Below are 144,179 nucleotides of genomic sequence, written 5' to 3'. Positions count from 1 at the left end.
GTCCATGCTGCAATGCAGTTATACTAAACTGAATACTATACAATTTGCATTTGAGTTTTTTGGAGTGTCAAAAAGTGCAAATAGCGTCCCTTGTTGGCAAATGCTATTTACACTAGCTCCGCCCACCAATGTCTGGTTGGACCACTCAAGTTTAAAAAAAGACACATAGAATTCAATGTCTTCAGTGGTGCAGCAGTAGCGAGTAAGGCTCACAGACCTGGCTTTTAACGCGATTGACGCTGGCTCGAATCCGCCTTTTGGCGAGATAACATTTATTTTCGATAAAAATTAAAATAATGTTCTAAAAGTGGAAATAAACTGCGAACGAGGTTTATTGGGTAGGGGAAGGTGTAAGGAAGGTTTTTATTCTCCCAGTAAGGCAGCATCCTTTTAATAATTTTAATAAATATAATCATTTACACTCTATGATATTATTGCATCCTGTTAATGTACAAAAATACTGAGAAGCAAATAGTATCTGCCTATATAAAGTATAGATAGCATCTAATTTCTATTTACTCTTATTGCAAAGAACTGATACTTTTACATGGTGTAAATAGAATCTATCGGTTCACCTAGTGTAAATAGCATATTGCCAAGAAAATGCTGCTATTGTCACTTAGTGTCAGTAGAATATATTGCTATTTTCACTTAGTGTAAATAGTGTCTACAACTATTTGCATTCAGTGTAAATAGCATCTATCGCTAATAAAATATGCTATTTTCACTTAGTGTAAATAGCATCTAATTGCTATTTACACTTAGTGCTATTTATCGCTTAGTGCAAATAGCCGCTGCCTTGATTTTTTGCATAATTGTAAAATGGAAAGCTACATTAGCTTTAGCCTAATTTCCACTGTAATTACCCGGAACAATTTATCCCAGGAACATTTTTCCCCCCAAACCTGTTGCTGTCTCCATTTCCATCGCAGTTTAAAGTACCGTGAAGATTAGGCAAATTAGCCAGGTGACGTAGGACTGCACGCGACTTTACAGTTGCAGCTGGATTTCGTCCTCCGCATATTAATAACACCTGAACCTCGTCGTCAGTTCATTGGCCATATTTTTTAAACTCCATTGTTGATTCGAATAGCAAACAAGTCTTACTGCACACACCACAACAGACTTTTAAAAATGGTGGTTGAAATAAAATGCTGCGTGGAGTCAACCAATCAACATGTTCAGCGCCCAAGTCCCACCCCCGAAAGTTCCTGAACTTTGAAAAAGTACTACCTCGTGAGCAGGGACTTTCTGAGGGGGAAATTTTTACCTGAAATTTCATTTAGACCCTGGTTCTTGCAGTCGAAACCTTTCTTTGACTCCTTCCCGTCACAACCCTGCAGCAGGGCCTACGTTAAGCTTAATGCATTAGTTTGCGCATTACGCATTCATTTGCGTGATATGACTTTCCTCGCTGAGCGCTGATGACAAAGCAAGCTATTTAATCCACAACAAGCACCTCAGTTTGATAAATAGTGGGATTAAAACAATATGAAGACATCAGTTGGATTCGAAATCTTCTCGTTATGCTCCCTCTCATGTGGCATGAGCAGAGGCCCTTATAACAAGTTCATAATTAGTCGCATGCATAACCCACGGTGATTAGCGCAGGCATAAGGTTGTTAACACTACGTTCCCTCATTTCCCTAAAGAGGTTCCATTTAATTAGAAAGCATATTGTTAGTTTTTCTTCTGCTATCTCTCTCTTTGTGCTAAACGAAAATTGCATCTGTTATAATGTGAGCCGCAATGTAAACTGCATAATGTATGTGTCAAATTCATCCATGCACACTGGCAATAGTCTTTCTTTTTTATTTACAGCAAAATAACTATTTTACTTTTTTACAGAGGCATAAACAGCGTCTCACGGAAGTCTATTGTTCCTTGAAATTGAATTCTTACAATCCACTAACCCTGAAAGGAAATAAACTAAACACAAAGCCATAAGATAACAAGAATGGCATGGCTATAATATTAAATATAATGAAGGTTTCCTCATCACTCCCAGCTCATGTTTTGGCCATCCTTACACATACGGTCAAATGTGACTGACACACAGGATCTATTAAAGAGGTCAGGATTTTATCAGCACTGAATATTGATCCATTGCTGTGTTAAGCCTACAAAAAAAATGCATAGAAACCAAAGGAAAGTTCCATGAGTTTTCTTATTCTGATGCAAGATGAGTTTGACTGTATACAATCCATGTCGATTCATATTATATATATATAAAATTAACACTTGCAAAGCTAAAATTAACACTCACCAAGCGCCAAATGCGAGTAAAAATCTGCGTTGGCGAGTGTATGAAACGGTGTCAGTCGCCAGTTGGCCAGTAACAATTTTTTTAATTCTAACAATGCAATGTTGTGACAACATGAACATGAACAAACGTAAACAACGCTCTGCACAGTTGACAGGTCAGTGCTTTATCATCATGAAAAGTTCAGCCTTTTCAATGTAAATATTCAAGCTCTGGAACATGCGAAAGGTAATTTATCACTCACGCGCTGTGTGGGAACATCTGAAGCGCGCGACCCGAAGGCCGCGTCTCTCAGCGTTGGAAGTTGAGCACTCTTTCATGCCTTCCTGCAATGTGTAAATTTTAGCGGCATCTAGCTGTGAGGTTGCGAACCACAACTAATGGCGCACACCCCTCGCACCCCTCCCTTTCGGAGAAGCTACGGTGGCCGTCTGGCCGACACAAGACAAAGATGTCGTCTGAGACAGCAGAGAGTAACCTGTATGAAGCAATGAGGTTTCTACTTTCTTCTAACAAAGAATGGTAACTTCTTCTAATAAACCAGACGACTACTACTACTACTTCATGTGTATTCAACATAGTGACGATGCAAGCTGCCTCTAAAAACAAAATCGATTTCGAAAAACAACAACGTAGTGACTAAGCACGCTCTGTAGAGTGTTTGTCCATTTAGGGCTGCTGTAGAAACAAGCCGGCGCATAATGCCGACTTGACATGAAGGGGGGACCCACGGTGTATGAGATAGAAATGGCTCATTCTAAGGTAATAAAAACATAACAGTTCATTATGTAAGGTCTTTATGCATCACTGAAAACATAGTTATGTATATTATATTGCATTTCTGTCTATAGATTCTCCCAAATTTTACACATTGCACCTTTAAAGTGACAGCATCCTAATAATCATGCTACTGTCTGCGTTTTTAATGTTAACTGAACAACAGGACAAAGAAAAAAAACTCACTGCTCTTGAACTTTAAAAAGGATATGAAGACTATGCAGTGTTATTTAGGCTATATGATTAAATTTTGGTAGGCCTACCTGAAAACTAGAACTGCCTAAAGAGCACTGTTTATTTCATTTTTATGTATTGTATTTATTTGTGTTTTTGTTTTAATTTGATTGTTTGTTATATCCATCCATCCATCCATCTTTCTATGCATGTAGCCTATATATTATATTTATTTATTTAAATGTTTATTTATTTATTTTATTGTAAATTACAGAACTACCATGCACATGTGTATTGGTTGGTGCAAAATTATTTTAACTTCCATAAACCTAACTGGAATATTTAACAAGAAAGTATAAGCTGCTATTAGAGTTAAATACGAAAACTGCACTCCTATTAAAATAATTATTGCTTTTTATCTGATGCGTTACTTCTCCTGTCCGCATCGAATTCTAGACGAATATATGAAATCTTTTCGAAATTGCAAAATCGATGCAAAAATTCTGTGTGTAGTGTGCCCTCTCCCCCTGTGTCACCATTCATTTGCATGTTCTGTCAGCAATGGTCAGAAGAGCTTTGATTCAGCAGAAAGAGGGATGCTCCGGTCTATAATATTGATGCCAAAAGAGAAAGAGGGGGAGGTGTGGGGGGAGCGGGGGTGTAAAGGATGCAGAAGGGGTGGTGGGGGTGGGGCCTCTGGATTGGTGGGGGGTGGGGCTGAGCCTTAGCTGCAGATTATTCTAGAAATTGCCAGCTGCAGCAGTGTCTGAAATCAGGCTAAAACCGGTTTTGACTGGGGAGGTGGAAGTCACAGTCGATTTTTGTCAAGCCAGCCCGGGTGACTGTTTATCTCTAGGGCTCAATGGGACAACATGCATTACAGCGAATGTGAAAATGTCCCAACACTTCATAGTCAGTTTAATAATTCATTCACCTCCTTCTCCAGCCTGTCACAGATTGAGAGAGAGAGAGAGAGCTGTGATACTTCCGCTCAGCTCTGATAAACCATAACCCATGCGTATAAATTCAAATAACAATGATATGTACCAAACAAAATAAAGTAAACGGTGTACTTTAGGAGTTCTGGGAGATTAGATACAGTGCCAGATGTCGGGCCGCAGTCGTTTCTTTTTCTCCCTCAGGAAAGTGTTCTCATTTCCACTGCACATCTCTATGGAGCCGACAGATGCCGGAGGTCCTGCAGGATCCAGAGCCCTGGGACAGTGCCTGATTAAAACACACTATTAATAACGAAGAGCCGGCCTGCCAGCGACCGCGCCCACGCGGATTTAATCTTAATCTGCATTACGGAGCCCAGAGCTCCGGCACTCAGCGCTGACCCCCTGTCGCCTCGATTCCCTATGACATCAGCAAAGGCAGGGCGGCCATTTTCCCGCACAGCGCTGAGAATTTGTAATGGAGGGAGATGAGCTTGGTGAAGGGAGAGGAAGAGCGGAGGCGAGATGCATGGACCGCTATGCAGCAAATCTAATGCATGCAACTCCTAAAAAGAATGTGGACTGTGAGGGGACAATTTTAAAAATTGTACACTACCGTTCAAAACATGTTTGGGGCCATTAAGATTTTAAATGTCTTTTAAAGGAAGTCTATTATGCTCATCAAGGCTGCATTTTATCAAAAAAAATACAGTAAAACAGTAATGCTATGAAATGTTTTCTATTTTAAAATATTTTCAAATGTGATTTATTCCTGTGATGCATAGCTGAATTCAGTGTCACATGATCCTTCAGAAATCATTCTAATAGGCTGATTTGCTGCTAAAGAAACATTTCTTATTATTATCAATGTTGAAAACAATTGTGCTGCTTAATAATTTTGTTGAAACCATGAAACATTTTCTTCAGGATTCTTTGACGAATAGAAGTTCAAAAGAACAGCATTCATTTGAAATTGAAATCTTTTATAACGTTATAAATGACTTTACTGTCATTTTTACATTACAAGCCAGCATCTTTCCCTGGAGAAGGCAATCCTAGAATGCATTGGAATAGTCTCTGTGGAAAAAAACAAAAAACAAGATGGTGGACAAGGTCAAAGAAACAGACTTGTGTTGACACATTTCCACAATAATTAACATCATAGCATAGTGTTATCTTAGCAACATGCTAACATCAAACTATTGAAATCACTCTCTATTCGTGTCGTGTTTCTTTCTGCCTACATAGAGCATTACAAATTGGTCACTTATTGACATTAGGAGGAGGCAGCTGTGTATGTAGACAGAGAAGAAGCTCACTAGGTTTTGGAACAGAGCTTATATGTCAGCAAGATCAACATCACTCCTCAGTAAACACAGTTTATCATGTTGAACATTCAGTTCAGATGAAAGCTTTTGTTTACTCCATCTTTAACCTAAAACACTGGCATTTCATACATAAATTGGTACAAAGCTGAAGACCACAATCACCTACAATGACTTCTTACATGCTAACTAGCCTAGCTTACCTGTTTGTGAGTTTGTGACTGTGTGTGTGCTTTTCCTCTGAGGAGTGAAGTTGTGATAATATCTCTGGGCAGAGCAGTAGATACCCTCTGGTAAGGTAGTAGTATGCCAGTCAGAGATCAAGTGGACAAATTTATCCTCCCTCCAACCTAGACTCACATCTGGAGAGGGCGGAAGAGAGCCGTGTAACAGCAGTTGGATTAAAATAACCACAGGTAACCATAAACCAGGTCAAAGCAGAAGCAAACTGTGTACGTGTAAGAGAGAGACCCTTCTAATAGCTCATTGATATAGCTTGTAAGCTATATAGATATTTTTAATACAATTTTAAGAAATTGATGCTATCATTGATTTTAACAGATACAGACCTCTTTCATTTATATATTTGATGTTGATCACTTTTGTTTTATATTTGAGGGAATGTGGGTTTGAATGTGTGTAAAATCCCAAGAAGCAGTACAAAGCAGCACCTGAATTTCAATCGATGGTTTGGCATCATGTGGAGGCTGATATTTCCTCTGCTGTTCTGCTTGTCGTGTCTCTCTCTCTCTCTCTTTCTCTCTCTCTCAGGCTCTTGGTTTTGCAGAGCCATAATCCCTTGACATTTGATGTTCTCACGTTTACTGTTTGAAGTTCTCTGTGCTTTGCTGCTCACTCTCTTCCCAGCAAAGACAGGATCCTTCGCCTTGCCTTTGCAGGCACAAAATAGCTTCTTCTATATATTCAGCTGTTGTCACTATCAATCTTTTGATGCATGTGGACAAGGAGCTCAGTATGAACATTAATGATTAAGAGAGTGACTACTACAGTATGTGCATTAGTTTGGTTTATTTTATCTGATATATATCATAATATTTATATACAGTTTTTAGATTATATTTATTGTATTTACACTGATGACCCATTTACATTTACAGCAAAAATCATGTACTTAACTAGTATGCTTGTCTTGTTTTTCAGTAAAAATATCTCAACTTTTTGAATCCAAGATACATTTATTTGAAAATCAAAATAATTTAAAATATTAAGAATTGTTTTTGTATAAAATACCCTGAATTAAGTTTATATTTCTTACATTGCATTGCCAAAATATTTGTAAATTATAAATTGTGTCAGATTTATGCTTAAAGGATTAGTTCGCTTTCAAATGAAAATTACCCCAAGCTTTACCCACCCTCAAGCCATCCTAAATATATATGACTTTCTTCTTTCTGATGAGCACAATTGGAAATATATTAATAAATATCCTGATGCATCCAAGCTTTATAATGGCAATGAAGCGATGCATTTGTGTAAAAAAAAATCCATATTTAACAAGTTATGAAGTAAAATATCTAGCTTCCACCAGACCACCTTCTGTATTCTACTTACAAAGAAAGTATAAAACTCTTGCAGTTCAAAAAGCTTATGCTACATCTCCCTGGAGCCGTGTGAAGTATAATAATATTATATATTAAAATATTAAAATATTTATTTTTAGTGACAACAATTCATTAGGGAGAATTAATTAAGGGAGAATTATGATTATTTGAATTGCTGACAATAAAATCAAATAAAAGACTAGTTTTAGATTTACTTGGCGTCATAAATTTAAAGTGTGAATTATTAATGTTGTCTTACTATTATTCTTGGTGATACTTATAACAAATGTCTAGAGATAAACTGCAACGTGAATGACGTCAAATTGTGTGGCTTGTTGAGGAGAGATTAGCTATTACTATTACTTTTCTAAAAAACTGGAGGTTGAGAAGCTGGTAAAAGAAAAATAAATAAATCAACACATTTTTATTTACAGAACATCATATGTAACTTGAGGCTGGGTTCTTTTAACGTTTTTTACAACAGTATGAAGGCCTGTAGGTTAAGATATCATAATCATACAAAGAAAAAAAAAAGAGAAGCAGTAGTTCGGATTTCAGTAACACTTGAGGAACAGGTGAAATCACTTGGAGATGTGGTGAAGTGCCTCAAAAGTTAAAAAAGAGACTCTCTCTGAAAGAAATTAGCCTGGAGAACTGAGCTAATCAGACACATCTAAAGCCAGGTGTCACTTCAGCACAAATGCACAGCAGAAAGTGTGGGGTTTCCTGGAAATCCATAAGGTGTATATCTTCTAGGACCCTCTGTTTAATTCCACCTGAAATGCAAGTGAAACCTGGTCAATTGTGACTGATCATTAGATGACACATCTGCCAATTTGATTACTATTGTGAATTGAGGATAAATTGCATTTCATGTCGTGAAACCTGTGTTTTTATTTTCTGATTTATTTTTCCACTATGTCAAATGTTCTGTGGTAAACTCCACAAATGCAGTGCCTATTTGTTAGACTGAAGCAATCAATCTCCTTATCTAAATTTAAATCTTAAATACTCAACACATTCATTTGCAAATCGAACAATGGGAACTTATAGGCTATGTGAGATGGAGCCCTGTGTCATCACAGCTGTAATTTAAAGCAGTGATCCAGTGTTCCTGCCTCAATTTGCAATCACTCAGGGGGGTGTACGTTGTACTCAGTTCAGATGAGGCCATTTGAATATGAATAACACAAGGTGTGGTGCATTATGATAATAGCTTTCAATTAACCACGGATATCTACATATACTCCTTAAAGAAGCTGGAGTGGAATATTAGCCTGATAACGACACTTTGAACAATAGGAAAAGCTGGTTCTCATAACAACATGATATGATGATTTGCAATTTCATTATATCCTTGTATTTGTATTTGAATCTGTTGCCATTAATGTTAATGGATTATCTTGTTTTTCAAGCCCTCCTGAATTTAAAATCGCCTGGTGGCTGTCAATTGTGTACGTCAATTTTCCAATAGTCACAAAACCATTTTGTTTTTCCCATTGGCTGGTGAAATTGGTCCTTTTGAGTGAGTCTTTTCACATTTTATGTGAATAGAGTATTGATCAGTACTTCAGAGTAATGGCTTAAAATAACCTTTGATCAGTGCCAGAAATAACCATAGAAGAAAATTAAACCCAGACGTTTTGCAGTGCGTCTTTATTGTAGAAGCACCATTCTTTTTACACCAATCAGTATTTTTATTATTACTTATGAACCAGAATATTAATATTGTGGGGACTTCAAATGGAAATGGAATGAAACTGGACAATTTTAGGTATTCACTTTAATTCAATTCAATTCAAATTGCTTGTTTCAATGTTACAGGAGTATTCTGTTACCAGTCAGAAATGAGTGTTAAAGTAATGTCCATGTTACTTTTGTTTTAATGACAAGCTCATAAACTCATCACACACTTTAAAAAAAGAAGTGTTGGTTTAACTTAAAAAAGTAAGTTACATGGAGTTAATTCAATGAAGACTGAAGGTTTAATCACATTATGTTATCTTAACCACGTTAATTATCTAAGTTGATTTGACAAAAGAAAAAATGTTCTGATAACAAATCATGAAAATAATTTTTTTACAGTGCAGGTGGCTCAAACCACTGCTTCATGAATTTAAAGAATCAACCCCAAACTGTGTGAATTGAAATCAGGAAAAATTTTGCTTGTTCACTTAAAGAATTGGTTGTCAATTTGCTTTAGGACCCTGTTCCTTTTTATATTAGAAATAAAACAACTATATTATATATATATATATATATATATATATATATATATATATATATATATATATATATATATATATATATATATATATATATATATATATATATATATATATAGAGTTGATCCAATATAATGTTTTAAGTAAGGTGAAGACGCTTTTTTGCCACAGTAAAAACACATTTCTAAGTAACATGAACTTAATAATTGTCAACATGAATGCAACTATTTAAGTTGATCCAACATAATGTTTTAAGTAAGGTGAAGATGCTTTTTGGACACAATAAGACGCATTTGTAACATGAACTTTCCAAGCACCACTTGTCACCATGATGGTAAATCTCCAAAAACCCACATTAACAGAAACTCTTCTAAATTAGCATACCAAAACACTAATTACTGCTAAATCTCCCTTACCATTAATCTTGTGCAAAAAACATTATATAACACTTAATTTTAGCATTTACTCTCCCTTTCAAGTGCCATGGGCAAAGCATGATGGGAAATATAAATCCCAGCCCAGTTTCACTTAATTTAAGTTTGTCTAAATTAAAAGTGTTCATACAACTCAAAACAATGAAACACGTTAACACGTCATCAGATTGTATTTTACATTAACAGAACTTAAAATTAAATACATTTTTGATTAATTGATAATGTTAAACTATGACAAGTCATGATAGTATATCGAATCAATAGGCATAATTTGTGTGTCATCCAAGCTCAATAAAATAACAATTACAAGTAAAAAGTCTAACAGCATTTCAGAACTTGATTTTTATTTATATTTATATTATATTATATATATTTGTAATGTAATGACTAAAGGTCCCCTGAATTAGTTTTTAGAGATATATATATATATATATATATATATATATATATATATATATATATATATATATATATATATATATAGCCCAATTTAACCAAATTTTCATTTGTCATGTTTGATTTAAGAAACAAAGTCTACAAGTTGTGCTCATTCATCATGTTGATACAAAAAAAACTTTTTCATTAAATGGGCTTTTTTTTGCTTAGATTATGTTGTTTAGACAATCAGTGTAGGTCCTGAATAATGTATTACTCATGATTGGGAGCGCTGGTGATTTGGAGAGGTCAGAACTGTAGACTTTTACTGAGACAAAAAAAAGATTTATGGCAGTATAATGACATGGTGGCATGAATATTCATGAGAGAAAAATTAGAGTAGGCTATGATAATTCTAGGGTCCTTTGTTCTTATAATGGCTGAAAGCAGAAGAGCTTGTGTCTATCAGATAGATTCCATAAACAGGTAAAGCTTCAAGTGTACACTGAAAACGTCAAAGAGGATTGTTCTTCTTTGTCTGCATATTTACCTAATTCAGATGAATTCAACATTCATGGCTGCCTAATTATCATAATTATACATGTTTCTATGGAAACCTACTTGTCCTTTATTTTTGATTCATTAAGTTTTACCTTCCGGCAAATTTTAATTATTATGTTTTGATGTACAAGAGAATGTTACAATGATGTTTTAAAAAGGCTGGATTAGAGTGGAATTTCAGCTGACTTTAAAGTGTGTCCTTCAAGGACATTTCATTGTTCCAGGGTGAAGAGAGCATTTTAATGTATACGGGCAGCATTTGAATATTGGCTTATACTGTTGGATGAACAAAGCTGACCTCTTTCTTTACCAAAGACATGATCTTTTCATAAATGTCCTTAGATTTTACTTGTCCTATCTATCTATTGAATTACCAACAAAGGAAGGGAAGTTTTTGCATTTCCTTTACAAACAAGAACACTGCAAGAACTGTATGGTGCCAATTAACTGCTCAGATGGGGAAGATGTATAGCTTGTTATGTTTGATCTTATTTTAAAAATGCTTGATTTTAGTTTAGACATCACTAATCATTAAGCACCAAATAGTTTGCAGTTTCTGTGCATAATTGGGGGATATTTTTATATATATATATAGACCTAAAAATGAAAACACACAGCTAAACATTTTCTGCATTTTTATTGCATTAGTTTTATTTTTGCTGCATCTTCATTTTGCCTGTGGTCTTGTTAAAATAAGTTTTATTCAGCAGAGAAAGTCACAAATGTGTGTGGAGATTCTCACTTGGATGAATTGCTTTTGTTTGACTGGGCTTAGCAATCAATAATGACATTAGTGAAGGTTTGTGAAAGTTTATTAATGTATTTATTTATTTATTTAGTGCTTATTTTATTATTTACATCATACATTATTTGTGTGTTATTTATTTGTAGTAGTGGTCTCCAAAGACCAAGGAAGATTCCATTCATAAACCAGGATAACCATCTTTTATGTCTGGATATATCTCTACAGCAGCAGTAGGAGATCACTTAATTTCAGAGAGACACCCAGATAGCTCTAAATGGATTAGATAGCATCCATTCAGGATCATGAACTTATCAAAAGGAGCCGTGAAGGCCTTCTTATTCAGGGATTGTTCTAATCATATATCAATTCAGCTTTTGACATTTTTTTGTTAAAGGTACGCTAAGTCAATACATCATCAATCCTTCTTCCAAAATGTGCTTTTGTTTTACTTTGAATCTCTATAAGCCTGTTATAAGTGTTTATATTTTAGACCTGGCAGGATTGTTTACTTGGGGAAATTGCATACATCACTCACCCGTGCATGTGTTATCATATCCATAAATAGAGAAAAGTAGCTCTGGCTACTTTGACACGTATTGTGTGGGAGTAACATAGGTTAGGTGTCACAATGAGCAAGAAAAGGTTGACATGGAGCACGCTAAATCTCGAACCTCAGGGGAATCACCTTTTTTCATTGTCAGGGAAAGTTACTTTTAAAAGTAATGGATTACAATATTGCATTACTCCCTTAAAAAAGTAACTAATTGCATTACTTTTTATGAAAAGTAATGCATTACTTTAGCGTTACTTTTTTTCGCCTGGGCTAAAAAAAAAAAAAGTTCTATTTTTGTCAAGGCCTTCCACACAAAAATGAATAAGCCTCAGGCTGAAGGAAATGCATATTTACACCTGTACAGTAGAGGGCGCAGCTCAAACAAGCTTTCAGCTGTGCTGCCATTCTGGATTAAAGAAGAAAAGAATACAAGAGAAGGAAGTTCAACTCTTATTCTAAATCTAATCTAAAGTCATTTTTGCTTATTAGTATGGCTGAATTAGCTCATTGAAGGTCAGCAGCAAAGACATTGGTAAATAAAGTGAGATTAAAGTATATTTGTGTAATTTAATATAGTTAATTATTACAGGTTTGCATAAAATTCAAGTTTTTATTCATTTTGAGGAATACTGAATGTTTTGGTGCAAGTGGGATGAGTAAATGCATGTTCACATTTAGTCTAGAACTACAATACCCATCATGTTCATACAGCACACACAACACCTCTGCACTTTATTTCTCTCTACATGGGGACAGGATGTCAGTCAATAAATGTGAAAAAGTAACTTGCGTTACTTATTTGAAAAAGTAACTTAGATATTTTGTTTTAAAGTGAAAAAAGTAATCTGATTACATAACTCAAGTTACTTGTAATGCATTACCCCCAACACTGCCTGTTTTTTTTTTTTAAAAATGTCGAACAGAGGAGAGTCTGCTGGCAAAAAGAGTAATAAAACGAGAATCATCATTGGCTTGGCTTTTCGGAGATGGTGAGAACTGAGGGATTGGAAATGTTGTCAAAGTGACGCAGAGATGGAGTCTTATTACTTAACAGGTGAATATGGTATTTTATTGAACAGATACATTTCCATATGTAGCTCTCTAACAGAGTTCATTGTAAAGCATTATATATTGTGAAGGGTCTTTTCATTATGGGCTGTGGTAGCATTGTACTGGAATTTATTTTCAAAGAAGTACTGCGTTTATTACCAAATGGGTAGAGCTACAGTAACGTCTTCAGCTAGTCAGCTTGAGATCCTTTCCATCTAAACTGGTTATATCTATTAAGCCTAGTAGTGAATGTTTTATGAGCAGTAGGATAACCTTATTCATCCGCACAGCCAAACCAATGTTCTTGCGCAAAATGCATGCAGTTGTGTGTATTAACCACTAGGGGGCCAAAAGTTACATAGTGCACCTTTAATTATATAATTACAAAGTTCTTTTCATGTTGCGTAAACATGAAGTACAATTTATTGGAGCTGAAATTCTTTTATATTTTTACCTTTATATTATCTTTATGCCTACGCTGAAAAAAAGTCTATTACGATCCCATTGTCTAGCAACAAGACAAGACCTTTATTTTTAAGTGTGAACAATCAATAAATGAGACACAAGATAGCATCAGTTGAGCTATGAAATGAGAGAGTGCGCCTGAGGAATGATACATGAGACACTAGTAGTGCAGATTTCAGTTACCCAGATGAGCAGAGCAATACACAGCTTTGCCTTTACAAAATATCAAAGCGCTGAATACAGCGACTGACCAATCAGAATCAAGTATTCCAGAGAGCCACGTATTAAGACATATTACTCTGGCATTTTATCGTCATTTAAAGGTTGATGCAGTGTCTTTAAATGTGTTGCCTTTGAAAATTAGACAGAGAGAGATTTGACAAACACTATTAAACTTTGATAATGGAGTACAGTAGAAGAGCTACAGCAGCTGTGTGGACAGATGTCCGAACGTGGGAGAAATACACATCGTTATCCATCAAAGCAACAAGCAAATACACACACACATGCCATTTGCAGTATATTAACAAATTTGCATCTGTGATGTTGATTGAGTTTTACACTGTGTGTGTGTGTGTATGAGAGATGTGCCTAAAATAACCCTAGTAAGGGGGAGGGAGCTGTCCACCAGCAGGTGCTGAAATCCACAGATGCCCATACAAATATTCCTGTTTGCATTTGAAACACAGCCATACTCTCCTCACATATGATTTAGAGGCATATTCCAGATAAAATGTTTAAATAATAAACGTTTATTCGCTAAAAATCATACTGAATCATACTATCTAGGTGTATTTTAGTCTCCCCAGACATGAGCGTATTGATGTGAGACAGAAGCAGAGACACTGATATTCTCCTCTTTCTGCTTTCATGAATTTCACTCGAGATGCAGGGGTCAGGCCACTGCTCTGAAACATTAGCCCGTCTATTTCTGGGCTTCCCTAGTAGTGCTCTTTCCTTTCTGGCTGCATGTTTGCAAAGCATTTTCCTCTCTCACTTTCTCTCTCCAAACTGTATTTGTTCTCCTCTTTTCATCCATTTCTATCTTGAGTCAGGGAAACAGTGGTCGTATGTCACCCATTCTGCACTGTCCTCCTCGTGACCTTGAAAATGAGGCACACTCCGCGCTGTCACTGTATTCGGCACAGGGCTCCTGTGGATCGTTGGGGCCAAGGCCTCTGCGGGGATCCATCCAGCATGAAGGCTACAGTGTCGGGTGCAGGAATTAACTGAGCGTGGCGTAATCACGTGGAATGCTAGGCCTCTGTCTTTGGGGGAAAATGAGGGCAAGAACAACAGTCTGAACCACAAGACAGTTCATCGGGTGGACGGGAGAACATATTGATGATTTTTGAACAGCAATAGTGTGCTCACAATGTTTAGATAAGAAGTAGCCTGCAGTAAATATTACTATACATTAAATTAATATGTATGTAATATATATATATATATATATATATATATATATATATATATATATATATATATATATATATATATATATATAAAAAATGTAGGAATGTTGTTTACACACTCATTGTGGTGCAGTAAGTGTATGTGTGTTTGTTCCTGTACTGAAGAAGTGTGTGGGAAATCCTAGTCTAGTAGGTTAGAGAAAACAGCGCCATCATCTGGTACCATAAGGACCTACATCCAGCAAATCTCCAAATTCTGACCCCAAAAATCATGCAAGTCCCCAAATACACATAATTTGAATTCAAGCTCACAACAATCACTGGTTCTTCTAATCAGATGCTTTGTTTGTTTGACTCTTAAAGAGAAAAATGAAAGGCTGAGTGTTACCTATTATCATTATCAAAATTACTATAAGTCCTCATTTAATTCTTATTAGCATTTCGCAAACACTCAGCCTATTTTCCTTTCATTTTTCTGTACCTGTTTATTGAATCCGCCCACACATTCTGATACACAAATGAACCCATTAGTACGCTGGCATTAAAAGCATTAAAAGCAGTTTAATTCATAATGAAGTGCTTCATTTTAGAGTAATTCTTTTCACTCTAATGTTGCCACAACAATGCTGATGCTTCAGTGATATTTGTGGCAGGCTATTTTCCAATATTACCATGCACAAGTCATAAAAAATGAATCCATTAGTAAGACCTTACCAAATTCTTTTGAGGAACAGTGTGAGACCCAGAGGGGAGCCTTGATATTGTTTGGTAATTTAGAACTAGTTTTTAGGCACGTTATGAGGATTTCTTCAAGGATTTCGTCTTTAAAGTTGAAGTTAAATGACGTTAAGCCTTGTATTTTTTTGGCGTAATTAATCGTACACATTCATTTGACAGTCAGTTTCTAAGCATCCTTTTGAAAGCAAACACTTGTATGTGGACCCCAACAGTCCAATATTTAGGCCATGTTCACACAGCAGCAGAATACGGTTGTCAGCCCTGTTTGAGTCCTTAAAGGGATAGTTCACCCAAACATGAAAATTCTGTCATCATTTACTCACCCTCAAGTAGTTCCAAACCTGTATGAATTTCTATATAAGATATTTGGAAAAATGTTAGAAACAAAACAGATCTCGCCCCCCAATGACTAACATAGTATTTATTTCCTACTATGGTAGTAAATGGGGGGCGAGATCTGTTTGGTTATTGACATTTTTCCAAATATCTTCCTTTGTGTTCAGCAGAACAAAGACATTGGCCACGTTCACACAGCAGCAGAATACAGTTGTCAGTCCTGTATTTGAGTCCTTAATACGGTTACGTTCACACACAGTATGGTTATTTACAGAAGTGACAACCGCATTCTATAACCGAACTCGCACCTGTAAATTTTCAGGACTCGCAACCGCATTCTTGGAATTTTCGCGCTGTGTGAACGGAACTGGACTGGACAACTAGTTGTCTGTCGCGTCATACAGTGCGAGAGAGTCAGTGTTTTGTGTGTGGTTTCGCTTTTGGTAACTTACAGCGATAGAGATACGAGTTGTGCGTCATCTTAAGGTGTTAGATCCAATCACTGTTTAGAATCGGAGCGGTTCCAGTCAGTTTTGTGTTTCTTTTCCAAATTCAAATGCCGTGTCATGCGCGAGACGTCACAAAGGATGTGACACGTAAGTTAACGGTTAAACACTCCAGCTATCGTGTGTTTACATGCTGCTGTTGGTCAATGAATTTTGACTGGATACACTCGCGGTTCAATTGATCTCTTGTCATATCAAAATTGATGAGACTTTTCGGTTTTATGGACGTCGCCATCTTTAATATTTTGTTTGTCACTGTTATGGTTACTAGTAAGAGTATACAGGTTTGACTCTCATTGCACGTTCATACAGACAGTGTTCGAGACGCTACTGTAAGTTGCTGTGTGAATGGGACATTTCGAGACTCACATCTTTAAAGGGATAGTTCACCCAAAAATGAAAATTTGATGTTTATCTGCTTACCCCCACGGCATCCAAGATGTAGGTGACTTTGTTTCTTCAGTAGAACACAGATGATGATTTTTAACTCCAACCGTTGCCGTCTGTCAGTCTTATAATGCGAGTGAATGGTAACACAATCTATAAGAGTCAAAAAAAATATGCATAGACAAATCCATATTAAACCCTGCGGCTCGTGATGACACATTGATGTCCTAAGACACGAAACGATCTGTTTGTGTGAGAAACCGAACATTATTTATATAATTTTTTACCTCTAAAACACCACTATGTCCAACTGCGTTCAGTACTCGTTTAGTGAGGTCTGATCTCGCTCTGACAACGGCAGTGATGTCTCGCACATATACTTCAATGAGTGCTAGACATTACTTCCGTTGTCAGAGCGTGATCAGACCTCACTAACCGAGTGCTGAACACGGTTGGACATAGTGGTGTATTAGATGTAAAAAATTATATAAATACTGTTCGGTTTCTCGCACAAACCAATCATTTCGTGTCTTAGGACATCAATGAGCCGCAGGGTTTAATTTGGATTAGTCTATGCATATTTTTTGACTCTTATAAATTGTGTTACCATTCACTCGCATTATAAGACTGACAGACGGCAACGGTTGGAGTTAAAAATCATCATTTGTGTTCTACTGAAGAAACAAAGTCACCTACATCTTGGATCCCCTGGGGGTAAGCAGATAAACATCAAATTCTCATTTTTGGGTGAACTATCCCTTTAAGTAAATGCGGTTGTCAATCCCAAAAAAACTGACAGTGTGAATGTGGCCATTCATACAGTTTTGAAACTACTTGATGGGGAGTAAATGATGACAGAATTTTAATTTTTGGGTAAACCATCCCTGTAATAAGGTTACATTCATACACAATACGGTTATTTACAGGAGTGACAACCGCATTCTGAAACCGAACTCACACCCGTGAATTTTCAGGACTCACAACCGCATTCTTTGAATATTCGCACTGTGTGAACGGAACCGGACCGCACAACTAGTTGTCTGTCACGTTATACAAGTGCAAGAGAGTGTGTTTGTGTGTGGTTTTGCTTTCGGTAACTTACAGCGACGGAGATATGAGCTGTGAGTCATCTGAAGGTTTTACATCCAGTCACTGTTCTCCACCGGAGCGGCGTCCGTCAGTTTGTGTTCTATGCGCGACTCAAATCCAGTGTCATGCGCGAGTGCATCGGTTAAAAGCTCCGGCTGGCGCGTGTTTACATTGAAGCTTCCGTCGTTAATCAAGATTTGACGGTTGAACTCGCGTCACTTTGTATCAAAAGTGATAAGACTTTTCAGTTGTGTGGACGTCGCCATCTTTGATAGATAGACAGTATTCGTGACGCTACAGTAAGCTGGTGTCTGAACGGGACATTTCAATTCGCACACCAGTAAATGCGGTTGTCAATCCCAAAAACTAACAGTGTGAACGTGGCCTTAAGACGCATATGATTCACACAAATGCACACAAGCCTATCGCTGAATCGATAACAGGCCTGCAAAGAGTGTTATATAGCTGTCTGGTAGTGTAATTTTAGGTTCACACACACTCTTCTCTGTTTGTGTTTATATTGCTCATTTTTAAACGCCACAGACTGTGATTTACCTTTCACTACATAATTGAAAAAGAAAATCAATAGAACTCACTTGAGATTGCTGTCTCTCAGGAACTCTGACTCTTGGCTAATGAATCGATCCATTTATTCTCTCCAGGTTTTGTTCTCAGAAAGAGCAACCCACCTCTCGCATTCATATCCACATATCTTGAGCTGTCAATCAAACTGCCAGACACTTGACATTACATATTAATTTCGACACATACCATCACCACATCTCACATGATTGCAACATGACTTGTTAGCACTGCTATCACAAATCGATGGCAGGTGGAATTTGTTTCTGACACACATGGGCGTTTCTGAGTCCTGCTGTAATCTGTCCACTGGCAGAGGGAGGTGGAATCCTTTGTGCATCTCTGATATCTGCTGCAATGCTGAAACAATCCAGCCTGCTTCCTCCAGATGTGGTGAGCACACATGACTGGGTGGATCAATAGTGCTGGCATGGGAAGCATATTGATTTGAGTATAATCACAGGAGCAGTGGCTGCTTCAAAAATTCACAATCAAGGCTTATAGAGGGAGATTTATAATATCACATCTGACTCAAGACATTGGGTGTGTTGGAATGAATACTAGTGTACTGCAGTGCATACCTAATATCTTAAAGAATGGTTTGGGGAAAAATATGTTTCAAATATGCTATATTTTTGTCATATGACCTCATTGCTCTTATTCAGCAATGATGCATTAAATTGATAAAAATGTTGTTCTTTTGAACTTTATATTTATCAAAGAATCCTGAAATGAGGCATGGTTCCAGAACAATTTTAAATAGCAAAACTGCTTTCATCATTGATTAATAATAATTTTTTTTTTTTTTTAATTCTTGAGCAGTATATTAGAATGATTTCTGATTCTCATGTCATACTGGACACATGGAGTAATGGCTTCAGCTTTGCCATCAAAGGAATGAATTACATTTTAAAATATATGTATAAGCATAAGAGACTTCTTACAAAAACATTAAAAAATCTTACCAACCCCAAACTTTTGAAGTGTATACTAGAATGGAGCCTGACCAAATGCGAGTTTGCAAAAAATACTCCTAAAAAGCTGTTTGATGATTAATTAACATTAATCTGTGCAGCTTAAGTGACAAAAATGGAAAATGAATGTTGATTCAGAGGAAGTGCAAGTTGATTAAATGTTACAAAAACATTTCTTTGGAATATATGCATTCACAATAAGACCTGGAACGTAAATAGTTAGCGTCCTGGAAATAGAGTTATTTTACTTTTTAATCCATTTTGTGTCAAAACGTTATAGTGGAAAATGTGATGATGGCTAATATTACTTCTGGATCTTTTTTTCTTTTTCTTATAAAATCAAGTAAAAATAGCATAAATCATTGTGACAAGATAAATGGATACAAACAGAGATGTTGCTCTTGATGCCGGTTCACTGGAAATAATAGAAATTCTTCAGATTGTTATAATAGAAATTTAGAAAACAAAATGAACAAAATTAGACTTTTGATAATAACATAATATTTATTTTAAATAAACTTAAAATTAGGCACCAGCACATAGTTGCAAATTTGTTATTTAGAAGTCAATTTGTGATCAATTTCTGACCAACTACATGCATCGAGATGTTTGATGTTTGTTTCTGCATGAACCGCAAGTCGCAGACAGAATGAGAGCAGCTCTCTCTTGCCTCTAATCCTGACTCTGCATGCTGGGAATGTGTGAACAGCAGCTGACTGAAAGAGCTGTGCCATTTCTGAAGGTCAGCGCTGGGGGTGGCCTTTATCTCTCTCTTACTTCCCTTATCTCTTAATCACAGCCATTAACACAAAAATGCTGTTTGTTTGTTTGTTTTTGTGCTGTTGTATTACAGTGTTTGTTTCTTTCTGTGTGGCCCTCACAGCGGGAACTGAGACTGTGGCACACATTCATGCTGCCTGCTAACCCGCAACCTGTTACACACACACAAACAAGATAACCTGCAGTGTTGCACTCTTAGAAACATAATCATCCACACTTTTTGTCTAAATATGGAAGTAAAACTCAGAAAAATAAAATCTAAACAAATATAATCACACACACACACACACACACACACATCAATGACATGATGGGTCATTTTTTGTCCAAAGGCCTTAATAATAATAATAAAAAACAAAGATATGACATCCAAAGTATGTAAGGTAGTACAACTAGATCTCTTTTATTGAATCCAAAAGGTTTTAATTATATTTTGCTACATGTAAAGGTATTTAAAAAATTTTGAAGTGTCAAAAGGTCATTCGGTTTAACCATCCAAAGGCCAATACAGCCATTTCATTTGTGATTAAAATATCTTAAAATGTACTAAATGGATATATTTTTTATTCTGACATGATTTTATAACATTATATATCAACATAGTGCAAAATGGAAGTAAAATTGTGTTGAAGTATTTCATTGATGGGGACCATTTTGGATCAAGTCATGCAGTCAATATCATGTGACAGGATATGACATCATTCAGACACCTGCAAAGGACCACATGGTCATGAAGCAAAGTAACTAACTAACTATTAACTATTTGAAAAAATCATGTTTTCACTTGCTCATACGCATGTCCTGAAACATCAGGTCATTCGGTGCAACCGCTATAAAACATGGAAAATGTTGTAATATTTTAAAAACTTGTACTAAATATAAAATGTTTGACTGTCCTTTTGTTAGCTAGCTAGCGAGCTAACTAGCTAGATATCAGCCTGTTAGCATTGTTTTAAAACCAAAAGTGTCATTAGGTAAAACATTTTTGGTGACAAATTTTGTCCATCTTGTAAAACATAACAAAAGTAGTGTTAATTGATTATAAAAACCACATAATCTCATTTTTAACACTTTAATTAATTAAATCTCCATTATGTTTTTTTTTTACACGTTTAAAAACCTTATTTGTCAATGACCCATATATAGTTCAGTTATGAAATTCTAGAGGGTGCAGGTATAGGTCCTTTACATGCAATCTGTAAGCAAACACATCATTACCACATGACACAAACTGATCCTGCAGCCAAGGTTGCTTGCTCAACATTTAAATAGTCCGGTTCATTGTTAGCTTTAAGCTAATCCTGCAGCGTGCTATCAAAGTTCCTCTGAAACCCTCCATCTCCCCCAGCTCCATCTGCCTAGATCTGCTACGGGATTGATGTATGTCTATTCTATTCATACATGCTCACAGCAGTGTGTCTGTGTATCTATTTGCAGTAGCAAGTCCATATTTATCTGCAGCAGCAGTATATCAGATCTAGTCCGCCAAGACCAAATACATTAACATTGCCACATTCAATAATTCATGGTAAAACTATTCCGAGAGTTGTCATGATGTCGATCAAGAAACGTGCTGCTTGGCTAAATTATTTGGTTTACACATGGCATAATCATGTTCTTTTTGTAGCTGTGTGCTCTTGTTAAAGATTAATGGCCCATCTATGATTCTTCAGCATCTCTGGGCAGGTAATTTCCTCCAACAGCCTTTCTATAGATGTGACCTGCTTTTATATGGCAGATCCCCTCTCGCCAACCCATGTCACAGAGAGTGTTATTAGACAGCAAACAGGCTGTGTGAGGTGAATGAGAGAGGGCAGCTCTATGAAGATGGGTAATCTGGTGAGTTCCTCTCACCTTTGCCTCAGGGTGCGACATCGACACTGTATAATTACCACATAAAACTTGCAGGAAACACCTCCAGCATGCTTAGAAAAATAGAGAGTCTAGTCTGTCATTTTCACCATCTCTCTCTTGCTCTCTCTTACTCTACCTTTGCTAATTGTATCCCACTGTGAATGAGAGAAGCTATTCATACAGCATTAGTGGTGGGGATTTTTCTGTGACTCCATCTGCAGGTTACATAATTACTCCAGTAGGTGGCGAAAAGCGATTGTCTTTATAAGTGAGTGAATGAATCATTTGCTGATTTGTTCAAAACAGTGATTCATTCAAGAATGAAACAAGTGACCGTCTTACGAGTAAGTAATTCACTCAACTTTTTTGTTTAAAACACTACCTCATTCAGGAACGAAACAAATGACCATCTTTATGAGCGAGTCATTGTATCTTTCACCCAACCAATTTGATCACAAACACTGATTCATTCAGGTATAAAATAAGCAACTGTTTTAATGAGTCGGTCAATGAATTTGTTAAAAAACACTGTGGCTGCATCCATATATGCATACTTCCCTACTGTAGAAAAACAGTAGAACTGCAGAATTCACAGTATTCATAAAACAGTACAGGAAAAGTACCGGGATGACCTACTGTAGTACTACTTGTCATGAGATTCTGAAGTGCGCATCCAATGGCAACTGGAGAGGATTTGTGAATGGCAGTGAAGCAATTACTGCTGTAGCAGGTCACATGACAATGACAACATGACAGATTCTGTAATATATAGAAAATACTTTTTAAGGATCACAAAGTAAGTTCTTATCTAAAGTAGCACACAGACACAATGCGATTTTGGATGCAGGCTGCTAATGTTTTTATGAGTCTTTGAATCATTTACTCAACCGACTCGTTTAAAAACACTGATTGTTTCAGGAATGCCTCTAATGTATGTTGCTTGATGATGGTGTTGCACAAAAGATTCATTCTACTGGCTTTGTTTGGAACAATTTTTGTTGGCAAACGGCACACTTGATTGTGCGGTACTGCTTAATTATAAATACATTTTCATTTTAGAATATAAAATAAAACATTATTTACTTTATTTACGAATAGTTTTAACAGTTGAGAACTTCACACGTCCCCAAAGGAAGGTTTGTTAGATTCAACTCACATTTGTGATAATAATTAATTTAATTTATTTATTTATATCTATGTTTACTATAAGTATTGTATGCTGTCGCACACATCAGATTGTATCTTATTCATTTTATGTCATAATATTAATTTGTTTACAACTTCTCGAAATCCTAAAACTTTCTGGTTATTTACAGGTTTAAAGAATGTCAGATTTTTAATGTGGCCTCAGACTTTTGGACACCGTTGTATCTCTCCATCACTTTCTCTCCCATGTCTCTCTGTCATTCCATCTTGCTTGTTATCTCACCCGCATATATTCTCTGAAAACGTCCATACATGTCAACCAAACAGTGAGAGGAGAGACAAAGCCACTGAGTTAATTGCCCATCATTTACAGCAGATGGCTGCTGACAATATGTAAATGGAAGTGTGTGTTTTTGAGTGTTCATGTGCTGTTAGGATATGTGTGTGTGTATGGTCCAGAGGAGATTTGGTCAATGATTTTATTTCTCTTGATTGATAGTTAATGACTATGAGCTGATAACAGCTGCAATTACTGGTTGTAGTTTTTTCTAACTTCCTTTATGCTCATTTTTAAATATTTAAGCATGTAAAACATGATCACTGGTTATGAAATAGGATGTTTTTGTCTTGTAGGAACACCCAAAAATAAAAATACTGTTATCAGGTTGTTTCACATCCAGATGTTGTTTCCAATGAAAGTGAATGGTGACCATCAATCAAGGATTTTAGTACATAAAGACATTTTAGTGTTTTTTTACACAAGAAGACTTAGATTATTGCACAAGTCAAATTGACAGGCTCTAGTCCCCATCCTCTTTCATTATATTGAAGAGAGCAGCTCAGACATTCTGCTAATGTTATCCTTTCATCTTATCCTTTCATTTCTTCCACAGAAGAAAGTTATACAGATTTAAAACAACATGAGGGTGAGTAAATGATGACAGAATTTTCATTTTGGGTTGAATTATAAACTCACAAATACATATTCTCTCCAAAAATATCACACAGATGTGCAAACATCACTAAACGTAGCCTTTTATCCATCCAGCAAAGCTCTCAAATGTTTATGTGATATTTGTCCTTTTTAGTTTTATTTAAAGCAAGGCAATTGAGTGTCTGCCTTCTGAATCAAATACTCTTTATAAGGAGCATGGACTGTGTTGGTAATTTAAGATGGGTGGTTTTAATACTTAACATGAATTGAATACGAGGCTGAGATCAATGGACCAGGCAGAATCTCAGTCCACAGAGCGTGATCTATGTTCCAGTGGGCAGCACACAGGAAGCTGTGAAACCACAGCCGTGCAGAATCTTCCTGTCGCTGGATCGATACAGCTTCTGTAAACACTCACCCTCTTACTCTCTTGCTGTGGCTATAAATCAGGACTAAGCGTATAGTGCTTCCACAACAAGCTGAGAGAGTGTGTATGTAAATATGAGGGTAGCTCCTTGGATATTAATAGTTGTATTCCCACACTGGTGATCCGAAATCTTTTGAATGGCTTTGGGCAATAGTAGAGAATTTAATATTGGGCATTAGTGAAGAATGTATTCCTAGAGGACAGTTTTATTGCTCAGAGGTTGCTCTTTTATAGCTTTGGAGACTTAATGATGCTCCCAGTTATGCTTCAGTGAAATATCAACTTTGTCTCAGATGTTTCTCCTGATATTTCTTGTGCGAAATAAAAATAGAAACAAATGAAGAGAATTACTGATACAGTAAAAGGACGTAAATAGCACAGCACAGAATTTGATGAGAAATGTTCAAGTTCATGTTGAAATCTCTGACTTCTGACTGGAAATTAACATCATGTCAAATATGATCACTGATCAAACTCTAAGTGCTTTTCACTCTGCGCTTAACCCCGGGTTATCGTCATTCTAAACACCATTTTTAAACCAGGGGTAAAGAAACGTTTCACACTTGTAATTTAGAAGCAGGGTTAGCACCGCTTTTTACCCAGGGTTATGAAACCCTGCTCCAGAGCATTGCGGTGCCAAACTTGAACAGTGTGAAACGAAACGGTGTTAGAATGTTACATCTAGACGCTTAGCAACAGACAACCAATCGCGTGCCTCATATTTACATGCTTTAGACAGTCACGGAAACACTGCGCATTGTAAAAAGTAAATTCAGCGTTTGAGAGGAAAAATGTCAAATGCTGACAGAAAATGCGACAATTTGACTTAAGAAGAGACCGTCTCATTCTTACCTTTGTAGTCCATTCATGTCCATTCATTATAAACTCGATAGTACAGTCGGCAATATGAGGGTGCGCGATGCTAGAGCTATGTAAACAGGTCGCGTGCTGCATTTATCCAATCAATGACACTGACACCGCAAATATGCAAATAAGAACGTTAACCCAGGGTTTAGGGATGTATTTTATGAATAGCCAGGATTAATTGTTAACTCCGGGTAAATTATGAGCAGTTTGAAACGTGAAGCAAGATAACCCAGGATTCCACTTAGAATGACCCAGGGTTAACTATTTCAAGTGTGAACAGCCCTATAGGAGAGATGCATGTAAGACTATGGGGTCATTTGTCAATTGCTCTTAATTTAATCAAATTGCTGTCTAGAAGAAACCATTTTATTATAATAATAATTATAATACTTTCAATAAGATAATAATAAACAATTATATAATAGTAATATTTAATAATAATATGATTATTTTGCCCAGTTTCTTTCATGCTAATACTGTTCCAGTCTTATTATTTTGAAAGATTTTTTATTTAATTTTGTCATTTTTTTCTAAGCTGTATCTCAAAGGGTCCTTCCATGATAAAAAAAAAAATTACCCTTATTAATGAGCCAAAAAGCAGATGTGGTCATGAAGTATATCAAGTCTTGTGTGAAAACGAGCAGTCTGTTAAAACATGTCCCTCTCTCACGATGCATATTTTGATTAGATTAAACATTTGCTATTAAGTGTTATTGGAGCCAGATGGAGTCTTGTTCATTTTACAGTAATTAGGACAAGACGAATCACTAATGAAACACACACACTGTGTGGTGCTGCTGCTTCCCTTCATCTGCTCACACACACACACACACACACGATGCAATTGGATCACTTGTGATTTAAATGTCTGGATGAATCGACACTCTGGTTCCATTCCATTTAAACAGAATTAAAATGTTGTCTGACTTGATTTACAGAACTAGAACTCTATAAATGTGCTTTACTTGAATAAAATAGTAGATTTTTATTTTTAAATTCTCTAGTAAGGAGGATATACCAGTTGCACTGCTATAACAGACAAAAGTATTGCCTTGAAATCAAGGATAAACCTCTAGTGATGGAGCCGGTGCATCACAGCTGGCCTTGAGTGCTTATTCGAGAGCAGAAACACAGTCCTCAGAAACCGGCTTCAAAGCAAGGAGGACCTCTGTTGGTCAAGATCCAGCACTTACACCACAACTGCAGAGGGAGGAATAAACTGGCACTTATCTGTCAATATTCATTTGAATTGCAAATTCAGAGCACCATGGAAACAAATTGACAGTGATAATAAAATTCTGATTTGTCAGGTTTTTAAGGAACTTAGAATAATCAGAAAGATCATATAAAAACATTCATTTTCCAAGTTGGGAATGATTCCACCAAAGCTAAGGCCTTGATTCACATTGGTGATCTACACTTTCAAAAATAATTTTTAAAAAGTTATCTAAATTAAGCAATAACAACAACAACAAAAAGTTTAAAGTCTCCCTGTGGTGAAAATCAAGTTTTTAAAGTCCCCCTGAAATCAAAATTTAAAATTTTTTAGCTTTTAGTATGAATATGTTAGCCTTAAGGTTATGAATAAGTTGGTGTGTTCCAAAACAATGACAAAATTCGCATTTAGGAGATATAAGCATTCATAATTTAATGTGAACACGGATTTTCATGACAACCGCGGACTTCAGCTTCTCATCAAATCTTCTGTCCAATCAAATACTCTGTAGAATCTGAAGTCCCGCCCCTCCTACACTATAAACAGATGCTGAAACTGCAGCTGAATCAGTCATTTTTTTTCAGTCAAGTTTCTATGGTGAATGGCACATAGTGCATATACAGAGTATAGGGAACGATTCAGACAGTGTAAATATGCTTTCCATTGATGTGAATGAAGTCCGTTTTCATGTTAGTCACGTGAACTGCCGCAGCGCGAGCACAGTCTGCTGTGGTCTAGAGACACGAGAGCACAGAGCGGATCATACGTGCGAGTCGGCACAGATCACAAAATGTTCAGACACATCTGAATCCTACAAACAATGCTATATTTTAAAGCAATATGGAGGAGAAACGGTTAGAGATTATGAGGAATATTGAGTTTTGCAAGCTCTGGCCGAGCTGTGATCTATAGGTGAAACACTATTGGCCATTTTGGGAAAAGGGGAGGAGCTTCTAGATATATCCCGCCCTGTCTTCCTGTTTCATTGGAAATTAAACACAGTGAATAAAGCTGCGTGTTTCAAGGCACTTCAGTGGGCCTTTAATGTTGTTTATATGTGGTGTTTTACGTCACAAACTACCTTGTAACCAATCACGTCAACGTGTCAGCGGGCTTTAGCATATCATTAACTATGACCGCTCTGAACCAGGGGAGTTTCAAGAAAAGCCAGGTCATCCCGTTATATTTTTCTGTTGATATGAAAAATCGGGTAGATTTAGCAATATAGCAAGTGTGTGATGTATATTATGATGTTATGATGAACTATATGCCTTTCTCCACTGACGTTCAAAGTTGTTCAAAGCATTTGTAAGGATGCTGAAGGCATCCTTTTTTTTTAAGAAGGTAGTTGTCTGTCAGGCGAAGAAGAAGGCGGCGAACAGGAACATGGTTTATGTAACATTAGCAACATATTTTTAGCTGTTTGATAATGTAGTCAAGCAAAAGGCTAATCATATTAATTACAGTTATGTTTCTGACATTGTAAAAGTGATACCATTGTGCAGCTTTTACCTCAGTAAGATGACCGAGTGGATCTCTGAGCTCGTGCGAGTGAGTGGAGGCGGGGCTAATTAGCATATTCATATATCCACATATACTAAATGAAGCAAGGGTGTAGAGTTACATTCAAGCTAATTTAAGGCATTAAGATTTTTTTTCATAGAAAAAAACATTTAAATATGTCATTTTGGTGATCAAAGATGAGTTTTGAGGGATAAAATTATTGACTACAGGGGGACTTTCACTGAAAGGTTCTTTGGGGAACCTAAAATGTTCCTTTAAAATTGTTACAAAACCCCACTTTTAGAACCCTTATTTTTAAGAGAGTATCCCATTACTGTATTTAATTTAGTTTAATTTAGCAGCAGGCATGCTAATAAAAGCATGCAGCATATCATCATTAAATGCATACTCTAGTTAGCTACACATCTTGATTTTACTTTGCTCATTACCTGCCAGTAACCCCCCACCCCTCTCTCTTTTCATACAATTCTCCTCCTCCTCATCCCCATCACTTGCATCACTTTCTGCCTGCTAGCGGTGTGTGTGTGTAGCTCTTTGATCCTTCCCGATCGGAGGATAAACACAGGTCCCGTCCTGAAGCAGAAAGCCATTATATGCACTCTGTGTCTGCAGCAGCCCGTCATGCATCGGGAGGCTCAGATCCCGGCGAATCAAAGGTGTCCATTCTACCTCCAGCTCTGGCATGAATATTTATGAGTGCTGTGCCGGCTGCCCTCCTCTGTGATGTAATTGCAGTGCTGAGTGCCTCCGTGCCACAGAGTTCATCCGATACAAAATAAAACACAAGAAAAAAACCACACCCTTCTGTGTACTAGCTTGTTTTTGGCAAGAGAAAGTGAAATGCACTTTTTCAGTGCTAAAAAAAAAAAACTCTCGAGATTAGCACATGCTCCGCAATTTGGAAAAGATGGTTATATAACGCTTCAGGCTATGGCTGCTACACACGTGTTAGTATTCAGGACAGAACTGCCTCTTTCCTTCACCTGATATGACTTTCTTTGTCTTTGTGACCATCTGCCCACAACACACATTCACATACTGATTAGCTCTTTATCTTTACATATATGACAGACTGTCATTAATTTGTGCAAGATACAACCTTTGTTATAGCAGTGATGAGATCAACTGTAGCGCTTTAATTTACACATAGGTCTACATACACTGTCCCAAATGGCTTTGCAGAGTATTTCTGTTACTGTGAGTTGCAGGGAAGCAGACGAAGGAAATGGTAATTCCAATACAAAGGTTTATTTACAGACTAGAATACAGCCAACAGGAAGCAAAAAACACACCTTACCAAGACGAGAACTGACAAAGAACTGAAAGACACAGGGAGAATAAGTACACAGAGAACATAATGACAGACACCTAAACATAATCAGTAACCAAGGAGACTAACTAGAATGCAGTTTATGCTGCGTTCCAGGCAGGATTTTGAGCCCGTAAGTCACGACTTAAAATCACGACTCACGACTTTGTAGCATTCCAGGAAAGTCACGCCAAACTGCGTAAAAGTGTAAACAAACCAGCATGGCGGGCCGTACGGGGCTTATGCACATTAAAAATTATTTCTGTCGCCAAAGGTGCTTACTCCTTGCTTATTTGAAGGAAACAGAGGAGGAATACTATGCATAAGGCAAGAGAAGCTGTTATACCTTTTATTTTACCGCGCACTTGCATAAACACCGCATCCGTAGGGGCTGCCATTGTTGTTTCGCAAAAAGCAGATAGTACATCGATCTAGTACGAGTTCACGGGTGGGAAGTCACGGGTTTGACTGCCGTTCCAGTGCAGGGTTTCACGGGTAGAAGGTTGGAAAAACACGGGTTACGGGTTGCCTGGAACGTGGCATAAGACTACACAGAACTGAAGCACCGGAAACAAACACAGTACTCCCCCCTCCCACTAGGTGTGACCTCACTCCAAAAGAAAAAGTCCAGCTGTGGAGGGAGGGAGGGGGTTTTGGAGGTGGGTGAGGAGAGGCTGAAGATAGGCAGGAGACTGGAGGATATAGCAGGGAGGAACACCAAGGTGGAACTGACGGAGGGAGGAGCCAAGGCGGAGTCCTAAACACTCTACTGGGCGGAGCCTGGGTGGTCACTGACGGCAGTGGAGCAGAATGAGGTGGAGACCCAGGTGAAGCCGCAAGGACGACATCACAGGCCTGGAGGACCAAGGTGACGTCGTTGGCTTGAGAGACCGAGGTGGAGGCGGAGGTCTGGCAGAATGGGGCGACACCGGAGGGAGTGAGGACCTCGGTGGAACCAGAGGGAAGGAAGATCCCGGTGAAGCTGGAGGGGAGGTGGGTCGAGGCGCAGCCGGAGACCCGGTTGTCTGCAGCGAAACCAGGGAGACGAGAGACCAAGGTGGAACTGGAGGAACAAGGGAGCCTTGTGGAGCTTTAGTGATGGTGGACCACGACAGAGCTAAGGGAGCGCAGAGCCAAGGCGCATCCGCAGGGCCGACAGGTTGAGGTGGAGAACTGGGCCTGGAGGCCTGAGGTGTAGCCAGGGGATCAGTATCACAGAGCCACTCTGGTGTAGAAAGAGCCCGAGATGGAGCCGACGAGCTGCCCGGGGTCAGCGGCGAGGGTGGAGTCGAGGAGCTATGAGATACCAGTGGGGCAGGTAAATCCAGGGAATATGTTGGAGTCAGCGGAGATGATGATGACAATGGGGTGGGCAGGAAATTGGGTGGGATCGCTTCATCCAAGATAGAGAGTGTTGTAGGGTGTAGAGGAATGAGCTCTGTGGAGAAATTTATGAGCCAGCACTCATCACCTGGCTCATCTAAGAACTGCTTCACTGGACCTGACGCCTCGCTGGATCTGGTGAACGGTCCAAGCCTCGGGACGGGTGCGGTGACCTGCTCAGGCTCCAGGGTGGACTCTGTGGCTGGCATTAAATCCAGGCATGGAGGGGGCTCAAGCTCGTTGCACTGGCTCAGGTTCAGACTCTTTGGCGGACATGGGCGTCATCACTGGAATCGCTGCGGGAGGTCTCTGTCGTATCCGGACACTCCAGGCTGGGACGAAGTGTTTTCTCTGGAGCGGACAGAGAGATGGCTGCTGGAGGTGTTGACTGTCCTGGGGAGTCGGAGATAATGGTGTCATTGTTCTCGACGACTCCCACAGTGAGAGAGGATCCACACACCCACAAGGCATAGTCGACGAACTCGATGAAAGGAAGGTGATCCTCCTTCAACAGCAGCATCTGGGCCAGAATATCATCCATCCCACTCCAGAAATGCTGTTTCAACGATTCATCGTCCCAGCACGCCTCGTGATAGAGCTGCAGATACACCTCAACATATTCCTCCAGCGACCGGCCGTTCTGTGAAATGTAGTTTTCATAAATCATTCTGTGTGTCGGTTTTTCTGTTACGCTGAGTTGCAGGGAAGCAGACGACGAAGGAGATAATAGTAATTCCAGCACAAAGGTTTATTAACATAGACTAGAATACAGCCAGCGGGAAGCAACAAACACACCTTACCAAGACGAGAACCGACAAAGAACTGAAAGACACAAGGAGTATAAATACACTAAGAACATAATGACAGACACCTGAACATAATCAGTAACCAAGGAGACTAACTAGAATGCAATTAAGACTATACAGAACTGAAGCTCCGGAAACAAACACACAGGAATAAAACTAACACCAAACATAACATAACCCTAACAATTTCAGTAGGCCTGCTTAATTTACTTAAAGGGATAGTTCACCCAAAAATGAAAATTATCCCATGATTTACTCACCCTCAAGCCAGGTGTATATGATTAACTTCTTTCAGATGAACACAATCTGAGATATAATTAAAAAATATCCTGTTTCTACCAAGCTTTATAATGGTAGTGAACGGGGGGCCTGTTTTGAAGCCCCAAAAAAATGCATCAATCCATCATAAATATAATCCATACAGCTCTAGGGGGTTAATAAAAGCCATCTGAAGCGAAGTGATGGGCTTTTGTAAAAAAAAAAAAAAAAAAAAAAAAGAGTAACCCCTGACATGGTGTATGATGCAGGATGTAGGAGTAACGTAAGCTTAGGCGCCTCTTGCGGTTTAAACAAATAGGGCTGGACAACAAATTCAGCTTCTCTTATATCGAAATCCTCCGACATTTCTCTATAAAATTGCTTGTTTTAGACTTCTAATTCCTGACCGGTGTTTTGTTTTGCTCTATCCTCTACGCTTCTGCGTTCATCATTACGTCATGTGTCGGGTCAGAGGTTACTCTTCTGCCACAGATCGATGCATATGGCTGTCTGCTGGAAGCTAGTTATTATAAAGTTTTAAATATGTATATTTTTCTAACAAAAAACCCATCGCTTCACTTCAGAAGGCCTTTATTAAAGGGATAGTTCACCCAAAATGAAAATTTGATGTTTATCTGCTTACCCCCAGCGCATCCAAGATGTAGTTGTCTTTGTTTCTTCAGTAGAACACAAATGATGATTTTTAACAGCAACCGCTGCCATCTGTCAGTGGTATAATGCAAGTCAGCGGGAACTTGGACTATAAGAGTAAATAAAACACGACAGACAAATTCAAATTAAACCCTCTCATTGAAGTATATGCGCGAGACATCACTGCCGCTGTCAGAGCGCGATCAGACCAAACGAATAGAGTGATGAATGCAGTTGGACATAGTGGTGAATTAGAGGTAAAAAATGATATAAATACTGTTCGGTTTCTCACACAAACCGATCGTTTCGTGTCTTAAGACATCAATGTGTCGTCACGAGCCGCAGGGTTTAATTTGGATTTGTCTGTCGTGTTTTATTTACTCTTATAGTCCAAGTTCCCGCTGACTTGCATTATACCACTGACAGACGGCAACGGTTGGAGTTAAAAATCATCATTTGTGTTCTACTGAAGACAAGAACTAAAGTCACCTACATCTTGGATGCGCTGGGGGTAAGCAGATAAACATCAAATTTTCATTTTTGGGTGAACTATCCCTTTAACCCCCTGGAGCTAGATATGGTTTATATTTATGATGGATGGATGCATTTTGGTGGGCCTTCAAAACAGGCCCACCGTTCACTACCATCATAAAGCTTGGTAGAGCCAGGATATTTTTAAATATATCTCAGACTGTGTTTGTCTGAAAGAAGATAGTCATATACATCTAGGATGGCTTTAGGGTGAGTAAATCATGGGATGATTTTAATTTTGGGGGTGAACTATCCCTTTAAAGTCACCATGAAATCAAAATGGGCAATTCTTAATTTTTTTGGAATATTGCAGTTATTTTTATAAATAATTTATCTGTGCACATCTTTAATCAAAATAACTTCCCCTCACTCTTGCAGGCACATCTCTCCTCTGATGATGTGTTTACAGGCATGAGGGCGGGATCAAACTGTTACTCACATGACATCACAGCAATAGCAGACCACACCCATCCGACCCAATCAGTTCCCGATGGACAAAATCAAGTCTTGCCCTACATTTTTTCTTGTTCGAAAAGCCATTTTACTTGGACATACGTCACAATAGGGAAGAAAAGTTTATCGCAACTTTTGTTTCATGTGGAATTTAATACCTGAAATGTACATAATGACGATTACTTTCGTTAACTATTCTCGCACGTACTTTTTTCCATCGACGTGATAGCCTACAAAAATGCTGTTGTCGGGTTGCAGAATGAATGACTCTTGAGATAATTCTTTTTAGTGAAACTCACTGTGAAACATAAAGAGTTGTCTGATTCCTGAATGAATCATTTTAATGAGATTCCTGAATCATGAATCATTTTAATGAGATTCTTTTTAGTGAATCAAGAACATACAACGCAACTAGTGCATGAGCGTTAAAAAAATTTTCCCCATATTTTTATACTCTTTCTTGATTGATACTTTAATGGAAGACATGTGCAAGTTTTCTACAAATGGATGGTAAATATCCACCTCACCCAGCACATTTATGTTTTCTGTCTTATAGTATCCTGTTACTACTTCAGTGTGAGAAAACAGCTGCAAATGGTTCAGTGCATGAATGAATTGCACAAATGAATCAAACTGAATCGCATACAAATTCAGACCTTCATTGAAAAAAAAAAAATGCTGTAAAAAAAATTTTTACTCAGAAATTGCTTGTGAATTTCACAATTAATTACAAAGAAACAAAGTAACACATTAAATTAAATGTAAAATTTTGAAGTAGAAAGACAAAAAGTATTTTCTTGGAAAAATGTACTACAATATTTATTTGTTTTATTTAAATTACCTTTTGTTTGCATTTTTGGCAACATTATTTGTTACAAAACTGTTGGACTGATTAGATGATTGATGTGATTTAGTCAATTATTTGCGAATCTAGCATCTCTAGTTCTGGGTTATAAACAGCTGATAAAAAACATATGACATGATTGCTGAAATATTATCAAGAAAAATGATTGTCAGGTTGGTGTACAGTAATCTCCATCATCATCAAATGACTTATCAGTAATGAGGCAATAAATCAATTTAAAAAGAAATTTTACTGGGGATCAGTATTTCACTGGAGCTTGTGCCCTACAAAAAGTGTTGTGCCGCTCCTGAACCAGTGACGTATAATTCCCAAACAAATTATTTAAGTGTGTTATTTTTTTACAACTAAGTTGTTTAGATGACATGTTGTTAAAGATGCACTTTATGAGATTTGTCATTATTTAATTTCTCTGGAATTGTGAAGAGGAATCTAAATAGGAAATACTAAATAGTTTACGATTCCCATAACCCTACAGAGCATGCATGCTAAACGCAGCACCATGGCTCTGACCTTCATTTTTAAACTCCACACATTTTCTAAGCATTATTGGGTCTCTGTTTCTGATAAATGAAATAAATCTTATTGTGGTGAAACTTGGGAAGTGACCCTCTGTGGTGAATCTTTCTCAGCAGCCACTGCTGAGGATCGTGGAACTTAACAGAAATTCTGCTGTACTGAAGTTCTGAGAACTTTATAGGGTTTTTTTCCTCAATCTTTTGGGTTTATTTGGCACGTTGTTTGTTTGTCCTGGATCTGTCAATCATGTGTTATGTGACAGATTAGAGAATAAAAACCAAAAGGATGGGAGAGAAAGAGTGCGATAATCACCAGCACCATCCACTCTGTGGAATAAGACCCAGTTCTGTCACGCTCTTCCTCAGAAAGGCTTATATGAGCACTATAGAGACTGCTAGAATCAGATCCAAACTTCAAGTCCAGACAGAGAGTAGTCTGCAATTCTACCCCTGATAACTGGATAGGAAACATGCACACATTAGGCTATGTTAACTATTATGATTAAGAACATCTGCAGTGCAGTATTTCAGTGGTACCTGGCTGCTAAGACAAACATTGCTCATAGGTTAGGTTAGGGATTTGAACAAACCCTTAACCTGTATTAAACTTTGGCATGTAACTTATCCTGTTCTATTTTTGCTATGCTTCATCCTAAACAGTCCTCTTTGTTTTATAGTTTTGAATGTCTGATTCATTTTAGTGAATCATTTTATATGGTTCTCTCATATCTAGTTAAGAATGTCCGATTCATTCCTGTGAATTGGTTCATCCTGAAAGGTTCTCGCTCTCATATCTAGTTAAGAATGTCCGATTCATTACAGTGAATCGTTTCATCCTGAAAGGTCCTCTCTCATATCTAGTTAAGAGTGTCCGATTCATTCCAGTGAATCGGTTCATCCTGAAAGGTTCTCTCTCTCATATCTAGTTAAGAATGTCCGATTCATTACAGTGAATCGGTTCATCCTGAAAGGTCCTCTCTCATATCTAGTTAAGAGTGTCCGATTCATTCCAGTGAATCGGTTCATTCTGAAAGGTTCTCGCTCTCATAAGAATGTCCAATTCATTACAGTGAATCGGTTCATCCTGAAAGGTTCTCTCTCTCATATCTAGTTAAGAATGTCCGATTCATTACAGTGAATCGGTTCATCCTGAAAGGTTCTCTCTCTCATATCTAGTTAAGAATGTCCGATTCATTCCAGTGAATCGGTTCATCCTGAAAGGTCCTCTCTCATATATCTAGTTAAGACTGTCTGATTAATTCCAGTGAATCGGTTCATCCTGAAAGGTTCTCTCTCTCATATCTAGTTAAGAATGTCCGATTCATTTCAGTGAATCAGTTCATCCTGAAAGGTTCTCGCTCTCATAAGAATTTCCAATTCATTCCAGTGAATTGGTTCATCCCAAAAGGTTCTCTCTCTCATATCTAGTTAAGAATATCCAATTCATTACAGTGAATCGTTTCATCCTGAAAGGTTCTCGCTCTCATAAGAATGTCCGATTCATTCCAGTGAATCGTTTCATCCTGAAAGGTTCTCGCTCTCATAAGAATATCCAATTCATTACAGTGAATCGTTTCATCCTGAAAGGTTCTCGCTCTCATAAGAATGTCCGATTCATTACAGTGAATCGTTTCATCCTGAAAGGTTCTCTCTCTCATATCTAGTTAAGAAAGTCCGATTCATTCCTGTGAATTGGTTCATCCTGAAAGGTTCTCGCTCTCATATCTAGTTAAGAATGTCCGATTCATTACAGTGAATCGTTTCATCCTGAAAGGTCCTCTCTCATATCTAGTTAAGAGTGTCCGATTCATTCCAGTGAATCGGTTCATCCTGAAAGGTTCTCTCTCTCATATCTAGTTAAGAATGTCCGATTCATTACAGTGAATCGGTTCATCCTGAAAGGTTCTCTCTCTCATATCTAGTTAAGAATGTCCGATTCATTACAGTGAATCGTTTCATCCTGAAAGGTTCTCTCTCTCATATCTAGTTAAGAGTGTCCGATTCATTCCAGTGAATCGGTTCATTCTGAAAGGTTCTCGCTCTCATATCTAGTTAAGAATGTCCAATTCATTCCAGTGAATCGTTTCATCCTGAAAGGTTCTCTCTCTCATATCTAGTTAAGAATGTCCAATTCATTCCAGTGAATCGTTTCATCCTGAAAGGTTCTCTCTCTCATATCTAGTTAAGAGTGTCCGATTCATTCCAGTGAATCGGTTCATTCTGAAAGGTTCTCGCTCTCATATCTAGTTAAGAATGTCCAATTCATTCCAGTGAATCGTTTCATCCTGAAAGGTTCTCTCTCTCATATCTAGTTAAGAATGTCCAATTCATTCCAGTGAATCGTTTCATCCTGAAAGGTTCTCTCTCTCATATCTAGTTAAGAGTGTCCGATTCATTCCAGTGAATCGGTTCATCCTGAAAGGTTCTCTCTCTCATATCTAGTTAAGAATGTCCAATTCATTCCAGTGAATCGTTTCATCCTGAAAGGTTCTCTCTCTCATATCTAGTTAAGAGTGTCCGATTCATTCCAGTGAATCGGTTCATTCTGAAAGGTTCTCGCTCTCATAAGAATGTCCAATTCATTACAGTGAATCGGTTCATCCTGAAAGGTTCTCTCTCTCATATCTAGTTAAGAATGTCCGATTCATTACAGTGAATCGGTTCATCCTGAAAGGTTCTCTCTCTCATATCTAGTTAAGAATGTCCGATTCATTCCAGTGAATCGGTTCATCCTGAAAGGTCCTCTCTCATATATCTAGTTAAGAATGTCTGATTAATTCCAGTGAATCGGTTCATCCTGAAAGGTTCTCGCTCTCATAAGAATGTCCAATTCATTCCAGTGAATCGGTTCATCCTGAAAGGTTCTCTCTCTCATATCTAGTTAAGAATGTCCGATTCATTTCAGTGAATCAGTTCATCCTGAAAGGTTCTCGCTCTCATAAGAATTTCCAATTCATTCCAGTGAATTGGTTCATCCCAAAAGGTTCTCTCTCTCATATCTAGTTAAGAATATCCAATTCATTAGTGAATCGTTTCATCCTGAAAGGTTCTCGCTCTCATAAGAATGTCCGATTCATTACAGTGAATCGTTTCATCCTGAAAGGTTCTCTCTCTCATATCTAGTTAAAAAAGTCCGATTCATTCCAGTGAATCGGTTCATCCTGAAAGGTTCTCTCTCTCATATCTAGTTAAGAATGTCCGATTCATTCCAGTGAATCGGTTCATCCTGAAAGGTCCTCTCTCATATATCTAGTTAAGAATGTCTGATTAATTCCAGTGAATCGGTTCATCCTGAAAGGTTCTCGCTCTCATAAGAATGTCCAATTCATTCCAGTGAATCGGTTCATCCTGAAAGGTTCTCTCTCTCATATCTAGTTAAGAATGTCCGATTCATTTCAGTGAATCAGTTCATCCTGAAAGGTTCTCGCTCTCATAAGAATTTCCAATTCATTCCAGTGAATTGGTTCATCCCAAAAGGTTCTCTCTCTCATATCTAGTTAAGAATATCCAATTCATTAGTGAATCGTTTCATCCTGAAAGGTTCTCGCTCTCATAAGAATGTCCGATTCATTACAGTGAATCGTTTCATCCTGAAAGGTTCTCTCTCTCATATCTAGTTAAAAAAGTCCGATTCATTCCAGTGAATCGGTTCATCCTGAAAGGTTCTCTCTCTCATATCTAGTTAAGAATGTCCGATTCATTCCAGTGAATCGGTTCATCCTGAAAGGTCCTCTCTCATATATCTAGTTAAGAATGTCCAATTCATTCCAGTGAATCGGTTCATCCTGAAAGGTTCTCTCTCTCATATCTAGTTAAGAATGTCCGATTCATTCCAGTGAATCGGTTCATCCTGAAAGGTTCTCTCTCTCATATCTAGTTAAGAATGTCTGATTCATTCCAGTGAATCGGTTCATCCTGAAAGGTTCTCTCTTTCATATCTAGTTAAGAATGTCCGATTCATTTCAGTGAATCGGTTCATCCTGAAAGGTTCTCGCTCTCATAAGAATTTCCAATTCATTCCAGTGAATTGGTTCATCCCAAAAGGTTCTCTCTCTCATATCTAGTTAAGAATATCCAATTCATTACAGTGAATCGTTTCATCCTGAAAGGTTCTCGCTCTCATAAGAATGTCCAATTCATTCCAGTGAATCGGTTCATCCTGAAAGGTTCTCTCTCTCATATCTAGTTAAGAATGTCCGATTCATTACAGTGAATCGGTTCATCCTGAAAGGTCCTCTCTCATATCTAGTTAAGAGTGTCCGATTCATTCCAGTGAATCGGTTCATTCTGAAAGGTTCTCGCTCTCATAAGAATGTCCAATTCATTACAGTGAATCGGTTCATCCTGAAAGGTTCTCTCTCTCATATCTAGTTAAGAATGTCCGATTCATTCCAGTGAATCGGTTCATCCTGAAAGGTTCTCGCTCTCATAAGAATGTCCAATTCATTCCAGTGAATCGGTTCATCCTGAAAGGTCCTCCCTCATATATCTAGTTAAGAATGTCTGATTAATTCCAGTGAATCGGTTCATCCTGAAAGGTTCTCGCTCTCATAAGAATGTCCAATTCATTCCAGTGAATCGGTTCATCCTGAAAGGTTCTCTCTCTCATATCTAGTTAAGAATGTCCGATTCATTCCAGTGAATCGGTTCATCCTGAAAGGTTCTCTCTCTCATATCTAGTTAAGAATGTCCGATTCATTTCAGTGAATCGGTTCATCCTGAAAGGTTCTCGCTCTCATAAGAATTTCCAATTCATTCCAGTGAATTGGTTCATCCCAAAAGGTTCTCTCTCTCATATCTAGTTAAGAATATCCAATTCATTACAGTGAATCGTTTCATCCTGAAAGGTTCTCGCTCTCATAAGAATGTCCAATTCATTCCAGTGAATCGGTTCATCCTGAAAGGTTCTCTCTCTCATATCTAGTTAAGAATGTCCGATTCATTACAGTGAATCGGTTCATCCTGAAAGGTCCTCTCTCATATCTAGTTAAGAGTGTCCGATTCATTCCAGTGAATCGGTTCATTCTGAAAGGTTCTCGCTCTCATAAGAATGTCCAATTCATTACAGTGAATCGGTTCATCCTGAAAGGTTCTCTCTCTCATATCTAGTTAAGAATGTCCGATTCATTACAGTGAATCGGTTCATCCTGAAAGGTTCTCTCTCTCATATCTAGTTAAGAATGTCCGATTCATTCCAGTGAATCGGTTCATCATGAAAGGTCCTCCCTCATATATCTAGTTAAGAATGTCTGATTAATTCCAGTGAATCGGTTCATCCTGAAAGGTTCTCGCTCTCATAAGAATGTCCAATTCATTCCAGTGAATCGGTTCATCCTGAAAGGTTCTCTCTCTCATATCTAGTTAAGAATGTCCGATTCATTCCAGTGAATCGGTTCATCCTGAAAGGTTCTCTCTCTCATATCTAGTTAAGAATATCCAATTCATTACAGTGAATCGTTTCATCCTGAAAGGTTCTCGCTCTCATAAGAATGTCCAATTCATTACAGTGAATCGTTTCATCCTGAAAGGTTCTCGCTCTCATAAGAATGTCCGATTCATTACAGTGAATCGTTTCATCCTGAAAGGTTCTCTCTCTCATATCTAGTTAAAAAAGTCTGATTCATTCCAGTGAATCGGTTCATCCTGAAAGGTTCTCTCTCTCATATCTAGTTAAGAATGTCCGATTCATTCCAGTGAATCGGTTCATCCTGAAAGGTCCTCTCTCATATATCTAGTTAAGAATGTCTGATTAATTCCAGTGAATCGGTTCATCCTGAAAGGTTCTCGCTCTCATAAGAATGTCCAATTCATTCCAGTGAATCGGTTCATCCTGAAAGGTTCTCTCTCTCATATCTAGTTAAGAATGTCCGATTCATTCCAGTGAATCGGTTCATCCTGAAAGGTTCTCTCTCTCATATCTAGTTAAGAATGTCCGATTCATTCCAGTGAATTGGTTCATCCTGAAAGGTTCTCTCTTTCATATCTAGTTAAGAATGTCCGATTCATTTCAGTGAATCGGTTCATCCTGAAAGGTTCTCTCTCTCATAAGAATTTCCAATTCATTCCAGTGAATTGGTTCATCCCAAAAGGTTCTCTCTCTCATATCTAGTTAAGAATATCCAATTCATTACAGTGAATCGTTTCATCCTGAAAGGTTCTCGCTCTCATAAGAATGTCCAATTCATTCCAGTGAATCGTTTCATCCTGAAAGGTTCTCACTCTCATAAGAATGTCCAATTCATTCCAGTGAATCGGTTCATCCTGAAAGGTTCTCTCTCTCATATCTAGTTAAGAATGTCCGATTCATTACAGTGAATCGGTTCATCCTGAAAGGTCCTCTCTCATATCTAGTTAAGAGTGTCCGATTCATTCCAGTGAATCGGTTCATTCTGAAAGGTTCTCGCTCTCATAAGAATGTCCAATTCATTACAGTGAATCGGTTCATCCTGAAAGGTTCTCTCTCTCATATCTAGTTAAGAATGTCCGATTCATTACAGTGAATCGGTTCATCCTGAAAGGTTCTCTCTCTCATATCTAGTTAAGAATGTCCGATTCATTCCAGTGAATCGGTTCATCCTGAAAGGTCCTCCCTCATATATCTAGTTAAGAATGTCTGATTAATTCCAGTGAATCGGTTCATCCTGAAAGGTTCTCGCTCTCATAAGAATGTCCAATTCATTCCAGTGAATCGGTTCATCCTGAAAGGTTCTCTCTCTCATATCTAGTTAAGAATGTCCGATTCATTCCAGTGAATCGGTTCATCCTGAAAGGTTCTCTCTCTCATATCTAGTTAAGAATGTCCGATTCATTTCAGTGAATCGGTTCATCCTGAAAGGTTCTCGCTCTCATAAGAATTTCCAATTCATTCCAGTGAATTGGTTCATCCCAAAAGGTTCTCTCTCTCATATCTAGTTAAGAATATCCAATTCATTACAGTGAATCGTTTCATCCTGAAAGGTTCTCGCTCTCATAAGAATGTCCAATTCATTACAGTGAATCGTTTCATCCTGAAAGGTTCTCGCTCTCATATCTAGTTAAGAATGTCCAATTCATTCCAGTGGATCGGTTCATCCTGAAAGGTTCTCTCTCTCATATCTAGTTAAGAATGTCCGATTCATTACAGTGAATCGGTTCATCCTGAAAGGTTCTCTCTCTCATATCTAGTTAAGAATGTCCGATTCATTACAGTGAATCGGTTCATCCTGAAAGGTTCTCTCTCTCATATCTAGTTAAGAATGTCCGATTCATTACAGTGAATCGGTTCATCCTGAAAGGTTCTCTCTCTCATATCTAGTTAAGAATGTCCGATTCATTACAGTGAATCGGTTCATCCTGAAAGGTTCTCTCTCTCATATCTAGTTAAGAATGTCCGATTCATTTCAGTGAATCGGTTCATCCTGAAAGGTTCTCGCTCTCTTAAGAATTTCCAATTCATTCCAGTGAATTGGTTCATCCCAAAAGGTTCTCTCTCTCATATCTAGTTAAGAATATCCAATTCATTACAGTGAATCGTTTCATCCTGAAAGGTTCTCGCTCTCATAAGAATGTCCGATTCATTACAGTGAATCGTTTCATCCTGAAAGGTTCTCTCTCTCATATCTAGTTAAGAAAGTCCGATTCATTCCAGTGAATCGGTTCATCCTGAAAGGTCCTCTCTCTCATATCTAGTTAAGAATGTCTAGTTCATTCCAGTGAATCGGTTCATCCTGAAAGGTCCTCTCTCTCATATCTAGTTAAGAATGTCTAGTTCATTCCAGTGAATCAGTCCATCCTGAATGGTCCTCTCTCTCATTAAGAATGTACGATTCATTCTAGTGAATAATTTCACTTTTTAGGATCAATTTAAATAAACAGACTCACAAAAATGATTCACCAATTCGGTTCCCCTTACTGTGTACTTGGTTTTGACTCGCTTTTGTAAATTAGTGTGTTTTTGTTGTGTTTAATATAAATTTACTCATTCAGATTTGATACTGTCCGCCTAATTGAGATCATTCATTCAAAAACCCACACATTGTCCCTTTAATTATTGTAAAGTATTCTTTATATTGTGACTTTTTGTATCTAAAGGTTTAATGCTTAACATTATAAAATGCTTATTAGAATGATTTATTGTATTGCATACAGTATCTCATCTATTTACTGCAAGATGAAGTTGTTACTATTATAGCACCTGTCTGGTCTTGAAACCATAGCTGCATATGTATTTTTGTCTAAAATTGCTATTTAGTCATCATTCAGACTGAGAATCATAGAGAACTCTGATACCCATCGGGACTGTGTAAATTAAAATCCAAACAGATTAATGAGAAGTTATGTCGATGTTGATAACTGCAACGATTTCAAAACGCTGCCCCTCGGGCGTCTTTCGATCCAGCAGTCCTTCACTTTATCTGGGCCGTTCTCACATCCTCAGCAGGACCTTGCATCACAGACCAGTCATAATCTAGTTTGACAGAGCTGCACTTCAGCCTACTTGGCCTGCCTCGGTCCAGGTATGGAGCTTTAGGAAATGCCCATGTCAGCATATGGTTCTATGGCACAACAGAGAACTTTAGCAGGGGACAGAAGGAAGAGGGCCAGGGGAGGGGTGACAACAGTTGTAATCGGATCATTGGCTAAAACAAGCTGAGTCGATGGGATCAATAGAAACTGCACATGCAGCAAAGAGCCTTTAATGGCCTTTAATCTCCATTGAGGGGAAGTCAGAGGAAAGAAGGTTCAAGCCCCTCCAAGTGTCTGTTTTGTGAGGAAGATTCTTCTTTCTAAAATTCAGGATGATTCTGATGTTGCCTTCTGAGTAGATTTTCTTTTTTTTCTTTTTTTTTTTAATATTTAAATAAAATTTAAGTATTACATAATTTAAAAAAAATACATATATAAAAACCCCAAGCCTAATGTTTATAAATACACACCCATTCAAAAGTGGGTCAGTATAATTTTTGGTTACACTTTATTTTAGGGTGCCATTTTTACAGTGTAATTATACATTTAAGTACTGAGTAATATTAATTAACAACATAGTAATAGGGTTTGTTTCAGTTGCTTGCAATTATGCATAATTTACTGTTATTACTATAGTAAATACATGTAACAAGGACACTGTAAAAGTGTTACCCCTTTTTGAAAAGAAATGAATACTTTTATTCAGCAAAGATGTATTAAATTAATAAGGATGCATTAAATTAATAAGGATAATAAATGTTTCTTGAGAACCAAATCAGCATTTTAGAATGATTTCTGAAGGATCATGTGATTAAAATATATTATATTAAAATAGTAAGGAATTGTTAAATTGTAATATTACGGGGGGTTTTTTACTGTATTTTTGCATAAACTTCTTTCAAAAAAAACACAAAAAAAACAACAACTAATATAATGTATAATATAAATATGGATTCAAATGCTTTTTAGACCACAATAAACATCGCCCTATAAGAGGGATAAGTAAAATAATTTTTCAACAGGCACCCGTCCTTATAAAGCTTCAACCTAACCTTGCTCTCAGCCATTTCTCTGCAGTTAAATACGTCAGTTGCTTCAAAGAGAGCAGAATCAAAGGCCTTTGGCAGTGGCTCTCATCTCTTCCTAATTGGCTATGCTGAGCCTTCGAAAGGAACATCTGTAGAATAACAGAACACCATTCAAACTGCATCAGAATGAATCAGCTTCTTCTGATAAAAAAACAAAAAAAAAAAAGATTAAAATCACTCATTCAGTCTGTCCATCGTGATAAAATACTAAAGTCTTGACTGCAGCCTTATACTTTAGGATGCATGATACCATTAAGCACTTCATAAATATGTAAACCGGTGCTATAGTGAAGTATGTCGCAGTACAACTCACTGTATTACTGTCAAAGATGACACAGCACCACATTACGGCTGTTTAACTTTGCTAAACATACTTTAATCAGAAGCTACATGTTAGAAATCCAAGTGAAAATAAAAAGTTGAGCACTCCTTGAAAGGTCACTGGCAATCATTTGCAAAGCTAAGATCAAGAACATGCACTCATGCTCTTATGCTACAAAATGTTCTAGAGAAGCATTTACATTTTCACATGGTTGTTTTAAAAACACGTACTTCTGCAGGTCTATTGATTTGCTGTGATTAAACCGAGATGTATGTTTAGTTCTGAAGGCCTGCTGTGATTTGATCCGACTTCTCAAAAACAAGGGCCAGGAAACCCCAAGCCAGCACAAAAGCTGAAATAAAAACCCTCATTTGCATATTCAGCCTTTGTTCTTTCCATGCCTGTGAGCCAAACTGGCAATTAGAGGGAGTGAAGCAAAGGTTATTAATAGCACTGTGTTGTACAAACTCACCTAAAAAAAAAAAAAAAAAGCAAAAGAAAGCATTTAGCAGTTCGAGCCAGATGGGTGTACTGATACATATGCAGTGAACATGGTAAAGTCTTAATTCAAAGCCTCCATCTTAGTAATTACAACTTTTTATACAGCAGCACCACACAAAAAGAAATTTCCCCTGTCACGCAGAGGGATTCTCTTGGCAAGCCACCATTAATTGACTTTACCCTAGGTGCAGATTGGACAACAAGTGCTATGTTCATGTTGTAATTGCCTGATTAAAGATGAAGGGGCTCTGGGCGAGAGACGAGAGCTCTGTCGTTTCACCTAGATGACATAAGGCCCCGTCACCAAGAACATCTCTTGTCTAGACTCTTTTACAGGTAGTGGAACAGAATCCTTTTCACTGGTGTCACTCTTATGTAACATACAGGTGTGCAAAAGATAACCAAGAGGAGATATGATATTAGTCACCTTCGCAAATTCTAGTGGATCTAGTGGATAATTGCCTTTAATTATAGCACATTTTGTTAAATAATTTTTAAAATAAATTATTAATGGAGAAAAATAAAAATAAAAAGTTTACATTAAAACTACAATGATTTCAGTTTACATCTTGATAATTAAGTTAGAATATTTTATTATATTAATAAAAATATTAACTATTTTAACACTATACTGTTTATTAAAATTAACTAAAATTAATATTATTTTACAATTTTGTGGGGAATTTTCAAATCCCTGGTGAATTCCTGACCTATACTTTTGATTATATCTGCTCATCTCAATATAGATTTCATATTGATTAAGAAAGTGAGGGATTTTAAGGGGGGAAAGAAAACCGAATAGCATATAGCACAATAGGGCCTCAGCCATTAAAATTAAAATGTATTGGGCAATAGCGCCACCTAATGGATGATCCATTAAACACAACAACTCCAGGTAAAATATAATCAACCCGTTACAAATGTTTACATTTCATCTCAAACGAGCTTTCAAACGAACCCATGTGGAAATTTTGCAGTCAAACTTGTGTATCTATAAAAAATGCATCTTCCAATCAAACACATCACTGTAAAGCCTAACAGTCCAATTTAATAAATAAAATGAGTTCATTTCACTCGAATATTACTTAAAGTTCATTGCACTTAACAGAAAAAAGTTATGTGAACTCAATAACTGATTATAGGCCTATTAAGCAGAACTCGAACTGAAACACTTACAGCATATTTCTAGTTCCCAGCATCCTTTGCTTCAAACTCTGTAAAGAGAGTAAATGTTGAAATTAAATGTAATTTTATGTTTTTGCACTATATTAATATTGGGGGAGATCTGTTAGCGTTTAATGTTATGTTGGGATTCAAAACGGTTATGTAATGTCTGCGTTATTACCATGTGCTGAAGAGTAGAGCCTGCAAGTCGAGGATGAGCAAGACAATGGTAAATATATTTATAAGCATTATTTATAAGTATTAGGCTACTTTGTTCAAAAGTAGAAATTGCTCTTTCTGAGGAGTTGATATTTTGTTTTTGCTGTAGCATGTGCGCTATCTAGCCTGCTAGGTAGCTAGCTAGCAAGTAAATAAAGCAGAGTTCAAGTTTTATAACTATTACATTGACATTTCAGCAACTCAAAGTGTTTGAGTGGAATTTATTTTCATGTTAGGAAATAATCTTGTAGTGAACTCAAGTGAAATAAATTCACAGTACTCATTACTGTTGGTTTCTAAACTTAAATGAATTGAGTTATCATAACTTGTGTTTAGTTTGTCATTTAAGATTAGATCTGGTAATGCTGCCATGCGACACATTAAACCAAACCTGCTGCAGTCAAGACAATTTTCAGAATGTTTCCATAAATCTATATTTATTTTTCAAATCAGATTAATTAATCACATCATACCTGTTAGCATCAGCATCATTAAGAAGCATTGATTTACAGTAACCTATACAAGCATGGCCTTAAACCAAAGCACACAGAGGAAGGGGGCGGAAGGCGTCTCTTTTTGCAGCAGTACACATCATCCCGCAATTGTTAAATGTGAACCCAAAATGTGATGCCTGTTCCATCACTGGGTCCAGTTCTTCTTACCCACATCATCCTGAAGCAAGAGCAGCCTAAAGTGGCCTGTGGAGAAGGCAGCTTCCAGTGAACAAACAGGAAATAGCAGACTGTAATTACTTTGCATTACTCACAGATGTTTGAGAAGATCAAGTCTTACGGTGGGAGTGTGATCTCAAGACACCGGCAGCCTGCACCTCTGGACCCAAGCAGGGAAACATTCAGACTATAACGTCAGGCCATAGCAACAATAGTACTTTATCATTCAATCAATCAATATACTCAAGACCTAAATAAATTGTTTCATTTGCATGGCCTCTGAATAATGCTCAGTATATATTTGCAAACAGCGAAACCAAAAGTTCTCATGCAATACGAATTTGGACAATATCTTGCGCCCGTTAAATAAAGGAGTAAACGGCACATTCTGAAATGAAAAACTCAAAACGTGGCATCGCTAAACATGTATAATGTTTATTTTAGCTAGCGAGTCACCTATAGGAGAAAACTGTCACATTCTCGCTGAGCTTCGGCAATTCGGACTAAATCCTGATTAGCAGCAGATCAGAATCCTGATCAGTCCAAAAAAGCGTTAAAGAGGCTTTCCTGAACACCAGGCCTGGTTACGTCTGAGGATGATGGACTTCAGAGGAACTTATGGCATTTTTGAGCAGGTTTCTCCTAAGACAAATGCACTTTTGAATTACAAGATTGCAGGAAAAACAAACAAACAAACAAAAAATGTGCATTGGCTGGTGTCATTCTGCACCAAGCTGCAAAATTATCTTTTGGTACACAGAAATAGATGCTGATACACAAAGGTGAAAGGGCTACTGTGGAGTCAGTCTATAATATCGGACGTGATTATTCTGACTTGGGTTTCAGTCAGGTGGGACGCAAGCTTTTGCGCCTCTATGTTTTTTTACAGCTTCACGCAAATTCAAGTAAAGATTTGTCTTTCCTTGGATACATAGTTCTCGTCTCCTCTGAGTGTGCTCAAATGTAAAGAGCGCTAAAAAGAAAATGATTTACAAAAACAAACAAAACACTAAACAATAAGCCTACAAATACATTTGAAATCCTCAGGACCAACTACACTGGTTAGTCAGTTAATACCAAACAGATGTCCAATGATAGTTAAGGGTACTGGCAGAAGCTTTTAGAAGGGCTGAAAGTGCTTTAAGATACAGTTTACGTGAGTGATTTTCTTTCTGTTTCGTGCGAGACTTGAGCGTAAGGGCAGATCCATCAGAAGTTGACTCAGAAAAGTCCACTGTCTTGATTAGGTGTTCGTACATCGTCTTCAGCAGAATAAAATACGTCAGAACCCCGTTCTTCCTCTGAGGTTACACAATATTTAAGGTTCTACATCATTAGTGTTGATGCTCTACCAAGGAGATCTCTGTAAACCTACTGTTTATTTCTATTTCGCTCCTGTAAAGAAAGACAAAGAGAGAAGAAAGACAAAATTAGATGATTAAATGGAACACAAAGCCATTATGAAGATCTTTGTCTTTTACCTAAGCCAGGTTGTGTAAACTGAGATGAAACGGAAATGTCTTAAAAACACTTGTGGTATGACACTTGCTCAGGAAATCAGACTTTTCAAATGTGCAAGATGCTCTAGAATCTTTTCTGATTTGGCTCGTGCTTCTTGAATCACAATTCAAATGGAATTAAAAATCCCCAAAGTTAAATCAACTCTGCTCAGAGTACATATGGTCCCTCTCTAAATAGTGTTAAAGTAACACTGAAGCAGAGTTAAAGTTAATGAGATAATTAAGCAATTAATATGGCTGTGACTGAAGTCAGTTGTAGTTCTTGTGTTTCTTTTTTCTTCAGTGATTCTGCTTGTTAACAGCAGGTGTTCATCACTAATGCACAATCATCACTTAATTAATTGTTTAATTATCTCATTAACTTTAACCCTTCTTTAGTGTTATTTTAACACTTTTTAGAGAGGGACCATATGTACTCTGAGCAGAGTTGATTTAACTCTGGGGATTTTGCTGTGTAGGAATGAAATAATATTAAAATTCTGTCTGCTTAAAATGAGTTGATCATTATTTTCATTATAATTAGCCGATATATTGGCTATAATTTTTTGTCTAATTAAAAATAAATAAATAAATAAATCATGTGGGTCATGAAGTGAGCGATTTTGAGAAACTTTCTAAGCTAAAATTTAAGTTTACTGAAGCTGCAGGTCCAACAAATACATGTAACAGTAAAAGGAGTCTATGGTTAGAGTATCTGGACTGCTGACACAGCCAATGGTTTCAAAACAGTGTGAGGCTGATAGTAAAGTAAAACTTTTCACCCTTAAAAGGTGCAGTAAGCAATTTAAACGCTGTTGAAAATTTAAATCGACACCCAAACAAATAATTTTGTGAATATTTCCTAGATGTAAGTTCTTTGTGTGTGCTGCAAAAAATGTTATGTTTGTACATAATCCTTTATGTGTAAATAGGAGGGGAAAAAACAAAGTGGATCGGACCAATCAGCAATAGGGGGCGTACACTCTCATAATGGGGGAGGAGAGAGAGTGACCATTTGTAGAAAGACTAGATATTCAAGGGTCAGAGGAATATATTTGTTTAAAAAAAAAAAAAAGAGCTACAATGAGGCAAGAGCTATGACCCGCGTTAAAAATGGGAAAGCTTTTCAGTGCTGGAGAGTCGTTAGAGAGTGTGCAGGGCTGAAAACGAATGCTCGATATGGGAGTAAAGGCAAAGTTCTTTTTTTGATCTTCGCTTTGGGTAAAAATAAGTTTGAAATATGTGACCAGCGTAGCAAACATCCCAACATCGGCCACACTGCTGAGAGTAGTGTTTAGATGTAAATATAAAATAGTAAATATGTGCTGCGCGCTTTCCTCTCAATAACAAAACAACTAAAATGGCAGCGGTGAAAAAAACAGCGGCTAAGAAAGCACCTGATCCTAGTGATGATCTAGTAGATTTTTGCAAAAGCTCTTCAATTCGGCACTCCAGTAAATTCACATCACGTTTATTTATACAGCATTTTATATAATAGATTGTATAAAGCTCTACAATATAAGCAGCTTTACAGTATTAAACATGAAAAAGCATCAGTGTCTCTTTCAATTAGACTTTCAATTTTTAGAAAAGCGGCTTTCCATTGTGTTTATGTTTTTACTCACGTCTGACCTTGAGGGACTGAATAGAAGAAGTGAACCAGAGAAGAAAGTCAAAGAAGGCAGAGCCTTAAGCCGAGTTCAGACTGCACGATTTTCAAAGCAGTCGGGTCACTGTTCTTTTCACACTGCATGACTATCTTGGCCAGCATTCAGTCGCTGCTGTGTTCAAACTGCACGATGGATCGGCGACAGAAGGTTTCACACTGCATGACTTTACAATAGGAAGAATCGCCGACAACTCTGTCTGGCACGCAAATTACGTTTCACAACCAAACACACGCGAGATGTGACAAGGAAACAACACGATATCACGCGTTCAAGACCGGAGTTCTCACGTGAGACTGGCCCTGCGTTTCAATCAGCTCCCTAGCTCCCTAGGTAGTGAATCAGTAGGTAATGAAAGTGAATGTGGCTGATACCCTGATCAGTGCCCTGACTACTGAACTAGGGAGCTGATTGAGACACACGGTTGGATTATTATTAAAAATAGTAGTCCGCAAGAAGCTTGAAATACGAATTGCCTGTGCGCTGATTTGCAGCGAAAACAACATAAATAAAAGAAGAATATGGAGAAGGAAATGTTTGGGGAGACTGTGGATTATGTGTTCTGCAACGACAGTTGGAACTAAATACATAACTTTTCAATGTGCTGCTGTTGCGGATGGTCAAGCAAATGTTTGTGCTTTGTTTTTGTTTGATATAATTGTAATGTTTATCTGAAATGAAGCCATGCTTGCTGATATTGTGGTCTATAACTCCTCCCCGAACTCTCCGCTGCTCTGTATCTTGCTCTCTCATTGGCCGTCGGTCATCGCCGATGTAGTTTCAGTCAAAACACTTTTCACACTGCAGGATTTTGAATCGCCGACAGGTCCAGATATTTAGCATGCCAAATATCTCACGGGTGTCGGCGACTCGTCGGCGATTCTCTCATATTGCGTCTTTGCTCATTCACACTGCGTGATTGTCACTCGCGTGAACGAGCGCCGATTTGCCTGTGATTTCGGGCATTTGTCGGCGATTTCTCAAAACTTGTCGGCGAGCCAAAATCGGGGCTAAAATCGTGCAGTCTGAACTCGGCTTTAGCGAAAACCTTCCTATTACATAATCCCCACAGATCAATGGTAGCAGCCAGAGCAAATTTTTCCGGAAAGTGCGCTTTGGCAAGCTGTTACGAACTCCCAAAGCAAACAAAATTAACTTTGTTTTGGCCTGATTTTGTTTGAAATTTTGCTTGAAGTAAAGTGAAAAAGTGAAGTATAGCCAAGTATGGTGTCCCATACTCAGAATTTTTGCTCTACAATTCACCCATCGAAGTGCACACACACACAGCATTGAGTATTAAAGGTGCCCTAGAATAAAAAATTTAATTTATATTGGCATAGTTAAATAACAAGAGTTCAGTACATGGAAATGACATACAGTGAGTCTCAAACACCATTGTTTCCTCCTTCTTATATAAATCTCATTTGTTTAAAAGACCTCCGGAAAACAGGCGAATCTCAACATAACACCGACTGTTACGTAACAGTCGGGATCATTAATATGTACGCCCCCAATATTTGCATATGCCAGCCCATGATTGAGGCATTACACAAGGGCAGCCAGGATTAATGTCTGGATGTGCACAGCTGAATCATCAGACTAGGTAAGCATGATATGGATCCATGATAACATGATATTTTTAGTGATATTTGTAAATTGTCTTTCTAAATGTTTTGTTAGCATGTTGCTAATGTACTGTTAAATGTGGTTAAAGTTACCATTGTTTCTTACTGTATTCACGGAGACAAGAGCCGTCGCTATTTTCATTTTTAAACACTTGCAGTCTGTATAATTCATAAATACAACTTCATTCTTTATAAATCTCTCCAACAGTGTGTAGTGTTAGCTTTAGCCACGGAGCAAAACTTCAAAGTCATTCAGAATCAAATGTAAACATCCAAATAAATACAATACTCACATAATCCGACGTATGCATGCAGTATGCATGATGGACACTTTGTAAAGATCCATTTTGAGGGTTATATTAGCTGTGTAGACTTTGTTTATGCACTGTTTAAGGCAAGCGCGAGCTCCGGGGGCGGAGTGGTAACACATTCAGGGGACACCTTAGACTTATATTACATCTTGTAAAAAAATGTTCGATGGCACCTTTAAACACACATAGAGCAGTAGACAGCCTTTTTTGCTGTGGCGCCCAGGGAGTGATTGGGGGTTAGGTGGGTAATTGTGAACCTCAATTGTGGGTAATTAGAGTTGAAGAGAGCAATGTTCATTCACTTCCCCCACCTACATTTCCTGCCGGTACTGAGACTCAAACCTGTGACCTTCAGGTTACAAGTCTGACTATCAAACCATTAGGCCACAACTGCCCACAAGTATATCAGAGCATTAACATTGGTTTTTGCTATGTTTCACAGATCCAAGATATGCTGTTGTTGTTGAATCACAGCTGATCCATCCATATTTGCACAAGCTGTCTGATGCACCAGCTGTTAGTTGTTGCCCGTGTTGCATAATGTTCATTAATTTGGGGGCGGAGCAATTAAGGGAGGGGTGAGTTGAGTTCAAATATTAACAGTGTTTCTCAGAAATCGCTTACTGCACCTTTTAAAGTAATTTTTAAAGAAGTGAGTAAATGCTCACAGGAGATGAAGACCTCAGTCATATAAAAAGGCATTTTCTTCTACTTCAGGGTGGTTACCTCATATTATGGCTGCTATATGAACAGTTGAATACTACTCACTCACTTAGTAACCCCTTTTGAACATTTGATTGACGAATAAATAAATCATTGGTGGTGACAAATATGCTTGTGAACAGGGTATTTCTACTACAATGTCATCTAGTAACTGAAATCTTGCTTTTGAATGATGCTGCAACCATACCAATAGGTGTCAGTATAAAAGAGGCAAATTCCATCAAATGATATTGTGTTATTACAAATGTAATAACACTTTACAATAAGGTTCATTAGTTAATACTACATTAGTTAACATGAACTAATAATAAACTGCACTTATACAGCATTTATTAATCTTTGTTAATGTTAATTTCAACATTTACTAATACATTATTAAAATCTTGTTAACATTAGTTAATGCGCTGTGAAGTAACATGAACAAACAATGAACTACTATTTATTAACTAACATCAACAAAGATTAGTAAATACAGTAACAAATGTATTGCTCATGGTTAGTTCATGTTATATACATTAATACAATAATACATTAATGTTTAACTAATGAACCTTATTGTAAAGTGTTACCATGTTATTATCTTGAAAAGCTGAAAACAACTTGGCATATATTTCAATACATAAGCTAGTTAAATTTATAGCTAGCATAAAGAGGTGAGGCTTACTGGGCAAAAATAGGCAGCAGGCACAAAAAAATTAAAAGCTTTAAAATATATATATATATATATATATATATTACATACAACAACAGTGCTTACCACTGCTATAAAGCTATGTGCCACTACAAGGCTTTAATACTCTTAACTGGAGCTACTGATTACATTACAGACAGCGCTTTCACAACACAATGCATTGTTTGGGGAAATAAAATTAATAGTTGGTGAGTGGATCAGACGTCAAAATGTCAAATGACACAGCACTCTTAGTCTATCTCTCTATACTTGTATGTATGTATGTATATGTATGCATTTATGTGTATATTTTGTATAATTACATATATATATCCATATATAATATATATATAAAAATTGTAATTCTGTATACCGTGCTTTATGCCACAGATTTAAAATCACTTCATTAGATGAATCAAGCATTAGATTTCACAAATTAAACCACAGGCCTTGGAGACCTTTTTTAATTTAAATAGTTGATTTTATTATGGCTTTGGCAATCTACACATGATTGGCAAGATAATGAAATAAATAGAAAATGAGGTTTGGAGAAAAACTAAATCTGAGGTTTTGATAATGAAAAGCAGCTAAATTAGTACAACAAGACACCTTGATTAAGCCATTTTGATTGCAATCTTTCCATTTATGTTCTTGAATAACAATCCTGTAGTGGCTTACGTAAAGATGCGCAATATATTGTGTAAGTGACAAATACTCAATCAGCTGAATACAAATGACAACCTGATGTAATAAGGCCAATAGAGTTGCAGTGCTGCATACAAGCCATATACATGTAAGCAGCTAATTTCAGTCAATTCACAATTATTTACAGGAGTAAAAGCAGCAGCTTGACATGCATAAATCACAAAACTCTGATCAGTGGGAGTTTATTAACAATTGCTGGACAATTCAAACATTTCTGGTACCTTTTGTTAAAATATCTAAAACTAATAAAGTTAGACTGCTGGTATTCATGTTTCCTCTTCGCAGGCATGTGTTGGCAAAATGTTGCTATGGTTAACTTAGTACCATGTCAACCATCACTCCCAAAACTTTGAAGTGAGTACATGACCACAGTAGTACAAAGTCATGCCAATGAGTTAAAGGGTAAGTTGACGCAAAAATGAAAATTCTCTCACTTATTACTCACCCTCATGCCGTTCCACACCCGTAAGACCTTCGTTAATCTTCGGAACACAAATTAAGATATTTTTGTTGAAATCCGATGGCTCAGTGAGGCCTGCATAGCCAGCAAGACATTTCCTCTCTCAAGATCCATTAATGTACTAAAAACATTTAAATCGGTTCATGCGAGTACAGTGGTTCACTATTAATATTATAAAGCAACTGATTTCAAAACACTTCTTCAGGAAGCTTCGGAGCATAATGAATCAGCGTATCGAATCATGATTCGGATCGAGTGTCAAACTGCTGAAATCACGTGACTTTGGCGCTCCGAAACGCTGATTCGATACGCTGATTCATTATGCTCCGAAGCTTCCTGAAGCAGCGTTTTGAAATCGGCCATCACTTTATAAGTCGTTATTTTGTTTTTTTGCTGCACCAAAAATATTCTCGTCGCTTTATAATATTAATATTGAAACACTGTGCTCACATGAACTGATTTAAATATGTTTTTAAAAACCTTTATGGATCTTGAGAGAGGAAATGTCATTGCTGGCTATGCAGGCCTCACGGAGCCATCGGTGATACAAAAATACCAAAATACAAAAATATCTTAATTTGTGTTCCGAAGATGAACGAAGGTCTTACACGTGTGGAACGACATGAGGGTGAGTAATAAATGACAGAATTTTCATTTTTGGGTGAACTAACCCTTTAATTGTAGGTATTAAACCTAGTGCCAAACATTTTTCAACAACTTCCAAACAAATTTAAGCTCTATTAGGACAAAATACCAAATGACTCCATTTGTTCAAATGCAAGATATTCATCATTAAGGGTTTTACCTGATAAACCCCCAAAATTGTGTGAAATCTGATCTAAATGCTGTTCATAACTCACATACAAGGATAAAATGCAGCTGGTGCCAAGGTAATGGGCACAGACATCAATTATTTGTGTTAGTTAAGCAGGAAATGATGCAAGTCCAATCTATTAATGGGACATCTGCCTGCTGTTTGAGCAGAGCGTCACCGCTCGACACCAGCCTTTTTGTCAATAGATGGGCAGAGACTTCTTAGTTGTTTTTTTAACACCATTTATTTCACAATACCTATCTGCTGAGACTTTAGCAGTTCGGTTAATTGAAATATAAGGGAAATGGTTTATAAGCAAGCCATGTTGAGCAATAAAACACAAACAACATATTACATAACCTCCAGTAATGATGTACTGTACTGAGTTACCAGATCAGACATTTCATTTCTAATTATGACTGACTGCACTGTTTTTGTCTTGTGTTTCAGAAATAGGCAGCAGAAAGAGAAACAGAAAGACTAATCTGGCTTAGAAACGAGTTGCTATTAAAAAACCTACCTTTGGAAATAGATTGACATGCTGACAGCACTAAAACATAATGTTTACGAGATCTAAAGATGCAGTGCTTGCTTTCTGCTATTGTGAAGAGTGGCAGAAAGCTGCGCTTACCCTTCGCATTGCTTCCTCTTCCTCCTGCCGCTTTTCGTAATGTGCAAAATCGTCAAAGATTGAGGTGGTATGCTTGAAAGTTGCAATAATTTTAAGCACTTGCTTTGCCTTCTCTAGGGGCACTTCCTGAGTGTCCCTGGAGTTGGTGACAGGCTTGTTGTCATTGTTTTCTAAGCGAATGTGCCTCAGTTGGTTATTGGGCACGTCCTTAACAAAGATCCATTTTACCTCAAACTTGCCCTTCCACTTATCCTGGGACCAGACGCCGGCATAGGCGTTATAGTCCACGGTTGACTTCATCTCAGCCACGCCGCAGAAGTGTCCGCTGCCGTTGACGCTAAAGAGCAGGTACAGTGGACCTTTGGCACCGAGCGAGCGGTAGGCGCCGTCTAGGCGCTTGTTTCCGTGCTCTGTGCTGCACCAGATGGAGTACTTGATGGAGCGGTGGATGTCATCCTCAGAGTAGCTCTTGATGATGAAGACCCGTCCGTTTTTCAAGTTCCAGTCAAAGTCTTTGGGGTTGTAATTGTTGAGGGCCTTGAGCTTCTCCAGCACGGGGTGAACCTCGCCGGAAGAAGGTGACGAGCTCATGGGGACTCCCGTCCCAAGGCCAAAGTTCTCCATGCCACTGTTCTGGTTAAACGTGGTTCCTCGGTTCCGAGGGGCCACCCAGCGATTTTGGGGTTGGGGATTCTGCACCTGAGATGGGTGCAGGGGCTGCGGAGGACCTGGTTGCGAGTGATGGTGAGGGTGGGGAGGACCTGGAGGCAGCTGCTGAGGGTGCTGAGGAGATTGTAGCTGGAGCTGCTGATGTTGGGGTTGAGGAGGCAATGGACTCTGCAGCATGGGCTGAGGTTGGGCCAAGAGTTGCTGCTGCACCAACGGCTGAGGGGGCAGAATCTGTTGAGCAAGAGGGGGTTTGGTGATGGAGCCTTTGTCCTCCCAGGTACCAATGTTCATGTTATGCTTTATCGGCGGAGGAGGGATCGTGGCGCCGCTTCCCAAACCCATGTTAGGCTTTGGCTTCAGCTTGGGCTGTGGTTTTGCGGGTTTTCTTGCGATGGCCGCCCACGACGTGGGTTTTGGTGCAGAGGAGCTGACAGGCGGCATGCTGTTGGCAGCCATGCTACTCATACCCGGCGTCCCTCCTAAAGGAGACCCGACAGTCTTTGTAACGGCCGACATGTCGGAGCCAAGCTTGAGCCCGGCCATTCCCTGATCGATACTACTGAGCCCTGGAACTTTACTAAGTTGCGTGTCACTGCCGAATCCGGCCTGTCCGTCAGCAATGGCCCGGCCCAACGAGCTCGGGGGATATCCATAACTGCTGCTATACGCTGAGCTCTGTGTAGACTGTCCCTGAGAACCACTAGTGCCCCAGGTGGAAAAGTCTGCATTTCCGGGAAAGAAGTTAAATCCGTGTTGGCTGAGAAAAGGGGGCGTGTTGCCTAAAGCACCAGGCTGGCTGAAGACTCCATCGGGAATGAAGTGATGCTCACCATTGCTCATCTGTCCATATGTGGTCAGGTACGGCATAGGCGGGTCTCCCGCGGTGGACCAAGCAGCCTCTCCCAAGGAGTAAGGGAATCCGATAGAGGGAGCATAATAGCTTGGCATGTAGGGATCAGACATTGGTGGGTAGCTATTACTCTGTAGGGTGTAATTAAAGATAAGTCAGTAATGATTATGTAACAAACCAATGGCTAAATAAAGATGTGACAAAAACATAATAGGTGAAAAAAAAGTGTGATAAACACACTACCATTTAAAAGTTTAAAGAAGCTAATACTTTTATTTAGCAAGGACACATTAAATAGTTTGAAACATATTTGTAATATTACAAAAGATTTCGATTTCATATAAATCTTTTGAAATTTCTATCCATCAAAGAAAACAAATTTAGGTGCACAACTGATTTCAAAATTGATAATATGAAATGTTTCTTGAACAGCAAATCATTATATTAGAATGATTTCTGAAGGATCATGTCACACTGAAGACTGGAGTAATGATGCTGAAAATTCAGCTTTGCCATCACAGGAGTAAATTACATTTTAAAATATATTAAAACAGAAAACAATCATTTTAAGTTGTAATATTATTTCACAATATTACTATTTTTTACTGTATTTTTTGTTAAAATACATGCAGCCTTGGTTAGCATAAGATAACTTCCCATCCCCAAACTTTTGAACTGTAGTGTATAACATAAATTACAGGAATCAACAAATAATAAAATATGGAATAGGTCAGAAATTTGATACAGATTTCTCAGACATTTGTACAAAAATATTATAATATCTTATAAAATATTATATTATTTTCTAAGTACTAATATGACAGCACAAGGACAAAAACTCACCTGATTTGTCTGGCTGCTCAGATAATTGTCAAAGTCATCATCATTTACAGCATCCTTCTGATGCATCGAACCGTTTTGCACTAAGCAAAATGATATAAAGAGAGTGTGTCAGTTAATTTTTCTTCAATACACCACGATGTTGATATGAGATAGCAATTTTACACAAATAAATTAAATTTGGAAATGATTATGTCTAAGCAAGAACAAAAGGTAAAAAATAAACCTTTAAATATTAAATACAGTAAATTGCTTGCTTGTCAGGACTAAGTAGTCACAAAGTGAGCTAGATTAACATTAAGACTGGTCTACTACATAAAATATGATTCACAGAAGGAGTGACTATTTATAAATCCACACAAGCAGACACTGAGAAACACATCAGTAATCCAAACACCCTTAAAGGGACAGTTCACCATCCACATGTTCATTTGACTTTCTTTGACTGAATGACATTCACTTTCATTGCAAGGAAAACCATGTAATGAAAGTGAATGGTGGCTGTGGAAGTCAGTCAGTGGATTTGGATAACATTCTGTTCAACAACAAAAATAAAAAATGGGTCCTTTTAAAAGTGGACATGCCTGAAGAAAACAACATACCTTTGTTTCCTTGTCCTTTAGGTCTCTGGTTTTTTGTTCAAAGTGCGCGTACAGTGACAAAGACAGAGAAACAGCACATTATGAACACATGTTTATCAGGAACAGAACAGAGACACAATAATTCGGCCTAGCAAGAACAGCTATCAAATATCCAGGACTCTCAGTTTGTGGAGAAGCGACTTGACTATGATCGACGTTGGCTGTGTTTCAGAACCGAAATGAAGCGTTAGTTTGTTTCGTACTTAACGCGCCAATGAAACCCAAAAATGCTGTCTAGGTAGGCAGCTCACTATGGTTTGAGACACAGCCACTACCTGTACATGCACCATCATGTTTATGTATTTCTATAGATGGAAGCGCATCCGTCTCGCGTACCTGATCGACAGTTGTCGCAGACATCCTCCGGGAGCCCGAGCTGATCGCTGTTATGACTGTCCACGGTCTCTCCTGCCACCGCTGCGGGTTCGCGTTATTTTTCCTCTCTCCGGGTTGCCCTATAATCACAGCGTATTTCTCAGGCGTTGATCTCCTCGCCTGGTCTCAAACGGTCGGCAGCGGTCCTCTCGGGAGACAGTGACAGCGAATGTCAAACGGTTTGGGGAGCTTGGCGGCTGTGTGGTGTATTTAAGTTATTGTAAAACATTCACACACTGTGTAACGTCTGGAGAGAATATTACCCCTGCTCTGCTCCACAATGGCGGATGGGCTCTGACTCTCACTTCCGTTTGAGCGCTGACCTTCCGCCGCTGACGTAAAAGAGGAGATGTGCGCCTGCTTTTTCATACGATACAAAATATTACCTTTTATTCGGTTATTTCACCTATTACATGTCTTATCATGAGGGATAATATATCATTTTTATAATATAAATATATAAATTTAGTGTATATATATATATATATATATATATATATATATATATATATATATATATATATATATATATATATATATATATAATGTAAAATGCGTTAATATTTGTATACAGTTCAACGACACTAACATCAACTAACAGATAATTTGTCTCAAAATATAGTTTTATACGTGCTTGGAAGTGATATAATTATATATTTCAATGACCATGGGATAGAACAATTTAAAAATATATATATATATTCAGAAATTCCTAATGGACCTACATTAAAAACATTTTTGTTCATTTTATACGTGACTTAATTAATATATTAGAGCATGAAATAACATAATATAAAAACCTATTTTATAATACTCTATAAATGTTGTTCGTTATTTTAATCATTAAAACATTACACATATCTTACACAATAATAAAAAAAAACAATTCTATACATTGAATACATAGACTGAGAAATGAAATATCACCATGATAAAACAACATTCTGCTATAACTGCTCTTTACCGCTTGGTGGCACTGTTCTATTTCACGAAAATAATATGACCGTAAATGACGAGCTTTAAAAGTCTTCAAAATAAAAGTCCTGTTACTGCTTAAAACTCATAGAACAAACAGAGATATAGTAACTAAATTTGAATACATTAAGCAGACCGAGTCTATCTGTTCATTTATATGTTATAAATAATTTCCCACAAGTAATTACAAGATAAAAGTGTCTATCTATCTATCTATCTATCTATCTATCTATCTATCTATCAATCTATCTATCTATCTATCTATCTATTATTATTTAATTATTCTTGTTTTTAAGCTAACATACAAATGAGCCTTCATTTCAAAATGTTTTGCCTTAGGCAATTCCACAAAGATTTGCTGTGTCCATTATATTATTACATATGCTTAATATGACTTAATATTGTTATATTAAATTAATATATATTATTTTAATTTGTATTAATTATTTTTCATCTTTATTGTTGCTGTTGCTATGCAAGGTAAAGCTGAACTTTAATTCTTGAAACAGAGTGTAGTCAAATCCTCAACCATACTAAGCTAGTGTGAGTGTTTCTGGCTTCAGCTCACTGTGTGTTGTTGATCCTCCTGAAACTCTCCTGCTCATTCAGGTTGGGGTTTGGAGCATGCAGAACATGCTGACAGTGATTGCAAACGCATTCAAGGCCGGTGCCAAAATAAATGTAGGTATTGTGTCTGTTTATTTATCTGTTTGCTGTTAAAGAGACAGAGGCATTGAATGATTCAAGCTCTGTTTAGCTTAGAGGTATTAAAAGATTTACAAGGGGCTAAACTAGATCTCTGTAGTCTCATCGACCTTGTAGATGATGTACAGTAAATGCAAATTCATGCTTACTGTAAATGGCCACTGAACTGATTAGATATGATTAAATGACAAAGTCTGCCTTGTTTGGTCACTCTGTTGTTTTTCATAATAGTCTGTGGTACAGTCCAACTGTAATTTATTGAAATGAGAAATTATATAATATGTTTGTTCTGACACGGATGTCATTTTGAACCATATTGTGGTCTTTTTCTGATATATAATCTTCCAGCTATTTATATGGTCTCATTACTTTATAATAGAGTTAATTCAGTAAAGTATAAAGAATACAGTATACTAGCCCCACTGATGATTTCTATCTTTTTGATTGTTTTATAGGGTGCCCAGACAGTGTCAGAGGTAAGATTTGGACTCTACACTAACTTAACTTCTCCTTGCGATTAGTGCCACAGAGGTGTATTTGTCTTCAATCAGTCATTTCAAAGACTACAGTTACACATTTTAAGGAATGTCTGTATTATTATATTGTTGACCAACAGTTGCACTACTCTTCGAAAGTTTGGGTTCAGTAAGATTTTTAATGTTTAATTTGAAATAGACTTTTTAAAATGTAGTCACTTGCATCCTTGCTGAATAAAAATATTAATTTCTTTAAAAAAAAAAAAAGATCTTATTGATCTCAAACTTTTGAAAAGCAGTGTGTTTATTTTAGGTACATAATCCACAAAATGGCCTTCAATATCTCACAAGATGATTCTTGTCAAATGAAAAGCATTTTTCCAGTATCTCTGTTTTAAAATGCCTTTTCATAGTTTTATTACTGCACTCCACTCTTCTCCAGGGCTCCAGAGTGATGGTATCAGCACGTTCTTTTGCAGACTTCACACCTCAGGCCAGCTTTGACATCAAGGTAAAGTTGTCATATTAGCTTAAAGCGTGCCCAAAAACTTTTTTCATTCTACACGGTTCAAATTGTAGAGGTGTGACCTTCATCGCTTGGATGAAGGGCCTTCGGTGCAGACGGTGCTCACCAGAGAGGATGGACTCAGATACTACCGCACTATGCAGACCATGAGACGCATGGAGCTGAAGGCAGATCAGCTCTACAAGCAAAAGATCATACGAGGCTTCTGTCACCTGTATGATGGCCAGGTAATACAAAACTGAATGCCTTGTAGTCTATAATGGCTGTTTACACATCAATGTCAAATGATTTTCTTCTCATTACCTCTCAGGAAGCCTGTGCTGTAGGCATCGAGGCTGGTATCAATCCCACGGATCACGTGATCACCGCATATAGGGCTCATGGTTACACCTACATCAGAGGTGTGCCTGTGAAAGAGATCATGGCAGAGCTCACAGGTGGGGACTTCCTCCAGAAAGCTGCTTTAAAATAAAAATCCTGCAGTTTATCGGAGGTATGAGTAAAATATTTTTTCCAAAATAATGCAATTTGCTATTCATAAAATCCCAAGAATGATCTTTTACCTTGCCTACATGTGTTTCCTACGCTACATTTTTTGCTGAATCTACAGCCCTAATAACAGTATTAGGGGTAATGCATTACAAGTAATGTGAGTTGTGTAATCGGATTACTTTTTTCAAGTAACTAGTAAAGTAACACATTACTTTTAAATTTACAACCAAATATCTAAGTTACTTTTTCAAATAAGTAACACAAGTTTTCCCATTTATTGACTGACATCTCTCTTGTTCCCATGTTGAGAGAATTCGGGAGTAAGTGCAGAGGCGTTGTGTGTGCTATGTAAACATGATTTGTATTCTAAACTAGTTGTAGACTAAGAAAAAAGCATACATTTACTCGTTTACTTCTTCTCCTGCATCCTATTTTTCTGTACTCCAGAATGGCAGCACAGCTGAAAGGCTTGTTTGTTTGAGCTGCGCCCTCTACTGTACAGGCATGAATTTGCATTTCCTTCAGCCTGAGGCTTATTCATTTCACTTTTGGTGTGAAAGGGCCTTTACATTGACAAAAATAGAACTTTGTTGTTATAAAAACAAACAGCCCAGCCCAGATGAGAAAAAGTAACACAAAAGTAATGTAACGGATTACTTTCCATAAAAAGTAACTAAGTAATGCAATTAGTTACTTTTTAAAGGAGTAACGCAATATTGTATTGCATTACTTTTAAAAATAATTAAATTAGTGCCATATCAAGTCTTATTTTACACAACTTCTCTGTCCAAATTGAATGTGATGAGATTAAAAAATATGTGCTCTGTGAAAAATAACACAAAGCATGACCAGTGTAGTTCGATTCACGAAAAAATGACTCTTTCTTTTTAGGGAATCAAAAACAGTGTTGTTCCACACTGTACTGTTTGAATCACTCTTCACTGAATTAACTCATTGAATCAGTGATTACTGATAATTGATAACTCGAGTTATCAATTTATATATAACAATACCTCATTCAGGATCATGTGAAACTGAAGACTGGAGTAAGGTGTTGAAAATTGATCAAATATATATAGCCTTGGTGAGCATAAGAGACTTCTTTCAAAAACATTAAAAAATCATACTGACTCCAAACATTTGAAATAGTGTTTGATAGTGTTTATATACAGTTGTTGATTTTTAAATGTAAGATTTTCATAATTTACAGCAATAGCTGAAAGAGAATTTCTCACATAAGCAAAATTGACTGTAACAGGAAAATACCCAACTGACTCAAATCAAATGAAGAGCTTGTGAACTGGAATGGAGAAATGTGTATCCATAACCAGCCCTAATCTGAACATGTTCACAATCAATTTCAGGCCGAAGGAGTGGTGTTGCCAAAGGGAAGGGCGGCTCTATGCACATGTATGCCACCAATTTCTATGGCGGGAATGGTATTGTTGGTGCCCAGGTGAGATGCACACATGATAGCTTACTACAATATTACATCAAGCATTTCTTAATCCAAATCTCCCTGTTTGGAAGGTTCCTCTTGGGGCTGGTGTGGCCCTGGCATGCCAGTATCAGGGTAAGAACGAGGTTTGTGTCACTCTGTATGGGGACGGAGCTGCTAATCAGGTGAGAGCAACTTCTGCCATGGATACACAGGTTTGTGTGCAATTTGCTGTTGCAAAAGACTGCTTTATCTGATTTGTCCTCTTATCAGGGCCAGATCTTTGAGTCATTTAACATGGCAGCTTTGTGGAAACTCCCCTGCATTTTCATATGTGAGAATAATAAATACGGTATGGGGACATCAGTGGAACGGGCCTCAGCCAGCACAGACTATTATAAGAGAGGAGACTACATTCCTGGCATAAGGGTGACTGTTTTTTTGTTTTGTTTTCAGTTTTTCTAGATGCCTCACCCTCATTTTATAATCACCAGTGCATGCAAATTGTTTTTACAGATGTACATAAAAGGCACATGTGAGAAAATAAGTCAGGCCCTTTTCTTTGTTTACTCCAGGTGGATGGTATGGATGTTCTCGGTGTGAGAGAGGCAACCAGGTTTGCAGCAGATTATTGCAGATCTGGAAAGGTAAAAGAAAAATGACATATTTTACTAACTTATCAAGTCAAGGAGGGCTTATAGATTTAGACTTTGTGACTGGTGGACAAATGTTTGGCCTGTGATCTTCAGGGTCCCATACTAATGGAGCTCCAGACATATCGTTACCATGGCCACAGCATGAGCGATCCTGGGGTCAGGTGAGGTTGACCTTCAACCTTTCCCCCCCGGTGGTAGGCGCCCATCCTTCCTCGGCTCATTTAAAACCCTGTCCTTACCTCCATAATTACATTCTTTCCTTAGTTTTAGCTAGTTTGCACATCATTTCAGTGAGGTCGCTATTCACTGTACCTTCAATCAGTGCTTTTCTGCCCTTAGCTATCGCACACGTGAAGAGATCCAGGAAGTTCGTAGTAAGAGTGACCCTATCTCTATGCTGAAGGACCGCATGATTAGTAATAACATGGCTAGTGTGGAGGAAATCAAGGTACTTGATGCATAATTTTTTTCTTGTCTATTGCACTCTTTATTTTATCCATAGATGAACTTTGGTTAACGTTTTTAATTTTTTTAAATGTCATCTAATGGTGCCAAACGTGGTGATGTTTGTGACATTTGCTATATGAACACACATAAAAAAGAACACCTCTGATCTGCACAGTCAAAAATGAACACCATAGGAAATTAATGGGAAATACGAAAAAATTTAAAATACAGAACAATTTTATGGGGACTTTGATAATGTCTACATATATGTCTAACTTTCAAATGCAAAACTTTATAAAAGTAAAAATTATGTCTGAAAATACTCTTATAAGCATATATATATATATATATATATATATATATATATATATATATATATATATATATACAGTCAAACCAAAATGTTGAACACCTTGAACATTTAAATTCATTAATTCAGTTTATTCAATATAGTTTAAAAAAAGGGTAATAAAATATGACAAGATCTCAGAGTTAAACTGTGTCCGAAAATAATTATATAAAATATTATTTTCTTTATTTAGCACTATATAGCACTATATAAACCTGTTCCAGATTATTGACTTAAACACTATTAATTGAAAATAATATGAAATTACATTTTTTACTAATATTTTTTTTTATATAGAAATACATGGTGCATAATTTAGATGTGAATATTGTTTAGTACCATTAAATCCTCTCAAAATACAAAGTATTAAAGAATAAATATTATTGAAACAAAAATATAGTATATTTATTTCATTAATAAAACTGATACACTTGGGTGCGTCTCATCAGCTCCGTAGTCAGTAGTCAGGGCACTGATCAGGGAGTCGTCCATTTTAAGGGCTGTTTCAGTCGCAAAATCCTTCTAGTGCACTGAAACTTTAGCTTCCTAAAAAGTCCCACAATGCATCTAAAAACCAGGGGGCATCGATGCTCATTATGTTCCCTGTTCTAAAGCGTGAAACATAAATCATGTGAGCCAACTCACGACATAATAATCTGTTGCATTTATAATACACTTCTCTCGGCACACAAAGCACTTTACATGGAAGGGGGGAATCTCCTCAACCACCACCAATGTGCCGTATCCACCTGGATGATGCGACAGCAGCCATATTGCGCAAGAACACCCATCACACACCAGCTTATTAGTGGAGAGGAGACAGAGTGATGAAGCCAATATCTATATGGGGATGATTAGGAGGTCATGATGATGGACAGAGGCCAATGGGCAAATTTGGCCAGGAAGCCTGGCTTACACTCCTGCTCTTTTTTTTGAAGGACATTCAGTTCCTCTGCTGTTCATAAATACCAGTGATGTTGTACAATGAGGATGTTGTCATGTTACCAGAAATTGTCATCAGTGTCCCAATGTGTAGTGAGCCAGCCAGGGTCCTAACTGTCCTTGTCAGTGGCCGAATTTGTGTATACTGGTTCACGACCTAGGAAGCTATAGGGAGTTGATTGAGACGCACCCATTGCTTTCAGTCTTTTATAACTGCCGAGGATCACAGGTATGACCCCTAATTGAGGAATACCAGATTAACACCCATCACCATGTTATGTTGTTGGAATCACAACAGGACATTGATGCAGAGATCCGTAAGGAGATAGAAGAAGCAGCACAGTTTGCTACCTCTGATCCAGAGCCCCCGCTGGAGGATTTATGCAACCACATCTTCTACAACGATGCACCCTTAGAGGTCAGAGGCACCAACCCCTGGACGAGGCTGAAATCCATGAGCTAAGGAGACTGATGATGATTCAGCACTTCGTTCATTATAGTACAGGAGCTCTGCTCCTATTCCTATACGCACAAAAACATGGATGAAGTCCATAAAGTCCTAACTACATTCCATAACAGCTGTTATTTAGCAGTTAGTTTGGCAGACTGTTAATACATTAGAAAAGATAATAGCACAAAATACAGCAATCAGTGGACCCTTTTCACAGACTGTCAATGTGATGACGCCTTTCCACAATTATCAACATCGCAAATCTACTAAAGTTTTTCATATTTTAATTGTTTAAATATTTAATACACATTTGTAACTCTATACTTTGTGTTATATTACCTTGACAGTAAATGACAAACGCTGTTTCTAATACAACAGCTGAGGGAGTGGGTACAAATCTTTTTCTCTTCTAACCAGTGTAATCAATATGTATTGTTTTTCTCTTTTGGAAACTCATGTAAATGCTATCATGACATTTTTATTTTGCTATCGAAGCAAATAGGAATACAAAAATGATATTTCCTGTCGTCTCATGTTAACCACTATAGAAGTTTACCCAACTATGATGACTTCTGAGAACTCTGGAAATGTGAAAAGGGTCCATATTTAGAGCAATATTGGAAAAAATATACTATAACAAATTAATGGGCATCATCTTTACCTGTAGATGAGTAAAAATCAAAGGGCACATACATGGTTTCTGAATTAAATGTTTTAAAAATGGAAACGATTATACAGTTCTTATTAATTAATAAATATGCAGTAATTTGACTTACATTTGCGTCAGTTGTCAATTCAGTTTGAATGCTAAATGCTGAGGCACTGAATCACGCAGGAGAAATGATCATAACAGACTCACCAGCAGGTGTCGCACTCTCCACCTCCGTGAATAAGGTGTCACAGCACACTGACAAGGTGCCAATTCATTGGAGGTACATTCTTACGTACATTACAGTCATATATGATGCCACCCAAAGATTATGATGGCTGAGGATGAATCAGTACACACTGACGAGCTACACTTATTAGGCAGCTTTTTTTTTTTTTTTTTTTTAAATGTGTCCATAGTGGATTTCAATGTAAGCAAAAGAGATATATTGTCAATTGGAATAGATTTTATAAATAACTATTAAACTGATGATAAACTTTCATTTATGCTTTCTTGTAGAGAAGAAATAAAGCATTTTGTGTCAATAATTCGAGTCTGAATAGGTAGCTTAAAGATATATATATATATTTTGGTTTATTTGATAGGGACCATGCATATTCATGAACATTGTTGTATAAAATACACCACGTAAATATGCCAGAATTAGTAAAAACAACTACTTTTCATCTGCAGTCCCTAGGCAGGTAACATAAAACATAAAAACAGCCAACAATCATACAACATTCATTCACTATAAATGGAAAAATACACATAATAATGACATATACGTTGACAAAACAAACAACAAAACGAAAAATACATAATGGCAAAAACATTGTTCATCCACCTATTATCATATTTACAGAGTGCCCGTACTGATTTACTAGCTTCCATACAGCAAAAGTATTATATGAAATAAATGTAATTATTATATAAATGTGTGTTTACTCAAATCACATGTTGGGGCATCAAATGCACTGCGCTCTCACCTGTCCGTTTACGACGAGCCACAGCTTTAGCCCCGCACTCTATCAATGATTGACAAGCATATCAGCCAATCCGATGCGTCATTCCGAAAAAAGCGGAAGTGAAAATAGCGCGTGAACGTGTTTTTTTCTGTCAAAGGGGAAAGAGAAGAGAGAGAGAGAGGGCGACTGGCGCGAGATCAGGGCACGGTCGTTCTATTTCTATGGAAACGCTGCACTGACTGACAGAAGTGAGTGGAGGAAAAGGTGGCTGCGCTTTTTGGATACGTTACGCACGTAACGGATTCACAGCTTTCTCTCTCAGTGTCAAGAGCGAGGAAACAAACAGGCATAATCTCTTCAAAGTAGCTCAGAATTGTTCTTTTGAATCTGGTTCATAAAACAAGGTACCTCCAAAAAGTGAAGATGCCCCTGGCACAACTAGTTGACCCTTGGCGAAAGATGGCAATCGGCAGTGCGGCGAGTGAGGTGAGTCTCCGCCGCATATAAAGGTTTATATCTCTGATATGTTAATTATAAAAGCATTACTCCTGTTTTCTGAGGCCATTACTCTGTGCTGTTGTTGTACAACCTGTTCCAGATCTTTATCTGTATATCTGAAGCTGGAGGATTAGCGGTTATAGAGTATGACACTCTGTGCGTAATAAATGCTTTAAAACGATCCGTTTGCCAAAGGCCTTTTTTTCTTTTTTGACTTGTAGTTACTTTGTAAATAGCATATGAGTCTTGTTCACTGTGCTTTGTTAATGGAGACTAAAGTTTTAATGAATGGGACTACGTAATGTCCACGAATCCAAGTCTGATTCATGCCGGTGCAGTGATGATGACAGTTGGATGATAAATGGGTTCATCTGTGGGAATCTTTGCCTTGTCACTGAGGAATTTAATCAGTTTAGTTAACCTGTGTGTGTGTGTGTGTGTGTGTGTGTGTGTGTGTGTGTGTGTGTGTGTGTGTGTGTGTGTGTATATAATTAGTTGTTAAGTCATGAGATGAGGCAGATCAAAAAAAGCTTAAGATGTGTTAAAATTTTAGGAACATTCCAGATAATTTTAACGAGAAATTCTACGTAATCCAAACACGAAAACGAAAAGTATGACATCATTTACTCGCCCTCAAGTTGTTCCAAACCTGTTTAACTTTTATGAATGTTGACTAAGGTTGTTCTGCCTAACAGGGCTGGGTATTGACACAATTTTCATGATTCGATTCGATTTCTCTTCACATGCTTGCGATTCGATATCGATTATTTTGGCTGTAGTATATCAGTTACAGTACATGGCAAATTTTCTAGAGGAAAAAAAAATTCTCAACTAATGCTGTAAACTACACATGGGAGTCAGTTGGTACTACATTACTATAATATTGAAGGTTAAAATTAACTTATTTATATACAAACACTTAAATTACACTCAATTATGTTTTTTATATATAATAAATAATGTTTAGAATTACATAATCATATTTCTACTCCAATTCATTTTTTTTTTTTAAATATAAGCATTTAAATCGTGGCTGTCATAACTGATTTATTCAAACATGCATTAAATATTGAAGAACATTTTAAATGAATATGTAACGGTGCACAACTATATTTATCAGAATGCTAGAATACACTTTTCTAGCTGACTAATGAGTTTATGGTTACTTTATATGTTTGTTCTAAATGTGACGTTATGTGACATTGTTTACAAGCTGTTTTATTGACGTCTTTCTGAGGTTGAAACATTGATTGAGTGATTACACGAGACATGATATGAATTTCGGTAAGTTGTACTGTATCTTTTGACATACCTTCAGATGTTCATTCATGTTTATTTCGCGATGTAACTGGTATTAAAGTGGAGATGATGTTCACATGCGCTCCTTGCTGCCGCTTCTCTTTACCTGAGGCGCTACAGTGATCTGTCACGACACATTAAACAGCACCAAAATGGTATTTATTTTTTGAATCTCATAATAAGATGGATGTCATTTGAAATCTGAGACTTTGCTTCATATCAAAAGTAACAAAGCACAAATATTATTGCGATTTATTGGATGATGTTCTGTTTATTCTTCAACTGAAAACAGACTAGACTAATCGATTCTTGGGATTTAAGAAATAAAAAATGAGAATCGATTAAAATCGAGAAATCGAAATTGTTTACCCAGCCCTACTGCCTAATATAGCCTTTTCATGCTTCATGACATTTTTATTTATTTTATTTTATTTTATTACTGTCCCTTTAAGCGAAAACATTTCTCCCCTGGAATTGATTTTTATGGGCACTTCTGTTTGTATCCATTCATGTAAACTGCATCTATTGAATCAATGAACTGAAACAGTCAGTACAGCGTCTAAACCCATTACTAGATAGAATAGAATATGAGTATCAAATGTTATGGAACACATTTGAATTCTTGTGAGTTTTGGACAGAATTTTGAGGCAGAATTTGTGTGGCTGAAGGTAGATTGGAGTTTAAACATTTATGTACTGTAGTCATAAACCCACATCGCTTTACCATGACTGTTTGCTCTCTCAGACTGAGTTTGATCAGTTTTCATTGCTGTAGATTTCCTGAGAATTCATAACCCCTGACTGTTTTTTAGGATGATTTCCAAAAGATCAGGGTTTGCATGAATTTATGCATGCAAATTACTGCTGGTTTATTATAAAAACTCATAATCAGTCCAACCTGCTCTGTCATCTACTCTAGAATGACACAACAATGTTCAGAAGTTACAGCTTCATCCCCATTGATCCACATGTAATAAAGTCTGCCGTAAAGCTGTCGAGATGGTACTGTGAAAGAGAAAGCGAGAAAAAAGAGGCAGGTAGCACAATGTTCCCTTCCAGACAGAAGATGATCACGGGCCATCCCTCAGTTTCACTCTCACGCAGTGACAGATCGGCCCGTCTGAGTCGACACCCTGACTAATTAACCCTAAACAGTCAATGACAGCGTGTAGGCCCGGTCTAACAAGACGTTCCACCACTATCATTTGGTGCAGAGAAGCAGACGTTCATATTGGCACAAGTGTGTCTGCTGTTGTAATCAAGGCTTTGTTTCGCTCTTAGAAACTGATCCACACTGCGATCATGTTCAATGTAGTCTCAGTCTCAGACGGACTGCCTACAAACCGCCCACAAACCGTTTGATGACCGTCTGATGATTCATATTTCACACAAAAAAACAAAAAAGAAAAGCAATTGTGAAATTCACAAGCCTCAATCAGATATCTGACAGCAGCACAACATCTGGGAGTGTTGGGAAACAAAGTTTGTTTGTTTGAATGATATTAGAGATTTTTTTCTGATTTATCAGTAACTGTTGATATTGGATATTTAATTGTTTTTATGCTCATTTCAACTATTTTTACATTTTGATTAGTATTGCCATGAAGCCCATTTCAATCATACTTTAGTAAGACATAATTATAACACAGAAGTTGAAATTATGATATACTAAGTCATAATTATGAGATAAAACACAAACGATGACATAAAATGTCAGAATTATGAGATAAAACAAACATTGACAAATTATGACATTAAAAATTGACTTTTTATCTCATAATTTAGACTTTATGTGATCATTTAGGCTTTTAATGTCATCATTTTGACTTTTAATTTCATGAATATGAATTAGTATTTCATAATTATGATTTACAAAAATATAATTTATTTCTTATGTGGTGGAACTGGGCTTTCATAGTCATCTAACACTCATTTAAAGTTAATCTTTAAAAACACTAATAATTCAATAACACTGTTATGTAATCTTAAGCAAATCTCAAAATTAATATCCATTTTTCATACTGAACATTATAATGTTTTGATGCCTAAATTCACTTTTAAATTCAGCATTTAAAAAGACTGATTTTAGTGTTTTTTGTTTTATTTTTAATTTATTTAGACAAAATAATAAATGGTATAAAATTTTAATATTGGCCTTTTATTGGATATTGACCAATGAATACATGAAAATATCATGAATACATGAAAATAGTTCTGTTTTATATAATAATAATTTTATTTTATCTGAGGCACACAAATCATATATTCACTTCCAGTTTGTTTTGAGTTATGAAATGAAATAACCAGAGCTTATTACTTTTGGACAAACAGAAATTCTGACCTAAAGTTCATGAATATTGTTTATTATGGTATTATCTGGAAAAAAACTGAACTTTGGTTGTTTTGTGCTGGTCAGGTGGTCTCTTCCTGTCTAAGTTGGCCGTTCTTGGCCAGAATAAGCAGCAATGTGTTTGAAGCATTATGCTGTTAGTCAAAGGTCTGACTATGCGCTACTGTGTTCGGTGCGGTTCAGACCTTTAACACATTGTGTTTTCTACTCGCAATGGTTCGTGGGACACTGATTTTCCATATTCACATTTCTCTCACATGACAGACGGAGCCCCATCATGTCTTGGAGGACTCGACGGGAGAAGATGAAAATCTATCATGTCAAGTGAGTGTCATGCCTCCCCCTGCTTCTACACTCTTCTTATGTCTCTCTCTCTCTCTCTCTTCTTGGTCTCCTCAAGCTGTCTATTTCTCAAGCTCTTTCTACCTTTTTAATCCATGTCCTTCTCATCTTTTCATGACATGTCCCCTCATGGGCTTTGATCTCCTTATTTTATAGCTGTTCTGTGTTTTGTAGCACTTGACATTTGTCGAGGAGCTTGTTTTCAAGGATACAGCATAGAGAAGTGGCTCTTCTAAGAAGGTGGTCTGAAATGTCCCTCCATGTACATGTGTATCTGGAGCTGGTGATAAATGGTAGCTATTCCCCATAGACGACAATTGTATCGATTAGTCCCTTGATTGCCGTAAGCATGGTGGAGAAGCTGGAAGTATGGCTTGTTACATGGACACACGGTTTTACAGTCAAATTAAATGGCATTGTACAGTACCATACTCATTGTATTGGGCCCAGAATTCCTGTGCCCCTGCTGAAAAGATACCAGCCTAGACAACAAAGTACTCATTGTTTTTGTTTGTGGGAGCGTTTCTGTTTAAGCCGTAATGGTTGTTCTAGTTCAGGAAGGACTCTTCCTACACTCAGATGCCATTAATGAGTTTCCATAACAGGCATGTAACGAGTCCATTATGACATCATGCAGTCTGACCTCATACAGGAAACGACGAAGACTTTTTAGGTCTCCTCTCCCACTTAAACACTCCCCCGTCTTCCTCCCTAGCTTGTGCTGAGAAGCATTGATTTTTAAATGCAGGGCAGATGGACCTATGGATCTTGTTTGCTAAGAAAGCTGGGCCATCAAAAACATTCTCTAGAGTATTTGCTTTACCCTCTGAACGTCGCCACACATAAGCACTCACTTAAACGTATAAAGTGTCTGAAAGCTGCTCCTTTGCAAATGTTGTGGTAGACGTAGGTAGGTTAGATGCACACTGTTTGTTTGTTTCTTCACTGCTTTTGTCTCCACACTTGTGTTTGGCCTTGTATTGGAGAATCTCATGAAAACACATCAAAGTTAAAGTATTTTACATAATCAGAATAAAAAAAAATGGGAAGCAGATATTTTCTCTCTCTACATATTTTAAATAATATCTTTCTCATTCATTATACCGTGCTCTAACCAGACGTGATGTGATAAGATTCCAGCGAAAAGCAATTTGTTTGTCCACACCAGATGTGAGACAATCAATCAAAAAACAGTCGCCAATCAGAAGAGTGTGTGGGCAGAGTCTCTCTGCAAGCATACTGCGTTTGTAACAAAATTAATAGGCACATATCCAAATTCGTGAATTATTACACCATTTTAACATTATTAAATATCCATGCTTGAGTGTCTGAAACCATCTTTGTCATAGAATACACTTGTTTGTTCACATTAAGTTCCCAGTTTGAACATTCTTGTTTCCTTTAATTTATTTTAAAAATCTGAGGTAAATTATGCATTGTTGCTTTCAGTATGGCTATAAAGGTCATGCAAAATGATATTCAATTTAAATTAAATTATTTTAACTTAATCAGTACCTAACATTATTATTGTCATACTTTGTATGTTGTTGTTCCAGCTGCAACATCACAGAAATAGAAACAATTTCTAAAATGAAATTCCCTGTCGCTCAACATGCATCGCTATCATTGCTGGTTAATCTCTGATTAATATGGAAAAGATGCCTTTTTATCACGTGTCCCGCCATCGTGTCATGTCTGTTTGGAATGGGGCTTTACAGAAATGAAAACGAGATTTTTTTTTTTATTATTATTTATTTATTTACCCTTATGGTATGAGAAATAAGTGGGAGGGAATATACTTAGTTGTCTTGACAATCAATAATGCAAAAAAAAAACTTTATTCTTAATTATATATTTATTTTATTAAATTTTTTTTATTATTTATTTAAGCTACCACTAGAAGAGTACATACGAATATGTCTATTATTGGTCCGCAAGTTTAAAGTATTAAATGAATGTGGCTGTATTTGGGTTTTTTTGTGTCTATTTAGTAGACTGCTGTAGTTGTTTTTTATGTTTTTGCGTATGTGTTCACCTGGACATGTTCCGATCCCTGTGTTTAATGGGGCGTATGAGGGTAAACAGTATTTCAGTAGCGTAATGAGAGTTAATGAGTAGGAGAGTGTGTGAATGCATTAGTCATGTACTCAGTTAAATGGGCTTAAAGCAGCTCTCTTTCTCAGAACAGCTAATAAAACCGGAAGGAAGGAATGAAAATGTGTGTTTGTTATATTTTGTTTGCAATCAGCCACTTAACTTTATCTGGAAGCCATTTGAGAGTTTATAAACGGAATCATATTTAAATTCATTCCCAAAACACAGATGCAAAACAGTGAATCACTCCAATTAGCAGCTCACTGGCTCCCCCTGGTGAATACGTATAGCTCATGTTAAAGAGATAATTCCCCAAAAAATGAAAATGTTATCCTCATTTACTCACCCTCAAGTTGTTCCAAATCTGAGTTTATTTCCTCTACAACAAACAGCTGGAAGGGACTACAACGAGCTTCTTCCCGGGTTGGTGACATCTCTAACCCTAAAATTTACATAAACCCTGTCTCCGGGGACTCTCAGCAAAAGGGGTGAGGCCATGTTGGGCTGCTTTAGAGAAGAGGAAGAGTTGTTGAAGTAGATTGTTGTTGCCATGCCGTCATTTTACACCGGATTGCTTTACAAAGAAGGGTCAATTCAATGCTGGATTTGCACAAAAGAATTACATGCTAGTCGATGAGTTGAATCAACTCCACAGCAACTTCATAAATTTATCCACTAACCGTTCAGAAACATCCAGTTGCATTCTAAAAGTTGTAAGTTCTTCCTGAGTCTCTCCATCAGTGTCCGACTCAGTTTTGAACAATGTAAGGCTGAACGCCGTTACTGATGATTGTCATTTTGGCTGCGTGAGATTCTCCAGCTTTGTTGTTGTTGAGCAACTGAAGCACGAGCTGTTTCCTCTTCTGGAAAGGGGGCTAGGAGCAGCAGCCCATTTGCATTTAAAGGGACACACACAAAAACGGCGTGTTTTTGCTCACACCCAAATAGGGGCAAATTTGACAAGCTATAATATATGATCTGTGGGCTGAAACTTCACAGACACATTCTGGGGACACTAGAGACTTATATTACATCTTGTGAAAAGGGGCATAATTGGTCCCCTTTAGATGTATATGTAAAGCTGATGTTGAGCAGACAGACTTCCAAAGTGATTAACAAAAGTTGTAGTAGTAGACTTTTTAATAGACTTTTTAATCTAACGCATACACCTAATAAAGGTACATTTCCCTGGAGTGACCTGGGATTATGTGCACAGTAATGATGACTCACGAGTCTCCATAGTTCAGACTTTTTGGTTGCAAGCTGAGGTGTTTATCAACTGCACCACACCAGCCCTAGGTACATCCTTGAGAAAATCTATTAGAGAAATGCTGGTTTAAAAAATTACCAACACATTTTGTACGACAAAGGCAACTCTGTCAGAGAAAAGGAGAAAACAGGGAACTATTAAGAACTCCACACAATAAAAATGGCCAGTGTCATATTCCCATAATTCAAAGTGAGTTGAAACTCTCACAGTCTTTGCAACTATCCCCTCACCAGGTAACTATGACTCTCCGTCGTCTTCCCAGGCACCGTGATCAGACCCTGACACCGATGTGCTGTATGTGTCCAGCATCATCCATGTCTATGTACAGGGTGTATGTGGTGTGTCACTTGTTTGTGCTAATGTTTGGCTATGTCTCCAGATCTCTCTGGCAGATGGTATTTAATCTTCTCTGGCCATCTGGACTGACTTTCTCTCGCTTTGCGGACACCCACTCTTGCCTCTTTTTACCTCTCTCTCCCTCTCTCTCCCTCTCTCTCTCTCTCCATCTCTGTCTTTTTCTGCAGTCATTTGTGTGAGAGAGTGCCGAGACATCATGCTGTCTTTTATCTACTCTGACTCACTCTTCCAGCATGGCCCTGCACACCTGATTCAATAGAACTTGAGTGTGGTTAAGTAACAAACTCCGCTTAAAAAATGACTCAGAGCATTTTAATTGACTGCAGAATCACTTATTAGCAAGGAGCACTATTAGCACTATTACTATTGCTCGTAGGTAAGGTTGGGGATTGGAATAATGTATTAAAAAGACTTGAATGATACCTCATGCGGTTGCAGAGAAGTGTGTTATTTAAGGGTTAGTTCACACAAAGACCCTTTCAAACCATTAAGACTTTAATTCATTTTTGAATCACAGATATTTTTAATAAAATACAAGAGATTTCTGTCCCTCCATTGAATGTCTATTCACCCAAAACTGTGACTGTTCAAAATGCTCAGAAAGAGATTGTAAAATATGAATCAAGCCAAGTCTTGCTTGAACAAGATTGGTTTTTTTGATGAACAGATTTAATTCAGGCTTTTATTCACATAAACATTGATCAACAACCACACATATAACGCTCAAATATGGTAAAGAGAAGCTCACCCGTAGTTGCTTGACGTGAGAGAACAAACATTATTGGTTCTTGTGGAAGCGTGACACTAGAATGAACCTCATTGGGTCTCACGCGTCAAGCAAACATACTTGAAATTTTGTTTACCAAATTTGAGTGCTCAATATACGTTCATTGAGCAATGTTTACAAGTGAGTAAAAGCTTAAATCAGATCTATTCATTATATAAAACAATTGTGGTCAATGTGGTGAATTCGCATGACAAACTTGAACCCAATGTGAAATCTGTGTGGGCAAATGTTTTTGCCTTAAGTGAAATTCCCAGTCGCATAGATTTCTTTTGAAATGACTAGAATTTCGCAGAGTAACGGTAAATGTGACCACAGCTTTGCTTTTTAAAGTGACTGGACATATGATTTCGCTTGACTTATCATTTTTGAAGTAAAATTTGTTTCTTTTAATGTTCTTTTCATTATTCTCTTAAATCAGGGATGGGCAAACTCGGTCCTGGAAGGCCACGGTCCTGCAGAGTTTAGCTCCAACCTTGATAAAACTCACCTGCCTGTAGCCTCAGCAGAGATTGTATTATTATAGGGAGATAAGAGGGTCTGTATCTCTTACCATTGGAGAAAGCGTAATGGCTAACTTAATCACGTGCGACACCCCTCAGCCTATCGTGTCGCCATTCAAAACTTCTCCCTGCGTACCGCCAATGTGTACCACCCGTTCCGCCAGTTAGCATTAGCCGTTACGCTTTTTTGGCTGAAGGTTGCAGTCTTGCCTTCCAGTTGCTTTGCTTCTAGTAATCCTGGAGACATTGATTAGCTGGTTCGGGTGTGTTTGATTAGGGTTGGAGCGAAACTGCAGGACAGTGGACCTCCAGGACCAAGTTTGCCCGTCCCTGCCTTAAATCACTTAAAATCCTTTAATTATGTAATTTAAAGCCATTACATTCCCAACCAAAAATTGGTCCCACCAGTGTTCACGACATGGTTACAGCCTTGTCCACAACACTTTAGGTTTTCTTCAGAAAATAAAAATATCTTCTTCTTTTTGCGACTTTTATTGATAGTGATAGCAAAAAGATGAAACAATGGGGGGAAATGAGATCCAGGCTTATATCGAAGAGCATAGAACCCAAGAGGCGAAACTTTGGGTAAAAGCCACTAGGTGTCATTTCGGTAGCGCGACAGCCATTTTGGGTTGAAAATGCCAACTAGACAATAGAATCCATCATATCTTGCGCACCCAAAATCGGCGAATCTCACAGCCATATCAGGAACAGAACAGAAAATTTCTCAAATTCAGTAAATTTTATGACACCTACAGTAAATGTTGTATTGTCTTAGCTTATATGTTTTATCAGTTGTGGTAACCATTACACATCTGAGGTAGCGTAGTTAGCCTTCAATATAAAGTTAAGATCATCATGTTTGTAGCGTGATCCAGGAGATTAAAGTGGAGTAAATTACTCCACTATGTCTGAAATATGTACGTTTTAATCCCCTGGATTAAGCTACAAACATGATCTTATAGAACATGATGCATTGCTGCATCTGTTATCCCATAATTCCCACTTTTGGACACAGTGGCTGTGTTTTTTGTTTACATAGTCTTACTTTAACAGACATCAATATAAACACTGCAAAAACAGTTTACTGTCAAGGTGTTATATCCTGTTATATATTTATTGTCCTACATTCCCAATTTTTCTGATGCATGTCCTTAATTTAATTTCATATGTTGGTATTAATTCAGTGTTTATAATGCTTGTTTATAAAACTTCAAATAATTTCAATCCAAACTGACATGGTTTCTAGAGAGCAGAGGTTTTGTGGAGAAAAAAAGTGGAAGACTTTAACACAAAGTCTGTATAATAAACCATTAAAAGGATTTGATGATCACTGGTCTAGTGTTTGTACGTTTTTCTGTGTTGTCATCCTTCAGATTGAAATGTATATACTTATATACAAACACATTAAACGCTTTCACATTAAGATATTTATGTAAACCATGGCTTTTTCAGGTTTACATTTCATTGCACTGCTGTGTTCCTTCCTGTTTCCCACCAAAATCCATCCATTTTCAGTAATAGGCCATATGATCATGCAGCAATTGGTATAAAATACCCATAATACCTTTTGAATTGATTAACAACATGGTCCTGTTTACTGACATATCTATTAAGACCCGTTTACACTTGATGCTGATGGCGTGACCAGGCGGTGATTCAGTCACAATCCATCCCCTCCCCATCCTCCATCACAGCAGCATCGTGATGGGTCACAGCTGGTGACTTACAGTCCTCTAATGCTTGAGGATCAATAGAGCTTGCTGGGAGTGATGACCCTCTCTGCCTGTTCATCGAGTCTGTGGATCTATGCGTCTATGTGTGTAACGCACTCACTCTCACACACACACAGATGTTATGCTGGGTAATGGCATTAATTTTTACTAAAGGTTTCCTGTGGATATCTCATTGTGAAGTTCTTTCCTTTAACGTCCCACATAACCTGGACACAAAAGCGGTGTGACGACACTCTGTATGTGTGAGAGAGCAAGAGTGGGTGTGTGTCAGAGACGTGGCGTGTGACTGCGGAGCGATCCTAGACCCTCAGAATCCGTGTTAAACTCTGCTCTTTGTTCCAGGCTGAATAAGTGTGGGAGAGTTGATTCATCTTTATTCCTTAAGGAAAGGCTCTCATTAGCACGGCATACTCAGAGCCTTATAAGTGGGGTGGGGGATTGGTCAGGTCTTCTGTATCTCGGGTGATGATGAGGGGGCACCAGTCTGCAGGGCTCAAAAATAAGGATTTTTTTCCGCTGGCCCAGTCGGGGCAATTGGGTCAGAGTTTTTTTTTTTTTTTTTTGCCCTGCCTTTGCTAATTGACCTTATACATTTTAGCAACATATATTTATGTGTGAAGTGGAAAATATAATTATATGTATAGACATAATATACACTATACCAGTCAAAACATTTTTTATTTTTTTTTTTATGGAAGGAATTAATAACTCGGTAGGATGCAATAAATTGATCGGCATACAGCTTTACATCTGTATTTAAAGAGGACTTATTATGCCCCTTTTTACAAGATATAATATACGTCTCTGGTGTCTCCAGAATGTGTCAGCCCAAAGTAACCCACAGATCATTTATTATAGCTTGTCAAATTTGTCCCTATTTGGGTGTGATCAAAAACACACCATTTTTGTGTGTTGCTGCTGCTCCCAGCCCCCTTTCCAGAAGAGGGCGGAGCTTTAACAGCTTGCGCTTCAGTTGCTCAACAACAACAAAGCTGGAGAATCTCACGCAGCCAAAATGACGAACGTCAGCAACGGTGTTCAGCCTTACATTGTTCAAACCGGAGTCGGACACTGATGGAGAGACTCAGGAAGAAGTTACAACTTTTAGAATTCAACTGAATGTTTCTGAATGGTTAGTGGATAAATTTATTTCTGTCATGACAACTCTCGGAGTGTTTGGTATGGTAATGGATATGACGATGTAGGTATATTTGGTCTTGGCGGAATAGATCTGCTACGCTGCTGCTGCTTAATTGCTGCTGCTGCTGCTGTTGATTATTGCTGCTGCTGCTGCTGCTGCAGAGCAAGTACAAGACTTGCTACTGCTAATACATACACAACCCGCTGCTGTGAGCAAGTAAGACATGCTGCTGCTGTACAATATAGCATACATGAATAACCGTAGCAGATCTATACAGGTGGAGCTGGGGAAGGTGGAGGGTTTCTGAAGCACGCTGCGCTACTAAGCAATGCTAACTAAATAAAATTTAAAGATTAAGCACGCAGCTCATTGGCTACTAATACAGCAGGAACCAATCATCTGTGACCTATAGATATTGATTTGATAATTAGCAGGTGTGTTAAAGGACCTATTAGCCTGCACCATCTAGAGTTTCATGCCAGAACTTTGTATGAAGTTGTTGTGGAGTTGATCGACTAACTCATTGACTAGCATGTGTCGTCATGTTAAACTGTTGTGCAAATCCAGCGTTGAATTGATCCTCGTTTGTGAAGCAGTCCCACGTAAAATGACGGCATGGCAATTAATTTAAATTAATGTAAGAAATTTTATATATATATATATATATAAAATAATTAAAATAGAAAACAATTATTGTAAACTGTGATAATATTTTATTATATTACTGTTTTTACTCAATTTTTGAGACTTCTTTCAAAGGCACAAATCTTACTAACCGCAAACATTTGTATAATATAATATAATATAATATAATATAACATAACATAATATAATATAATATAATATAATATAATATAATATAATATAATATAACATAATATAATATAACATAATATAATATAATATAATATAATATAATATAATATAATATAATTTAATTTTTTTTACCAACACATCTGAATCCATCATGTAAAAAGAAATGATCTCATATGATAATATTATATTAAATGTTTTTTATTATTTTATTGCAGTAATAGTTGGACAGCTCCGATGTAAAAACAAAAAAACAAACAAAAAAAACACAAAAGGCATATGGTACAAACATCTTTTTAACTCTATCTAGATCACATTACATGGATGTAATCAAACAAATGTAAGATAGCTGGAACATATTTCAACAGGGCAATGATAGCTCCATCAAGTGGTCCAAAACTCTCTCACATTGACTTTGATCCATTGGGTCATTCTTATCGTTAAGCCCTGGTCTGCACTGCCAAGATGAACACATGACAGAGGAATGTGAAAAAACAAGGAAAGTAAAGTGGCAGCCAGAGAGGAAATTGAAGGCAGAGAAAGAGAAGCAGTTTTACTAGAGATTGTGGAGGGGGGGTGGTTGTTGAAATGTTATTGAGATCTAGAGAGAGGGATCCATTAATCTTGTCTCTGTTGGCTTTAACGCAAATGTCTCCTTCACCAGCACTCACTCTGCAGTTAAAGCGCCCTCCATCTCATATACATCAGTGGCCCAGTGCCACAACGACAATAATTGTGAATGACTCCAGTGAGTGTTTTGATAAGACAGACACGTCTGAGAAGCAGCAGAAAGAAATGCTGCTATTTTCTGCAGTGTGCAGTCTGTGCTGTGTCAGGATGAGTAAGTGCTGTCCATTGCGCCGTATGAAGGGCACGGTATGTGGAAGTTCATTAGGCACGTCAAAGGCAAGGAAGGCTATAAAATGTGTGTACACTGTTCAAAAGAAATGCCACTTGAGCAGCAAATCAGCATATTAGAATGATTTCTGAAGGATTATGTGACACTAAACACTAGAGTAATGGCTGCAGAACATTCAGCTGTGCCATCACAGGAATAAATTTAAATATTTTTTTATATATAAATGTATAAAACATATATAATGTGTATCTATTAATTTATCAAATAAACATTTATTTAATTTATTATTATTTTGTATTTCTTTCATTTATATTCATTTTTTAAAACTTTCTTATATAAAAAATTATTGGCCAGTAAGAGATATTCATGGCTGGTAAATTTTTCTCAACTCAGCCACCATTGGCAGGTGTGGAAAAACATACATTTTGGACCCTGTTCTTGCATCATTTCATCTTCGGATCACTAAACCTGTGATTCTATGTCCAACTTTCGTCAGAGTTAGGCTCTCTGTGCCGTTTATCATTCTCTAACTTAGAGAAACAGAAGAGTTCATGTCGCATTTCCCTCTGAGACAAGAAGGAGACAGGGACGATGTTTTTCCACATCTGAAGGCGTGTTGGGAGGCAGTCTTGGCACGGTTCCACGCGTGAGAGGAGGATTTTACATCTGAGGTCAGGATCTAAGGGTGATGTAATGCCCTCGTCAGGGTGTCGAACTTCCTGAGAGCTTTCCAAGAACAGGGGGCCGGTGGGAGGGTTCCTGCTCTGTCATTCAGCACAGGAAGTCGGGTGAAGCAGATGAAAAAATAATACCCAACTTTGAACTTGATCCGACACCACGTGACCTGGTTCAGCCCAGAATGATCTGATGTAGAGTGAAACTCAGCTGGAAAAGATCTGATATTTAAGAACTTTCTTTCAATGTCTCACTCATTTTAAATTCTCTTTGACACTTTTACAGCACATTTGTGTTTAAAAGGGCCCCACGCATCAAAATTTAGTCCCAGACGCATGAGTTTTAGCAACAGCCATGGTCCAAAGCATTATTTTACTGTGAAGGATGTGCTTTCAGACCCAGCAACAGGAAATGAGGCTCATATTTCACCCTAAAATCGAAATTAATATATTTAATTTAAATTTGCTTTTAAATTATTTAAAAATTGAAATTAAATAATGTTGCTTATTGTTCATTCATATTAATTCATAACACGTTAACAGTTCAATTGTGTAAATCATTTTAAATGTGTATAATTTAAAAGTATTTTATTGTTTTAACTTAAAATGTTTAAAATGTATTAGTATACACTACTGTTCAAAATTTAACTCTTTTAAAATGTCATTTTTTTTCCTGTGATGGCAAAGCTGAATTTTCAGCAGTCTTCAGTGTCACATGATCTTTCAGAAATCATTCTAATAGGCTGAGATATGCTATTTAAAGGGATAGTTCACCCAAAAATGAAAATTCTGTCATCATTTACTCCCCCTCAAGTTGTTCCAAACCTGTATGAATTTCTTTGTTCTGCTGAACACAAAGGAAGATATTTGGAAGAATGTATCCCCCCCTCCCCCAATGACTACCATAGTAGGAAAAAAATAGTATGGTAGTCAATGGGGGGGCTTACAAACATTCTTCCAAATATCTTCCTTAAATAATAGTAAATAATGACAAAATTTTCATTTTTGGGTGAACTATACCTTTAAGATCTCAAAACTTTCTCTTAATGTCTCACTCATTTTAAATGCTCTTTGACATTTTAACAGCACGTTTGTGTTTTCGGTGCTCCATACATAATTCTGTCCCAACATGAATTTTAGCGACTGCCATTATCTTACTGTGGAGGATGTGCGCCAGACCCAGCGACAGGAAACTGAGACTCTTTTTGCATATATAGAGTATATGAGAGTATAAACACTCATGTACAGCCCCACAGCATGTATGTTCAAGGCTGATATATTATTGATGCTCTCTTTGGACAGATGTGTCTCTTCCTGTGCAGGTGTTGCCTAGGAAACCAGGGCAGGACATGCTCTAATCTCGGTGCTGACCTGCAGCTGTAGGCCCTTCCTGGGCAGGCGTTTCCTTTTGCTTGTCTTTTGTATGCATGTATGAACGCACCACAGTCGGACTGCCTAAGTGACCACTCCTGCCACGCTGGTTTAGCCGTCCACAGCGTGGAGTGACTGACATGCGGACAGGACCATGCTGAAAATGTTTCCCCTGCGGATCAGGCAGAGAAACACGCGGGTAGGAGCCCTTCGGTATTGTAAATATTAGCAAGTAAATATTATTGAAATATTAGCAAGATTAAAGTAAAAGTTGCGAATATTGCAGCATGTGCAGATATGCAGCTCACATATGTTTTCTAAAGGTTAAGCAGGTCTGATATAAACCAGTAGCTCATTTTTAAGGGAGAGACGTTTCATAAATTTTTCTAATAGGTCGAGGGAAGAGGGCATAAAGGAGGAAACTGATGATGTACTAAGGATGTAGGGTGTAGATGGAACAATGTAGTGTAGTTTGAGTCTTTGTGGGGGATTCTTTGCTCATTGGCGCTCTGAGCAGGAAGAACCACATCAAAAGGGCTGAAACATTCATTTTTCAGAAGAATGCTTTTGGAGTCTATGGCATGAAATGGTTAGGAATCTCCCTCGGCTTTGCTCTGTTTTATCATTGGCAACACTCTCTCGTAATTCTATTTCGGATTTTGTGTTGTTGTGCATGTGTTCTTTTGTTGCGTTTTTCTCTAATGAGCAAAGGCTTTGTGCCCTAGAGACTGAAAGTTCAGCATGGTCTGAACTTTGCAATTAGTGGACTTGGCTCCAGAAAAAGGCCCCGGAGAAGCAAAATTAATAGGGACATTGTCAATGACTTTATGCAGACCAGAACATGTGTGTTTGTGGGTGAGATGTGGTTTTGAGAGTTAGTATGTTGCACAGTGTGTATATGGTTTAGATGAAACCTGTCAAGAAAACAACCAGCTCGTATTTCACCCTAAAATCTAAAGAAAATGTAATTTAAATGATACATTACTTTATAATTAATACTGTTGCTTATTGTTAATTCATATTAATTAATAATACATTAAAAGTTTATTTAAAGGGATAGTTCACCCAAAAATGAAAATTACCCCATAATTTACTCAACTTCAAGCCATCCTAGGTGTGTATGACTTTCTTCTTTCAGCCAAACACAATCAGAGTTATATTAAAAAATATCCTGGCTCTTCCCAGTTTTATTATGGCAATGATTGGAGGATGAGATTTTGAAGCCTAAAAAAGTGCATCCATCGATCATAAAACGTACTCCATGCAGCTCCTGGGGGGTTAATAAAGGCCTTCTGAAGCTAATCGATATGTTTGTGTAAGACAAATATCCTTATTTAAAACTTTATAAAGTAAAATAACAAGTTTCCTGCATGACAGCCATACGCTGTCTACAAACACATAGTACATCATGTCATTGTGTATTAAGTCGCAAAAGTTAACACTTTTTGGGCATAAGGCGAATGCGTATGGCTGTCTCGCCCTTTATAAAGATTTAAATAAGGATATTTGTCTTACACAAACGCATCAATTCCCTTCAGAAGGCCTTTATTAACCCCCCTCCCCCAAGGCTGCATGGAGTATGTTTTATGATCGATGGTTGCACTTTTTTGGGCTTCAAAATCTCATCCTCCAAATCACTTCCATTATAAAGCTTGGAAGAGCCATGCATTTTTAAATATACCTCTGATTGTGTTTGGCTGAAAGAAGAAAGTCATATACACCAAGGATGGCTTGAAGGTGCCATCCTTGGGTGAACTATCCCTTTAATGTTAATTTAAAAATGTATATAATTCTGCATATAATTTAAAGTTATATAAAAATGTATTAGTATACACTACAGTTCAAAAGATTGAGCAAAAATACAGTAAAACAGTAATATTCTGAAATATTACAATTTAAAATAACTGTTTTCTTTTTGAATATACTGTATATTAAAATGAAATGTATTCCTGTATTCCAAAGCTGAATTTTTAGCAGCCATTACTTCAGTCTTCAGTGACACATGATCCTTCAGAAATCATTCTAATATAATAATAATAAGAAACATAAATTTATTTTACTGTCACTTTTGATCAATTTAATTTAATTTGATTGCTGAATGAAGGTATTAATTTCTCTCCAAAAGCAAAAATATTACTGACCCCAAAGTAGAAATTACAAATAAAAGTATTGTTTGTTCATGATAGTTATTGCATTATCTATGTTAATGAATTCAACCTTATTGTAAAGTATTAGCTTACCTTTTTGCCTAATGAAAATAAAGGTCATTTTAGGAATGTTAAGATTTGAATTGTGACTTTATTTTTATGATAAGCTTCATTTGCCTTATGGAAATTACTCTCTTTTGGTTTTGGAGTGAAATGTGACCCAGATGCGTTTTTGACATGTTTCATTCAAAACCTGGTTGACTGTTTGGTGTTGGTCTGTTCTTTCTGACATCTGTCAAAACCAGATGAATCAAACTGACATTTTGAATTCTCTGTCTTGTCTAGGAGGACAGAGCCTTCATTTTCTTTCTTTCTTTCTTTCTTTCTTTCTTTGTGTTTTTGTCCTTTTTATCTCTTTTATGTTTTCTTTGCTCTCCGGGCATTTCGAGTTCGAGGAGCACAGAAATTGTCAGGAAGTTGAGATTGAATTTGACACAAAGCACAGAGGAAACATTTAAAAATATATATAACCCAGTGTGAACACAGTCGTTTTTATTGTGACTTGCGAACCACCCAGAGGAGCCTGGAAACCAGATAATCAGTTTTTTGTTTTTGACTTGTCATGGCTCGATTCTAACCTTTGAAAACCGCAGAAACCCAGAATACATGCTCTTATTTTTGTGGGTCCTTAGCCTAGTTATCTTCAGACATCTTTTTGGATTAGTCATTCAGCTCATAAGTGTTTCTGTCAGTTGAAATATTACAGAAAGTTTAGTGCTGTGGGCCAAAGCTGAGAGTCGGACCACGTTGAGGACACTAGCTCACTTATAATTGATTAGCTCTATTGATCTTCCTGTCCCCCTCTCGGAAATGTATGAATAAATTATGTCTCCATCTCTCTCTCTTCCATTTTCTTCATGTAGAAATCTTTTTGTCTCTTAAAAAATGCACACACTTCATTTTTCTTAAGAATATAGATTGATATTGGATATGTTATTGACTGAATTTGTTGATGTCACTTAAAGATAATACTTTTTCATAATTATGTTAAATATTAATATTATATATATATATTATATTATGTTAATATTTATCTATTTTAGAAACTTTTATTTTTTTATAGCCTTTTGCCATTTTTATTAAAAGTAGTGGAAGAACAAGAAATGAATGAAGGCAAAAGGAATCAGGAAATGTTGCAAGTTTTATTCAAACTTCTATCACCCACATAAGCACCACAGCTCAATATGTCGGCATAAAGCATTTTTTTTATTTAACTAAGTATTTAGACCCTTTGCTCAGTATTTAGTAGAAGCACCCTTTTGATCTAATACAGCCATGAGTCCTTTTGGGAAAGATGCAACAAGTTTTTCACACCTGGATTTGCGGATCCTCTGCCATTCCTCCTTGCAGATCCTCTCCAGTTCTTTCAGCCATTTTTAGGTCTCTCCAGAGGTGCTCAATTGGGTTTAAGTCAGGGCTCTGGCTGGGCCATTCAAGAACAGTCACAGAGTTGTTGTGAAGCCACTCCTTCATTATTTTAGCTGTGTGCTTAGGGTCATTGTCTTGTTGGAAGGTAAACCTTCGGCCCAGTCTGAGGTCCTGAGCACTCTGGAGAAGGTTTTCGTCCAGGATATCCCTGTACTTGGCCGCATTCATCTTTCCCTCGATTGCAACCAGTCGTCCTGTCCCTGCAGCTGAAAAACACCACCACAGCATGATGCTGCCACCACCATGCTTCACTGTTGGGACTGTATTGGACAGGTGATGAGCAGTGCCTGGTTTTCTCCGCACATACCGCTTAGAATTAAGGCCAAAAAGTTCTATCTTGGTCTCACCAGACCAGAGAATCTTATTTCTCACCATCTTGGAGTCCTTCAGGTGGGCTTTCATGTGTCTTGCACTGAGGAGAGGCTTCCGTCGGGCCACTCTGCCATAAAGCCCCGACTGGTGGAGGGCTGCAGTGATGGTTGACTTTCTACAACTTTCTCCTATCTCCCGGCTGCATCTCTGGAGCTCAGCCACAGTGATCTTTGGGTTCTTCTTTACCTCTCTCACCAAGGCTCTTCTCCCCCGATAGCTCAGTTTGTCCGGACGGCCAGCTCTAGGAAGGGTTCTGGTCGTCCCAAACGTCTTCCATTTAAGGATTATGGAGGCCACTGTGCTCTTAGGAACCTTAAGTGCAGCAGAATTTTTTTTGTAACCTTGGCCAGATCTGTGCCTTGCCACAATTCTGTCTCTGAGCTCTTCAGGCAGTTCCTTTGACCTCATGATTCTCATTTGCTCTGACATGCACTGTGAGCTGTAAGGTCTTGTATAGACAGGTGTGTGGCTTTCCTAATCAAGTCCAATCAGTATAATCAAACACAGCTGGACTCAAATTAAGGTGTAGAACCATCTCAAGGATGATCAGAAGAAATGGACAGCACCTGAGTTAAATATATGAGTGTCACAGCAAAGGGTCTGGATACTTAGGACCATGTGATATTTCAGTTTTTCTTTTTTAATAAATCTGCAAAAATGTCAACAATTCTGTGTTTTTCTGTCAATATGGGGTGCTGTATGTACATTAATGAGGAAAAAAATGAACTTAAATGATTTTAGCAAATGGCTGCAGTAAAACAAAGAGTGAAAAATGTAAGGGGGTCTAAATACTTTCCATACCCACTGTATTTGTCTACTCTGAGTTCTCATGATGCACCTGCCTCTGACATCTTTCAGTTTTAAGATGTTTTATCTCGTGATCAAACTATTCTAAAATGGAGCATTAAAATCTCACTTGTGTCATTCACTGCAAAGTTGACCTTGCGATTCATCAGTACAATGAGAGAAACTGGATCCTCAAAGATCTCACAGCTGTTCTCTGAGGTCAGAAACCTACTCCGTTGAGTTGTATAACCCATTGCGCTCACTTACGCAAAACCCAAACCCAGAGCACGGTCCAAATCGGACAGAGTTTGCCACACTCTGCTTCTGTGTGTTGGCACCTGACTTATCATAATAGGAAACTCTCCTCGTACCATGATAATGTACTCTTTTCAGAGCTGTTGGATGAGCTTGTGTCATCTGAGTGGAAAATGATGAGTGTGGCATCCTGTTTATGGAGCATAGAGTTTGCCTTTCCAACTTCAAGGGCCTCAAAGCCCGGCCAGGCGAGCTGTTAATTGTGTTGCGCAAGCGGCTTTAGTGAAACTGACTCCCAGAATTCCATACGTGCAGCTGACAGGATCTATGAGCATGAAGGTTGAAAATTGAGGTCAAGTGAATTGTATATTTCCCCTTTGGAGATCCCCATAAGCCAGTATTGTTCCTCAGTTATGTCCTCTCCTATTGGTAATCAATCATGTAAAAAGGAAATTGACTTTTTAAATCAGTCAGGCTGATTATTCAGACAATATCTGGTGAATTTTGTGTTGGTTTCAAAATATACCAAACTTGCCCATGGATAATGCTTATTTTCTGTTTAATTTTTGTTGTGTGTATGTGTATGTATGTGTATGTGTATGTGTATGTATGTGTATGTGTGTGTGTGTGTGTGTGTGTGTGTGTGTGTGTGTGTGTGTGTGTGTGTGTGTGTGTGTGTGTATATATATACTCAGACTCATGAACAACCATCACAAAACAAAAAAGATATTTTAATATGTAAAATAATATGCATTTTTTATTATCCCTCTTATTTTATTAAAATAATTCTCATTTTCACAGATTCTGCAAGGGGTTCACATACTTTTTCATGCCACTGTGTGTAATATATATATATATATATATATATATATATATATATATATATATATATATATATATATATATATATATATATATATATATCAACGTTGATTACTTTTGTAAAGCAGCTATGTTTTTTTTTTGTTTTTTTTTACGTTTTTGTGTATCTAATTGAAAGTTCACTATGTTCTGCACATCATAGTCTCTGTTTGAAGGGGACAGTTCTTGCATTGCACCACTGTACTTTACAACAGGTGTTGTTAATCTCAGCTGTAGCCCAACATCCTGAAACAAGGCTGAGCGTGTGTGTATGTGTCTCTGTGTGACTGGTCAGCTGTGAGAGTGTGTGGGGATCTCCAGGACTCTGTACTGGAGGGATTGGAGGGTCTGCAGAGGGGGAATCTCCCAGTTTGGCTTTAATACTCCCTCCTTCAGGACTGGGTTTCCCCCCTCTGTGAGTCAGTGATTGTCATCCAAGCTCTCACTCCTTACAACTTCGTGCATATCTTGGCACACATGCTCACTCACTTGAACCGGGTTCCTCCAGACCAGAGGCAGAAGCAGGGCACTAGCGGTATGGCGGCCACTAAGCCCTGGACACTTGTTTTTGGTGAGGCAGTGATCCGCATGCTGCAATGTAGACTGAAGGCTCTACGGAGGCTGTTTCAGAGACAGCCTGAAAGATTCCCCAGCAGAACGGTGAGTACTGTACTATGGACAGTGATCGGGTTTCCGCTTGACTCCAAAGCTGACGTGTACCTCCGGAAGGCATGTATCAGACACTCGAAACAAACTTTATTATGTTATATTAAAGTAAATATAATTATTTTTAAAATGTTTTCATCTGAGTTTGAGTGTTTTTCAATTTGTAGGCATTTTATAAAATTAAAATGTTTTTTTTTTTTTTCAAAAAAGACTAAATATAAATTAATGAATCTTATATAACTGTGTACGGGTTTTTTTTTTCAACAGAGTAAAAATGTGCAAAAAGAATTTTAAAAAATTACAAAAAGCTCTCACTGAGGCGGTACCTTTTGTTCCTTTTAGGTACCAATATGTACACTTGAGGTACTAATATGTACATTTAAGGTACCAGTATGCACTCTTTAGGTACAAAGGTGTACCTTTTGAAAAGGTACCGTCTCAGTGACCGCTTTTGTACCTTTTTTCTGAGAGTGTACCTTTAGGGGTACAACAGCTTGTCTCTGGGGCAGTACCCTTAAAAGGACATTTGTATGTTTTTTACCCCTAAAAGGTTCATATTAGAACCTTAGAGTAGCAATACTTACCTTAAGGTACTACTATGAACCTTTTAATGGTTAAAAAAAGGTACAAAGATGTCCTTTTAAGGGTACTGTCCGGGTGATGAACTGTTGTACCCCTAAAGGTACAGTTCTTACACATTTTTATTCTGTGTGAAGGAACCAATTGACTTACCAATATTTGGTCTGTTGTGTGCCCTATTGTGTCATTTTACAAAAAGTTTGCATTTACATAGAATTACTATTTACATAAGAAGGTAAATAGTATTATGAAATGATGATTGTTTTTTATTAATTCAGTAAATTGGGCCACATATTGCAAGGCTCATATCTGAGGATTTCTTCCTTTTTTTTTTTTTTTTTTTTTTTTTTTTTTTACATTTTTACTTGTCCTCAAAATTTGGCTGCCAAAATAATATCATTACATCATGGCCAGTGACAGTTCTGATATCAGTGTTAAAAAGTAAAAAGCTTGATTTACCTGAATTCACCTTGTAGAATGCACTCCAAATCTAGTATGCTTTCAAGGCTTAGTATGTCTTTCAAAATTATTGTGCACTACAGATTTTACATCCACTCCAAATCTAGTATGTTTTCATATACAAAAACTTTAAATATGATGGTGCTTAATAAAGAGATTTGATTTTCTTTAGATCAATGAGATTCGTCTTTGTTTGTACGTGTGATAGAGGTGTCCTGTAAAGGAGCGGTCACACTACAAATTTAAATCCTTTTGACTTCCATTCATACGCATGCGAATGCGTCAGACCGACAATGCAAGCTCATGCAAAAAGTTTTGAATTTTGCTGAACTCTGACCTGTGAATTCGCATCACGTGAGAACGTGTGACCAGTAGATTTTGAAAGAACGCATTTTTTTTTACAGTAAAGTTGAGTAGATTGTATATTTTTACATTTTGATTGTTTTATTTGTTATATGTTGAATTCATGTTTATAAAAAAGACGCCGCAGAGTTTGACATCATATCACAACATTTTGTGTGCTCAAAGTCTAGTGTGACCGCGGCTTAAGTCAGTGATTACATGGTACATGCACATCCTGTATTGTCACCATCTGTACTCTGAATCACAGTCTCTAAATTACCACCACAAGCACACAACACTTCCACCACAATCCACACACATACACACTGGACAACAGCTCTCAGTCAGAAATCAGACGCAACACACTCACACAAACACTCAATGCTGGAGTCAGGTCTCAGGCCTTCAACCCTTTTTCGTATACCTTCAATCTTTGTAGTACACATGGCTTTGATTTTAAATACCTCATTTTGTGTTTCTATCAACTTTCATTTGGACTCTAAAGTGTTAGCGAGTCATTCTCATTCTGAAGTATCAGTTTCCATTCTTGGCGACATTGAGATGAGGTGTGAATTATGCTCAGCGAGAGCCGAGGAGAGAGGCGGGGAGGTGCTGCTGGTTGGATGCTTGTATGTGCTTAACATGGTGTGCAGGTGAACAGTAGATTCATCCTGCCTCCCTCCCTTTGCTTTTCCTTTCCACCATCGATTCGTTCAATGATTTTCTCTTTCATATATCAGACAAACGGAACTTGCATTGATGCTTTGTAGAATTCTGGATGCTTCCAAGGAAGATTGCAAGTTCCTTCCCTCCTTTTCCCATGCCTTTCAGCAAGAACTTGCCAGGCCGAGGCATCTAAGGTGGAGTGCAACCGGTTTAATTCTTTATCTGAGTACCTCAGCAGACCTTGTTTCAAGGGAATACATAGCTTAAATGCTAGAGACAAACTCTCCAAACTGGACTAGACTTAGACGGCTACACCATCACACCATAGACTTGCCCACGGGGCTTCAGGAAGTGACAGAAAGGTTAGAAACACTGTCAGGGCTGGACGGAGATCCGGTTCCTCGTGGCAGGATGCTGGCTGCTCTGAGGGATCCCAGGCTGACACGATGCCAGACTGATTTGGGTTGGAACAGGATGGAGGATTCACTGGCCTCGCTTCCACATCGCTCTCCATGGGACTCTGAGGTATTTATGCAGCATTAACAGCTTTAGCGATAACACTGGAGCTGGGAGGAAGAGGGAATTTGGGGGTCTTCGTGGAGGTGGACTTTACACAAGTCTTGAGCTTTACGCAAGGGATTGTAGAAAATCTTAGGGTGTGTTCAGAATGGAATACAAACATGCTGCATACTGCTCAGACTTTTTCCAAAATAGTATAAAGAACAGAATGCAGTAAAATGCAACAATAAATGTTCATTTTGATGACATTTTGTGTGGAAATGTCCTGACTTTTGGCAGTTCAATCAAATGACTCATTATGTAGATCAGGATTTGTCACTCTCCAAATTGAAGGTTGGGTGCATTGCTTTGTCAGTAAAACAAAACACACTTCTTGTGCAGAGTGTGTACTGCACATTTTTGTGAATGCCGTGTAGGTGTTTCCGGTATCTCATGGTGAATATTTGCATATCGTGCGAAATATAGATACATACTACAGCATTCTTAGTACAAATAATAGTGTATTATGGCATTCTGAACATCTTATTTTTAACTGGCTCAGAGACCTTTTTAATCTGGTATTAGTGTTGCTTGCTAAAGCATTATCACCCTAACTTGGCAAACCCTTAACCTTAATTTATTAAACTTTGCTCATAGTTGTTTTTTTTTTCTTGAATTATTGATAATTATTTTGAATTAAATATTTTCTTGGTAATATTTTAATATTGCATACAATCATTTATTTTCACTTTAGTACAATGACACTGTAAATACCAGTTATTTAAATTAATTAATAACAAAATTTTATAATATCACTCTTATTATGCTGTGTGCTTGTGTCTGAAATCGCATACCGTATTAGTAGGTACTACATTTGAAAAAAAAAGTATGCTTTATATAGTATGAATATAGGTAGTATGAATGAAATTCTGTCATGTGACCTACCAGCGTCAGTTGCGTCGCTTCACTTCTATTCATAAATCCTCTCCTGTTGCCTCATGGGATAGTAAAGTGTCCATCGAATCGAGTGCACACTTCATAATCTCAGTGGAAGGAGTAGGTCATCCAGGTTTCGCATACTGTTTTTTTTTAATACTATGCATTCGGACATACTTCTATTTTGGTGTACTGTTTTTCGCATACTACATAGTAGGGAAGTATTCGATTTCGGGCACAGAGTTACTATTTTCATCTAAAAGTATAAATGTGTTTTTTACCTTTTACATTTTAAAGTTTTAGTAATTTGTGTAAACGTCATGTGTTATATTTCTATGTAGATTTTATTTTTATTTCAGTTTAAGTCATTTTAGTAAATCAACTTAAACTTATTTCAGTTAGTTGAGAAGGCAACATTTCTAATTCTTGGTTGTTTAAGTTCAGTTTATGTTTTTCCCTCTAAAATTTATTTATTATTTATTTTATTTCAGCTGTATTTAAAATACCAAAATCATTTTTAGTAGTTTTAGTTTTAATTAACAGTAGCAACCCTGGTTCTAAGCTTCCAGACTTAAAATTATTGCCTGTGGTGGACAATATAGGCTTACTGTATGATATCTAGTGACCAGAATATCATAGAGACTTGTGGGTGGGCTCTAGCAACCACATAGCCCCACCCATAGTCTTAAGCTACTACTGTATCTGAATACATCATAGTGGAGGTTTTGTTATTGTTTGGGTCTCAGTATATTGAGTGATGGAGGACCGTCTGTGCCCATAAACTTTCATCACTTTCATGAAAGATACTGTGCTGGTACGCCAACGTAGGATGACATCATCTCACCATGTGGAGATGGAAAGCTGATGGATTAGAGGGGGAGACAAAGAGAAATGGATGGAAAGAGAGAGAGAGAGTGGGAGGAAGAGAGTGAGGAAAGAAGAGCTTGAACGTTGTGTCTTTAGTCACCCTTCTCCACGCCCACCGGTACTGTGATGAAGCAGGAGGATTGGGGGCGGTGTCATGGCAACCGTGTGGGAAGCTGTCCGTCACACAAGCTTTCTACTGAGTGTGGACTTGTTCTCTCTGTGCATCAGAAGCCCAGCAGCAGGCGCACGTCGCAGGGGGATTGCCGGGGCTCAACCCCTCCTCCCTCAAGCATGGAGCAGGGTGCCGAGCCCCAGGTCGGGCCCGGGAACACGTGGGACACCATGGGGCACTGCTGTGATGTGCGTGGCGTGGGTGAGAGTGATGCGTTTGCGACCGCTTCGCAGAAATTCTCGATTATTCCATCTGTGTATTAATTTCATGCTGCATGTCTAGGTTTATTATTGGGTTCGGGTAAATTCAGCAGAAGTGTTTTCTCTCTGGCTGGTGACCAACTTTTTTCCGGTTTATTTGTCTGAATTTTTATTTGTACCATCTCTGGCGCTTTGGCATTGTCGAAGTTTTCATGTTTCTCGCTGACGTAATTCTCTCTCTGATTTGTTGTCATCTTCTCTCCAGGAAGAAGTGTCTGTTAAAGAGATCAGCATCACACATCATGTCAAAGAGGGCTCGGAGAAGGCCGACCCACAGCAGTTTGAGCTCCGCAAGGTGCTTGGACAGGGCTCTTTTGGAAAGGTACGTCACATCAAATTGGGCTGTGAAGTATGAATGATTTTATATAAATTATATAGGTTGGTAGAAATATATAAACTGCTGGAGCTTCTGTTGTACCATTTATACCAGGGGTCTTCAAACTTTTTGGTCCATAGAAAGCAGGGACCAGTGTTGTTATTGTTAACTAAAATTATTATAAATCATCTTCGGTAAATTAAATAAAGCTGACATTAAATTTAATTTAATTTAAACAAAAATTAAAATAAAATAGTAAAATAAAATATGAATGTAATGTTAGATGAAAAACATAAACTTAAAAAACTTAAATGGAAATTAGAAATGTTGTCTTGGCAACTAACTGAAGTAAAATTAACTGAAATAAAAAATATATTAAAGCTATATAGAAATATAAAAAAGAAAAAAATTAAAGCACATAAATTACTAAAACTTAACTTTAAAAAATGAAGAATATAAAAATAAAAGCTAATTCAGAATATTAATAAATTCAGTATTGTACATAAATAATATTAAAATAACTGACAGGGACCTCCTTGTTACATGTCGGGTCAAATTGATTGTTATATTTTAAGCCTGGTCTAAATTAATAAATGCAACTAACTTAAAATTAAACTTTTGTTTAAGGCATACTTACACAAAAAAAATATTAATGAATAATTTTACCTTTTGGTTTGCGTCCATCAAGTTCCAGAAAATACCACAAAAAATTATCGGATGAGGTGCAATCTGTTTAATTTTTAAAGTAATTAAGTAGTATTATATTAAATGACTATTTTGTGTACATATTGTTTGTTTGTTTGTTTGTTTTTTAAAATTACTCATACAGTGATATAAGATTTTGGTCATACCGCCCACCTATACAAGTATATTTTTAGTGTTTTGTGTGTGTGAGTGTGTGTGTGTGTGTTTGAGAAATAATCAGCACAGATAAAAGCCTGAGCCATGCGCAGATAAAAAAACATTCATTCACATTTTAAAGGTGCCCTAGAATCAGAATTTGAATTTACCTCGGCATAGTTAAATAACAAGAGTTCAGTACATGGAAAAGACATACATTGAGTTTCAAACCCCATTGTTTCCTCCTTCTTATGTAAATCTCATTTGTTTAAAAGACTTCCGGAAAACACTCGGATCTCAACATAACACCGACTGTTACGTAACAGTCGGGATCATTAATATGTATGACCCCAATATTTGCATAATGCCAGCCCATTCGACGCATTAGACAAGGAAATGGCAGTATTAACGGCTGGATCTGTGCACAGACAAGGTAAGCAAGCAAGAACAACAGCGAAAAAATGGCAGATGGAGCAATAATAATATTTTTAGTGATATTTGTAAATTGTCTTTCTAAATGTTTCATTAGCATGTTGCTAATGTACTGTTAAATGTGGTTAAAGTTACCATAGTTTCTTACTGTATTCACGGAGAAGAGAGAGCCGTCGCTATTTTCATTTTTAAACATGTGCAGTCTGTATAATGCATAAACACAACTTCATTCTTTATAAATCTCTCCAACAGTGTGTAATGTTAACTTTAGCCACAGAGCATAGCCTCAAACTCACACAGAATCAAACGTAACCATCTAAATAAATACTTTACTCACATAATTCGAAGCATGCATACAGCATGCATGACGAACATCTTGTAAAGATCCATTTGAGGGTTATATTAGCTGTGTGAACTTTGATTATGCGATGTATATATAGTCGAGAGCTCGTGGGGCAGAGGGAGCGCATCTCTTAAAGGGGCGGCGCGCTGAAAAATTCAGTGCATAGTTAATGATGCCCCAAAATAGGCAGTTAAAAAAATTAATTAAAAAAAATCTATGGGGTATTTTGAGCTGAAACTTCACAGACACATTCAGGGGACACCTAGGACTTATATTACATCTTGTAAAAAAACAATCTAGGGCACCTTTAAGGACAATCTCAGTAAATATTACACATGGAACTAGTCACGGATTATACAGCACAGAACTAATTGTGTTTTCACAGAACTGATGAGTAAAATAAAACCTGTTTTAAATTGTTTTGCTGTTGTTTTAATGAACCCTTGATTTCGGTTGTATTGCAGGTGTTTTTGGTGAAGAAGACCACAGGCCCAGATGCAGGACAGCTGTACGCAATGAAAGTGCTGAAAAAAGCCACATTAAAAGGTATTAAGTCAACCAATATGGTTTTTCAGTGGTCAATGCTGACATTGAGAATGTTGTTCTCTCGCTGACATACCTGGTAATTTTGGAGTTAATTACGTAAAATGCAAGTTATCATCGTGCAAACAAAAAGCACAAGCTTTTGTGTCAGGTTGTTATGTAGTAATGCTAAATATAATGCTAGAATTGTGTGTGTTTACGATCTGCTGGGACCAGATGTGAGATCCAACAATCAGAGAGGTTCCTGAATTTTTTTCCTCGGTTTTTTTGATTGGATAAAATTAATGGAGACCATCTTGCATTTTCCTGTGGGTGCTCAGCCATTTACAAGGGTGATCGGGGCCTGTGTGTGGCCTGTAGTGGCCAAAAGTGATGTCCAGCCTAGGAAAATTGACATCTTCACTTTTATTCAAATATTATTACAAATGTGTTAAAGATTTTGTAAGCATATTGCATAGTTGCTTGGAGTCAAATTGCCTTTTTTTGTGATGACGCAATGAAACACACCGAATTGTGTGAACATAATACATGCAAAAACAGGAGTGAACCAAAATATTAATAACTGATTATGCTGTAGTCAATGTATGCTTTTTCCTGTGAGCTTTTTGTTTTTCTATGCAAATTTTTTGCATAGTAAAATAAAACCTGTATCTGTAGTTTGCCTTTTTTTTGCCAAATAATTTTGTCAGATAAATATCTAAAAGGGTTAGTTCACTCAAAAATGAAACTAATGTCATTTATTACTCACCCTCATTTCGTTCCACACCCGTAAGACCTTTGTTCATCTTCGGAACACAAATTAAGGTATTTTTGATGAAATCCAATGGCTCAGTGAGGCCTCAATTGAGAGCAATGCCATTGTAAATCTCAAGATCCATAAATGTACTAAAAACATATTTAAAACAGTTCATGTGAGTTCAGTGGTTCTACCTTAATATAAAGCGACGAGAATACTTTTTGTGCACCAAAAAAACAAAATAACGACTTTTCAACAGTATATCTTGATGGGCGATTTCAAAACACTGCTTCGGAGCTTTACGAATCGAATCAGCGGTTCGGAGCACCAAAGTCACGTGATTTCAGCAGTTTAACCATTTGATAGGAGATCCGAATCACTGAAGGTGAATAATAAATGACATTATTTTCATTTTTGGGTGAACTAACCCTTTAACCAAATTTAGTGTTTTGTTCTTCCCTCATTTTTAAAAAAATAAATAATATTTTCCTCATATTTTGATTGTTTAATCAAACTTGACATATATGTAGCTGGACATCAATGTATAATTCTGTTACACTTCGACTTCTGTAAGTTCTGTTATTGAATCCAGTGCTCTCTGAATAGTCACTTATCGACATGGATCATATATCAACTATAAATAGTACGAAGTAAAAGCTGGCAAATGCGACTCTTTGAAACAAAGGCAATAAAACAAGGCGGAAGGCTTTTAACTTCAGTTGGCTTTAATCCTGTTCTGAAAGTGAGAATTAATTGATTTTTTCCTCGACAGGAAGTTTTACAGTTGTGCAAGCCAAGATATTAAAGGCAGTTCGAAAGTCTCATTAACTTAAGAGACTCTAGATCGCTCAGAAAAGTTCCTAAGCACTTACTCTCATTTTCTCACAATAACCAGTTTAAGTTCTGTTTATTCCAGTGTTTTGGTTGGTTAATTCCCAGTTGTAGCTGTTTATGAATGTAAATCGAAGGTTCAACTACAAAAAACAGCCTCTCCAGATGATAAACACATCCACATCTACATCCACATGAGTAAAATGACTCTCCTCCCCTTACAGCTCTCAGCTTCGCTTGTCTCTCTTGCGCTGCATTTTTCTCCCTCCTTTATTTAATTAGTCATCCGGTGCCATCTGCGTAATTCTGCTGTGCCAGTTTTCTGGGCGGGGGGGCATTGTTAGAGGGGAGAGAAAATGTTGTTAGTAAACTCAATAGAAGTAAACAAAAGTGTCATTATTTATGCATGTTTTCAGTACGAGATCGGGTCCGGACTAAGATGGAGAGAGACATCCTGGTGGAGGTTAATCATCCCTTTATTGTTAAACTACACTATGGTAAGTGCAGGTCATCAGCCAATCAATGGTAACCATGAACCTGTTCCCTCTTTCTCACACTCTTCTTGTTTACTTCCTGCAGCATTCCAGACTGAAGGAAAGCTCTATCTGATTCTGGACTTTTTAAGAGGAGGCGATCTCTTTACTCGACTGTCAAAAGAGGTAAATAGTGAATGGTTGCCTCAAGCTTAGTCTTAGTCACATAACCAAGTCACTTATTCTCACCGCATCTGCCCACTTGGATAGGACGAGACTGTCTGATTGACATGTAAAGCATGTGTTCTCTTTCCTCAGGTGATGTTCACAGAGGAGGATGTGAAGTTTTATCTGGCCGAATTGGCTTTGGCTCTGGATCATCTGCATGGACTAGGCATCATCTACAGAGATCTGAAACCAGAGAAGTACTGAATGTTCTCAAATAAGCACAGATTAGAGTAGGATAGAGTAGGTTAATTCAATCAAATGACTGAAAATTGTCATGATTTATTATTTCATTTGAAATTTTTTAAAACAAAGAAACTAGGCTTTTAAAAATGCACAAAATATGGAAATGAATGGAAAATTAAGTCATTATTTAATCACTGTTTAGACTTTTATTGTGTTTTTATAGTGCTTTTTGTCTGTTTAAAAAACAAAGGGAAGTATGGAAAGAAAATTGTGGAACTTAAAAAAAAAAAAAACTTTTATTCAGCAAGGATGCTTTTAAGTTACGGAAGAGGATTAGGGCCAAGCAATAATAAAAAAATAAAACCATCTTGAGATTAAAGTTGTTAAATTTCAAGAAAAAAGTCGAGATAAAATGTTGAGAATAAACTCATTAAATTACGAGAAAAAAGTCGTTAAATTTCAAGAAAAAAGTCGAGATAAAATGTTGAGAATAAACTCATTAAATTACGAGAAAAAAGTCGTTAAAATTACGTGAAAAAAGTCGAGATAAAATGTTGAGAATAAACTCATTAAATTACGAGAAAAAAGTCGTTAAATTACGAGAAAAAAGTCGAGATAAAATGTTGAGAATAAACTCATTAAATTATGAGAATAAACTTGTTAAATTATGAGAATAAACTCATTAAATTACGAGAAAAAAGTCGTTAAATTACAAGAAAAAAGTCGAGATAAAATGTTGAGAATAAACTCATTAAATTACGAGAAAAAAGTCGTTAAATTTCAAGAAAAAAGTCGAGATAAAATGTTGAGAATAAACTCATTAAATTACGAGAAAAAAGTCGTTAAATTACGTGAAAAAAGTCGAGATAAAATGTTGAGAATAAACTCATTAAATTACGAGAAAAAAGTCGTTAAATTACGAGAAAAAAGTCGAGATAAAATGTTGAGAATAAACTCATTAAATTATGAGAATAAACTTGTTAAATTATGAGAATAAACTCATTAAATTACGAGAAAAAAGTCGTTAAATTACAAGAAAAAAGTCGAGATAAAATGTTGAGAATAAACTCATTAAATTACGAGAAAATAGTCGTTAAATTACGAGAAAAAAGTCGAGATAAAATGTTGAGAATAAACTCGTTAAATTACGAGAAAAAACTCGTTAAATTTCGAGAAAAAAGTCGAGATAAAATGTTGAGAATAAACTCATTAAATTACGAGAAAAAAGTCGTTAAATTACGAGAAAAAAGTCGAGATAAAATGTTGAGAATAAACATTAAATTATGAGAATAAACTCGTTAAATTATGAGAATAAAGTCATTAAATTACGAGAAAAAAGTCGTAATTTAACGAATTTGTTCTCGTAATTTAACGACTTTTTTCTCATAATTTAATGTTTATTCTCAACATTTTATCTCGACTTTTTTCTCAAAATTTAAGGACATTTTTCTCATAATTTAACGAATTTGTTCTCGTAATTTAACAACTTTTTTTCTCATAATTTAATGACTTTATTCTCAACATTTTATCTCGACTTTTTTCTCAAAATTTAACAAGTTTTTTCTCGTAATTTAATGACTTTATTCTCAACATTTTATCTCGACATTTTTCTCGAAATTTCACGAGTTTTTTCTCGTAATTTAATGACTTTATTCTCAACATTTTATCTCGACTTTTTTCTCAAAATTTAACGAGTTTTTTCCTCGTAATTTAATGACTTTATTCTCAACATTTTATCTCGACTTTTTTCTCAAAATTTAAGGACATTTTTCTCATAATTTAACGAATTTGTTCTCGTAATTTAACTACTTTTTCCTCGTAATTTAATTACTTTATTCTCAACATTTTATCTCGACATTTTTCTCGAAATTTAACGAGTTTTTTCTCGAGATGGTTTTATTTTTTTATTATTGCTTGGCCCTAATCCTCTTCCGTATTAAGTTGATCAAATGTGACAGTAAAGACAAAAATGTTACAAAAGATTTCTTCTTCAAATAAATGCTGCTCTTTTGAAAAAATGTATTGGGGTTTCCACAAAAATATATATATAATTATTATTATTATTTATTTTATTTTTTTTTCAAATCCCCGAACATTTGAACAGTAGTGTATATTATTTCTTTCCATACTTCCCTTTGTACTTTAGTTTTCATTGTTTGTCAATCAACACACCTTCACTTGTTCTCCTTTTTTTTAATCCTTCCTCATTACTGTCTTTGAGGTTGTCCATAAATCACTTTTATGTCTGGAGAGAATAGGGCTATAAAAATAATGGTTGTAGTCTTGTAGCCGTGACACATAGAGATATGTCCTTATGGCTCAGGGTGGGAATGGCGATAGAAAGTAAGGGGACCCTTTGTGTGGGCGTGATCATGCTCTGGTAAATGGCTTTTTAATGCTGTGAATCTGTGTAATTTCAGCATTCTCCTGGATGAGGACGGCCACATAAAGCTGACAGGTAGGTAATTTCAGATTGCTGGAATGGCTGCATCAGCATGGTGCCACCTTGAGAGTTTAGGGCTTTGTATTGATACCGTTTGTCTGCAGCCTCATGGGAGGACAGACAGATGCTTTAACCTTCATTCTGTAGAGGTTTATGACCATCTAAACCACAATATATGAGAAGGTGAACTGCACAGAACTAATATGTGGAAAATTAGGTTTTGTAGAATGATTGTAGGAAACTGAGATTGGGCCCAGTGCTATTTTAGTATGATTTATATACTAAAATAGCATTTATAAATGTTTAGAATTACTTTTTTAATATTTCTATTTAGCTATAATTTAGTTTTAGTCATATTAATACATAGACCTACAGTATTTTAATTTCAGGTAGTTGTTAAAGGTATAGTTCACTCAAAAATGAAAATCATCCCATGATTTACTCACCCTCAAGCCATCCTAGGTGTATATGACTTTCTTCTTTCAGCCAAACACAATAGAAAGTTATATTAAAAAAATATCCTGGCTCTTCCCAGCTTTATAATTGGAGTGAATAGTAACTGAAATTTTGAAGCCCAAAAAAGCATATCCATCCATCATAAAAATCCATATGACTCTAGGGGGTTAATAAAGGCCTTCTGAAGCGAAGCCATGCGTTTTTGTAAGAAAAATATCCATATTTATAACATTACAGACTATAATCACTAGCTTCCAGTAACATCCGTCCGCGCGTTCACAAGAGTCGAGTTCTGGCGTATGACGTTGGATGTAGGAGTAGCGTACGCTTAGTTGAGAGCACACGCCTCTCACGGTTTAAACAAATAGGGCTGAGCAACAAACTTAAAGGGTTAGTTCACCCAAAAATGAAAATTATGTCATTAATGACTCACCCTCATGTCGTTCCAAACCCGTAAGACCTCCGTTCAAGATATTTTAGATTTAGTCTGAGAGCTTTCTGTCCCTCCATTGAAAATGTATGTACGGTAGACTGTCCATGTCCAGAAAGGTAATAAAAACATCATCAAAGTAGTCCATGTGACATCAGTGGGTTAGTTAGAAGTTTTTGAAGCATCTAAAATACATTTTGGTCCAAAAATAACAAAAACTACGACTTTATTCAGCATTGTCTTCTCTTCCGGGTCTGTGTATATCCACAGTGACGCTGCTGCTTCTTCTTCTACGGCGGTTGGCATCCAGCTTATTGGTGCATTACCGCCCCCTTCAGTCGTATTTCGTAAGTCGTAAGTCGTATTTTTTGTTATTTTTGGACCAAAATGTATTTTAGATGCTTCAAAAACTTCTAACTAACCCACTGATGTCACATGGACTACTTTGATGATGTTTTTATTACCTTTCTGGACATGGACAGTATACCGTACATACACTTTCAATGGAGGGACAGAAAGCTCTCGGACTAAAATATCTTAAACTGTGTTCCGAAGATGAACGGAGGTCTTTCTCTTTAAAAGTCCTCTAATTCATGACCAGGGTTTTGTTTTGCTCTATCTTCTGCGTTCATCAATACGTCATGCGTTGAGTCTAAGTACACTCTGAATATTAAATATGGATATTTTTCTCACAAAAACACATTGCTTTTTGTCTTTATTAACCCCCTGGAGTCGTATGGATTACTTTTATGGTGGATGGATGCACTTTTTTGGGCTTCAAAATCTGTTACTATTCACTCCCATTATAAAGCTTGAAAGAGCCAGGATATTTTTTAATATAACTCCAATTGTGTTTGGTTGAAAGAAGAAAGTCATATACACCTAGGATGGCTTGAGAGTGAATAAATTATGGGATCATTTTCATTTTTGGGTGAACTAACCCTTTAAGGCAGCATTTCTAATTTTTGTTTATTTTTTATTTTTAGGTTTAATTTTTTATCTAATATTTATATTTTATTTTATTTCAGCTTCATTTCAATGAATAAACTGATTTTAATAGTTTTAGTTAACATTAAAATAACAACACTGCCGTACTGAAAGTGTGTTTGTGTGTGTCTTCAGATTTTGGACTCAGTAAGGAGTCGATCGATCATGAAAATAAAGCATATTCTTTCTGCGGGACGGTAGAGTATATGGCTCCCGAGGTGGTGAACCGAAGAGGACACACTTACAGCGCTGACTGGTGGTCTTACGGTGTACTCATGGTGAGGGAGTGCCACTTCCTGTTTTTATTTTTGTCTACTATTGAGCATTTTATATACATTCCCATTAAGGGTGATAAGGGGAGTTATTTTGTTTCCTCATTAAAAGTTTTATTTTGTATCATTCATTTTTTAAATTTTATTTAAAATTATTTTATTATTTTAAAATGCATTTAAGTCATTTAAAATATAATTATTAAATAACAATTATTATAAAATGATAAATTAAATCTTGAACACTGGGCTGGAACAATCTGTAACAGTGTTTCAGCACCTTCAACCATCAGTCAGTGTGACATCAGCCAGTTCATCATACACAGAAAATCACTGAGAAACAACTTGTTTTGTTCTCCATCCACAGTTTGAAATGCTGACAGGAACGCTGCCTTTCCAAGGCAAGGACCGCAAGGAAACCATGACTATGATTCTAAAGTGAGTGTGACGGCCTCATCCTTCCGCCTTCTCGGTGGAGCACTATAATCTAAACACAGTCATCCAGTCTGAGTGGGAAAAGCCAGCGGAATTGGTCTGAATAACATCTGGATGCTAAGTGCTGTAGTGATGAGGATAAGCCTTTAGTTTAGCTGACAGTGCTGTTTAGCCTAAAGACTAACCACTTAACCATCAGTAAACATGAAACCACACAAAACACACGTCACGTCATAAAGCGGCCTGCTGAGGGGTGAATAACGCTCAGGCGTGCCACACTAGCGCTGCTGTGGTGGATGATTATAATCAAAGGTCTGCACACAGTTTGACGACTTTGATAAACTGTAGTAATGCGGTTTTAGTGGGATGACTACAGAGTGAAGGCGAGATGAGGGTTTGTCAATTACAGTGTTCGTTTGAGGCTTCTGCAGAGGACTGATAAGAACCGACAATTGCCACTGATATGAATACACAAAGTGTCAGCTGTGGAGGTGACATCAGTGCACATGACAGTGACTGGCTTGGTCTTTGTCCTCCTTTGTGTTATCTGACCTCTAGGCTTGTGTAGACAGATTTTTGACCATAATTTGACTTTATCACCACAAGGTCTGACACACGTTGCTACATATTCTGGTCAAAATACTGCCCACTTAGATAGGATTAGATAAATTAACTGTACATTTTACTAGTCATGCAGGGGTAGGCAAATTGGAAGTGAAAAACTATGTAGAAAAACACTTAATTGATTGACAGAACGTTGAATGTTTCAGTCTGATTACCTTACTTACTAGCACTTACTATTAGTGTAGCTTAATAATAAAGGGATGATCAACGTCCATCGGGATGACCTTTCATTACGCATCAAATTGTATGTGAACTTTCCGACCTCTAGCTTGACTTTTGACCTCTACTTTTGTAGGGCGAAGTTGGGAATGCCTCAGTTTCTGAGTTCAGAAGCTCAGAGTCTCCTCAGGAGCCTATTCAAACGAAACCCTTCCAATAGATTAGGTAAGCTTACACTTATACACTACTGTGCAAAAGTTTGGGGTCAGTGTTTTTTTTTTGTTTTGTTTTTTAAGAAATTAATACTTTTGTTCAGCAATAATGCATTAATTTGATAAAATGTGACAGTAAAGACATTTATAATGTCAGTAGATTTCCATTTCAAATAAGTGCTGTTTTTTTTTTGAGACTTGTGTAAAAATGTATCATGGTTTCCACAAAAGTATTAAAGGTGCCCAAGAATGCTTTTTCACAAGATGTAATATAAGTCTAAGGTGTCCCCTGAATGTGTCTGTGAAGTTTCAGCTCAAAATACCCCATAGATTTTTTTTAAATTAATTTTTTTAACTGCCTATTTTGGGGCATCATTAACTATGCACTGATTTTTTTCAGCGCGCCGCCCCTTTAATTCGCGTGCTCCCTGCCACACGAGCTCTCGATTATATTACAGCACATTTACAAAGTTCACACAGCTAATATAACCCTCAAATGGATCTTTACAAGATGTTCGTCATGCATGCTGTATGCATGCTTCGAATTATGTGAGTAAAGTATTTATTTTGATGTTTATATTTGATTCTCTATGAGTTTGAGGCTGTGCTCCGTGGCTAACGGCTAATGCTACACTGTTGGAGAGATTTATAAAGAAAGAAATTGTGTTTATGAATTATACAGACTGCAAGTGTTTAAAAATGAAAATAGCGACAGCTCTTGTCTCCGTGAATACAGTAAGAAACGATGGTAACTTTAACCACATTTAACAGTACATTAGCAACATGCTAACGAAACATTTAGATAGACAATTTACAAATATCACTAAAAATATCATGCTATCATGGATCATGTCAGTTATTATTGCTCCATCTGCCATTTTCGCTGTTGTTCTTGCTTACCTAGTCTGTTGATTCACCTGTGCAGATCCAGACGTTACTGGCTGCCCTTGTCTAATGCCTTTCATAATGTTGGGAACATGGGCTGGCATATGCAAATATTGGGGGCGTACACCCCGACTGTTACGTAACAGTCGGTGTTATGTTGAGATCCGCGTGTTTTCCGGAAGTCTTTTAAACAAATGAGATTTACATAAGAAAAAGAAAGCAATGGAGTTTGAAACTCAATGTATGTCTTTTCCATGTGCTGAACTCTTGTTATTCAACTATGCCAAGGTAAATTCAAATTTTGAATCTAGGGCACCTTTAAGCAGCACAACTGTTTTCAACATTGGTAATAATACGAAATGTTTCTTGAGCACCAAATCAGTATATTAGAATGATTTCTGAAGGATCATGTGACACTGAAGACTGGAGTAATGATGCTGAAAATTCAGCTTTGCCATCACAGGAATAAATTACATTTTAAAATACATTAAAATAGAAAACATTTTTAAATTATAATAATATTTCAAAATATTACTGTATTTTTGATCAAATAAATGCAGACTTGGTGGGCAAAAGTGAACTTTCAAGTTTCAAAAACTTACGGACCTCAAACTTTTGAACAATAGTGTATTAGACTGACTAGATGTTCATTTCTGTCTATTAAGTTATGCATATTTTATTTTAAACTTGACTGTGCTTATCTGCAGGTGCTGGTGCAGATGGAGTTGAAGAGATAAAGAGACACCCGTTTTATGCTACCATTGACTGGAATGTGAGTTTTTACAGGAACATGTATTTACAATGAAGAAGTGACACTCTTATCAATACATGGTGGTTTTAAAGTTTTTTTCATGCTTTGTTTGTCTAAGAAATTATTTAGAAGAGAAATTCACCCGCCCTTCAAACCAGCCTCTGGGAGACCAGACGACACATTCTACTTTGACCCAGAATTTACAGCAAAAACTCCCAAAGGTACATCAGCTTTATAACCGAATGCGTCTAACACTAGATCAGGTAGACTGTGTTTGCCGTCCGTCTTTAATCCCCTCTCAGACAAATACACAAAAACCTATTTAATTAAATGCTGCTAGACCTTTTGAAATCTGTCGGATTATTTCATGGTGTATTTAATGACTAGATCAAAACCGCTGTGTGTTTCTGTGTAGACTCACCAGGTGTACCCCCTAGTGCCAATGCCAATCAACTCTTCAGAGGTTTTAGTTTTGTGGCCATCAGCTCAGAAGAAGAGTCTCAACCCCTGCAGAACAGTATGAGCTCTATAGTTCAGGTATACACACTTATGGGTAACACATTTTACTCCAAATCACGCCTCTTTCCTCATAGTATATGCTGTGATGACTGTGTTTAAGGCCTAGTTATGAGTCATATTTTATGTCAGCATTACATCTGGTTGTTTTCTCACTGTAGCAGCTCCATAGAAACGTGTCTCAGTTTAATGACACATATGAGGTGAAGGAGGATATCGGAGTTGGCTCGTATTCCATCTGCAGACGCTGCATACAGAAAAGCACAGGCATGGAGTATGCCGTGAAGGTGAGGAGAGAGACATATTAAACCAACACACTTTCATTTAGGCAGTAAATCTCAAATAGACCACTCAGAAAACCTTGGCAAATTGATAGCAACATAAATTATAATTATTAAAAAAAAAAAAAAAAAATATATATATATATATATATATATATATATATATATATATATATATATATATATATATATATATATATATATATAATTTTTTTTTCTTTTTTCGGTGCTGGTCAATATTGGAAAATTAATTGTGCATGTTGGTTTTACATGTGTTTATATTTAGATTAAAAATAAAATGCTAAACTAAAACCAGTTGTTTTAATTGTCAATTTAGGAATCACACATTATAAATGTACAGAATGAAAAAGGGATATTCGATTTTGAGATTTGCTAAATATGACAGTTTAACAGTGTTTTTAAATATAAAAATATTTTTAAAAATACATATAAATAAAATTAAACTTTAAATAAGCATTTAAGAAGTTATTTTTAATATTTAAAAACACATAATTTAATAACACTGTTTTGATATATAATATTCATCACATTTTAAACAATGTTATTAAATTTGTAATGTTTTTAAATATAAAAATATTTTTTAAAAATACATATAAAATTAAACTTTAAATAAGCATTTAAGAAGTTATTTTTAATATTTAAAAACACTTATAATTTAATAACACTGTTTTGATATATAATATACATCAAAACCCAAAATGAATATCCATTTTTTGTACTGTACATTATGATGCCTAAACTCACTTGTAGCAATTAAAACAACTTGGTTTTATTGTTTTATTTTTTTATTATTTAGACATTAAAAAAGCATTTAGACATTAATTATTTAGTCTTGAATTATTATATTAAATAATAATAATTTAAATAATTATTTGCTTATTGGACAGAATTTTAATTTCAGCACATCCATACTAAAACCACTTTTTAAAAGCATTTCTAGCCTTTTCTAAAACAATTTCATACTGCCTGGCCCTTTTTATATTGTTTTTCTTGGACATTGTGATTTATGTCTCTATATATTTTATGTTTAGATAATCAATAAAGCTAAACGGGATCCAACGGATGAGGTGGAAATTCTGTTACGCTATGGACAACATCCAAATATAATCACCTTGAAAGACGTGAGTGTTTAAAAACAAGGATGCAGTCTTTTTTATTTCCATCTATAATAATGAAAGACAATAGTCTGCGGGGGCAGACTCCAAGCTTTTTCTTATTGGCTGAATACAATTATATTAAGGTAATGTCTTGTTCTTTTCAAAGAGCATTGATGTGTTTACCTGAAACCGATTCTGCTCTGACATTTCCGGAATGAGGGAATAGTGTAATGAGTTCCTGCTCTTACTGTCTCTCCTGCAAATTACTCAGAGCAGGTTATCCATTATCGTTTCAGTATGTTTCCATACATTAGAAATGCATCTGCTTCAAGTGTTCCTTGATTGGTTTTGAACACAAAATTTATTCTGTTGCAAATATAAACATCCTTAATCATATTGTTATACATTGCAGAACATATTGCAATAGCATTTAATGAAAACTGAAGGTAGTAATAAAATAGAAGAGATGGTGAATTTAAACTGATTATCCTAATATTACTATGTCACTGTTTGCAGGTGTACGATGATGGCCGCTCAGTGTATCTGGTGACAGAACTGCTAAAGGGAGGGGAGTTGCTGGATAAGATCCTCAGACAGAAGTTCTTCTCAGAGCGGGAGGCCAGCGCTGTGCTGTACACCATCACAAAGACTGTGGAGTACCTGCACACTCAAGGGGTATGTAACTAGTAAAGAACAAACTAAAACGTGTGCCACAATTCAATATGTTTAGGGATGGAATGAAACTGAAGTGCGTCAATATTATGATCTTGGAAAACAAATGATGCTTTGTGAGACCGCTGTGCTCCTGGTGTCTTACCACATGCTGGTTTATAATGGCTCTAATGCAGAGATACTCAACTTCAGAAGCCAAGAGGGGCACATTCAAAACCACAATAGATGCAAAAGCCTGTAATATTACAGTACACTGCCGTTAGAAAGTCTGGGATCTGTAGGATTTTTAAAATATTTTGAAAGAAATCTCGAACGCTCACCAATACTGCATTTATCCAATCAAAAATACAGTGAAAACAGTAATACTGTGAAATATTAACTACAGTCTAATATAATTGTTTTCTATTGTAATACATTTTAAAAAATATAATTTATTTTCAGTATCATTACTCCAGTCTTCAGTGTCACATGATCCTTCAGAAATCATTCTAATATGCTGATTTGCTGTTCAAGAAACATTTCTAATTATTATCAGTGTTGAAAACAGTAATTTTGTGGAAATCAGGATACATTTTTAAGGATTCTTTGATTAATAGAAAGTTTAAATAAACAACCTTTATTCAAAATAGAAATAGTTTGTAACATTATAAATGTTTTTACAGTTACTTTTGATCAATTTAATGTGTCCTTGCTGAATAAAAGTATGTTCTGTAAAATAAAATAAAATAAAATAATAATAATTATTAATATAATACTGTATTATATATTGTATTATAATATATTATTAAATACCCAATTTTTTTTATTATTTTACAGTACAATAGTTTGTATTACTACAATAGAAAGATATTTATTAATTTAATAAAATACAAATATTTGTAATAATAATAATTGCTGCTGTCAGGTTTTCCTTCTTTTTTTGTCTTTAGCTAATCACATGCTGCCTGTTAATTATAAATTTAAAGGTGCCCTGGATTCAAAATTTGAATTTACCTTGGCATAGTTGAATAACAAGAGTTCAGCACATGGAAAAGACATACAGTGAGTCTCAAACTCCATTGCTTTCTCTTTCTTATGTAAATCTCATTTGTTTAAAAGACTTCCGGAAAACACGCGGATCTCAACATAACACCGACTGTGATGCAACAGTCGGGATCATTAATATGTACGCCCCCAAAATTTGCATATGCCAGCCCATGTTCCCAACATTATGAAAGGCATTAGACAAGGGCAGCCAGTCATGTCTGGATCTGCACAGGTGAATCAACAGACTAGGTAAGCAAGAACAACAGCGAAAATGGCAGATGGAGCAATAATAAATGACATATTTTTAGTGATATTTGTAAATTGTCTTTCTAAATGTTTCGTTAGCATGTTGCTAATGTACTGCTTAAATGAGGTTAAAGTTACTATCGTTTCTTACTGAAATTCACGGAGACAAGAGCCGTCGCTATTTTCATTTTTAAACACTTGCAGTCTGTATAATTCATAAACACAACTTCAGTCTTTATAAATCTCTCCAACAGTGTAGCATTAGCCGTTAGCCACGGAGCACAGCCTCAAACTCATAGAGAATCAAATATAAAAATCAAAATAAATACTTTACTCACATAATTCGAAGCATGCATACAGCATGCATGACGAACATCTTGTAAAGATCCATTTGAGGGTTATATTAGCTGTGTGAACTTTGTAAATGTGCTGTAATATAATCGAGAGCTCGTGTGGCAGGGAGCACGTGAATTAAAGGGGCGGCGTGCTGAAAAAATCAGTGCATAGTTAATGATGCCCCAAAATAGGCAGTTAAAAAAATTAATTAAAAAAAATCTATGGGGTATTTTGAGCTGAAACTTCACAGACACATTCAGGGGACACCTTAGACTTTTATTACATCTTGTGAAAAAGCATTCTTGGGCACCTTTAAAAAAATTACGGGCTGTATGTGGTTTGTGAGCCACTTTTTGAGTTCATTGGTTCTAATTTAAGCTTCCTATTTAGGTGGTTCACAGGGATCTAAAGCCCAGTAACATCCTTTATGTTGATGAATCTGGGAATCCCGAGTCCATCAGGATCTGTGACTTCGGCTTTGCCAAGCAGCTGAGAGCTGAAAATGGACTGCTGATGACACCATGTTACACTGCCAACTTTGTGGCCCCAGAGGTATGTGTTTCAGGTGGCACAATATTTTATTAAAAAAAGTCAGTTTCTTGATCAGAGAACATCACTTTGGTCCCCAGGTGCTGAAGAAACAGGGTTATGATGCTGCCTGTGATATCTGGAGTTTAGGTGTCCTTCTGTACACAATGTTAACTGGGTAAGTATATAAACTTAGCACTATAGTTTTCAAAATGTGTTTGAATTCAATTGACACCAAGCTTTTTCTCAGATTTACTCCGTTTGCTAATGGCCCCGAGGACACGCCGGAGGAGATTCTGGCTCGAATCGGCAGTGGGAAGTTTTCTCTCACAGGCGGATACTGGAACTCAGTTTCACTCGAGGCAAAGGTACCCACCTGAGAAGAGCATCTGAATATACGCTTCAAAACATCTCATTAAATTATCACCAGACAAAAATTATCATTCAAAACACCTGTTCATTATTCTCTACAGGACTTGGTGTCTAAGATGTTGCATGTAGACCCCCATCAGAGACTAACAGCTGCACAGGTGTTGAGACATCCCTGGATCATTCACAAAGACCAGCTCCCCAAATACCAGCTGAACAGACAGGACGCCCCCCATCTGGTTAAGGTTTGGTCTTGGTCCTGTCCTGTGCTTTAGAATAAGACCTAAATATTAGTGCTGTCAAAATGAACGCAATTAACGCAGCATCCGTTTTTTTTTCCCGTCATCCTTTAGCTAGCGTTACATTATATGATCACACTCTTCATGCAAATGCTTTTCAACCATTCAAGCATGACAAGTCACAAAAGAGAACGCGGTACTGTCTGGTACTGTCAGACACACACGACTTGCGTGCACAGAAAGCCGCTTCAGAGAGCATGCTGGAGCGTGCTACCTGCTCAGATTTTTCTACCTCCCATTAAAACAGTAGGGAGCACAATTCGACAGCTATCATATTGTGCTACCAGCATCATATTCATGTGGTTTTTGGCTTACGTCTATACCTACCCCTACGCTAAACCTACCCGTAAAACAATGCAAATATAGTGTTGGTAGCACAATCTGATAGGTAGCATTAAGCCCTGGGTATATTTTGTTTTGTTTTCTATACGTACGCTAATATACACGCACAGTCGAACGCACAGTCTTGGAAAGTATTCTTAATTTGACTCATACATGTACACAGGCGCAGTCTCTCGCCATGAGTTACAACCATAGACTGTAAAAAAATATGGACGTAGCGTCCGTGACGTCACCCATAGAGTTCTGAACAGCAGTTTTGAAGCGAAAATGAGGCCGCGGCCATCTTAGCTGCGCGTCACCGCACGTCACTCCCGGATAACTGAAAATGGGCAAAGAGGCGGGGAGGTGGTTTGAGCTGATATGACTGGTTGCTGAAACCACGCCCGCCTAGCTCGACGTGACCATGTTAGCAGCAAAGGAGCTATCTATCTATCTTAGATACGATCTAAAATATTAATGAAGACAAGTTTTATCATCAGAACGTTCTAAAGGTTTACTGTCAATCTACGGTGTTTTTTAAGATATAGATCCTCCAACACCAGTAGTGTTGGTTGTGCAAATAACAACATGGAAAATCAAATGGGACTTCATACCTTTATAATAGAGATCGCGAGATGAATCCAATCTGTGGCACTTGGGTAAAATATGAGTGTCCATTGCAAAACAAAAAAACATGTCACATTTCTTCTGAATGATCTGCTCTCTGTCATCGTTCTTCAAGAAAGGATGCAATCTGAGCAGCCTTTATGTTGTAAAACTGTATACGATCGTATCTAACAAACAAATGAGCCCGTGTCCAAAGTATATTTTTTTTCAAAATAGTGCAGCAGTTTTAGTTATAATATCCAAGCAGTGCTGTCGGATTTTGATATCCTCCCGCCATTGTCATTGTAGTAAATCTCACAACCAAAACTTTCAGCCAATGCCACGATCCAACAACGTGTGTTCTGTGTCTCTTCCGCATGCATGCACATCTACACAGACACACATCAGTCTCGAATATTATGCAGCAAGCCATATTTTATAATTGTATAAAATAATCGAGCACAAATACGGCTGAGATGCCAAATTCAGCGGCAGCTGAGGTAACATGATGGCTCACAGACAGCAGCGCAATCTACCTGTCACTCAAGTGACCACGCCCTTAATTATGCAGAACTTTAAGGCTTAATATAATTTAAACGGATAAGTTATAAAAAAATTCACCCCCCTCAGAGTTGTCATGAAGGGCAAAAATAGCAGTATAGACCAAAACCACAATTTGAACCAACTTGTAAACATGTTTTTTTCTGCTATAAACTTGGCCAATTTAACATGGGACTCTATGAGATTATGCTCTCTTTTGGAGCCTGTCCCTAGCGGCCAGTCGATGAATCGCAGTTTAAGTTACTTCCGTATTGGCTTCACGAGAGAAAGGGGGAGGTTGCCGCTTGGCTACAACCCATGTAAACATCTTTGTATTTTTTCATGCTAGAGTTGTACAAATGAGGGTACTTTCTAACCTCTTCGCACAATCTCTCATCTCGCTGTAGCTTGCATGCGTTCCGATCTGTTCTGTTTATGCAGGGGTTTTTTTGACTACCTTGTGAATCGACGACCCCAGGGCACGGTTGCCACCTTGTGGATAAACTAATTACTGCAAAAACAAAAAATGTTAAAACTAATTGCTGCAAAAAAAATTACAAAAATCCAGCAGTGCGAAAATTTGCAACACGCGCATTGTACATTGACCCTCGCGTACGCTTAAAAAGTGAACAATACTTTATTCTGCAGAACATTGGCCGCATTGAGTTCTCTTTTGTGCTTGAACAGACAAAAACACTTATGAGTATCCTCATAAGCAGAGTCTTAAATGAGTTAAATAAAGTCTTAAAGGTCCCGTTCTTCGTGATCCCATGTTTCAAACTTTAGTTAGTGTGTAATGTTGTTGTTAGAGTAATAAATAAAATCTGTAAAATTTTAAAGCTCAAAGTTCAATGCCAAGCGAGATATTTTATTTAACAGAAGTCGCCTACATCGAATACAATCGCCAGTTTGGACTACATCCCTCTACTTCCTTCTTTAATGACGTCACTAAAACAGTTTTTTGACTAACCTCCGCCCACAGGAATACACAAGAGTTGCGTTTGTAGAGTGTGTTTGTCGCCATGTCGTCGAAACGCTGTTATTTTCATCCCGCAGTCCAATCACCGGGTCTGATTCCGGCTCAATTGATAGGGTAAAATTAAAGACATGTTTACAATAACACTGAGCGCGTGCATCTCCACGTTATGGTAAGAGGCGTGACCTTTCCGGGCAAGGTTCGCTAAACTGCTGTCGAATCACAACACAGGAACCGCTGGCACAATCAGAACTCGTTACGTATTTCTGAAGGAGGGACTTCATAGAACAAGGAAGTCATCAGCCCGTTTTAATGACAGTGGAAACAGCGGTATACAGATAAGTAAATTATGTGAAAAATACTGTGTTTTTTTACACGCGAAACATGAACACATGTTATATTGCACACTATAAACACAATCATAGCTTCAAAAAAACCACGAAAAATGGGACCTTTAAATGAGAGTTGTAAAAAAAAATGGATCCATGTCATGTGTGGCAGGTCTTAAAGTGACAGCAGCCTAATAAACCTGCTACAGTCTGCCATTAATGTTAATCAAAGAACAAAGGAAAAAGAAAATCTCTTTGCTCTTAATTGAATAACTTTCGTAGCTTTAATAAAAATTAATCTGCATTTTAATCTAAATTATGCAGTGAAGACTGTTTAGTGTTTGATAACTGTTTTGATTCAGGATAATTAATTCAGTCTTTATGTTGTTTCTACATTAATATGGAGACTAATTGTGAAATCATTACAATATAAAAATATATTTAAACTTTAATGTTAGGTGAAAAATGTGTGATTAATCAGTTGTTTTTAATTGATTGACAGCACTACTAAATATCTAAAAGTGTTCCCATAAATATTTTACTATGCCCCCGAAATTCTTCACAAGGTTCCCCAGGTCATGGAAAATTTGTAAATTTCAGGGAGTTAAAATCAAAAATCAAAGATTTTTTTAATAAAATAAAAAATAGATTTTTTGCTCAGCTCTAAAATATTGAATCAGCTAGAAATTCTGTTTATATGCTGTGCGTGTGTGTGTACGTACATGTATATATTTTCAACTCGACACCTTTTGACAGGACAGTTTAATTCAGCAAGTTTTGTGTGAAATCTTTTCTCCTGTAGGGGGCGATGGCTGCTACATACTCTGCCTTGAATAGGAACGTCCCTCCCGTGCTGGAGCCCGTGGGCTGTTCTATTCTTGCTCAGCGCAGAGGAGTGAAAAAACTGACCTCCACTGCTTTATGAGCAAATACCTTCCACCTCCAACCCTGTGACCTCTAGCTTGGTTTGAGCACAGCCTGAACTCGGCTTGCTTGCTGCCCAACTTGTGTCAAGGCCTTTAGAGCCAAGTGTAGATTCTGAGGACCCCTGGTGGACAATCAAAATCTTCCTTCATTGGTTACTTGGAGGGCCAATAAAAACAGTTCGCCCTGTACAATCATGCCTCTGCTTCCAAACGCAAACCGTTGAAGAATCTGTGGACTATTTCTGAGGAGCAAATTATGTATGAATATAAATATACTGTATCTCAGTCATTTAAAAAAAAAGCTAAGATGTTAATGTATTCAGGGAGGATGGGGATTTTCAAGGATGACAACCAATTTCCTGCACCAAACCATGCACACAGTTGCGAAAAGCTCCAGTTGTATGGGGATATCATATATGGGATATGTTCCTGTCCGGTCCAAACTGAATATTCAAATTGTATCCTGTTCTGCTCTACTATTTTACATCAGGAACGCCACATGGCATATTTAAGTCCCACCAAAGCATAATAGCTATGGTGTATCCCAGAAAACCTTGTTCTCCCATCATCTTTTAACAACAAACTAGGACAAAACCCTCTCCGCAGACCCATACAAGACTATAAGTCGAGTCTGAATGTTTGTATGACGGCTCCTGGTGTTAGCTTATCATTCTTTTTACAGAACAACAATGTGAATGAGGTCCAAAGCACAAAAATGCAGTGGAAGCCTACATGTAAATGGCACAGAATGTCAAATAGAGAACTCAGGTGAAACGCAATACATTATACAAAAAAAAATAAGCTGGAACGGAAATGTATACGGCTGTATCGCCTCACCTAAAACCTGCTGACCTGTGTATTTGTTTGTTTGTAGGGAAGTACAAAAATGCTATATGATATATGTAGTGACTTTTTTTAAGTGACTACTTACAGCCTTGACATATTTTTATAAATGTGCATGGGCAAGATGCTATATTAGCTAGTAGCTCTGTGGAAGTAGTCATGTTTATGAGCATGACTGAGGATGTTTTTCCCCCTTTATTTTTGTTAAACCACTTTTAATTCCTTCCAGGTTTGTGTTTTTTTTTCTTCTGAGCAAATTCTTCAATATGTTGTACATTTTCATTTCATCTCAGTTGTATTTTTCCTGTCTTCGACTTGGAAGAGTGCTGGAAATGTTGCTGTCCATATAAGCTGCTATCCTGTTCTTTCTTTTGTACATGTAGAAAATAAATTTTGCCATTTTTACAAAAAGACTTTAATATGACTGTGAATGTTTTTCGTTTTCATAGAAACCACATTAAAGGATTCGTCACACAATACTTGCGAACGTGGGTGAGCCAAAGTGCAAGCAAAGAAAATGATTTTTGTCTTGTGCTGCATGTAAAACATTTAGATTTGGTGAACTCTGACTTTTAATTTTGCATAGCACATTTGAGGATCTGAGTCACATGTTGACCTTTTGGTTCGATGCAAAGAATACAAACTTCAAAGTTGCATGGCTGGCAGTGTTGCAGGAAACAGTATATTTTTATTTCTTATTGATAATTTAGAAAAATCTGTTTACTAATAATTTTGCAGGCTTAATTTGCAGTGTGATTAAAATAGTTAAATATATATACAATACCTGACCTTTTGGGTCAGTAAGATTTTTATGAAAGATTTTTTTTTTTTGAAAAATGCTCATCAAGGCTGCACTTATTTGATCAAAAATAATAAAAAAACATTTATTTTGAAACCTTTATTTTGTAATTTAAAATTACTGTTTTCTATTTGGATATATTTTAATTTATTCATGAGTTTACACGTACATGAAATCAAAATAAAGTAATTCGTGTAGTAATTTATGCGTATTTGACGTGCTGTCCGGGGGAGGGCTCCGAGCTCGGAATTTGGCCTGAACCCAGAGAACTCCCCCTCCTTAACTGAGATAGAAACCAGCCAAGAGTGAGGTGATGGGGTGATGGTGGGATGCTGCGAAACTTGTCGAGGGATAGAGGCGAGAGACGGCTTTATATACCGGCTTCCTCTTCCACTGATTGGTTGATTACCTGAACGTGCGCCTCCAGAATTTTGTTAAAGGTGCCCTAGATTCAAAAATTGAATTTACCTTGGCATAGTTAAATAACAAGAGTTCAGTACATGGAAATGACATACAGTGAGTCTCAAACTCCATTGTTTCCTCCTCCTTATATAAATCTCATTTGTTTAAAAGACCTCCAAAGAACAGGCGAATCTCAACATAACACTGACTGTTACGTAACAGTCGGGGTGTACGCCCCCAATATTTGCATATGCCAGCCCATGTTCCCAACATTATGAAAGGGATTACACGTCTGGATCTGCACAGCTGAATCATCATACTAGGTAAGCAAGCAAGAACAATAGCGAAAAATGGCAGATGGAGCAATAATAACTGACATGATCCATGATATCATGATATTTTTAGTGATATTTGTAAATTGTCTTTCTAAATGTTTCGTTAGCATGTTGCTAATGTACTGTTAAATGTGGTTAAAGTTACCATCGTTTCTTACTGTATTCACGGAGACAAGAGCCGTCGCTATTTTCATTTTTAAACACTTGCAGTCTGTATAATTCATAAACACATCTTCATTCTTTATAAATCTCTCCAACAGTGTAGCATTAGCCGTTAGCCACGAGCATAGCCTCAAACTCATTCAGACTCAAATGTAAACATCCAAATAAACACTGTACTTACGCGATTAGACATGCTGCATGACGAACACTTTGTAAAGAGCCATTTTGAGGGTTATATTAGCTGTTTGAACTTTTTTTTATGGTGTTTAAGGCAAGCACGAGCTCTGGGGGCATGGAGCACGAGATTTAAAGAGCCACACACCCTGAATCGGCTCATTTCTAATTATGCCCCAAAATAGGCAGTTAAAAAAATGAATTAAAAAAATCTATGGGGTATTTTGAGCTGAAACTTCACAGACACATTCAGGGGACACCTTAGACTTATATTACATCTTTTAAAAAAAAGTTCTAGGGCACCTTTAAATTCATTTAAAACTTCATTTCCTGCAATGGCAAATTTTCAGAATTTTTAATCCTTAAGGGAAATCACTTTAATATGCTGATTTGGTCATCAAGAAACATTTCTTATTGAATTATCAACGTTGAAAGTTTTGCAACTTAATATTTTTGTGCAAACCATATTTTTTTCAGAATTCTTTAATAAATTTTTTTTTTTTAAAAAGCAGCACTTATTGGAAATAGAAATCTTTTGTAACATTATTAATGTCTTTACTGTCACTTTTGATAAATTTTATGCTTCCTTGCTAAAAAAAATATCAATTTTGAACTAATTTCTAACTAAAATTTTGAAAATCTGACCAATGCATCTCTTCATATCAATTCCTTAAACAAAAGAAGTTCTTTCAAAATTTGAACACAACAACCAGTCTTTAATAAAAATGCATTTTAATCGTGATTTTAAGAAATGCATCTTACAAAATACATGTCTTTGTGAATATATGCATAAAATGTTTTTAGAATGGCTAAACATTATTACCAATAACACAGAGACTTACATTTTCTACATGATAAAATAATGTACAGTACGGTATGTGTGACAACAATATATATATATTGTTACATCTGTAACAAATGCAGAAATCTGCCTACAATATGAAATTTTTATTAGTTAACATTGTAACTAACATTTAAACATTTTAATTAGATTAGGCCTTTGGGTTTAATCATAATCCTGACTAATGAAAGAAAAAAAAAAAACTTTCGCCTCTAATGGTAAACTAAATGGTTTATACTAAATTTAACAAAATGTATTATACAGTACTGGTAAAACAGTATTATACAAAACTAAAACTTGTTTAAACTGAGTTCTTATTGTGGGCCAGCACTGTCCTCGTTCTTCTCCTCATCTTTATGGTTATCTTGGGGAAGTTCCTTTTCCAGAACCACCCTTCCAGACTCCACATTCTCAACTGTTGATGGTTCATGGTTATCTTGAGGAGGTTCCTTTTCCAGAACCACTTTTCCAGACTCAGAATCCTCAAATGTTGGTGGTTCATGGTTATCTTGGGAAAGTTCCATTTCCAGGACCATCTTTTCAGACTCCACATCCTCAACTGTTGGTGGTTCATTATTATCTTGAGGAGGTTCCTTTTCCAGAACCATCTTTTCAGACTCCACATCCTCAACTGTTGGTGGTTCATGATTATCTTGAGGAGGTTCCTTTTCCAGAACCATCTTTTCAGACTCCACATCCTCAACTGTTGGTGGTTCATGATTATCTTGGGGAAGTTCCTTTTCCAGAACCATCTTTTCAGACTCCACATCCTCAACTGTTGGTGGTTCATTATTATCTTGAGGAGGTTCCTTTTCCAGAACCATCTTTTCAGACTCCACATCCTCAACTGTTGGTGGTTCATGATTATCTTGGGGAAGTTCCTTTTCCAGAACCATCTTTTCAGACTCCACATCCTCAACTGTTGGTGGTTCATGATTATCTTGAGGAGGTTCGTTTTCCAGAACTATCTTTCCAGACTCCACATCCTCAACTGTTGATGGTTCATGGTTATCTTGGGGAAGTTCCTTTTCCAGAACCACCTTTCCAGACTCCACATCCTCCAATGTTGAAAGATCCATTGAACAGTCCATTGAACTCTCAGCAAGAACTTCCATCTCATCTTCGCTGAGCGGCTCCATCACAAGCTCAATTCCTTCTTCTGAATTGTTCATATCGATAGCGTTTGGTTGGTTCTCAACGGACTCCTCTGGCTTCTGCTCATGGGTGAGCATGTGTGCCACGTAGCCTCGCTGTGAGAGATAAATTTTGCAGATGTCACAGTAGAACGGGGTCATCACATTGTGTTTGTCCATGTGTTTGATGTAGCCATTGACTCTTAGAAAACCCTTATCGCAGGTCTTACACAAGAGTTTTTCCCCAGCGTGAGATGATTTGAGGTGCTGAATGAGGGAACCTCTGAACTGAAAGGTCTTTTCACAGATGGGGCAGATGCACGTAAGTTTGGACGAGTGATGCTTCATGTGAGCAACGAGAGCAACTTTGTAGCCAAAACGTCTGGGACATAAGTGGCAGGTGAACGGCATGGTCGACTCCGCATCTTCGTGAACTTTCTGGTGAGCTTTTAAGAAAGCTTGATGGGCAAAGCCTTTTCCACACTGTTGGCACACAAACCTCTTCTCAGGATCCTCCTTAGCATGTATGGCTCGATGCCGCAAAAGGAGACTCATTTCATCGAACCTCTCCCCACAAGTTGAACACATATGAAACTTTTCTTTAACTTCAGATTTGTTTTTCTTTTTACCGTGATTAGCACGTTGATGCTTCATTAGGTTGCGTTTACTACGAAACCTCTGGCCACAAGTTAAACAGCTGGTATACTTTCTTTTGACATGATCTTTTTTATCCTCTAAAATGACGGTCGAAATACAGTCCTCTGTAACGGCCAGTTCGCTCTCCTCACATTTAACACACTCATCCAGTGAGGAATTCTGCTCTTGTCCAGATGTCATGTTGGAACTCAGCTCATATTCAAGAGGCTCCTCTTTGACGCACGCAAGTGAAATGGCCTCAGAAATTGTGATTTTGCATGTGTCATTTTCCACACTCTCATCTTCTGCTTCCTGTCAGATAAAACAGAATCCAGTACAGCATTAGAATAGAACTGTTTTATTTATACATATATAGAGAGAGAGAGAATTTTAATTTAAAACATGGGCGTCTAATTATAAATATATATATATATATATATATATACAGTACAGTCCAAAAGTTGGGAACCACTAAGATTTTTAATGTTTTTAAAAGAAGTTTCATCTGCTCACCAAGGCTACATTTATTTAATTAAAAATACAGTAAAAAACAGTAATATTGTGAAATATTATTACAATTTAAAATAACTGCGTACTATTTAAATATATTTGACAAAGTAATTTATTCCTGTGATGCAAAGCTGAATTTTCAGCATCGTTACTCCAGTCTTCAGTGTCACATGATCCTTCAGAAATCATTCTAATATGCTGATTTGCTGCTCAATAAACATTTATGATTATTTTCAATGTTGAAAACAGTTGTGTACTTTTTTTTTCAGGATTCCTTGATGAATAGAAAGTTCAAAAGAACAGCATTTATCTGAAATACAAAGCTTCTGTAGCATTATACACTACCGTTCAAAAGTTTGGGGTCAGTAAGAATTTTTATTTTTATTTTTTTGAAAAGAAATTAAAGAAATGAATACTTTTATTCAGCAAGGATGCATTAAATCAATCAAAAGTGGCAGTAAAGACATTTATAATGTTACAAAAGATTAGATTTCAGATAAACACTGTTCTTTTGAACTTTCTATTCATCAAATAATCCTGAAAAAAAATATTGTACACAAATATTTTGTACAATTGTACACATTAAATGTTTCTTGAGCAGCAGATCAGCATATTAGAATGATTTCTGAAGGATCATGTGACACAGACTGGAGTAACGATGCTGAAAATTCAGCTTTGCCATCACAGGAATAAATTACTTTTTATTAATATATTCAAATAGAAAACAGTTATTTTAAATTGTAATAATATTTCACAATATTACTGTTTTTTACTGTATTTTTAATTAAATAAATGTAGCCTTGGTGAGCAGACGAAACTTCTTTTAAAAACATTAAAAATCTTAGTGGTTCCAAACTTTTGGACTGTACTGTATATATAAAATATGGTATTTTTTCATTCAATTATATATATATATACACACACACACACACACACACACACACACACACACACACACACACACACACACACAGTGCTCAGCGTAAATGAGTACACCCCCTTTCAAAAGTAACATTTTAAACAATATCTCAATGAACACAAAAACAATTTTTATATAACATCTGTTTAACTTATAACATGAAAGTAAGGTTAATAATATAACTTAAAGAACAACATTTTCAGTTTTACTCAAATTAGGGTGATGCAAAAATGAATACACCCCACTGAAAGTCTCTGGAGCAAAGCTAAATTTTAGACTACAAATGTCTAATTTAAGAAGAATTCAACCACAGGTGAGTCTAATTATTCATTACACAGGTGTCCAGCGGACAGTTGACTATAAAAGGGTGTTAAAACCCCTTCCCATTTCATGCTGTCAGCAATGGCACCACATGGAAGAGAAATGTCACAAGACCTGAGAAAGAAAATAATTTCTTTACACCAGAAAGGTGAAGGCTACAAGAAGATCAGCAAAGCTTTACTTATCAGTCAGAATACTGTAGCAAAAGTGGTACAAAAATTTTAAAAAGATGGAACTGCAACCATCTCACAGAGACGTTCAGGTCGTCCACGGAAGTTAACAACTCGACAGGAGCTTCTTCTGATGAGAAGGGTTGAAGAATATCAGCATGCAAGTTCACTGCAGTTATCTAAAGAAGTAGAAAGCCAGACTGGGGTGACTACTTGTACACTGCAGAGGAATGGCATGCATGGGTGCTGCACATGAAAGAAGCCTCTCCTAAAGCCCAGGCACAAAAAAAGCCTGCCTAGAGTTTGCCAGGGCCCATGCTGACAAAGATGAAGACTACTGGGACTCTATACTCTGGAGTGATGAGACCAAGATCAATGTTTTTGGAACTGATGGCTTCAAAACTGTATGGCGTCGCAAAAGAAAGGAATACAAAAAAAAATGCATGGTGCCTACAGTGAAACATGGTGGTGGCAGTGTCCTTACACTGCGTTCCAAATTATTATGCAATTGACATATCAATAAGATTTCAGTACAATAAACATTCAGATTTTAGTTTTTCTAAGAAAATGTTTGTTTGTTTATTTATCCATGTCTTTTTAGATAACTGGTATCAATCTCAGACAAAATAATTTGCCAGATCTATGGAAACCCTACTTAGAGGTTGTTCCACATTATTAAGCAAGTCACAGTTCTCATGCAATATGGGGAGGAAGAAAGATCTTTCTGAAGATGAAAAGCATGAAATGGTGCAATGTTGTGCAAAAGGCATGAAAACAACTAATATTTTGTGAAAACTGAATGGAGATTATCGAATTATCATAAGATTTGTAAGTGATTTAGAGCACAGCAGAACTCGGTCAGATAAAGGCTTATTAATGAAAGTTCCTATCAAAAAAATTTATTGTATTAAAAGGGCAGCTATAAAAAAAAGCCAGTGTTGAGCAGCAAACAGGTATTTGAAGCTGCTGGTGTCTCTGGAGTCTTGAGAAACTCACCATGCAGGCTGGCAGTTGTGCGTAAAGATGCATTTTAGACACCACTAACCAAACCTCACAAAGAGAAACATATACAGTGGGTGTAGAAATACATTTTCAAACAGTTTTATTGCTGTGGTGTTTTTTTGCAGCATGGGATAGTGCATAGTGCATTGTACAATAGTGCATTGTACTATGCACTATCCTCCTTTTTATACCATAGCTGAAAATGGCCAGTTATGAACTCCACATATCTTGCAAAAGTCATTTTAATACCCTCCATCTCACTTCCCAGTATTCCAGCCCAAATCATCACCCACCAGCTCCTTGCTGACGTCGCAGTCTTGTTGGAACGTGGTGGCCATTCACCAACCATCCAGAAATCCATCCATTTAGACCATCCATTGTAGTACGGCATTAGTCAGTAAATAAAACTATTTAAAAATGAGTCTTCATGTATTTCTAAACCCACTGTAAATGTTTCTCTTTGTGAGGTTTGGTTTGGAGTGGCTGAAATGCATCTTTACGCACAACTGCCAGCCAGCATGTAGAGCTTCTTGAGACTCCAGAGACACCAGCAGCTTCAAATACCTGTTTGCTGCTCAACACTGGCTTTTTTTATAGCTGCCCTTTTAATACAATAAATTTTTTTGACAGGAACTTTCCTCAATAAGCCTTTATCTGACCGAGTTCTGCTGTGCTCTAAATCACTCACAAATCTTATGATAATTTGATAATCTCCATTCAGTTTTCACAAAATATTAGTTGTTTTCATGCCTTTTGCACAACATTGCACCATTTCATGCTTTTCATCTTCAGAAAGATCTTTCTTCCTCCCCATATTGCATGAGAACTGTGACTTGCTTAATAATGTGGAACAACCTCTAAGTAGGGTTTCTATAGATCTGGCAAATTATTTTGTCTGAGATTGATACCAGTTATCTAAAAAGACATGGATAAATAAACGAACAAACATTTTCTTAGAAAAACTAAAATCTGAATGTTTATTGTACAGAAATCTTACTGATTTGTCTCTTGCATAATAATTTGGAACGCAGTGTATGTGGGGCTGCATGAGTGCTGCTGGTGACGGGGAGCTGCATTTCATTGATGGCATCATGAATTCACAGATGTACTGCTCTATACTGAAAGAGAAGATGCTACCATCACTCCATCCCCTTGGTCGTCACGCACTTTTCCAACATTACAATGATCCTAAACACACATCTAAGGCCACTGTTGGATTTCCGAAGAAGAACAGGGTGAAAGTGATTCAGTGGCTCCTGATCTGAACCCAATCGAACACCTATGGGGAAGTCTGAAGAGACAAGTTGAGAATCACACTTCATCCAGCATCCAGTCTCTAAAAGAGGTCATTTTTGAAGAATGGAAAAAGATAGATGTTGCAAAATGTCACCAACTTGTTCATTCCATGCCTAGAAGACTTGGTGCTGTCATTAAAAATCATGGAGGCCATATAAAGTACTGTATGTAGTAGTTTTTGTTTTGGGGTGTACTCATTTTTGCATCACCCTAATTTGAGTAAAACTGAAAGTTTTGTTCTCCAAGTTATATTATTAATCTTACTTTCATGTTATAAGCTAAACAGATGTTACATTAAACTTAGTCTTGTCAACATTTTGGAAATTGTTTTTGTGTTCATTGAGATATTGTTTAAAATGTTACTTGTGTACTCATGGGTGTGTACTCATTTACGCTGAGCACTGTATGTATATTTATAGATATATATATATAGAGAGAGAGAGTTGGTTTTATATATAATTTTTCCTATATGTAATATAGAAACTATACTAAATGTAATTACATAAACTAAATTTTATTGTATATAACAAGCAAGACGAAAACATATATTTCATTTTAATATAAAATATAGATGCTGAATTATAAATATATATTACATAAAAAATAATTAAATGAAAAAGTACAACATACTGTATATTCTAATGTTTTCATTTTTCCTAAAATATACAATTTATATATAATATACAACCTGAATTTCCTATGAATTGAAAAAAATTAGTTATCTTACCCCTAACTCCTTTTCAGTCTCAGATGATCGATTAACAGTATATACTGTAGGAACAGCATCCACGCTTAGTATCAAGCATGTGGTGTAACCCAGATCCATTTTGAAGTAGTTCTCCTCGGAGAAATGATCCCCACACACCCGACATGAAGAGTTCGCGTTTTCTTCATCAGCTTTACTGTCTTCAATAAACTTTAACCAAAGACTGCGTCTTTTCGGATCCTCGGGTAACATGTAATGAATAATGTTGTCCGATCGGTTCGGACAACCACCAACCACACATTTATGTACCATGTTTACGGTCTAACTGGATTTGGGATTTAATATGGAATGATTAGACTATGAAAACAAGCTGATATATACATTCAGATTCCTTGCTATCTCTTGATCATAATAGATAATTCTACTTTAAGACGTTTTAAATGTAAAGTATAGGTAAAGACGTTCAAAACAAAGCCTCAATGTTGTTTCTTCAGATGTTACTGATGTTAATGATAGAATTGTCGCCCCCTACCGGATAGGAGGACGGAACTTCTCTTTTTTTTTCAAAAACATTTAACATCAAACAGAGGAGGATACATAAAACAGATCTTTTTAGCTTTACAGAATATACTTATATATTTTCCCTTTTAGTTCTTCTGACCTAATCAAAAATTAAATAATTAGTTAAGTTAATCATTCTAATTATTTAAAATACATTACCATATGATATCATGTCAGATAATAATAAATTACGTTTATACATTCACTCCTTATAAAAAATTGATCCCTGATCGGGTTCGCGGTTGTCAATAAAGTTTTTCGCTGTTGAATGAAGCAAGCAATCTGCGCATGCGTCATTCTCAGCTTTTCTCGCTAGCGGCGCTGAACAGCTCACCACAGCACGTTTGAGAAGTAAAATATTTGACATATGGTTATAATTCCCTGACGTTTCGAAACTTTATAGCAGAGTCGTCGACGTGATTTAAATAATATGCCGAAAAACAAAGGTAAGGTGGTTTCCTAAGACAAATGTGAGGGATGTTAGCCTTGAATGTAACTTAGCAAACAAGGTAACGTGAGCTGTTGCGCGAGATATTGAATGTAGCATCTTGTTGTCAGTGTTTGATTTTCAATTTTTTTAGATGAATGTTTTTAAATCAGTTTTTGGGCCTTTAAGTACATAAAACGAAATAAAATATGCTGTCAGATAATGAAAGGGATGCCCTCGGCCGCTGTGTGTGTGTTACGCAGTTACAGATAGATGGTATAGTTACAGTTAAACGTACATTGATCTTTACCTGCTTATAAAATTGTTACATTTAATTATTAAACTAATGTTTTTAAGAGGGCTCCTACATGCCTAATTGCCCAGCAAATATACATGAAATTAACAATAGATCAAAATCATCCATGTCAGATATCCTTCTGGATATTTGTACTTTGCTCAGTGATTAGACAACATTTGTAGTGTAGTGTGTTAATGAGAACACATTGCTCCAGGTATATGATGGCACCTGATCTCATTTTATATCTCTGTTTCCAGGTAAAGGAGGAAAAAATCGGCGGCGTGGTAAGAATGAGAATGAATCTGAGAAAAGGGAGTTGGTGTTTAAAGAGGATGGACAAGGTATGTTGTAATACTCTTCCATATAATAAACATTCTGCCTTTCCTTGAACTGCTTTTAGTTTGTCTTTTGTTGAAAAACCATCTTCTGTTTCCCAGAATATGCTCAGGTCATCAAGATGTTGGGAAATGGGAGATTGGAGGCCATGTGTTTTGATGGAGTCAAACGGCTTTGTCACATCCGAGGAAAGCTCCGGAAAAAGGTGCACTTTACAGTTTCAGGCTAAATGCGGATTCAGCGTTTTCATTACTTTGTGAATGAGCTTGACTGGGCTGATTATAAAAAGTGTCGGCCAATCAGTCTCTATTGTTTGATTAAACGAAATAATTGATGTAACTGATGTTGTGCATGGAATTTTTTTTATACAGGAAAATCTGCACATAGGAAAAAAATAATGTCCATGTATCTTGCTTAAAATGTTTATATTGTTCTTTAACAAGAAATCCAAAGATGCTTTTGTCTTGTAATTAATGCTCTTATGTTTTGTTTTGTTTTTCCTTCTTAAATTTAGGTGTGGATTAACACATCAGACATTATACTCATTGGATTAAGGGACTACCAGGTGTGTTTAAATATTATTTTTTTTTAATTTAATATAATTATACTGATATAATATAATTAAATATAGCTATAAATATAATAAAAATATAATTTATAGTCATAGGATTAATGGGCTCTCATGTCTTAAGTTAACAATGATATATTAAAAGATAATAAATGATATAGATATATAATATAAAACAAATAAACATATTTGTAATTTAAATAATATATTTTTTGCTTGCCTGGAAAGAAATGAATTTCCAATGTCACTTAAAAGCTTTATTCTTGTTGTTTAAAAATAAGATTCAGTTCTTTAATGCAAGAGCTTTTTATGGAGTGAATATCTCACACTTTAAATTCTGAAATCTCTTATCAGGATAACAAAGCAGATGTCATTTTGAAGTATAATGCTGATGAAGCTCGGAGTCTGAAAGCCTACGGAGAGCTTCCAGAACACGGTGAGTATATTCTGGGAAATATAACCTACTAGACAGTTCTTGATGAAAGGCGGTTCTTGGCTTGCAATATGCTGATCTTTGTGCTGCGCTGTATTAAATGTCATGTCATTAAATTCTTTCTTTTGGTGCCTTGCAGCCAAAATCAACGAGACTGATACCTTCGGGCCTGGTGATGACGAAGATATTCAGTTTGATGATATTGGTGATGATGATGAGGACATTGATGATGTAAGTACTGATGCAGTCTTATATTCATCAGAAGTTTAGGTTAAATTAAAAACAGAATGTTTTGAGTGATTCGTTGAAATGAAGACGTGATGCAAGTTGTTTGTCCTGACAATACTATATCTATTCTGCAGATCTAAGAGCAAGAAGCTGGGAAGTGAATGTTTCTCAGCCTTAAGCAACAATATCCTCACCCCCCTCCCTGAAGACGCCCCTCCATCATTATGTACACGGAGGCTCAAATTTTGGGTTTCTCTTACCAAACATATGACTGCATTTTCACATTCAATCCATTTTGTTATCTTTTAATGTATTTATATTGATTTCACATCAAGTGGAATTTAGTTACAAGTACAGAATCTATGGATTCGCAATAAAAAGATAACCAATTTTATGTTTGGTCTTGCAGTCTGTATCCTAATAGACATGTTCAAACATTCTGTAAAGGTGAGTGAAACTCTTATGGGAAAAGCTGATACCTCCAGAATGCCTCTTGTCTTTTTGAATGTTTTTGAAGTCTCTTAAGATTTACTGGTCACAAATTTGATGCATTGGACAATGCATTTATTCAAAAAGCCTGTCTTTGATTAGCTCTTTGTTTTAATCCATCCTAATTTTCTTTTGTGTTTTTGTCTACTTCAATTGATGATGATGATAATACTAATTTTACAGGGCTGCTCAATTTATGAAAGTATTAAATCTTGATGCTTTCTGTATTACTTCACAGTTGTTACTTAGAGTGACAACTTTATAGCTTAATATTAAACTACAGTAAACATCAGCAACTGAAATATTTGTAAGTTGAAAATGGAAACTTTTTTTTTTTTACTTTCTAAAATGATAGCTCACAAAGCAAATATCCAGAATGAGCAAGTATTTTTGTATGCAAATAGGCTAATTAATACAAGAATAATGAGAGTTTATTGATTGTATTCTTGCAGAACTGGCCCTTTTGAAAAAGCATGTTGGTTATAATTTGTTATTTTATGTGTATTGTTTTGATGAGCTTACAGTGGTTGCTTTTTGTCCTCTGCTGCTTTTGATCAGAAAACCTGTGATTTTGAAATAAAATTCAACAACATTCAAAATCTTAGAAATGTGTATTTTAAGCCTTTGAAATATCAGTCAATAACTGGGTTCCTCAATCTTGGGTAAAATATTCACTTTTTACCTCCAGTATTTATAAGATGTACAAAATTACCTTATAAAATATAAAAAAAAAAAATTCACTCTTTGTTATATTGCAGCCATTTGCTAAAATCATTTAATTTAAATCGTTCATTTTTTTTCCTCAATGTACACACAGCACCCCATATTGACAAAAACACAGAATTGTTGACATTTTTGCAGATTTATTAAAAAAGAAAAACTGAAATATCACATGGTCCTAAGTATTCGGACCCTTTGCTCAGTATTTAGTAGAAGCACCCTTTTGATCTAATACAGCCATGAGTCTTTTTGGGAAAGATGCAACAAGTTTTTCACACCTGGATTTGGGGATCCTCTGCCATTCCTCCTTGCAGATCCTCTCCAGTTCTTTCAGGTTGGATGGTAAATGTTGGTGGACAGCCATTTTTAGTTCTCTCCAGAGATGTTCAATTGGGTTTAAGTCAGGGCTCTGGCTGGGCCATTCAAGAACAGTCACGGAGTTGTTGTGAAGCCACTCCTTCGTTATTTTAGCTGTGTGCTTAGGGTCATTGTCTTTTTGGAAGGTAGACCTTCGGCCAAGTCTGAGGTCCTGAGCACTCTGGAGAAGGTTTTCGTCCAGGATATCCCTGTACTTGGCCGCATTTATCTTTCCCTCGATTGCAACCAGTTGTCCTGTCCCTGCAGCTGAAAAACACCCCCACAGCATGATGCTGCCACCACCATGCTTCACTGTTGGGACTGTATTGGACAGGTGATGAGCAATGCCTGGTTTTCTCCACACATACCGCTTAGAATTAAGGCCAAAAGTTCTATCTTGGTCTCATCAGACCAGAGAATCTTATTTCTCACCATCGTGAAGTCTTTCAGGTGTTTTTTTAGCAAACTCCATGCAGGCTTTCATGTGTCTTGCACTGAGGAGAGGCTTCCGTCGGGCCACTCTGCCATAAAGCCCCGACTGGTGGAGGGCTGCAGTGATGGTTGACTTTCTACAACTTTCTCCCATCTCCCGACTGCATCTCTGGAGCTCAGCCACAGTGATCTTTGGGTTCTTCTTTACCTCTCTCACCAAGGCTCTTCTCCCCCGATAGCTCAGTCTGGCCGGACGGCCAGCTCTAGGAAGGGCTCTGGTCGTCCCATACGTCTTCCATTTAAGGATTATGGAGGCCACTGTGCTCTTAGGAACCTTAAGTGCAGCAGAATTGTTTTTGTAAGCTTGGCCAGATCTGTGCCTTGCCACAATTCTGTCTCTGAGCTCTTCAGGCAGTTCCTTTGACCTCATGATTCTCATTTGCTCTGACATGCACTGTGAGCTGTAAGGTCTTGTATAGACAGGTATGTGGCTTTCCTAATCAAGTCCAATCAGTATAATCAAACACAGCTGGACTCAAATGAAGGTGAAGAACCATCTCAAGGATGATCAGAAGAAATGGACAGCACCTGGACAGCAGTTAAATATATGAGTGTCACAGCAAAGGGTCTGAATACTTAGGACCATGTGATATTTCAGTTTTTCTTTTTTAATAAATCTGCAAAAATGTCAACAATTCTGTGTTTTTCTGTCAATATGGGGTGCTGTGTGTACATTAATGAGGAAAAAAATGAACTTAAATGATTTTAGCAAATGGCTGCAATAAAACAAACAGTGAAAAATTTAAGGGGGTCTGAATACTTTCCGTACCCACTGTATTTTGTGTTAGATGTGGCTATAAAATAGACAGTATAATTATAGTAAGTGTGTGTCTAGCCATAGGCTTGAATGATATTAGTCACTGTGTTTTGCCCCGTCACGTGTGCTGCTGTGTGAAAAACAAAGGTACCCTTAATGCACATGCGTCTGCATGCAGAATTAGTCCATATATTCTTTATAATGCCATGTTAGGCTTGTGTTTAAAATTGTCCATTGCTAAAATTCTACAAACCAGCCACACTTAAATTCACACACTTCAGTAGCTGGATGTCTATTCTAAAACAGGCATGCATATATGTAATCCAGGCAGATATTTGCATATTTTGAGCAGTCATTACAATGTAACTGGTCAATTATAAGACAATGGCCATATTGCTAGTTAGATAAATGGCATACTGTATTCGCCTTTGTGGTCAGTGAAGTAGGCAATGGCTATACATTTCTAGGCAAGTTAAATTAAACGTCTCCAGGGGAAATAAATGGGAAATTTCTGCCCTGTGCGCAGCTGCCGAGCTTTCCATATATAGCGCAATGTAAACTATGACGTAATGCGATGCTCCTGGGTGCATTGCTTACGCGCGCGTGCGCTCGGCACGCGGCGATTGGTCGAGCGTGTTATAATTTTTTGGAACCTCGCGCTCTTGTGGCTTCAGCCTTCACTAGTGATATCTGTTCGAAGACCGTGATGAGGTTCGGATGAATCAAACCTGAGGTGAACTGTGTTTTCCGTCGTGTTTTGATTTTTCAACTAAATAGAGATAGTTAAATGTGTTGGGTCGGAATGTCATCTGGATATTAACGTTAGTCGTTGGAGTACACCCTGAGATAACCTGGACATGGCCACGACTGTGGAAAACCTGACAGGTACGTTATGTTATATTTTGATGCTTTAATATATAAGCCTCACCCAGGATAACTGGGATAATAAGAACGGATAACTGGGAAAGCGAGCATCTAGAGACGTTGTCATGGAAACAGGCGGCTGAAGCGAGAGCAGAATGGGGAACCTAAGACTGACCTGTCCAGGTGAAGAGTGAGTTATCCTTATGAAAGGGAAACAGACGTTTTTGCAAACCTTATGTAAAGAGAGAGAGAGAGTATTCCTTTTATTTTGCATATGAATATATATATATATATATATATATATATATATATATATATATATATCATAGGAAAGACCAAGTCACTGTTTATGCCAGTAAATACTTCTCAGCATTGGTTACATTTATGCTTCTACCAATACCTAAAGTCTTGACTACAAAAAAGCTATTAAAGATTACCTCGTTTATTACCCAGGAAAAAAAGGATGCAGTTCATTAAAAACACATTGATCTTTTGTGACAACATGCCCCAATGTGAGGACATGCTGTCACATTACATGGGGTAAATTGGTACCTGCCCTTATTCCGCTTAATATAGGCTTTACAGCTACATTTAAACAGTAAAACAATCATGAAACTGCAAAAATGTCAAACCATTGTTTTAGCCAACAAATATTTTAATTAATATATTGCATAAATGTGTTTAAAACAGCCCAGAAGCTTTACTTTAAGACAATTAAGGGGAAAACATTTTTGAAACCAACATACAAAATCACTGCAGTAGAAAACACATTTGTGTAATTGCACTACAGCCCTTATGACAACCCGCTATTTATATCTATGTTTCTAACAGACACGTCAGAATAAATGTGTTTGATATTGAGTTTATTGATTTTCAGGCATGCTTTGCACTTCCTACATTTAAATTGATAATGATAATGATTTTATAATACATATTGTCCAATATGAATGTCTTTTCCTTTAAAAGCAAAGAATGTGTGAAACATGCTTTATATTTGAAGCTAACAGGGACCTGACAGTCTGTGCCACAGACTCTGCTGTGAATCGTGGAAAATCACTTTACAAAAAATCGCATTTGTGTTTCCCTTGAGCATTTTGACTTTGCATATATTTGCATACCATTACACAATTAAAGCCACCCCTCTGTTTTAGTGCTTGTAACTGGGCCATAACTACCATTGAGTGGGGCTTGAATATGTGATTACATCCTTGGCTTGGGTCATGATTCCATAGACTCCATAGTCAAGGTGTGTTCACTCACTGTTTATGTGCATTTTTAACATTTGATTTCTTTTCGCACTCAAAGATGGAGGCTCGAAAAAGGACAGAATTCGACTGGCCAAAGAAAGAAGAGAGGAGAAAGATAGAAGCCAAGGTGAGCTGCAAGTTTTTTAATAAACAGTCTGTCCTACTAAGATTCAGATATTACTGTGCCAACAAAGAAACATAAAATGATACGTTCCTTTCGGAATTGTCTATAACATTATGCCTGCTTTAGAATCACTTTAAATTCCTAAATGGATTTCATGACAATCTGGTGGATAAATTAAAGGAGAGGGTAATTTCAGGGCAATAGACTACTGCTCCATTCATCACTGAATCTGATGGATCTTGAGTAGCGGAAGACTTCTCTAATGCCACTAAGTGCTTAGCACAAATGAATCAGTATTGTCAGCAGGTAGGGAGAGGCTTGGCCTTTCCCATATCAGGGCAATCTATAGACTTATCCGTGTACACCCCCACCGTTTCTCTAGCTGTGCGGGAGCGAGCTCTCTGGGAGAAGGAACAGCGCGCACTGCAGCAGTATGAACGCTCGGTGGTGGAGCGAGGGAGGCGTCTGGAGGAGCAGCGGCAAAAGGAGATGCTCCGGCGTTCGGCCGTAGAGGAGAAAAGGAGGCAGCGCATAGAGGAGGAAAAGGTCAGGGGTTACAGATGAACTTTATTCTCTTTGGGGTATATCTGCTCAGAGAACAGATGTGAAGTTTTTTTTTACTATTTCTGCATCCTTTTATTTTTGTTTTGATTTTTAGCTTATAATATTATGATAAAATTATTCTTTTTATTATGCATTCATTATGCTTGGTATTTATTTTTTCTGTTCAGTTTGTTTAATCTTAAAGGTGGTGTGTGTAATTTCGAAGCTATTAAAACATAATATTTAACAGTTTGTGGGGTCAAATGCGGCAGAAAGGGAATAATTTAAGTAATATATTCACTACTGTTCAAACTGTTTTTTTAAAGAAATAAATACATTTATTCAAGAAGGATGCATTAAATTGATAAGTGACAGTAATTCAATTTTGAACTTTCTATTCAAAGAATTCTGAATATCAGTTTCCACAAATATATTCAGAAGCACAACTGTTTTCAAAATTGATAAAAATAGGAAGTGAAATCATATTAGAAATCATATTAGAATGATTTCTGAAGGATCATGTGACACTGAAGACTGGAGTAATGATGTTGAAAATTCAGCTTTGCCATCACAGGAATAAATCACATTTTAAAATGTATTAAAATAGAAAACAATATTCACAATATTACTGATTTTACTGTCTTTGTAAGGATAAGAAACTTCATTCAAAAACATTAAAAAATTAATTTTTTTAAAGCTTTTGAAAGGTAGTGTATATACATCATATCTACCAGCAGGGGCTAACTGCACCATGCTAACATGCTAAATATCATGTATAGCATGTTAGCATGGTACAGTTAGCCCCTGCTGGTAAATGTGAGACAACAACACCTTGATCATGAGACAACAACACATACTCAACCAATAGTGTAATTTTGGGGTGGGACATCATTTTGTCTGATGTAAGATCCAGGCATTTGGGAAATCTGTTTGGAAACAATTGTTATCTTTGCAAATCTGTTGATGCCATAAAAATGACACACATCATCTTTTAACCTGAGCCAAATTGTCACTATTTTTCATTTGGTAATATGAAAGTCTAACCGTTGTAGTCAAACAACTGGCATTTATATTAAAGGTGCAGTAGGTGATCTGGGAAATGCTAACGTTAGCATGCTAGCATTGAAAGCATATGATCCCACCCTCCCTGCAAATTGTTGTCCAAACGCATTTTGGAAATGCATAATTCTGAGTCTGACTAAACAGCTCCGGGTAGAACGTCACAGGTTGCCATTTCTTAATCACGGTAGTTATGGTGTGAACGCAGCATAAACTCATTGTTTTGATTTGGTAGGAACTGTAAAAGGTGGCTGCTGTTTGTTTGCTCCATGACTGATGTCTGTCTGTATGTACTTTGCATAGCATGAAACACACGGATGACGTATGATGTCTGCGCAAACAAGGTGTGCGATGGTAAAAACATATGTTGACAGGCAGGTAGGACATCAAATTATTTCAATCGGACTGTATATAATAATTGCCCCTTTCGCCGGGAGTTTGATTGACAAGCGATCTAACCAATCATAACAAAACCAATCATGGCCGAATCCGCCATTTTGTCCGACAAAGCAGTCAGGAGTTAGAAGATTAAAGGGTTAATTCACCCAAAAATGAAAATTATGCCATTAATGACTCACCCTCATGTCGTTCCAAACCCGTAAGACCTCCGTTCATCTTCGGAACACAGTTTAAGATATTTTAGATTTAGTCCGAGAGCTTTCTGTCCCTCCATTGAAAATGTATGTACGGTATACTGTCCATGTCCAGAAAGGTAATAAAAACATCATCAAAGTGGTCCATGTGACATCAGTGGGTTAGTTAGAATTTTTTGAAGCATTGAAAATACATTTTGATCCAAAAATAACAAAAACTACAACTTTATTCAGCATTTTATTCTCTTCCGGAATCCTTTCCATTGAATTGATTCCATGGAATTGATTCCATTGAATTCTTTCATCTTTCGGCGTTGGTAATGCACTTTTACATCACCGTGGTTGTTTTTGGCGATTTAGGACATCTGCGACATGCACACTTACGCACCATTTAAAAAAATATAGCAATACCAAAATACAAACAATGTAGAATAGCTTGAATACAGCGTGCGTCTCCCTCAGACTGTAAACGAAGCTCTGGCGCACCGGATAACACATCAGCAGCGTCTTACATCAGCAACGTCACTGCGGAGTCGTGAACCACACTCCGGAGCAGAAGGGGGCGGTAATGTACCAATAAGCTGGATGCCAACCGCCGTAAAACAGGAAAGAAGAAGAAGAAGAAGCGGAGTCGTGAACGCGGATTGAGAACAGACCCGGAAGAGAATACAATGCTGAACAAAGTCGTAGTTTTTGTTATTTTTGGACCAAAATGTATTTTCGATGCTTCAAAATGTTGCAGAACTTGAAAAATGGTGTGTAATGACCTCTTTCTGCGTTTGAAACAACTTTCCTTCTTATGTTCATTCATGTTTATTTGATGCTATAAATTAACTAGTTAGAAGAGATGATTGGTTCACGAGCTCTTGAGCTGGGACTTTGTTTAATATCATAAGTAACCTGCTCTGTCTTGTCTGTCGATGTGTTGTCAGTGTCCTCTTTGCTCCGCGATTTTTTTTTTCACTGTGTGTGGCGTGACAGCACCATGGCTTGTCGGACAAAGCAACAGTAACTAAGGGGGGCGGGTCTTTGCGAAGGGTCACTTGGATTTACATTTTATGGTTTTACGCCTTCCACATATGATTAGACCATTTAACATAGTGATTGCTATCAGGATATGAGGAAACTTTCAAGCAGTATAACAAAAAATGTTTCTGTACAGAATCACCTATTACACCTTTAATTCAAGATGCCGTATTTGTGATGGTGACTGACATCATAAATGTTGACATTTTTACTGGGCTCTGGTTATATTTTATGAAAGGAATAGTTTTGTTATCTGTGCATAATTGTGTCTTTATTCATGTCGAATTTAACCTCCTAGAGTTCCCACCTTTTGTGACATTGAGCTTTGTCTGAGCAGGAGAGCGAAGTCTTTGTTTATATTGATTGAAAACTAGCCACCCCCAGTCTGACTCTCACTGGAGTGGTCAAATGACCTCACGTTTCCCGATATCCATCCTTAACTGATGTGTACAAATCAAATTACCCTAGAAAAACATAGTGTGACATAGTAAGGGCATGTTTGAAGAAGCTAAAAGGAAACTCAGATGCATAAAACTGTATGGTGTCATTATGATGCCTACTAACAGAGACTGCAGTTAGGCAGTGGATCATTGTATGCAGGGTGTGGTGCTGTTTCTGTGTTCTGGCATGGTAGCGTTGCCACTATAATGTCTAGTTTTACCTCAGATGACTCTGATCTTGGCCAGTGTTTGGATTTAAATTAATTCTGGCTCCTCTGTATCTGCAGTGGTATCAAATCTGTAGCAGTAGCCTGGCCTATTTACATTCAGACAATATGCAGCATGAGCCACCTAGTTTTGTGTACACTGTGGATTTCAGCAGTGGCGTGTAAAAGCAGTCACTTCTTCTATCCACTTTGGCAAGCTGAATTGTATACATAATATATACATTTTTCAATTGTAGTCTTTTAAAAAGGCGTCTGAAATAATAAACTAAGTGCAATGTAGTGTTGTCAAAAATATCGATTTTTCGATACATAACGATACCTATCTGAAATGCTTCCAATACTCATTTTCCACAGAATAGATACGATACTAGTGGCGCTTTCTTGCTCTCTCATCTCTCAGACAGCAAGCTGACACACAAACCCGCCTTCCCTCACTCACTCATTTCATTAGCTCCGGATGAATATTGTTGGTGTTACAGGGTTTAAATTTCGGCGTGGGGTTGCACATAATTTCACTCATTCCCACAGATTTTGTGCTCACAACCAAAGTGCGCACACATAAAGCCACCTCTCAGTACTAAATTTAGTTCTTTTCACTGCGTATTGCCCTTAAACAGTCAAATACACATAAAATAATGTCAAAATGCCAGTTTTGGTGAGTATTCACGTAAACACAGTCAGTATTGTTTTAAGTGAACGCAAACAGTTGGGAAAGAAAACGCATGTGTAACAGAATAATGGATCCGTGCATCAGGTCTTCAAGTGACAGCAGCCTAATACACTTGCGCCAAAATTATGTGATAATATTAAAAATATCTATATTGCAGTTTTTCATGGTATCAGTGTCAAAATTGTGGCCAGTGAAAATGCTGAGTGGCTAGTAACTTTAGAAAACCACTAGCCACAGTGGCTGGTGAGCAAAAAAGTTAATATCAAGCCTTGGAGATTACACATTTGTAATGATGATGTTCAAGTTTAGTACATTTAAAATATATTAACTTCAAACATAATATTGAATAATGTACTACAGTTTAAAATCATAGACAAGTACTTTACATGTGCTTTAGTATGTTAGTCAACAAATCAAAATAAGTGTACATCTTTAAAGCACAACATAAGTTTATTAAAACATAATGATTTAGATGGTACTTTAAAATCAAGCTTTTAATTTGACATTATTACATAGGACACTTTTTAAAAGATATTAAAATAATATTTTCAAGTACAGTCCAAAATGTACTTTTAAGATTTGAAGTACACTACAAGTGCACATAAAATACATTTTAGCACACTTCTTTTTCACAAGGGATCCCTTTGTAAAGTGTGTTATATACATCTTTATTATAAACAAAGAGGCTACTGAGTGATATGAGATAAACTAGAACAGAGATAAGCTATGAAAAAAATTGGTGACCTGGGGCGGTCATTTATACCCAGTTTAACGATCATTATACATATTACTTGAATGCCATGTTGACCAATACTCCAGAGAGCCACATTATTTTACTTTTATGATTATACTGATAATGTGTTGTACTCCCCTGAATCTGGAAGGCTGTTTAATTGTGTAATTTTGCATGTGTAAACATCAGTGCTTCAGAAAGAGTCAGAATATGCTAAATCAGTCATTCAAAATGTTAAAATCAGAGAGAGAAACAATGTTATACTGGTGAGAGGAAATGCAGAGAGATGTGGTAGATAGAGAGAGAATTTCAGGAAAATACATATAGGCTTCCCTGTTTTCACTGATTCAACCTGTGTCATTGTAATACACTGTCCGTGTGTGTGTGTGTGCTCTCCATTTCTGTCAGCTGCTGAGGGGGGAGGGTGTGGGTGGAGTTACGTATGGCAGTTCTCTCCTCCGTCTGGCTATGCTCTCTCTTAGACACACGGTCACCTGGGAGGAGAGAGATACAAAGAGAGAGTCGCTGAGTGCAAGGGAGAGTGAGGGAGAGAGAGGCAGAAACAGAAGGCAAGGCCCTCGTCATTTTGCTCGCACACATACAGGGAGGAAGAACAGGGAGAGAGGGAGAGTCGGAGACGGATAGGAGAGGTGGTCGCCATGGAGCAGCCAGCCTCATCCCCATCCTCTCGGCGTCGTAGCGACAGCTCTGTCAGAGAGTCTCTTTTCTTTCCTGTTTTTGAACGCAACGAACAGGAGCGACTGGAGGCCTTGATGCGACGTTCCATGGAACGGAACCTGCAGGTGGACCAGAGGCCCAAACGATGGACCTGGGGCGGACCTCCCGGAGTCTGCGAGGGTGAGTGTGTGCGTTTGCTAGGGCGTGGAGGGTCCCTTGTGTGAACTCTCAGTTGGAGAGATAGGAAAACAGGGTGTGGAAACTGCACTGCAGCCCTTTTGTTGTAAAACCGACTGCGATATTGACTGGTACTGGAGCTGTGGGATGGAAATCAGACAGATGCAGCTGTTTTGTGTGGGAGCTGCAGTGTCACACAGGCGTCGAGCTGTTGCTGATCTCAAGGAGTCGTCCCAGTCACAGAAAAACACTCTGCCTCAAGGTTAGCGCTGTCAGCGACTGATCAGAGACTCATAGTCATTATAAATCATCCGTGCAATAGCTCTGCCTGGGGGCAAGGGGCAATTTGGGCTGTTTTGGCTAGAGAACAATCACCATAAACTGTGCTGTCACTGTGCCTGCACAGGGCATATTAGACTGCGCAGCTGAAGGCGTTTTGCTCTGTCACTGTCACATTCTGACTTTAAACAATGCTTCCCCCCACACCTCACCCCAACGTTTCAATTACACAAGCCTATAACTCTCCTAAAAAGTAGACCTGAGGCTCGAGTAAATCAAATCAGCTCTAGGAAAAAAATGCTGCTTTTAAGACAGACACGAAAGCACCACCCTGAATCTGTGGTGCATTCATAACTACATCAATTATTTACACTGTCAAAGAGCAGAGCTCTAAGCCTGATCCTGAGTCAGATTTATAATATATCTGGATAACATGCACATCTGTTTTGCTTTGTGGGTATTAAGGGCGAATGATTGAGAATGAGTTTGGTTGCCCTTGGAGAACATTAGGCTCTTTGATAACCTGATATCATCGCATTAGATGCATGCTCTGGGTTATTTCATCTTGCAGTGGTTCATATTACCATCCTGCTTTTATTAGCAAAATTACTTTTTTTTAAATAAATAAATAAATGAATAAAAATGCCCTGCTGGAAATTATGCAGCTTCCCGTCAGAGAAAAACTGCTGACGGGGTATATCAGTATTTCACAGGGACACAGTTATGACTTCTCATAATATTCAATGTGAGCTTGTGAAATACTCTTGTCGTGCTCACGCACCTGTGCTTTCTCTGCTTTGCATCACCTGCCGCACAGGTGATCCTAAGATTTCCCCGCCCTCTCCTCCTGCTTCAGCCTCCTTAGCCAATGACCCCGCTGCTACTCCTCCTGCCAGCAAATCCAGGAACGGTACTGACTTCATGCTGCTTTGTGTGTCGTCCCCGTTCACTTCATAAAGTTTGAGTCACAGTGATTCAGATGTTGTATTTGTGATGGTTTGCATGTGCATGAGATTTTACATAAGTGTAAGTTATATGCGTCCTAAGATCTACACTGCCGTTCAAAAGTTTGGGGGCAGTAAGATTTTTTAATATTTTTGAAAGGAGTCTCTTATGCTCACCAAGGCAGATCAAAAATACAGTAAAACATAGTGTTATTATGAAATATTATTACATATTAAAATAACTTTTTTTCCATTTGAATATATTTTAAAATATAATTTATACCTGTGATGGCAAAGCTGAATTTTCAGCAACCATTACTCTAGTGTCACATGATCCTTCAAAAGAAAAGTCTTTACTGTCACTTTTGATCAATTTATTGCATCCTTGCTGAATAAAAGTATTAATTTATTTTTTTTTAAATCTTACTAACCCCAAACTTTTGAACTGTAGTGTATATTGGCTTTGCCCATAGGTGTTTTTGATGTTCTGTTTTCTTGTTTATTTCTGTGGTGAGTTTTATTATTACTGGTGCTTGTTAAAGGGTTAGTTCACCAAAAATTAAAATTCTGTCATTAATCACTCACCCTTATGC

General features: G+C 37.1%; 6 protein-coding genes and 1 long non-coding RNA gene across 17 annotated transcripts in view; 4 read left to right on the top strand and 3 right to left on the bottom strand.

The window, feature by feature from the left end:
- Nucleotides 1-5,116: 5,116 nt before the first annotated feature.
- Nucleotides 5,117-6,318, bottom strand: LOC125257567. The gene is made up of 3 exons (XR_007182417.1): nt 6,149-6,318; nt 5,681-5,839; nt 5,117-5,229 (listed from the first exon to the last, which is right to left on the bottom strand). It is a non-coding gene; the product is annotated as an uncharacterized LOC125257567 (long non-coding RNA).
- Nucleotides 6,319-47,152: 40,834 nt separating this feature from the next.
- Nucleotides 47,153-60,218, bottom strand: ythdf3 (YTH N(6)-methyladenosine RNA binding protein 3). 2 transcript variants are annotated; one of them, XM_048174318.1, is made up of 5 exons: nt 59,845-60,217; nt 59,470-59,494; nt 58,871-58,950; nt 56,509-58,158; nt 47,153-48,798 (listed from the first exon to the last, which is right to left on the bottom strand). In XM_048174318.1, the coding sequence occupies exons 1-5, from the start codon at nt 59,866-59,868 to the stop codon at nt 48,775-48,777; spliced, it is 1,803 nt and encodes a 600-aa protein (XP_048030275.1). In that variant the 5' UTR covers nt 59,869-60,217; the 3' UTR covers nt 47,153-48,774. The 2 variants fall into 2 exon arrangements, with proteins under 2 accessions (XP_048030275.1, XP_048030274.1); XM_048174317.1 differs by lacking the exon at nt 47,153-48,798 and having other exon boundaries at nt 56,103-58,158; nt 59,845-60,218.
- A 1,187-nt stretch (nt 60,219-61,405) lies between these two features.
- On the top strand, nt 61,406-68,117 carry pdha1b (pyruvate dehydrogenase E1 subunit alpha 1b). Of its 2 annotated transcripts, none has more exons than XM_048174032.1 (12): nt 61,406-61,539; nt 62,019-62,039; nt 62,482-62,550; nt 62,619-62,792; nt 62,876-63,002; nt 64,422-64,513; nt 64,588-64,680; nt 64,769-64,924; nt 65,071-65,142; nt 65,245-65,312; nt 65,491-65,599; nt 67,188-68,117. In XM_048174032.1, the coding sequence occupies exons 1-12, from the start codon at nt 61,483-61,485 to the stop codon at nt 67,350-67,352; spliced, it is 1,203 nt and encodes a 400-aa protein (XP_048029989.1). In that variant the 5' UTR covers nt 61,406-61,482; the 3' UTR covers nt 67,353-68,117. The 2 variants fall into 2 exon arrangements, with proteins under 2 accessions (XP_048029989.1, XP_048029990.1); XM_048174033.1 differs by having other exon boundaries at nt 61,496-61,539; nt 62,647-62,792.
- Nucleotides 68,118-69,083: 966 nt separating this feature from the next.
- Nucleotides 69,084-119,329, top strand: rps6ka3b (ribosomal protein S6 kinase, polypeptide 3b). 7 transcript variants are annotated; one of them, XM_048174028.1, is made up of 22 exons: nt 69,084-69,443; nt 73,369-73,428; nt 96,608-96,724; nt 98,798-98,879; nt 100,860-100,940; nt 101,023-101,102; nt 101,235-101,341; nt 103,748-103,785; nt 105,779-105,921; nt 106,280-106,350; nt 107,267-107,355; nt 108,935-108,999; nt 109,097-109,199; nt 109,394-109,515; nt 109,656-109,781; nt 110,828-110,917; nt 111,410-111,568; nt 113,564-113,725; nt 113,803-113,879; nt 113,952-114,069; nt 114,175-114,315; nt 117,944-119,329. In XM_048174028.1, exons 1-22 carry the CDS (start codon nt 69,381-69,383, stop codon nt 118,064-118,066), a joined length of 2,217 nt encoding a protein of 738 aa, XP_048029985.1. In that variant the 5' UTR covers nt 69,084-69,380; the 3' UTR covers nt 118,067-119,329. The 7 variants fall into 7 exon arrangements, with proteins under 7 accessions (XP_048029985.1, XP_048029986.1, XP_048029987.1 ...); XM_048174029.1 differs by lacking the exon at nt 73,369-73,428; XM_048174030.1 differs by lacking the exons at nt 69,084-69,443; nt 73,369-73,428 and adding an exon at nt 85,098-85,247.
- A 2,166-nt stretch (nt 119,330-121,495) lies between these two features.
- Nucleotides 121,496-128,836, bottom strand: si:dkey-226l10.6 (zinc finger protein 92). Its single transcript, XM_048174031.1, has 2 exons — nt 128,338-128,836; nt 121,496-123,704 (listed from the first exon to the last, which is right to left on the bottom strand). The coding sequence occupies exons 1-2, from the start codon at nt 128,626-128,628 to the stop codon at nt 121,938-121,940; spliced, it is 2,058 nt and encodes a 685-aa protein (XP_048029988.1). The 5' UTR covers nt 128,629-128,836; the 3' UTR covers nt 121,496-121,937.
- A 284-nt stretch (nt 128,837-129,120) lies between these two features.
- eif1axb (eukaryotic translation initiation factor 1A X-linked b) lies at nt 129,121-132,260 on the top strand. The gene is made up of 7 exons (XM_048174937.1): nt 129,121-129,323; nt 129,860-129,943; nt 130,040-130,143; nt 130,453-130,503; nt 130,861-130,942; nt 131,079-131,170; nt 131,302-132,260. Exons 1-7 carry the CDS (start codon nt 129,308-129,310, stop codon nt 131,305-131,307), a joined length of 435 nt encoding a protein of 144 aa, XP_048030894.1. The 5' UTR covers nt 129,121-129,307; the 3' UTR covers nt 131,308-132,260.
- Nucleotides 132,261-134,593: 2,333 nt separating this feature from the next.
- Nucleotides 134,594-144,179, top strand: part of map7d2b (MAP7 domain containing 2b) — a 23,372-nt gene continuing 13,786 nt past the window's right edge. The window contains exons 1-5 of one of the 3 annotated variants that reach the window (XM_048174954.1): nt 134,594-134,867; nt 136,152-136,220; nt 136,600-136,763; nt 142,264-142,366; nt 143,460-143,552. In XM_048174954.1, coding sequence (XP_048030911.1) covers nt 134,840-134,867; nt 136,152-136,220; nt 136,600-136,763; nt 142,264-142,366; nt 143,460-143,552 — 457 coding nt within the window. In that variant the 5' untranslated portion in view covers nt 134,594-134,839. Of the gene's footprint in view, nt 134,868-136,151; nt 136,221-136,599; nt 136,764-141,982; nt 142,367-143,459; nt 143,553-144,179 lie in introns of those variants that run through there. The other 2 variants (XM_048174956.1, XM_048174957.1) reach the window with 2 other exon arrangements.

This window comes from Megalobrama amblycephala, linkage group LG22 (genome assembly GCF_018812025.1).
Source record: "Megalobrama amblycephala isolate DHTTF-2021 linkage group LG22, ASM1881202v1, whole genome shotgun sequence".
Taxonomy (NCBI): Eukaryota; Metazoa; Chordata; class Actinopteri; order Cypriniformes; family Xenocyprididae; genus Megalobrama; species Megalobrama amblycephala.
The sequence above is the reverse complement of the archived record's forward strand: the minus strand, read 5'-3'. Positions and strand labels throughout refer to the sequence as shown.

Coding starts and splice junctions, on each gene's coding strand:
- ythdf3 (XM_048174317.1), bottom strand. CDS start 59,868: ATGTCTGCGACAACTGTCGATCAG. Junction 58,951..59,469: donor TAAAGGACAAGGAAACAAAG/GTATGTTGTTTT, acceptor CATTTTGCTTAG/TGCAAAACGGTTCGATGCAT. Junction 58,159..58,870: donor TGAGCAGCCAGACAAATCAG/GTGAGTTTTTGT, acceptor TACACCCTACAG/AGTAATAGCTACCCACCAAT.
- pdha1b (XM_048174032.1), top strand. CDS start 61,483: ATGCAGAACATGCTGACAGTGATTGCAAACGCATTCAAGGCCGGTGCC. Junction 61,540..62,018: donor AGGCCGGTGCCAAAATAAAT/GTAGGTATTGTG, acceptor ATTGTTTTATAG/GGTGCCCAGACAGTGTCAGA. Junction 65,600..67,187: donor CTAGTGTGGAGGAAATCAAG/GTACTTGATGCA, acceptor GAATCACAACAG/GACATTGATGCAGAGATCCG.
- rps6ka3b (XM_048174024.1), top strand. CDS start 93,937: ATGCTAGAGACAAACTCTCCAAACTGGACTAGACTTAGACGGCTACAC. Junction 96,725..98,797: donor GACAGGGCTCTTTTGGAAAG/GTACGTCACATC, acceptor GTTGTATTGCAG/GTGTTTTTGGTGAAGAAGAC. Junction 109,516..109,655: donor GTATGAGCTCTATAGTTCAG/GTATACACACTT, acceptor TTCTCACTGTAG/CAGCTCCATAGAAACGTGTC.
- si:dkey-226l10.6 (XM_048174031.1), bottom strand. CDS start 128,628: ATGGTACATAAATGTGTGGTTGGTGGTTGTCCGAACCGATCGGACAAC. Junction 123,705..128,337: donor AGACTGAAAAGGAGTTAGGG/GTAAGATAACTA, acceptor TTTATCTGACAG/GAAGCAGAAGATGAGAGTGT.
- eif1axb (XM_048174937.1), top strand. Junction 130,144..130,452: donor GAGGAAAGCTCCGGAAAAAG/GTGCACTTTACA, acceptor TCTTAAATTTAG/GTGTGGATTAACACATCAGA. Junction 130,943..131,078: donor CGGAGAGCTTCCAGAACACG/GTGAGTATATTC, acceptor GGTGCCTTGCAG/CCAAAATCAACGAGACTGAT.